The sequence below is a fragment of the Meleagris gallopavo genome, chromosome 26 (assembly GCF_905368555.1).
Source record: "Meleagris gallopavo chromosome 26, MGAL_WU_HG_1.1, whole genome shotgun sequence".
NCBI lineage: Eukaryota > Metazoa > Chordata > Aves > Galliformes > Phasianidae > Meleagris > Meleagris gallopavo.
Genome location: NC_139429.1, coordinates 1,478,601 through 1,607,167, shown reverse-complemented (window position 1 = coordinate 1,607,167; position 128,567 = coordinate 1,478,601). Strand labels below are relative to the sequence as shown.

Sequence of the window (128,567 nt, the reverse complement as noted above, 5' to 3'; positions counted from 1 at the left end):
GGTATAGGCATGAACAGCAAGCAAAGGATGTGATGGGATGCAAGATGCAACCAGCATGCAATAGGAAAGCCCACCCGCAGCTCTCCAGAACACAACAGACAATTCTGAGACACATTTTCAAAATTAAGGAGGGTCATTTCTTGTTTACCAGCCACCCTACAGTTTGGGACATAGCATGCAAATGGCTAAGAAACACACCATAGGATGAAAGCTTGCTGCCAGGATTCTACAATTTGCTAGGCCTTTCTTGAGGACTTCCATGGCTTGTGAAAGCAGAACCTCTTTTGGTGAGCTCTGAATCAGTAACAGCAGTGTTTGCCAAACTGTAAGTGTAATAGAGTGGACAAGCTTGAATGCCAGGTTTCAGGCAGTGTGTATTTTGAAATGCAGCTGTGCACTTGGGCACACCCAAGATTCAAAGTCAGTTAAGGTCCTGTCTGCCTGACAATCTGCAAATGAGTAAGAACTGAGAGAGATGCAGACAATTGGAATCACCTATCTCTCTTTGCTTTACTACAAACAAGTATACCTAACCTGTGCTCACCTGCCATGCCTCCTTGTTTCCTATGGAAAAGAAAAGATCAGACTTGGTATGGTATTACCTTAGCTGTAAGGTAATAAGAAAAAAAAAAAAAAAGGCACAACTTTGATTTTTCATCGATTCCTCTTATTTCTCTCACTTTGCTGATGAGGGATGTGCTATACAGCAGGGCTTTTTTTTTTTTTTTTTTTTTTGCAGGTCCAGCTCCTGCTTTCAAACACTGATGTTCTTTCGGTTATCCCTCTAGTGGGGTATGGTGAGACTGCATGTAGTATCAACAGACCCACCCTCAGGCAGGAAATCAAGCATGAACTCACCCAGAGTTCAGTCTGCCAAAGGTGAGAAGTAATACATGCTCTCCCAAGATGCTGCTTGTACTCTCTAGGATGAGGCACCGTGCTGGAGGAAACACCTTGCTGGTTAGATCAGCCTTGCAGACCTGCTCTAATCCATTCTCCACCTCACAAGATGACAATTTGTCTGTTTCCCCTCCTCCCAGGACAATCTGTTCTTACATTAATGAGACCTTCCTTTCTACTTAGTGAAGCAGAAGCAGAACAAGGATATTGATGTGGGCAACCTGGGAAGAATATGTTCACTTCCAAAAACAGAAGCTAATAATTTAATTTAGGGACCAGCAGCCTTTGGCATGGAAGAACAAGAAAGCTGCAGTAAGGAAGCAGCCCTCCAAGTTCAGCAGGAACTGGAAATCACTGCTGAGCATGAGATGGGGTCTTGGAAACCCACTGAGCAACAGCAGCAGCTCTCCTTTAGCACACACAAACCATTTCTACACTACAGAAGATAAAAAACATCTTGTTATGAGTTCCAGAGGTAAGGACAGTGAAGGAAGAGCCTCTATACCTTATCCTGCTGCTTTCACATCACGTAATAAACCTCCTGGGTGGCATCTGCATTGTCAGTTGTCTGAGCCCCAGCACAAGGCAGCGCTGCAGGATCCACAGGGAAGATCTGACTGCAAAAGTGTTGTGCAGATCTTGCTGTAAAGGAAAACACATAGTGTTGAGAGTGCCTAGCATTTGCTGCAGCATTCACAATAGGAGGCAGCAGTGCCAAGTGCAATGGCGAAAACAGCAGATTCATAAGCACAAGAGCTGAAAGGTGACCTTCCTACAAGCAGAGTGGGTCTCTTTGGTTTCTCTGTTGGGCACTGGTTACTTCTGGCATTTGCATCAGGCTTTTTTGACTTGTACTTTCAGAACAAAGTAGTGTCTACTTTTCCATGAAAAACTATACTGACAAATAGGGAATCAGTAGGATTATGGTGTCACGATACAGCATACCTTTAAGTGCAGTTGGACAAGCACACCCTTTGTACCTGTAACAAGAACACAGGAAAATCTCAGAGAGAAACCTACAAAGAAGCAAGCAGCATTTGTCATCAGCAGTTGATTCATCTAGTAACAAGCAAGGATAGACTCTGGTACAAAGAACGTCACCTGTAACTTTCACCTGGTCTGGCTGTGGAGTGGGCACAAAACCTCCAGATAGAGGCACCTCACCCAGAGTGTCTGTGTAACTAGAGGGCTTTCCACTTGGTTGGACTGAAGTTGTAGTCTGTCCCTTTCTATTAATGATAGGGACTTTTTGCTATGCTTTTGCAATGGGAGTAGGCACTCCCATTGCAAGTGTCCAAGTCAAAGTGGAATTTCTGACATCCAGAACCCTTCCAGTTTGTTTCTGAAAAGCTACAGTACTTCCCAATGGCTTTTGGAAGTTAACTGAGACCGTACTGAGTATCTGTAGCACGACTAGCTCTTGGCTACCGAAGAACCACTTATCTCAGCATTTCCACCTAGGTCATGCAGCCAAAAGGGTGACCACACCTGGCTTAAGGAATAATGCACCTATTGTGTAAGAGCAGAAGTAATCCTCACCCTCACTTCTGTCTTGTTCTGTGCATGACTTGGACTGACAGATTTGAGAGACCAACTCATTTGTGTTCCTGTGAGACAGACCACTGGTTGGCACTGAGCTCTGTCCTGCACCAGTCAGAAGAGTTCAGACTGCCCCTGGTGCAGGCAGGGGAACACAGTGCAAAGCTGCAGCTGTTTGCCATCAGCCTGAACCACACAGCACAAAGGAGAGAAGGAACCTTACTGTGGTGAACTGCTGACTGACAGGACTGGGGATGAGGATGCTCCTAGCGTGGAGGTATGTATCCTTAGGAGTAGCTTTATTATATAGATCTTTTCTCTCTCTGTGAGTGCATATGTATATAAATATAGGTGATGCAGGTGGTCCTCTTGTGGGACAGCTTCCTGTAGCAATGCTATTGATCAGTAGCTTGCATCATTCCTGTAATTCTCTGTTTCACTTTTCACAGCTGTCCCTCCCCTGCACCAGAGGGTGTGATTCAGCTATGCTAACATATATTTTTGACTGCACAGTAGTAATTACAAAGCTTGAGCAGCAATGAATACAGGCAATTATTCTCCTTTTGCACTGCACTGAATCAGGAGAGGTGGATGTTTTGTTGTGAATCCTCTGCTTAACAAACACCCAGGGCTTTGGTGAAGCCAAAGTGAAGCCACCATTTGCTGAGCATTGCCTCCCACCTAGAGGGAAGTTGGCCCAAATCTCCCACAGATTTCTTGGTGCAGCTCTGCTATGTGCTGGACAACCAAACTCAATTGTGATATGCAGCTTTATTGGTACAGATTCCTAAACTGAACCTTCACTCCCTGCAAAGAGAAGAGACTTTTCTTAGGACTTCATAGTGTGTTGTAATTCAAAAACATGCTGTAAGTTTTAGGGAAAAGCGGCCAAATGACCTTAAACAACCATGACAGAAGACAGCATATCAAGGATGCCCTGGCTCCTGGCATGTGTCAGAACCTATCAGTAGCTTCCTTTTTTATCATGCTAACTGTGTCACAGAAAACGTGCAGAAAAAAATGGCCTTGACATTGGAGAGATGTGGCCTAAAATGGCCTTTCTTTTCCTGCTAGTACTTCTGCGTGTCCCAGCCAGTGCAGGAAGCACTGCTGAAATCAGAGAGATGGAAATCTCAAATGTACTGGAATTCTGGCCAGCCTGTTTATAAGCTTTAGGTAGAAATATCTGCCTTCTAGTTACAAAAAGATTTGACAGGTATTTGCAGAGTTAAGACAACCAATCAAATACATAGATTTGTTTCAGAAGAGACCAACTGTAAAAGCCTGGCCTGCCACAGACAGCAGAGCTGCTCTTCCCTTCCCTAGGTGGCTCTGTGCATCTCTGGCCAAGATTTTGGGCTGTGTACTTCATTCCTGTGGGACTCTGCATCACTACAGTAAGGATAACAGCTGGGTGAAGCTGATGAACATTGCTCCTTGCTGCCTGTATTTACAGCTCTCCCCATGGAGGTTGCAGAAGGTGCAGGACTCACCCCTCTGACTGTGGTCTTTTTCTTTTTGGTACCACTAAATTTACAGACCAGGCCCTTCCTGTTGCCTTTCAAAGAGATAAGATGCTGGATTTGTGGCCATGTAGCTCTTAGGACTTTTTAGGGAATCCTAAGCTTCGCATATTAACGTGTTCCTGCCTGCCCAGCTGTCCTCGAGCACATTTGGAACAACAGCTCAGTTAAGGTTATGATTTTAGTTAACAGCATCCTGTATGCCCACATATGACACTGTGACAATAAAACTGACAGAAAAGATAACCATCTCTCTCTGCTTTTCACCAGCTTTAAGACAGCTTCATAGGCTACTACACGACAACCTACATGGGAAGTGCTTTTTCATTACAGGAGCATTGTTAAAAGCCAATCACAATACAACAGCTTACCAACCTACTGCTTGTCATTTAAACTACACACGCTCATTCCACCCCAGCTATGAAAACAGAAGTTATCTCCTTACACCAGGCAGTGCAAAGAGAGGACAGCAATTCATAAAGTTGCAGTGACTTTTCACTGTCTGCCCATACTCAGATTTTCGCTGTATAATTGAGGACACCAGAAAACAGGGAAGAAACCAGTTCTCACCACAGGCCTTCAGGCAGCTTGCTTAAGCAGTCAAAAAGTCCTCAGCACAATACTTTAAGTAATCAAGCTTATTTTTGCACGTAGTGTTTCCATCTGTCTCAGAAATGCCAACTAACCACTGCTTCCCCATGGGCAAACACTGTCCCATTGCTGAAAATTCATTCAGAATGATACATCAAAGCATTAAAGACACTCACCCAGTTTCAAACAACGCCAGCATCTTTTCAGGTGCTCGTTTCCAGGTCCCGATTGCTCTGTACACAGCATCAGCACAGCAGTGTGCCCTTCAGCAGGTCTGCCCCCTCCTGCATTTGGTGATACCTTGTGCTGTAAGTGCAGATGCAAAACCATCTGGTCCTGGGGCTGTTAAAGACCTGCACGATTCTGTGTCAAGGATCTTTGTTCTGGAAGGTGAATTACTTTGCCCCAGGTCTTGCAAACTGGAGGACAGTGAGAAAAGGTAACTTGACAGATGTAAGGCTTGTTAGTTTGGTGGATACTTCTCAGTGGAAGTGAACAAATTGGCTCTTAGAACTTTTAGCTTACCTTTTACTCCTACCTTACTAGTCCTCAGTGCAGGACACTGTGCACAAGATCAATCCACACTCAAACTGGAAATTGCTGATAGCATTTACAACTGAAAAGAAATCGGGATTCCCCTAAAACATGGATGAGAATTGCAGTGCTCCATCTCTGTTCACAGATATGAATTCCGCCAGACTTGTGGGAAAGCCAACATCAGATCATTTTAAAGGCAAAATGTTTACACTATTTTGAGAAAAAATTAAAACTCTAATACTTTAAGTGACAGCTTTTACTGACAGTAATTTAACAATAAAACTAAATGGAGTCGGAATGCTCTGAGTTTAATACTTTGTTCCACAATCTTCCCACATACTCTTGGATGGGTCACTTTACATAGGATGCATCATCTCTAAACGGAATGTTTAAAAGCTCAAATCTGAGCTAGTCATCCATAATTATCTTTATAATCCAGGGAAAAAAATGGTTATATCCAGAGAGCAATTCATCCTCCAAGAATCTGGGGGTGGTCAGATGCATCTGCCTCTGGAGGCACCAGTGGTGAGTAATTCAGATTTCTGTATCTAGAAATTCAGTGCACAAGTTAAGAAGGACAAATTCAGCCAACCGTTGGATGCCACCATTTCCCTTTTGCAGACAGATGCCACATTTCTTCCATACCTCCCAGCAGCAATCTGTACAAAGCTTGGGAGATGCACTGAACCAACACAAAATGCCAGAATGAAGCCCAGGCTCAATACTACGAAGTGCATTGTTAACCCACACCTCACTTCTGATAATGATTACTATCTGCTTCTGCTGGTACACAGTTATTCTACTCCTTGTCACACCCAGCTATCCCAACACTTACTGGATAACAGCAGGACTGGACACTGAGAGGCACGGTGGGAGGAAGCAGCTTGCCAAAATGACCCTGCATTTCAATACACCTTCACAAAACTTCCATTAAACAACCACACTAAGTTTGTATTCACAAGTTTCACCTGATACAGCAATGCCACCCTAAAGTTTTTATCAAACGAGGTCAGTAGCTCAGTGGAGCTGGAAACACAAGGTAAACAGAAGATGCCAAAGTTCCAGCACACACCAGCTGTCCAGCTCACAGGTTATTGCACCGTTGTACAAGCAACTGAACCAGACTCCAAGGAGCACCTCACTATGCAAACTAAACATGTAAGCACAGTACTTCTCTGGGTTATTAAAGACAAGAGCAGAAGACAGTGTTAATGTTTAACCACCCTGCTGGTGGCAAAATGTTAATTCCCACTGCTGCACTCGGATGTACTTTGTTACCATTGAATGACCAGTGTAGCACTATGGATGCTATTTCATTTACAACACATCCAACCCACCCACATAATAATGACTCAACTAAGTTACAGATGGAACTAAGCTGACTGCTGCCCAGCAACCACAGCATTAAAACACATCTCTGTTTGAGGCAGTCTCCATCAGCTTCCCCTGCAGCTCTGTCTGCTCTGTAACAAGTTGTCGTGTTTAAGGTTGCAGGGGAAAAGTCTGAACATCAGACTGCCACCATACAGTGCACTGTGAATAGTACTCAGCCAGAAGGGTCCTGATGTCAGGCACCAGCTGCCAAATCCAGGCCACGCTGGACCAGGTACCAAAGCTGAGTCTAATTGTACTTTGTTCTACTGTCTGTGGTTCAGTTTTGCCACATGAAAGGCAAGCGACAAGGTTTCCAAACTTACCTAACAACTGGAAAATGAAGAACAACTGTTAAAAAGAGGCAGACTGCTGTTCAGTTAGTTTGCTTTGAAAAAGGAACACTCAGAGTAACCCCAAGGAGAGATCATTAGGGTAAGAGAACATCTCACTGAGGTATAAATAGAGATTTTCCCCATGATTTGAATAAAATGAAGCAGTTGTTAAAATAAAGGTTAATGTGTTTAAATGGCCCGAGGCAGTTTGTGTAGGACTCGGTCCTTATAAGCAATGATTACATGATATTCTATCCCACAGCTTTTAAGAAACAATAAAGGCTCTTACATAACACTCGTGAGGAACTCACTGTGATGAAAACGGGCTGTAATCTCATTTTTTAATTACAAGAGATAACGGTTGGGATGCATCAGAACGAAAATCCTTTCAGTTTCAGGCCCTGCAGGACAAACAGCTGGACAACAGATACTGTCAGCACACTGCTTTCTCTCGGCCTTTTACTCCTGCTCCTGTGCACACATCTGCAGTGCTCACCTGGAAGAGTGTGTAATCCCCAGTGCAAGGGGACAAAGGAGCAAACACATGGAAAACAGCCTTGTTTAAATATACCCTCATCCAGCCCTAGCATGCATAAAGAAAAACTAACTTGAACCCCTCTGCCCTTGAGCATATTGTTAAGAGACTACAGGTTACTTATAAAACCAACTGCTCTTTACTTGCAGAAGCTGAAGGGTTATTTTTCAACCAGAGTGGAATCAACGTATCAGTCGGGTGGAAGCTGAACCATGGAACAGGGCGTACTTTGCTCTTGAAACTGGTGTACTGTTCCATTCAGAATGCAGCTCTTTAATGTAAGAAAGCCACACAGTGACTGGTGCTCTTTCCCCAAAGATCACAGGCTTCAAAAGCAGCGAGAATGGTCTTCAGTCAAGCAGCCATGCATGTAAAGGTAGCTCACGTGGACAAGCAGTTCAGCAAAGATGGTTATGGAAGAAAGGAGATGGTGATAATCTGAAGAGTCAGACTCCTGAAACCTGAGACACACTGAACTCGTGCAATTAGATGCACGTTTTTTAGTTCTGTTAAACCTAATGCTTTCAGTGCCTTACGCCCAGAGACGAATTCAAATGGTTGCTTGCAAGAGGATTCACAGAAATTAAAGGTGCTTCGCACTGTAATCATCCTTCAGCACCTGATTGTAAGTTTTGACACTGAAGAACCTTACAAATAGAACCAACAGAACGCAATCATCTTGATTGTGCTTTGAATTTAGACACTCTTTCAATATAAGCAATAGAAGAAATGTCATCTCTTCCACTTCTAATTCTTAACTTCACAACTGAAAGGATTTGTAAAAGGACTTAAGAATGTCTTCATACACCTCCCAGACCACAGCCCTGTGGCTGTCCACTTGTTTGACAGACTTAATACAAGAGGTGCACAAACTGACAAAGCAGGACAGGTGCTCAGAAAACTGTCATCACTCCCAATTCTATTCCTGTGGCATATCCAAGAGCTTGCTTGGTGTGTTGGTGTGTCCTGCTTATTCAATACTTGCAGCTAGCCAGTTTTTTTATTTAAATACCCATTTCCTCCAACTCACACAGCAGGTTGGCTGCTGCACAGAAAGACTGACATACCTGACCTGAGGCTCAGCAGAACAGTTTGCTCTGCTCAGGTGCAGCCAGTCTGAACAGCAACACACAGATTCAGCTGAGGCTTCTGCTGAAGTTCTACAATCACAGGAGAGCACTGAGAGATGAGACTTGGTTCTGTAAATACATTCTATTCAATAGTATGTAACTCAGAGCAAACCAGGTTTTAAAAAAAGACAAGAGAAACCATGTTAGAAGGAACCATCTCACAAAGGAAGATGGACAATCTATTAGCCCTTGGCAAGCTAACAATCATGTACATAAAATAACAAGCTGTACAAAACTGAAAGGAGACGGCAAAGGGGTTTGTAAGGCTTTCTGTATTCTTATTCTTCTAGCTCAACACTCCTTGTGATCTTATTCTGGAAAAGCTTCAGGGTCACATCAGGACAGCAAGGAATTCTTCTCCAGAATGTGCAAAACTCAAATTTATAAAGGGATAAAATTCCAAAGATAAAAACCAAACTGAAGGCCAAAATCACTGGCTAAAATACTTCTTTGAAGTCCAAGAGATTGAAGTTGGGGTATATTTGAAAACATATTCCAAACTTTTAAAATAAACTAGTCTTTTCTGACTGAGACAAAGATTTGTTGAGGAGAAACAAAGGAGAATGCTTCTGGTGAATGCTTTCCTTTCCATCACATTCTTACTTGTTGACAGACTGACTCACACAATGACTTCTTGTCATTTTTACCTCTCTGACTTTTTCTATCTCCTCCACTTCTCACTCTTCCCCATGTTTACTAGCTTTTTTTTTTCAACATCAAGAATCATCCTGACTAGGGGCTCTTGTACTGCCCTTGACAGAAATTTGACATGGAAGTGGTATCTACTCAACAAGAAATTTGAGCTCAGAGATAGGGAAGAGGTATTTTAAAAGTCTATATATAAATAGTACATTGAATGTTTTAGGGATCTACTTCCAGGCTATGTTACAAACAACGTCTGGTGTCCATGCCTTGATCCTAAGTCACCTATATAAAATTAGCTAGGCTCCACCAAAATGATGCTCCTTCTTTGTGACTTTGAAAAGCCAGCAAGTTACCTCTTCTGAGCAAGATACCCTGGTTAAGAAGACCCAAGATCAACTGCTTTGTCTATAAACCAAAATGGACAGAAATGACAGATGGCCTTTTGTTAAAAGATCTTCAGATGGGAAGAGAACATGGGAAAAAAAGACATCTCTTCAATGCTGAATGCCACAGATTTTAGCTTTACAGATCTGGACTGAAACCGTTTGTTTTACTGGTACAGCATCTTCTGATGTGGAATTTCTACCTCGACATCACATGCTGACTGCAGAACAAGTAACATGTGTTGCACGTGACAGAATCCAGTCCAATCCCTCGCCAGACTGTGGTTAGGTAACCTTGGATGGCTGGATGGAAGATGACAGCATATTCAGGAAAGCGATCAGTTTTCAGACCAATACTCATAGCTGATCTTGGGACTGTTTTGGAGATGGAGCTGTTGTCACGACGACAGTGGAAACTGCTTTAGTTGAGCCAGACACCGTTCCCTGCTGGAGATGGGAGGCTGGTACTGTTTGAATTCGCACCTGTTTGAAATGGAAAGAAAAAAATTCAACTCGTGTCAAGAACAACCTGGTGTCACACAGCACTTGCATCACACTGGTAAATGATCTGCTTCTGCTGCTGACAAAATTTCAGTTATGAGAACAAGATCAAACACCAAAACATATCAAAAACAGAATGTGGCACAAGAAGATCCACTATTCATGTGGGAGGGTGGCAAGAGATCTCAAGATTAGAGAAGAAGAACTAAAATCTAGTTTGAATAAAAACTGACATATCAGCTGCTATGACAAGTTTTCAGAGGAAGAACTTCAATCCATTGGATGCTTCACTTCTCAAGACTTATTATTAGCAGCTCTCAAGGAAGATTACTTTTCTGAAACTGAACACTAAGTTTCCAGACAGCAAAATGGTTACACAAAGAAGCAATGTGATTTCTTCAAAAAATGTAGGCCTGCAGAAGCCAAAGAGGAAAGCACAACAAGTCAAGGGTACAGAAACAATCCTTCAGTCAACCAGGAATAACAGGACTTTTGGTTTTCCATTCATTATACTATCAGTACTTTCAAAAACATTTAAAAACATAACTGGATGTAAGGAAGGAAAAGGAAATGATGCAGTGCATGTGCTCAATACGGACAGGCTGTGCACCTGTACTTTTCATGGAAACCCATGTATCAGATGTAATGTCCTCATGAAGGTGTTGAGCCATCACAAAGCAAATGAGAGAATCATTCTTCATGCCATTACCTGTGTGGCTTGGCCTTGCTGCTGCAGCTGCTGCAGTTGCTGTGCAGTCAGAAAACTCACTGGTTTGTTCCCAGCAATCAGTTTTGTCCCTGCTGGCATCGTAGTCAGGATGATATTTCTGCCCAACCCACTGATGCTAAGGAAAGAGAATTGCTGAAAGGTTAATAAACAGTACAGCAGGCCATGTCTTTTACGAATTGTTTTTCAGTTGCTAGGAGATTAAATTACTTAGCTAATTTACTAATGATTTTAATTATTTTTGTTTCACAACAATGGCAAATACACAAGTGAAAAGTTTATGTCAACGTTTCTCACAATTAGAGAGAATTACCTTATCACATGGATTAAACCCTCTAACTCTGGACCGTGTTTGTTACTGGGCTAGTCTGATCAGACCTGAACACTTCCCAGGGAATGCAGAAAATAGCTGAGCACACAATGTTCTGCCTTGAAATATTAACCAAGGGAGATACTACCAGAATTCACGGAAGAATAAACAGAAAGACAACAATACCTGAACACCACAGGGATTTGCACTGAGGCAGTTAACACTGCACCAGTTTCTTTAACAGAGAGATGTCCTCAGATTACAAACTATTTTAGGTATGTCACCAGGTGAATTCTTGCTCAAACAAAGAACTAATCTATTATAAACTAAACTGTTATATAGTTGGTTTAAAAGCAAATATTATTTTCTTCCCTGTATTGTTAGAATCTACATCTCAGTGCACCTAAACAAGAACTGCATTCTTTGCCAGACTCCACATTCTCTCAGTTTCTTGCTGTTAGTGGTCCTTTCAACAGGCTTCAAATCTCTACCATCCTCTGACTGCTAGATCCCCAGGAACCTAACCAAACAGGGAACCTCCTCAGTCCATTTCTAAACAAAACTATCAGATGGAAAATACTCACTTGGCCCCAAGGTTGCCCTTGATGATGGGGGCAGTCACCACGCTCTTGCCTTTCACTGGCTGGCTGATCACTGACAGAGGCACCGTTATTCGGGCTGGTAGTTTACCCTAGAGAAGTCGAAGAATACATGAGAAGCCACAGGGAATGCAGCAGAGAAACTGCCTGACAACATACAATTACCACTCAGCTTGCTTTTCAGCATCCTGGGAATAGAAACCAAAGCAGTGTTGCTGATGTAATCTGCGCCGTTTGAGTCTAATTAAAATTCACCTCCAACTGATTCACTTCACAGCTGCCCCAATCCTGCAAATCCCTTTCATCTTTGCACCACAATATTTCTCTGTGAAGGAGCATTGCATTTGCCCATCATTTTTATCCTTATGAGACTATGGTAATGTCAATTAACTTATTCAACTTTCACAAGACAGTTTACATTGCTTTGGGCATTAAAACTACAATAAACTGGGAACTTGGTAAAAATGTTTATAAAAGTAAAAAGCACTTCTACTTGTGACACTATTCCAAAAAAGGTGGTTTCAGAAGCAGAAGGCAAGATGCTGAACTGCATCTAGTAGTGAGGACTTCAGATAAACCCAATTTATTTCACTCACTGTCTCAAAAGGAGTTAATGGAAGACACACAATTAACTGTATTCCAGTCATTCAATACTTAGCTGCAATTCCAACACCACAAAATCAGTTGTGGACTCACATTCTACAGTACTTAATTTGACCTTTTGCAGATGTAAGAGATTTTTAGAGATAAACCATCAGTACCAAACCACCACTCCCCTTTCTCAGCCAACTCCAGAAAAACCTCAGCATTACTTACTGCCTGTGTTGTGGATACCACTGTGGTGCTGACAGGCACCTGGCGCACAGCAGTACCTCCTGTGCCTATAGTTATGGGAGTCCCAGCAGCTCCTGAGGCAACAGCAACTGCTTTTGACACTGTGGCACTCATGGTTGGTAATGAGACAGCTGAGGTATGGACTGTGCCAGGCACGCTCACTGCTGCAGAAGAAGGTACTTGCTTTGCATGAGTAGCTACGGTAATCGTCTGCCCAGCTTTGGGTGGCATCACCCCCAGCCCTTGGACGATTCTTATGGTAGCAGCTGGCTTGGCCTCAGTGGATGCCACTGTAGTAATGGCTTTGCTCTTCTGATCTGCCACAGTCATGCCTAGAGCAGGCATCAGTCTGAAAGCAGAACTCGTTGGCTCTGCAGTCTTTAAGTCAGGAGTCACTTTAACCATTGTGCTTCCAGCTGGACTGGAAGAAGAAGATGAGGCTGTGCTAGTCTTGGCTGGAGAATCAGCAGTCTGGACAGGATTGGATGTCACATGCAATGTTGCAGAAATGCCCTTCCCACTAGCACTGCTTCCAGCAGCTGCTGTGAAGAGGTCCTGAGTCAGTTTAACAGTAGTGACTTGAGATTTGGCCAGGGTGGCCATCATGTCCGGGGTGATTCGCAGCACAGTCTGTCCCTTTGCATCTGTGGTGATTGAGGAGGGGGGCAGGCGCAGCACATCTTTTCCTTGGATCCGAAAATTGGTAGCTGTAAGTGGGATGCTGCTTCCAGGCTGGGTCTTCATGCCAAGCTGCCCTGTAATAGCCACCTGGAAAAGATCAGAGAACCAGATTTGTTGCATCAAACTGGAACACAGTCCGGGGCACAGTAAAACAAGAGTAAAACTCCCCAACAGGTTGATGTCTGCTCAGTGTTCTTTTCCTCTCAGCAGGATGCTAAGTGCTTACTGCACTCCTGAAAATAGTTTCGGTTGCTTCCTACGCAGCATTCACAAAATCATATGACATGTCCTGGAAATTGTTTCTTCTTCAAACAAAAGGAGTAGAAAAAAGAACAACAGGTGCAAATTCCAAATTAAAGAGCCTGCACTAACATATTCTCTACCTGTACATGAAAATGGGGCTAAAATACAGCAAACCAGCAATTGCCCAAGTCTGCACGGTCAGTCAACTTGTACATGATGGCTAACTGTTCCTTTCACTTTCTTTTCACATCTGCATGCACATCTGTCACGATAAATGGTAAACAACTGGGACATGCAGTTCACTCTCATCTCTCCTCCCTCTCACCTGCTTGATGATATTCTGGCCAGCTACATTCTGGATGACAGTGGTAGAGGAGGTACTTGTAGCAGAACTGCCTGGAGAGCTGGTTACTGCCTTTACAGCAGGACTGGGTGCTGCAGACAGTCCTGTCACAGTGATGCCTGTCTGTCCTGTCACAGAGGTTCCTTGTCTTTGCACCTGTACTGGGCTGGTTTGAGCTTTTACTGGTAAAGTCATCACAGCCTACAGCAAAACAAAGAGGCAGCTTATGAGCAGACTAACACAACCCTAACAGACTAATACACAGTGGTTCTGTCTCATGCCTTAGCTTGCAAATTCTGTATTTTTTAGTGTAACATACAAACAGATGCTGCTACGTAAACTGGCAATGGAAACAAAAAACGGGGCACAGAACAGTATTTGTGCACAACTGTTAACAATGCTCTGTTTCTGCAGCTGCACCACACTAGAGAGACCCACAGACAAACACCAGAGCAACTCCACCATTTCCAAGCAGCCAGTCTCACCTGAGGCAGCACTTTGGTTTGCGTGGCTGTAGCTGGAACACGGATCTGAGGCACTGATGTAGGCTGCTGCTGCTGCTGCTGCTGCTGTGTTACCACTGGGGCTTGCTGAGACACAGCTGGGAGGCTGGACTGGGCACTGACCACTCGGACCTGCGGCAATACTGACGATGCAGTATGACTTACCACCCTGGTGGGAGGTGGCTGCTGCCCAGACTGAGTCTGTGAACTCTGGGCTGTGGAAAGCAACGTCCCAAGCTGTGGCATGGTAGGGGATGAAACCAGAAGAACACTACAGAAGAGATAAAGCCAGTAGGTCAGCAAAGGTGTAGATGACTGAGAAAAGAACCAGTAATATTCACAGGTGACGTATAAGATAGAAGGAGAGCGTACCTTTGGCTGGGTTTTGCTGGCTCTGATCCAGCATTAGGTACGCTCTTGCTAACCACAGACACTGGTGGGGGTGAAATAGGTGTTGCTGGTAGTGCTGGTGCAGTAGGTGTCACAGGAGTCACGGGAGTTGGAGGCATGCTGGAGTCGCTAAGGCTCAGCTGACTGGGCTCTGATGTGCTGCTAGGGAGTGCTTTCACAGAGCTCTCCTTGTTACTAGATTTCTGCAGAGAAACCAAGTCAAAGTGAAAGTTTTCACAGAAACTGGTTGTGATTGTTGCACTGTAAGGAGAATGGACCGAGCACCGTAAACAACTACAAAATTACAAATGATGCCATAGTGCAAAATCCTGAAATCACAGACATCTATCTTTCTGCCTTCCTCCACAAGTGGGCTGGTCAGTTTGGCTGTTCCTGTTCTAAGGGAGAAGTGCCTCTTAGCATTGAGAAACGTTCATAACAGTCAGATGTCCACTTTGCTTAATTTGCCAGCTGTGACTATGTTACAGATATTTGGTATCAGTGCCAAAAAAGAAAAAGACATCCAAATCCTCACAGCTTCAGCACAGCAAGAGGGAGAATAGCAGGCATGTTTCACACGCCCTGCTACAGATTAATCTCAAAAGATCTAAAGAGATCACTTCTAAGAGAAGGAGCACAAGTAAATGCTGTTGACCTTTCTGCCAAGATCAATATGGGTAATATGGGTAACAGCAGACACTGGGAGAAGCAAAGTTCCCTCTTTTCTTTTACATTCTGTGCACTGGTACCAGACTAACGCTCACATACGTGTACAGAAAGGAAATTAAATGAATAGGTGGCAAATTTCATCAGCCCCAGTAGATGCAAAATTTACAGATTAAGTTAAATCCATATCTCATTCTCAATCACAAAAGCATCCGTGCAAATCTGTGCAAAGGAATTTACCACTTTTGCTGGAGGTTTTGGCTTCTGCTGGAGAGCCTTCTTGGCCTTTGCTGCAGCAGCTTGAGCCTGGTGGATCCGTTCTGCAAGTATAAGTTAAAAAAAAGTTAAAGTTAACGTTCCTTCTGAACACAAACAATGTGCTTAAGAAAGTGGCCATCTCTAAGTTCATCTTCAGGCAAGAAACACAACACACATCCATGCAGGTACAAGTAATAGCACATAAAAAAAGGCAAAACAAAATTAGCCCAAAAGGCTGAAATGAAGATGTGCTGAAGCTGTCAATATACATGCACCTGCAGTTCTTGCACAAAGAATGCTATTTTTCTACCAAATACTCACTATAAACTAACATACTGCTCTGCAAGACTGTATGTTGCTGAGCAAATATTAGCAAAGATTAGAGAAAAAAAGCCAGACTGATGAATTAATGTTCATTATTCAACTAGGATAGAGAAGCTCAAGAGCACAGCAAATGCTCTTGAAAAAATAGGGTGAAGTATGTGGACATTTTCAGTTGTGTAGATAACAGGGCAGTCCCACCAAGCCAGGCTTACCGAACTCTTCCTCACTCCTGTCCCGGTGCAGGTAGATCCACAACTTGCGTCCAATGTCGTATTTAACACAGGGATCTTTCTCATAATGCAGTCGATCCAGAGCACCACTAACAACAGTGTTAACCTGAAAATTCAGAATTCACCATATTACAGAAGGTCCTTGTTGGGGCAGCTGGAGGTCATGTATAGAAAAGTCAAACCCATTCAGCATTAAACCAGAGCAATTCGCTGGCAATCTAAATGTAAGAAGTGAGTAAGAGCAGAAGTTGCACTGCAGGGTGCTGCTTGCCCTCTTGGATTAAATGGAGCTTCAACAAATCCAAGGGCTCTGAAATATCGACTGTTGAATCTATTCTGTAAGCAGCTGTATACATGATGTGCTGTAAATTCTGGGTCTTTCTTTCCAGATGACATCCAACTTACTTGAGCACTTGTGACATCAGGAGCTAGGAACTGGGAATCTTTAAGCAGCTCACAAATTTCAGCACGAGTTCCTTCTCCATTAGGAAGCCGAGCAGCAGCGTCACGAACTGAAGTAGAAAATCAGAGCTTAAACTTCCAGCCCTAAAGAAGCAGCTGTATTCAAATAATTCAGCAGATATGTTTCTGTATTCCTTTTTCCTCTCCAATGCCCTCTCAGTCAACAAAATCTAGTCCCAGTGATCCCTCAGAGCCTCTGATGTCTGTACGAGCAGAGATTACAAATGCTCATTTTAAAGTACACTGACTGTGCTGGTGTGGAGCCAGGGGCAATGAACACAGGGACCAGCACTCAACTTCACAATGCCCCAACTTCACAACAGCACACTTAAGCCACTATTCTTTGTCTTCCAGTTATCTGAGCCTTAGCTTCCACCAGCCTCGTGAGTTCTCCTCTCCATTTCCCATTTTCTCTCAGAAAAGAAGTAAAACACAGCTGTCTTCTGTTCTTGTAGTAAACTCCAACTCCCAGCATTCTGTCACCATTATCTCAGGTAATTTTTTTCTTCCTTATTTATGTCATATCAGACCATCCACCTTTTTCTTTCACGATGTAGATTCCTAAAGTCACTGTTTGGGTGGACAAATGTGCCTTTTAATTACTAAATAAATAACTGTCAGAGTATGCAATCACCTTACCGAGGGACAAGATGGTGACATATGCTGGTCTGTCTGATCGCAGGAGAGAATGCTCTCGGGCTTTGTTTAATGATGTTTCCTTGTCAAACACCCCCTTCACAGGACCAACAACCGACTCAAAGCCGTGCATACGGAAGGTGAAAGCTTTGTGGGGCTGGCTGTAACGGTAACGTTCCTGTTTTGAAACAAGAGGACTGAATTTAGCAGGACACAAATCACAGAATGGTCAGGGTTGGAAGGGACCTCGAGGATCATGAATCTCCAACCCCCTGCCACATGCAGGGCCACCAACCCCCACATTTAATACCAGACCAGGCTGCCCAGGGCCCCATCCAACCTGGCCTTGAACAGGGGCATCCACAGCCTCTCTGGGCAGCTGTTCCAGCACCTCACCACTCTCTCTAGAAAGAACTTAAATAGAGCAAAGTCTTGAGGCTTGTAACTGATATTGTAATACAGGCTAAGATACTATCATTCTCTAGATAGTTCCTTAATTAAACACTTAAATAGTGTAGAACAAACGTAGTTTAGATCAATTAGTTTTCATGATACCTGTTGGAAACATAGGGGTTTTTGAAATAAGCAGTTATTGTTATGTTTATATATGTTGTTAGCAAGTTCTATCTGAGGCTGAAATACCCACTTCAATAAGAAGGAACACACGAATCATTTGTACCAACAAAGTTTTTGGAGAGTACACAATTCTCAAACCATACAAATTCTCTTGCTTTAATGGCCAACTCTTAGGAAGATTCTCTTTTTACCTGCTCCTGGAATACACGTTTCTCCTCTCCAGTGCTAGGTCGGACTACATAGTCAGTCCTTCTGAAACAAAGACCACCATCAGCTTTGAGCAACAAACCCACAGTAATCCCAAAAACTATCCCAAAGGATTAGCCACCTCGCTGCAAATTCTTCTGGCACCAAAGAAAAAGTTGTGAAAGCACTTATGCTGGTATAAATAATCCTGCAGAGACCTTAAAATATTCTTTACAGACTACCTGAAAGTAAGCAAGGATTTTAAGCAATCTAGTAATGAGGATACACATTAGATCAGAGGTCTCTGTGGGTTTGCAGTGTCTAGTTATTTTATCTATAAACTCTGACTACAAATTCCCTCCCAACACATGATGCAACATTTTCCTTTGAAGTAACCAGCTCTTCAGATCTAGAGGTACAAGGACCAAACCTCCTAGCTTTAGCATATACTGTGAAAGTTTAAGAGCAGTATTATACACTTACACTCTAGGAATTGGCGTTGTGGCATCTGAGCTGTCTTCATTTTCCTATCAAAGAAACAGAAATGTCAGTGTTGGATACAACCCAGCCAGGTTTTGTGCTGCTAAAAGACCATTTTCTTCTGACTCACTTTGAAGAAAGTCTGGTCCTTGGTCTCCAACCAGAGCTGAAACAGTGCTGCCAATTCTTTCTCATGATCTTGGCAAGAACCTAGTCCAAAAATCAAGAAACATAGGAAATGAAAATTATTTGTTATGAAGCCAGCTGCTTGTACTTTCCAATCACCTCCCACTCCCTTCTAACCTCCATGTATCACCAGTCACAAGGCACCTTACATACTTCATAGATGCTCCAGTTTCACTACTTGAACACACTCAGGCACAGCAAAGGGCTACAGTCTAATAAATCCCCTGTGCTCATATGAAGGGTAATGCTTCACCTCCAGGAATAACAGAAAAGACACTGCTTGCAATACAGCCACTCGACACGTGCAGGTGGTCTCCACTTCCCAAAGTAAACTCAGTCAGCAAGACCCCAAGCAGAAACAAGTGTCTACATAACCTGCACCAAAGACTAGGAAAAGGACTGGAGGAATAGCACAGAATAACAGAATCATTAATGTTGGAGAAGACCTCTAGGATTACCAAGTCCAACCTGACTCCAAAACTTTGCCAGTTTAAACCTGTGAATATGACCAAGAGTCACAATAGCTAAGAATAGAAAAATCTGCCTAGTAGCTAAAGCTAAAGTAAAAAATGCAAAGCATCTGTAATTCACACAATATGAGCCTGGGCAAATTTATTATTAATTTGCTCTTTGGTTCCTGCTTGTAAAATGAGAATAAAATCAGCCTGCTTCACAGAGAAGCTTAAATTATTTATAATTGTAATTAAGAATTAGATGGAATAATCAGAAAGCATGCTCTACAGCACGGAAAACATGAAAGTGTTCAGAAAGATCTGAAGGGTGACAAACACAGCTATGCCAGCAACATAAAGGAAAAAAAGCTCAGTGCCTTTGATCACTTACTCTTTCTATTGCTGAAAATAACGTCTAGCAAAAGTACTGAATGTAAACCACATTGCTGCTCAGCTAAAAGAATACAAAAGGCCTAACCACTGAAATTATGGATCTGCTGAACTTCATCTCTGGGCTACAGCAAGGAGAATAGAAGAGTTTTACAACAGTAAAAATCATAGAAAAATGCAAGTTACCAAGCAATTTCCACTGCTGAGTTTTTTCCTTGAATTCAACAAAAGGTGAGAAGCTGGATGGAACATCTACAAAGAAAGATGTGCAGTTCAGAAACATCACACACCAACACAACCCCCACAGTTCTATGGCTGTAATGCAAACTGTTGAGTCAGACTCACTCTGACAGCATTTTAAGTGACTACATCTCCAAATGAACACTTGCCCAATGGGAAGGTTAGCATCTCCTGAGCAACAGTGCAAGCCCAAGAACAGAACAGGGTAACAACCCTTTCATCTACAAGCTGTCAGATGAGATCCCAGGAACTGTTCCTGTATGGTGACTGTCCATGGGCTCACGTTGAAACAAACTTGAGATTTACAGTAATCACCATCATGTATCCATTTTGCAAAGGCCACTACAATCCACACTGTCCCTCCACTTATAACACAGCAAATCAGAAGCACAGAATAAATTAGTTTAAAAGGAGCAAGTGGAGCTTAGTTGGCCCAAGCCCCAAGTAAAAGCTGGGCCAACTTCATGTTTCCAGTGGATTGCTCAGAGCAGCATCTCATTTATTTTTCATTATCTCCAAAGGCAACCACAACTTTTTGCACCTGCTTCAAACATGCTGCCTTAAAGACATGATTTAAACAGGAGAAACAGCCTGTTTCAGTTGCACATTCATTAGAATCAAGCTGGGTCTTATCTACTATCCTCATGCAAACGAAGTCTACCACAACCAAGAAAAAAAACCTAAGACCTATTACAGAAACACTGTAAACAACACAACGACTTATTGTACTGATGAATAAAGTTTGACTGAAGCTATAATATAAACCAGCACTGATTAGAACAAATGTACAAACACCATTAGTATTTCTGACAGCTATTCTTACCTCTGCTGTCACCTGTCAGATACTGCAAGGCAGGTAAAACCAGTTCAGACCAATTAGGGGCAAAGGAGAACCAAGTATTCAGTGCACTGGCAGGAGAAGTTTGCCAATCTATAACTTTATCCTCAAGCTGGAAAGAAAAAATAAGCATTCTGTTAAAGACTGAATGACCTAAGCTATGAATGTTCTAATAGAAAACAAAACAGGCAAACATTTGATGGGAAAAAAAGATTTGATACTGACAAAAAAGATCATCTGACTTTTTCAAGTAACTGTAAGATGGTATTTCAGAAAACAGACAGCAAAAATGGGAAAAAAATTCCCCCCTATCACCAGCGTTAATACACTGAATTTATCTAATCATGACCTAAACAGCAGATATGGAAAGACTTATGAAAGCAGCTGATTAAATGCATGAAACTCGTTACAAACAGGATGTGGTATGCACTCCCAAACACTTGTCATTTTTCAATATGGAACCCACACACGGATGTGATTTAGAGCAAGACGCTTCCGGAGAAAATCTCTACTACACAGCTACAAAAAACTCTGTGCTCTAATTTTACTTTCTGCAAAGATTCTTAAACATGTGGGTGGTTCTCACCACAGAGAGACTGGCAGGTCCTTCCAGAAACAGTATCTCCAACAGAAGGAAAAAGAAGCTGGAAGATATTTCATTTATTCCAAGGCATGGCTTCATCTCTTCAAGAGGTCTTCAAATGAAAGAAAACACAAGCAGTGTGTAAGCATCCTGAGTTTGAGATCACACACGTATACAAAGTCCATCTTCATATACGGAGTATATGGAGTTGAACATCCTCCAAGCAGTACAAAGCATTCAGGGCATTTTGAAGCACTTACTCCTCTTTGACAGATGACAGAGGGATGGGGGAATGATCCTGAGACAGTGATGGGATCCCATGTGCACCGCCAAAAGAATCAGCCAGATCTTCCACCTCCGATTTAATGACCTTCAGCTTCTTCTTCTTTTTGTCATCCTTTTCCTTCACCTTTTTCTTGAAGGTTGCAAGGTCAAATAAAGCTTTAGAAATGATAAAGGTAAGAAAAATAACAAGAAAACATCTTACTATATTTCAGTGAGGACCATAACAACATAATTAAACACATATTCAAAACCACACACAAAACAAACTTATTCATTATCTGGTCATCCCAACCTCCTACTCCCACATGTCTTTTTTTTTTTTTTTTTCCCTCAACAGGAAAATTCCAGTTTCTATGCCAACATACATGAAATCAGAAAGGTGAAGGTAACAGCCCAGAGCAGGCATACAAATTAATTTAACATCAATTAGCTGGAAGCACATTCAATGGAAACTGGAATTGCCTGTGTGCAATCCAAATTTATAATCCCACAGTAGCTAGCCAGGTATGCAAAGAGCAAAAGAATACAACACTCAGTAGAGCCTTCCTCCATCCTTGGATTTCACAGTCACAGAACACCCCACATTTATGCAGTGTGAAGCACTGCTTCCAGCCACTGACCTGCTAAGGAACCTTTCCTGCCAGCATTTACACGAGTCATAATGTCCTCAAGAGTAATATCTGCTGTCACTAAATCTGGGTGGTCCTACATGGGACAAGAGGACAGGTAGGAAAATCAGGAATGGATAAAATGCTGTGTTAGCAACAAAGATACAGAAGATAATCAAACACTGAAATGCCTCAAACCTATCTGGGATCAGCTTATAAAGTGAATCACTACAACAGAAACAGGGAAGTCCTCAATCCCCAAGTGGAAAATGTTGTGTCTCAACAACACATGTGGAAGTTACAGAATACTTCTAAACAAATAACCAGGTACAAGGGATGCATATATCCCTCAACAATTACATGTAATTATGGTATGGGACTGAAGGGTGGCCACACACACTCCCTGTCAGACCCCAAGATTTCCTGTTATCTTACAGGTTGATATTTTCGTTTCTCACGGTGTTTCCTCAGCATCATCTTCAAATCACTCTCACCAAGTTCTATTCTGTCTGCAGTGAAAAAAGTCAGAGATAATATGTTTTTCTTGTTTTGCTTGGTTACTTTACAGACTTAGAATGCAGTTTTCTATTCATTTCTATTCACTCTCAACAACCTCCAACTTACAGTAAATAAATATCCCTGATAACTGGAAACTCTTTTCATCTACCAATTTGTTATAACAGTTTCTACCTTTGTTCCTTAGATTTAATTGCTAATGCAAGTATGGAAGTGAAAAGAAGCGAACACTAAAGGTTTTGCAGCCCTGATTACAGTAACCTTCAGAGGAATTCCCTTGCCACATACAGCCAAACAGTTACAACAGTACAATGCTACTGCTTCAATCATCAAGGACAAAAAAAAACAACAAAAAAATCAGCAATATTAAGCAAACTGTAGATCCTGTGTTAAAATGCTATTTTTTTTTCAAGTGAAAACAAAGCATGAGAAGATCTGGATATTGTGGGGACTACAAAATTGAAGTATTACATGATTTCTCATGAAACAACAGATTCTCACACCAGACTTATTCCAGGTTCTCAGAGGATTCTCAAAGTAATCCTCACACCTCAATCCTTATTGAGACCTAGGTTGTTTCTCACCTGCTGTTTTCATGTCCATGGTTGACAGTGTGGGTATCACTCTCAGGGGAACTGGTGGACTCGGACAACGTGACGGAGAGCTCGGAGGCCAGGAGCTTAGATCTTAAATAAACAAATAATCAAATAAATTTCTGCAAGTCTTATCAGCCCCAAACACAGCTAATCCTGTTCCTCAGTGCTTATTAAAGGGCAGTCAGTAACAGTGGAGTTCGCCTCTCATTCCTCTATCAAATACGTTATCCTCACTTAAAAAAAAAAGCTTTTTTCTCTATTCACAACTCACATCTTTACTTCAGTCCATGGCATTACCTTCTTCATCAGAAGACAAAGTAGTATCTCCACACTCCTCTTTCACTTCCCTCAGAATCTTCAAGTAGCGCCGATGTGTCCGTTTCTCCCGCTCCTCTGCGTCATACGATGGTGAGAAATGCTTTCTCTTTAGGATCATATCAGGGCCTCCTTTCCTAGCTAACTCCAGCAAGTGCTGGAAGAGAAGACATGCATGATATTAGTTATCTCAGTTACAACTCTATAAGTTAGAATGGTCAAGCCATGTGCAACCCTTGCAAAGTATCAGAATTTGTTGGCAATTTTAAAATCAGCATTATAAACCATCTTTCAAGCAAAGGGGAACAAGAAGAGATCTAATAAGAGATTTCTGCATCTTCCTTGGTACGTAAAACACTGCACTATCACAGACCAGCAATATGTGGACTGTTCAGGACACAAATCACTGGTCTGAGATCTACTTCTGCAATTTCCACACCTAACGCAAACATGAAAAACTTCTCTTCTGAGAGCTACAGAGGAAATCAGTTCCTGCACGGTTCTGTATTCGTTTCCCACATTCATTAACTGTGGGGCATTTTATACAGACTTCCCTTTTCACCCACGCATCCCCTGTGCTTCAATGTTTAAGCTTAATGCAGCAATAAGCAAGTATTTACAAAGAATACATTTCAGCTGGCAGAGACTGGCTGACAGCAGTATCCATAGAAGACTTTAGAGTTCCTAAGCTATTCTACATCAGTTTCCAATGAAGCAGTGGGTTTTGTAAGGCTTTCTGTTAGCAAACTTCTGGTTTCACAATGACAAATGTAGAAAAATCACAGCAGATTGACTCGTTAAAATACAGTGAAAAAAGCAAATCAAGGGTGAGGTGGGCACAGAAAGGACACTACACAAATGAGAACTGTGGGAATTTTAAAACCTAAGTTTGATATGTATCTTTGCAAACAGAACATTTCTTATTTTCCACAGGCCACTGGAAAAGAAGAAAAAGAAAAAGAAGGAGATTGGAGAATTGTGAATGTACAAACACCAAGGCACGCTGCTGAAAAGACAGCCCGTCAGTTACAGAGCACAAGAAAGTGATGGCTGTGCTCCGAAGACACTCACATTGCGGGAAGCAAGGATCTGCTTGAGCAGTCTGTAGAAGTACTGCTGCTGAGAGCTCAGGTAGCGTTTGTACTGCGACTTCAAACACAGCTGCCGGTACTTCACAACTTCGGGATTGAAGTGCCCATCTGTAGTAAAGAGGTAAAAATTCCTTCAGTTTTCGGCCTGAGAACTTAACTCTGATAACACACTACAGATTATTGTGCTCACTGACCCCGGAAGAGTTTCTGGGCAATGTGCAGTGGATTTCCAAAGCGGAAGTTTTCGCCGCTGAACAACGCAGAGATGATTTTGTTCTGATGCTCGCGGTTGTTTTCAGGAAAGTGAGGCAAGAATGTTTTTAGGTGTTCTTGCTGTGCATCTGTCAGCACCTCCTGCCACGTAGACAAGCTGACAACCTCAAAGAAGATCTCAGGCTAAAGAAGGGAAATAACAACAATGGGAAAAAATGCATACACATCTTTAGCAACTTAAGCTCTTACGGCTTTCTCTGGTTAAATTACACAAGGCTGTCTCACACTGAGACAAAACAACACTGTACAGAACTTGAGGAAATAAATGAGATTGGTAGCAAGAAAATTCTGTTCCTCTGTGATCCCCACAATAGGAGTTAAACACACTGTTCGTCAAGGCTCTGCAAACACAAAGCGCTACTCACGTCCTCCAGAAGGTCCTCGGGCAGACTGACTCTGGTTGTACCCAGCAGGCAGTCCTCCATGATCCGCGCCCCATTTCCATCCCCGCATGGCCCCAGCTCCAAGGGGTCTGTCAGCATGTGATCCAGAGAGTCCATTCTTCTCTTTCCAGCTCCTGAACAACAGCAGCAAAACCCTCAGCACACCCACCAGTACCAGAGCTCCCAAACCAGCTACATCTCACACTGACAACATCTGAGGGGTCACATTTGACGAAGCAGCTGTTTAAACACAAATCACACAATCAATCCAAGGGACACAACCAGAGGGAAATACAAAATGATATTCAATGGCAACACACACTGTGCCAAGAGAGGAATGCTTTTCCAGTGAGCACGTAACACCAACAAGCACAGCTGATCACAACACACTGCTTCCTATGTGCAGAAGCATCACGATAAAGTGACTACGTTTATCTTTTTGTAGAATCTTTAATACGCAAACCAAAACGCTGAAACTAAGTTCAGGCTTTCCACAAGCTCTGTTTGCAGGCAGGGGTTGATGGAGGGCCCTGCTCCCCTCACACAGGACTTGGAAACAGCTGTGCAGCTCAGCTCTCGTCTCCCTTGGCTTTCTGCACAAGCCGAAGGGCAGGAAGCACGCAGAGCAAGTAAAAGTGAAGGGGGAAAAAAAAAAAAAAACAGGACAAAAATGGGTATTTCACACTGAACTGCCCGAGCTTCCCATCGCACGGCACGCAGAGGACGGCGGTTCGGCGCTGAGCAGAGGCGACCGCCCCGCCAGGCGCCCCGACCGCGGGCACTGCGGCACGCACCGCCGGGGGGCTTCGGAGGGCCGCCTGTCCCGCACCGAGCGCTGGAGGCCGCCTCCCTCGCGCCCAGGCCGCCCCCTCACCTCAGCGGAACCCGCACGGCTCCCCCACCGGCTGCGAGGCCGGGGAGCCACCCCCCGGTAAGCACCCGGCCTGCCGGAGCTGCTCCCGCCGAGGCCCGGCCCGGAGCTGCCGGCCGTTTCCCTCAGGCCCCTCACGGCCTCCGAACCGGAAGTCAGAAAGCAGCCGCACCGGAAGTCGGATGGCGCCTGGGGCTCCCGGTGCATGCGCCAAAGCACGGTTGCGGCGCCTGCGCAGTGCTGCGCTGTGGGGCAGCCTCCATAGAGGCGTAGACCTCCATAGAGGCGTAGAAGCAGCACGGAGGAAAGGATTTGTTTCTCCCCCCCTCAGGCCCTCCTGCCCCTCGGGGACAATGGACAGTTTTCTTAATTAACACTTAATTAAAAGCCACGGTTTCCCCCCACATCTTCCCCCCAGGGCAGGGGAACACTCCCACAGAGACCACAGCCTTTAAAAAAAAAAAAAAAGATTTATTAATTTTGTTTTTACATCTGCCAGGTAGCACAAGACTATTAACACTCTAACGGTCACCGACTGTACAATGAACATACACATTTAAATAATGGCAGGCAGAACACTGTGGGAAAGAGCTGAGCTCCGTGCCCAGTGCCCAAGCAGTCAGGTCATTTCAGGGTGTATTTTTGGGGGGTAGTGGAGAACAAAAACAAAACCACAACAGAATCCGACCCGGAACACTACACAGAAAAGCATGAGCCCAAGCAGAGCCCACAGCAATTCCCATCTTTGAGCAGGTAGCAGTGCTGCAGAGTTAAGCTCCAGGAGGACATTGTTTTAGAAGACAGATCTCTGGGGTGGCTCTGGTTAAAAAACAACTATAAATGCTATGTCTTCTGCACTGCAGAAGTTGGAAAAAATCCATGCAAACTGTTGTCTTTGTCTTCTTTCCTTTTAATGGCAAGCCCTGCAGCACAACTGCTCTGCAGAGCTGTTCAGCTTTCCCCCCACGCTCTGGGAAGTCACTGTACTTAATTACTTTGGAATGAAAATTCACACTACTTGATTTCCAGACATGCTTCTCCCTCCACAAAGCATCAGTTTGACTGAGGACACGATGAATCACTTAATGCTGGTGTCAAGCTGATGATGGCTTGAGTACACTGCTATTGCTGTGGGACAGAGCGGAAATTTCAATAAAGCAGGTATGAGTTCAAAGATGCCATTTTACAACTGTTTTCTGGAACACTTTGCACTTTTCAGCTTTAAAAAACTGGTACAAGAGCAAGCATCCTCATTCTGTGACCTTTCCCAAAGTTGAATAAAGCAAAGTTGTTTTTTTTTTTTTTAATTTCACATTTGCAAAATCATTAAAGACAAAGTTTGATACCAAAGATTTCTGGCTTTAAGACTTTAAAAATGCTCCTGTAGAGCAGTATCCATTTGCAATTATTTAATTTCCAAGTCTTCTACTTTCCTACTGCCCATATCCCATGTTTGACTTGTGTTGTTCATACAGCAGACCCTTTCCTAAAAAAGGACACTGAGGCAAAGCCAATATGAAGAGCTCCTTTCTATTCTCCCATACAAACATTGCAATGGCCTGTTATTTAAAAAGTGCTCAGCAACATGATTTCAAATGAATCAAGGGGAATCACAGCTGCATGGCTGCACTGCTAAAGTAGATGAGCTCCCAAATCCACCGAACCAAGACTCATCACTGCACTTGACTAAATGGGAGCTCAGGTCTTCAACTACTTACCAATCTCATCAATGCCCCAATTATTAGTTAATGCCCCACTACTGCGGCTGCAGGAAGAGAAGTGAAATCCCAGGCACAAATTCATCTATACTTTAGCAAATCACTTCAAAGCTACCTTGAAACAGTTCTGGACTGGCCAGTATTTTAATCAGGATTTCTCATCATGCACAGTCACTATTTCCACACCATATTAATAGATGTGTTATTTATATTTACCAAGGGAATACATGCTACAAGGCTTTGCCAGCAAGTAACAAGACATCTGCTTTCCAAGTCTGAGTGTTCAGTTCTCTCATATCTAAGAGCTTTGCCTCTGTAAGGCCTGGCACCACAACCTGTATACATGTGTAACACTACTCACATGATTCAACTCCATCTCAATCTGCAGAAACAATTATACCACAGTTCCAGATTTGCACTCAATGCAGCGTAAGAGAAAATTAAAAAACTGAGATCCTCTTTTAGTTCTTCATAATGGCCTTTCTCAAGGGCCATTATGACAAAATTTCTCTGCTTTCAATTTCATAAATAAACTTATCCTGTTATGCACTGACATTCTGGGATGAGGTTTCAAGCAGAATGAATGAACATTTAGACATATACAGTACAGCCCATCAACAGTATATGGTGTTGTAATCGTACTCTTGCAAATACCAAAAAGCATTAAATAACCAACCAACGACCTGTGAAGGAGAATTATGTAAGAAAAAAATACACTGCCTTAAAAGAAAAAAAGAAACAAACACCTTTCCCTCTCTCCTTGTCCCTAGACATAACATGAGTTCTGTACATAGACCAGGTCTAGCAAAGCAGGCAACTCTTGCAGATGGCTTTCTGTGTCCTGTAAATAGTGGTCCACTGGTATTTTTCTTGTGTTTCCTGAGTCCAAGGCTGGTCATTTTAAGAAACTGTCCAGAGGAATTAGTGTGTTGTTAACAAGGTATTTGGAAAACCAGCATAACCAACTCTTCATCCAGTCTTCAAGAGAAAGATACATCCAACTTTGAGGTGGCAACAGAGATGACTACCCTGCATTTTCAGAAGGTGTGCTTCTATAGCCATTTCTCCTGGCAGATCTATTGTTAGAGATCACAGCAGAAGCTGCTATGCAGGCTAAGGTAAACCTTTTTTGTTTATGGGCAAAAAGGTGTTTTCCCCTGCAAACTCTGGAGGGAAAAACAATAACAGTGGCTCCGTACTACTGTTACGTGCTGCTATTGTTTTATTCCGAACGTAAGGCTGCACTTCTCCTTTTTCTGGAACTGCTTGGTAAAGTAGGATAGGTGAGACAGCATGTAAACAGTTTGAAGGTTGGAAAAATAATAATTTAATGGACTGCTTCTGCACGTCGTCACAGCTTCATTACAATATCCATCCCCACACATAGGCAAAGAGTCACCGCTTCACTGCCGCTCTTTTTCTCCAAGAAGTCTGCTCTCAAGCTTATATTCCCTTTCACCTTGGCTGCTGAAACAAAGACAGAGAAAGCAGTTCTGCCATATTCCAGCAATTTACATGATGTCCTCTTGTTTAACAGCTCCTATTACAAATATACATACAACATAACCTGCCAATTAGCCTTCAGGTGGGCAAGCTACTCCCTTACAATTGAAATAGTAGATGGCTACCAGAGACACTTCTCAGAAGGAAAAAATTAGGGTCAGCAGACATGCCAAAAAAGTCCAGGGCAAGCAGAGGTTTCATTTCTCCTCTTGTCCTTTTTGTTAAAAGCTGCATAAAATGGCATCCCAGAAGGATTTTGAGGGTAATTCTTCATGGTCACTGAGGACTTAAACCCTCTTAAAGCACTAACAAGAGCTCCAGGATTTTAGCTGAAGTGAGCATATACTTTAAAACACATGAGCTCCAGGATACCCATATACTTGGGCTTTTAGAGGAGGTGAAAAATACAGGTGGCACCCCAATGCTTCTTCATTCGTGTTCTGCTGAGAAAGTTCTTGGTTTAGTGATGTGCACTTCACTGCCCCCGTTTCCATTGGTAGTTGTAGTGATTATGTACTGGGTTGTTTGCTGCTGATTACTTGTTTGAGATTCCAGCGTATCAGTGTGGGTTGGTGGCTGGGAAACACCAACCTGTACCTCACTGGAGAGTGAGGAATTCTGTTTGACATCCAGATCAGGTTGACCTTCAGATATCACATAGTGAGTCTGCAAGAACATCATAAAAAGTAAATCGTTTCATCTTCTACAGTTTCTGTTCTAATCATCTCTAACCTTCCTGCTGCTATGCTGAACGACATTTTGGCACAAATAAGGAATCCTGAAGTTGAAGATGTCCTGTTTTTAAATGTAGCTATCAGACCAGTGTAACAAAGCAGACTCTTGTTTTGAGGTACGTTGGACTACTTTGGTCCATTAACAAACAGTTAAACTATTTATACAGTTATACAGAAATTAAGATAGCAATTTATAACTATTCTGAAAGTTTCTTGCATTTCGCATATGTTGAGCTGAAGTTCTACTTATAGTGCCCAATGTCAGTGCAGTACAACTGCTGCAACTCCTTATGTGGGACTGCTTATTAGATAAGCATTCAGTTAACCTCGATAGGCTTTAAGCTTGACATTACTCTAGATTTTAAAAAGCCATTTTTTTTTCCTTACCTGAGTAACTGCTTTCACTTGCCCTGTGTTGACAGTGGTGACAGGTGTACCTACAGCAGTCTCTGTGATGACATATTGGCCTTGAGGGATGGTCATCATCTGAATCTCGGATGCTAAAAGATTGAAGCCAGAGAATTAAGGTCTGCAAACTCAAAGACTACCCTGAAAGATGATTACGTCTTGCATCAATAACAAGAGTAGCTATTGAGGATTTGGTGTTCCATGAATACAACTGACATCAGTTATCCTCCAAGAAATTATAAAATTACCATCCTAGCAGCAAGGATGTAAAAAAAAAAATCATTTCACATCATCTCCACCTTCTTGATTTTATTCCAAGAATCCATTCAAGTTTGAACAATCCTTGGATTAAAGGAGCCCAGTTTGCCTGACCAGACCATGTACCAGGTAATTACAGACCTGGTAATTACAGTAATAAAAGCTAATACAGTCACTTTCATTTAAGGTAATACTTAAGATGGACAGGTTCTGAAAACATTCCATTTGTTGGCCAGTAAAACTAGAAAACAGTAGCCTCACATGCTAGCCAAACTCTTCTAGCTACTGCTGACACTTACAATAACTCCGAAATGAGTTCCACGTGCTGGGAAGATATGTGTGCTGGACTGAAGATCCTTGCTGCTGCTGGAGGGCTTGGTTTTGTGTAGATGCAGCTGTCTGCATCTGCGAGGGGCTGAGTTCCTGCTGCGATTGTTGTGAGGAGGGACTCAGAGGCTGACCCCCAACCTAGAAAAAAACAAAGCAAGCAGGCTAAGGATTGCATACCCCTACACATTATCAACATAGCCTCCTTTGTTAAGGGAGGAAAATTTATTAAGGGAGAAAAATAGCATATTGAGCACAAGAAGTACAAAGCTTTCCTCCACCTCCCCCAGCTTACGTCTCTCCATGATTAATATGTAGAGACTAGTAAAGACAGACATGGCTTCCCAAAGTTTACACAGGGCCTGAGGAAATGGCACAGCTCAGAGAGGCTGACTGGGTATTAAGGAAAGGTTGTTCACTGAGACTGCAGTCTGGAACAGGCTCCCCATGGAAGAAATCACAGCACCAAGCCTACTCCATTTTAAAGAAACATTTGGACAACACTGTCACACATAGTTGAAGTTTTAGGTAGTCCATGGGTTGGACTCATCGATCCTTGTAGGTTCCTTTCAACTCAAGATATTCTGATTCCAAGGTAAGAAGTCTGGCAGAGGTCTTAGACAAGAGGCTAATAATTATTCCAGAGCATGAAGAACTGACCTCCAAATATTTGAAGAACCCAGATTTTCATTTATATCTTTCAAGTGGTTGCCTCTATTTAATCAGGAATAGCTGTGAACTCACCCATTTCTGCCCATCTATTTCTACCTTCTGTATATTCTGAAAACACAACTAAGCCCTAAAGATTATGATGATCTCAAAGATGTTTATGTGGCAATTCTTCCATGTGTGGTCCTTTAACTGATGTACAAAATGATTACTGTGATTCAGGATAATATGTCTTCTGTGCAGAGAAGAGTGAAATACCTGTGATGATGACTGAGCTGTGGGTGATGGCTCTGCGACCTGGATGTGCTGCACCTGGATGGCATGCTGGGTATATGTCTGGGGGTCATGAAGCTGTCCAACGTCCACTGTGGAGTGCTGAGACTGGTGAGGTGAGGTAGCCTAGAAAGAAAACCAAAAGCACAAATATATATTTCAAGTTCTCTGCAGAAGCAGCCAAGAACTTTTCTCGCTTTATTTTTAACTGTTCCCTAACAAATCTCCCAGTACTGCAGCCCCAAGGAAGCACGGGCTTTCTATGAGAGGTCAAAAAGCATTCAAAGTCTCCCAGCAGATTACACACCTGGGCCACTTGAACAACCTGCAGTTGAATGTGCTGAGGCTGCTGCAAGCCAGTTGTGGACTGAGACACAGGGATGTACTGGATTCGCTGGTAATCGCCCTGGGGAGTCCGATAGTCTGTTGTGAGGGTCTGGGACAGCTCTGTCATTGCTTGTGTCAGTAAGTCTGTTGTCTGGACAGGTAGAGAGAGAGAGAGACACAAAATATCATCCATATTGCCTACAGGACTGAATACCTTTGTAGGGCTGTAGTTCTTTCACTGCACTGAACCTAACACCTACACCACTGAGCCTAGCCATTTCTTTACAAGAGCTGAATGCATACTCAGGTAGGCTGATGGGGTCACAAGCTGTCACCAAGGATCATCCACTGTCTAAATGTGAGTCAGAATCACTCAGAGCAAACTTCACATACAGTAATTTAAAACAAGAAAGATTATGATCTTCTGACTTAATACTTTTTTTGTCTGGGAACTTTGTCTACTTTTTCCTAAGTGCAGGATTTCTGCTAGTAAATAGAGCACTGTTTTCTTAAATATACTCCATCTTTCCTCCTCATCTGCCAGAATGAGAACTTTTCTTGACAAGTGCATTTCTGAAATGCATTAGAAAGTGTAATGAGTGAACCTCCCTATTTCCAGGCAAAACAGTCGCTTATCCAGTTTCAAATAAAAGTTATAAAATGTTACTGATGGAAGGTTTTTAAAAACTTAGCAGCACCTCAGCATCACCAAAGGACAGAAGACTGATTTTCTAGCCTCAGCTTTCACTTCTGTAGCAGCTAATGCTTTAACACTGGAGAGATCAACCACCAGAGGCTGATAACCACTCAGTACTGCACTGTCTAAAGGATTTCAGAAAAATCTTGATTCCTCTGAATGGAGTCCTCTGTCTGTTGTTGTTAAACATATCCTTACAATCCTCAGCAACTCAGGTGAACAGACTGTGAAAAATCCATGAGACATGGATTCCTGAATATATCAGGCATCTTTGCAAGTATTATGTAGAGTCAATAGCACATGTCTGAAGGAAATGGAATAGAGGAAGAGGTAAATCCTTACAGCTCCAGGAAGAAATACACAATTCCTGGTCAAGCAAAAATACAGCACAGATTCAAGAACAGAAATGACCTCTAGTAATGTCCTAACACATGCTTTAAAGTGATGTCTGCCAGAAATACTAAGAACACTAAGATTGCTACCAGAGGGCTTCTATCCTGTTTGTTTCCCTCCAGTGATCTGATTTAATGTCTTGAATCCTTACCACAACAGTCTCTCCAGTAGTGCTGTCAGTGGTGAGGACTGCAGGAGTGGAACTGATGACAGCTGTCGCCAGTGGGGCATGTATAGTGTTAGGGAGCTGAGCAAACTCCGGGTGCTTCTTGCGAATGTGTTGTACCATCTTTGTCTACAGAGAGATGCAAAAGAGCATTAGAAAAATAGCCAGCAACTGAGGCTTAAGGTCAGCTGAAATCTAATACGTGTGGACTGCAGCTTATAGGTTTCTCTCAGTATGACAGCATTAGGATTAGTACCATGGGATTTTCTGGTCAGCAAGCAGGGAAATAAGATCACAAAGTTTCTTCTGATTAGAGCCACCTGATACAAAACATTATCTCAAACATCAGAATCCATAAGCTTTCTACCTCAGTGCAGCTAAACATTTGGGGGACCTTCTCCACCAAAGGCCACCTTTTCTTTGAATTTTGTTTCCCTATCCCTCTTCCCTTGCAAGTAAACAAGCTACCAGTTTCCAAACTTCTGTTTGTAACCACACTCTGGTAACACATTCATTTCTTCTTTCAAGCTCATCCCCTCATTTTGCCATACAACTAGCAGGCTGCACCTATCCTGTCAGCATGCAGCATGAAACTAGCACTCTGGCTCAGAATAAAAGAGCTCTACATGCAAAAGCCACAGTGAAAGAGCATCACTATGAAAAGAAGCTGTCCTTTGAGGCTATGAAATGCCCACATACCTTACTGCTGTACTGTTTGGAACAATGAGGACAGCAGACTGGAGGGGTGGCTATAGTGCCTGTCAGCTGTGTGTGGGTGCTCAGCATGGGATCTGGCTCTCCTGGGCCTGCAGGGCGCAGTTTCCGGATGCTTGGAGGTAGCTCAGCACCAGGATGGTTCTTCAGGATATGTGCTTTGCGTTTGCTGGCACTCTTGTACACCTGAAGGGTAATGATTAGAGTCACAGCATTTTAATTTCAAATGGAAGCACAGAAAACTGCTATCACTTCTCTTCACCTGGAAGGTCTGTATGTTGTTTTAGACAAAGTATTTAGCTATAACTGTTAACAAGTACAACATAATGAATAGAGAGAGATGCACACACTAGTGTTTAATCAGTCTGCAAGAGTAACTATTGTATAGAATACAGAAGCTATTTGAGAACACGCTCAGTGTAAAACAAAGCATCAAATCAGGATGAGAAATGAAGAGGAAAACCTTCTTTGACCTGTACTTTAAGAACATCAAGAAAGCCAACAATCACCAAACTTTTACATGGTCCAGTGTTAATTTATCGTGAAGGTTGATGTCTCCATTCTTGCATGAAGCATCAAACAGCTTTAATAGCCTTAACAAACTACGGTCATTTTTTAATCCTAACTTCTGAGGCATAAACAAATATGGTATAGTATTATTTAAACACTATCATTTTTCCCCCTTTAAACAAAGGGAAAGAGACATTGCTAAAGCATGTACCAAGGGTAAGAACAGTCAGTCAAAATCCATTTTCTGGTAAATAATGGCCCACATACGTAAGAAGCAAAAGGCCAGAGAGCAAGGACAGGAACTCAAGTGCAGAAGAAGCTTCAGGCTCTACTGAACACTGGGAATTACTGACATGTGACCAAGCAGCTTAAAATAAAAGGGAGATTGGGACCAACTTTCAGAAGCAATAGAAAAACCAGAAGAAGTTCTGAAATTAGAGCTAAGTAGGATACTTAGTCCTGTATTGCAAAGAGCGATAGAGGACTCTGGGTGGGTTGCTGCATGCTGAATCTTTTAAATCTTACCAAATCCAAACACAGCAAAAAATAACAACTGCAATTTTCAGCTAGCATTCAGACTCCCTGGCCTAAACTCATTTCATCTCCATTTCTTTTGGTCAGTGCTTGCTGGCAAGCCCCTCAGAAACACTGCGAGCCCTGCCAGATGTTTTTGTGCAGAGACAAATTGCTTGTACACAAGCCCAGGACTGAGCTATGTTCTGAGGGCTCTTTTCCTTACCTACCTTATCACAGTACTGACAGAAATAATCTCTGTTGGGTTTGATGATGGGCAACGTGAGCTCTGGCACCTCTTCTATTTTCATGTCTGGATGTCTCTTTGATAAATGATTCACCTAAGGAGAAAGAAACAGAAGAACAAGAGAGCGCATTACAACTGGAAGCTAAGCAATTGCTTTTTGTCCTAGACGTGTTAAGTGCCAAACCAAAACTGTGGTATTAGCCAGCAGCACCAGAAGCATTTACTACTGCAAGGGCTACTGTGCATTCAGTCAGTTGGCAAGGTAAACACATGGCCTTGCTGTACTCATTCATAGTTTCCCTCATCAAAATACAATGGAAAGGGTTAAAATAACTTGTCAGAAGTCTTGGGTAGCTGAGAACAAGTTGATATAAAGGATCTCTGCTAGGAGAGATCACAACCTCAAAACATGAAAGAAGCCTTATTTGCTAGCATCCTTCCACAGGGGCAGTCACAGTGCTTGGCCAGCAGAGGCCCCTCCCGAGGAGCAGGAAAGAAACATGAAAGCATCATAAAAGCTGAACAATCACTAAGGCTCAACCAACGCTGCACAGCACTGAGATGCTGGGGACAAGCAGACAGGCAATGAAATACATAAAATCACACACCTGCCGAATAGAGAAGATGTACAGGTTTAAAGATGCCTAGCTTCAAATCAACAGTAAGATTATGCTGGTTTCACAGCATCGCTGTGTTCTAGCGATGGGAATTCTACCTTTATTCCTTAACTATTAAGATGTGAGAAGTGGAGCTGGATCACGTGGATGCTCACCAACATCCCCCTGCGGCGGAAGCCCATCATGCACAGCCGGCACTTGAACATGAAGCTCTCGTAGTCAGTGGAAGCGATCCGAGGCTTGAAAGTTTTGGAGCGGCTGATTCGATCAGCTTTCTTGGCCTCCCTCTCTGGGTTGTGCATCCTCTGCATGTGCTCTCGCAATTTGTCCTTCCTCTACAGCAACAGCAATCAGGCAATGATAGTAATAATAACAATAACAACATCACTAGTGCTTACTGCCACACTATTTGCTACAGATAGGAACCACAATGTAAGTTGTTCAGACACCTCTTTGGCTTTTCCTCTTCACTACTGCTGTGAAATAGAGGTGCATGCTCAGCACTGGACAAGCACAGAAAGAACTTTGAGCTTAGGCTGATGGTTACTCAGCCACAAAAGGCAAAGTCAAACTAATGCTAAGTTAGTGGCTTCAATAGAAGTGAACCCCTCCAACCTGGTTTTTTTCTGAATTCATCTACAACTGACTCTACGTGACTAGAAGATTCTTAATGTTCTCCAGCAATGCTGACTTCAAGCCCCAGAGTGGTACTGAGCCTGTCCCAATGTCATTCAGCCCCTTTGGGCACACGTTGTTCAGAATGTGCTTCTTCTCACCCAGAACTGCTTTCCAACCCCCCCCCAGCATCTCATGGAAAACTAGACTGCATCCATCACCCTTTGCCTGGCTCCGTCTGCTCCACTTATTCTGAAGTAATCTGCAAAGACATCTGGATGCCATGATGTGCTGACAAGATGCATTCCATGGACATGCACACCTCAGCCAGAAATATTACCAATCCATTGGTGTATCAGAAAGATTTTCCTAACTAAATTGCCAGAAGCTACACAACACGAGCACTTAGCAACTGAGCCGTTTAACGAAACATTTCTTGATGAGCAGATGAAACTTTCTTAGATATTAACTTATTAGAAACAAGATGTGAAACATGAAGCACCTTATTAAGCAGAGTTTGCTAGGTTGGATCTTGGCCTCTTTTCTAGCAGAAACAAATGCTGTAACTCTCACACTACACAAAGCAGTGCTTACATCCATTCCTTCCTCCTCAGAGCACGACCTTAATCTGCTTGAAGGGAGGTAAAGAACACTGACTTCCACTTGTATCAGGAGTGATCCAGTGAGGAATCATCTCATCTCACCTTGAACTGCTTGCCACACGTGGAGCACAGGAAGTCTTTGCGGTCCGAGTGCCGCAACATGTGGAGCCGCAGCTTGTCAGGGCGGCAGAAAGCCTTGTCACACTCTGTGCACTGATAAATCTTTTCTGAATGGAAACTGCGGACGTGTTTCTTGACCTAGAATTGCAGATCACAGAACAGTGGAATTTATTATTAAAAAAAAAAATGTGTGGTAAAACAGTCTCAAATTCTTAGCAAAAAAAAAGTTCTCATCTATCTGGCTTAAAAATAAGTTCATCTTAACAGCTGATATCTTGCTGACACTTTCTATAACAGCAATTGCTTTCGCCTACTTTGAGACTAGCCTTCACTGCTTAAAGAATTCCATGTTTTGAGCTTTTTCTTTCAAAAAAATATTAACGAGGGTTCACATTTGAAATCCAAGCACCAGAAAAAAGAAAAAAGAAGAAAAACAGCACGTGCAAGAGATTTGGCAGGTGGGGCTTTAAATCAGTACAACATCTCACCTGGATGAAGTCTGGAAAGCGCTTTTTGCAGGTAGGACAGGTGAAATAGCCATCAATGATATGAATGGCCACGTGATCTTTGAGTAAATCCAAACGGTCAAAGGACTCGGGACAGAAAATGCAGGAATATGTTTTCTGGTCCATGTGGAACTTCATGTGGCTCTCGAGAGAACCACTGTTGATAAAGCCCTTGTTGCAAATGTCACAAGTCAGAGGGCAGTTCCCTTCCCGGCCGTGGAACCTCAGATGCTGATCCAGTTTGTCCTTTTCCCGGAACGCCTTCCCACACTGGAGGCATTTGAATGGGCGGAAGGATTTCCTTATGAACAGGTGCTGAAGAGCTGCATTCTGAAAGAAACAGAGTCCATTAGCTTTTGCTGGACACTGACTTCACAGACCAACGTTTCCGAGATCAAAAAACAACAGATCAGTGAACCTGAACTTCAAAAGGCGCTCTGGTCACACAGACAGTCTGCATTTTACAGAAGTGGATGCTGTGATGGATAGAAGGGAAATACCTGCAATTACACACTGAGTTAAGGAAGCAGAATGGAGAAGTTCCCCCTCCTGTCCACATTTCCATCTTTAGCATGGCATTCTTCTGTAAAATAGAGCTAAATCCCCCTCCAAAGAAGAGACCTGGGTACAAGAAGAGAGCTGTAGTTCCAATTTATGTTTCAGGACTGGGCCATGCAGTCAGCCCCACGTGTCTATCCCTCCCTCTGTCATGCAGGAGCAGGGCTGATGCAACTCCACTGCCCAGTACAAAAATCCACTTCTGTGAAGATCAGAGGTGTGCAGCAGTGGTTTAGCATTGCCTGGAAAAATGCATTCCACCATAAGTTTTAAGAGATGCTGGCCCTTTTTTACTATTATTAAGAAGAACAGAATTTCAAAATACTACAGCAGGGGCAGAATGGCAGTTTTATAAGCATAGGTAAGAACTTGAGAGCAATTTGTTCATCTTTGCCATTTAGCATATATCACACCTAAGAGCCTAAAAGTGAAGAAGCTAAAAACCCATGATGGTGCTAAATCAAAAGAAACTCACTCAAATTCTGTTGTCTGCTCCAAGGGAAGCAGACTATACACAGTCAAACCTGAAAACTGCTTTTCTTGGTATTGAAAGAAACTAGGAACACTGAACTGAGCAAGAGTTGCACAAATTTTTATTTTTAAGATTTAATATCCTAAGTTGCTCTTCTTTCCCTTCACTTTCCCATATAATTTTGCCTTAACTACAAGGATGTGCTAACAAGTCAAACAGCTAAAGACATGTGCTACAAGTTCTCAACTCCACTGCTAACATACGTTGCTATCTGTACCTCAAACAATCTGACTACTAAGACAGCAGGCCAGGCTACTTCCACATCTTCTAAGTCAGCACAGTCCTGGGAGCAGTAAAGTATGGAAATCACTACAAAAATGTCAGTTGTTACTCAGGTAACTCTTCATTCTGGATGCCAGTTGCTTAAAGGACAACTGTAACCACGTAACTGTAACTGATGAGGTGGGGATCAATCAAGAGACACTAAACAGAAGCTGGACAAAACAACATAGAATGCAATGTTGTTATGTACCATCTCATTAGATACGGAAAAAACGCAAAAAAAAAATAAACCTACCTGCAGCTCCAGCTGAGCAGGCAGCATTAAGGAAGAGAAAAATACTTATGTTATGCAATGGATTTGAAAACAGAAGTCATGACTTCTGTATTCACGCTTTCTGTGGGCCTCAGTGAGGGCCAGCACTTCAGACTGCTTTTTTCCCCCTTTACTTAAACAAAACTCCACTGAGTTTTTTGCCTTAAGAACCACTGAATAGATCTTCAATGTTTAACTTGTAAACAACAACTGCCCAGGAGGATTTAAAGGACCGAAATAAAAAGCACAGATAACCTTGAAAGTATTTTGTGACTTCTCGTTTTCTTAGATTCAGAGTTAATAATGATGTAATGTAACTGGAGCCACAGAGAGAATGAAATACCTCTGGCAAAAGGGAATAATTAGGGCAGAATGACAACCAGGCAAGGATTGATAGGGTGGAAAGTCGAGGAATAGTGACATTTTGAGCCTCATCTTATTGTCTGTACTCATCATTACAGAACTTATCACCTTCCTTCTTTCAGCACAGAGGAAATGACTGTGCTTTCCAAATCATATCCCTGTCATGCCACTTGCTTCCTCTGAGTAAACAGTTACCCCACACGAAGGGCATGTTAGGATCAGGTCTGTACATGAAAAAAGGCCATCTGGAAATGCACTGATGTGTTCCTGAGATCAGTCCATAATCACTCTGGACAATGGAACTAAATTGAAATTAATAAAAAATTCCTTTTAGCTGAAGACAACACTGTACTTCTATTTTATTAAAAGAGTATATCCCTTTAATAGTAACTAACAGACTTCCATATTAAAAGTCAAACTCCACAGGCTTCAAAGCAGAGGATGAAAAATGAACTAATTCCATCAGGACTTGAACCTGGGGCACCAGAGTTCAATACCACAGCTGGAATGAAAATACATGCAGAGCATCCCTGCCTTAAACCTTAAAAAAAGCTGAAGTGAGTCACAAGAGATTGTTGGCTTTGAAAATGCAATCTTATGTGAGTAATAAGGAAGAACTAAAGCTGTATAGGTTTCCAGATGGTAATCAATCTATTCTTTGGAAATGAATTACATACTGTACAGGGTATTAAAGCTCAATACAGTTCTTCAGTTGTTAAAAGGTAATGGCAGCTAGTTTTCTGTTGTCTCAAACTCTCATTGCTCAGCCTGATGCAAAGAGGAAAAGTGCTACACAACCATCAGCGTGCCATTCTGCCAATGCCCCTCTCCTGAAACATCACCAGGACTCTGCTAAGCACAAGCTGTTTAATTTATAGGTTTGGTGCTACAAACACATCACTGAGGATTAAACCACCACTGCACACCTCTTTTTGTGATCCGCTTGTGATAAATGCTCAGAGAACAAACACCAAGCAGCAAGACATAGGTACCTTCAGAATTTCTTTCCCTTTCCTCCTGCATTTACTGTCTAATAAAATCTTAAATTAACATCACAGCCAAACTCCTCCTTCAAGATATGCTGCTGTATTTACGAGGTAACACCATCACTGTTTGCATACATATCAGTGTAAACTGAGACACAAATCTGGCTCAACATCTTTCTATACTGAACTCTTACTCAACTCTTTCCTAATCTTTTCATCCCCTAAGAACTATGTCTTACCAAATTGCAGCTGTTCCTTTCTGTAATCAAAATTTTACACATGGAAGAGAAAGATTTTTTGGCTAAATAAACCAATCTCACAGTTACACGGCTTGAAGGATTATTTGCTTGAATCATTTCCCTCCCACACACAATAGAGGAAAAAAAACAGCTCACTCAGCTGACAAAGCTCAGGTTCAAAGCATTTGTTGTTGGTATACAAAGCTCTTAGCACAGGTTTTAATCTCACAAAGACAGACAGGTTTTCTACCCCAAGAAAGGATTTTATCACTATCATCAGCTAAGCAGATCTGAACTGAGGTTGTGATTTCTCTTTAGCAACTATTTGCAAAGCAAGAGCTCTGAGAGGCACAGATGGTGCTGTGAATAAGCCAGTCTGTGCCACAGCACCATGATCCAGCCGGCTGTTGGAAGCACTCCTGCTTGCCAGCTTGGATGGACTGTGCTTCTGTGAAAGAATTACTGTGCTGGAATTGAATCAGCTCCAATTGGTGACCAGTTCTCAATAGCATCTCATGAGACACTCGTTCTTTACATGAGATTTGTCTTCTTCTCAGAAGGAAAATTTGCTAGGAATGAGATGCTTTAATCAGGACTTGGAAATGGATACTGCAGTGGGAGAAAGGGATCAGTTGTTCCTTTCAGGCAGGTCCAGCATTCTCTGGGTTACAGCAAATGGAGAGGGTGAGAGAAAACATGAGCCACCATTGTCTTTGCTTACCCTGATACGCTTTGCTCGCCTCATGTCATCTGCTGTCATGGTGCTCTGTGTAGGCACTGCACTCTCATCGTGCTGGGGCTGGATCTGTAGCGGGTGGTTTTCTGACTGCTGTTCCAGTGTCGACTGTGTCTCTGATGGCACTGGAGTCTGTTCCTGCTGCTCCAGCCCATTCAGTGTTGCTTGTCTGGCCTCATCAAACTGCCCCTTGCTGGAAAAATGCAGCAAGTCCTGAAATCGCAAACCATACAGCCAGTGATTATTCCCCCCACCCACTGAAAAATGCTTTGATATTACTCAGCAGACAACCAGACTTCTACATATTTCACTGTAAGCTATAAACAAAAGTGTCTACACTGCTCTATTCCAATATGTTTCAGTGATAATCTCAGCAGTTCTCCACCTACAGCAGCCAATGTTCAGAGCACTGAGGAAGAAGTACTGCAAGAACATAACACTTTTTGCCATAACATAATCCACATCAGATTGGACACAGATGATCAAAATAACCCAGCTGTTAACAGCCAAACAAACTTCTGCACTATTGACCTCATCACTGCTTAAACCAAAGATGACCTGTAAGAAACTTTAAGACCAAAGTGAGTAGCACGGATTGGACCTCCAGGAAAAGCAAGGAATTTCTGTCTCATTGAAACTGTTGTCACCCCAAAACATTATCAGGCATTGATATGCAGGGTCTCCCCTTTCTAGCAAACTAGCTGGAATGATGAACTGAAGAGTGATAAATGAGATCATTACACTGTGCACAGTGTGTTTCACTATCCAGTTTCCAAGTTCTGCATACTCTCACCTACCCAGCTGCATATATTACTTATATTTATCACACAAAGATACTCTCTTCCATTTTAGCATTACTATAAAAGAAAAGGATGTTTGGAACAGGAAGTACATGCTACAATCTACGTTTGCTTTCCTCAAAAAGCCCAATAACTCCTTTTGGATAGAAACCTCCAGTATGAGGAGAATAAAAACCCATAGATCCTTACATGTGATCACTTACAATGCAACTAAGGAACTTAAAAGCTCAAATTATGAAGCAAAACATCAAGAGTGCAACAGCTCAGGGCTGGTACTGTTCAAACACAAATGGAGGCGTGGGAGAAAAAAAAAAAAAACAGCAAGATGCAAAGGAGTGCAGCTGTTATAAATCATTAGTGCTTACCAGACAGGGAGATTTAGTAGAACAGTATACTATCCAAAGGTCCCACCCTAGCCTAGGTGGCAAATTTTCACACATGCTGACACAGAACCGTGGTCATGACACCTCAAGCCTCAAGTTCTCAGGCAGACGAACTTGTGCCTAGTCATTAGGAAGGTGGGCAGACATCCAAAGACCTGGGATACTTCCCTGCTTGACTTTACAGACACATGTGAACTAGATCTGGGCCATATTCCCAAGCTGGGAGGATGTGAGCCACCACCAGTCCAGAGCCACTCAAACAAATTAGCACAGGATTGTGCCCACTGAGTCTTGACTCTCTGGAGAGAAGAGCTGGAACATGGAGCTGGCTGCTGGCTCAATTTGCAAAGAGAGTGGCATCATCTCAAACTGTATGCATATAATGCAAAATTTAGGGCAATTCTGCATGCTCAGAAAGCAAGTAGCAGGCATTCAGAGGCCATGTAGACCTTCCTCCCTTTGAGTCAGCAATGAACTGTAACCTAGTGAGATGCCAGAAGAAAATCACCACTCCAGACATCAGCTTTTAGCTAAGCAACGAAACTGAGCCACTGATTTCTTGTGACACCTTCATAAAAGGGTCTTATGTTAACCCTATGCCCAGTCAGCATTAGACAGAATTAACATTTAATTTATATCAATGTATCATGTTAGGTTCCTGTAGAATATAACTATCAGCCACAAGCAAAATAATTCTGCAGTAAGTAGGCCGACAGAAGGACCCTTTGTTAATATTAAAACATCATAAAGAATCATAGCTCTGATTTAATTCCACCAGCAACAGTTATAAGAGCAGGCTCTGACCTCATGTTCCAGAAAGGACAAATGCGAACCTAAATTCCCATTACAGTTTTACTGTCTAAATTACTTCTGTGATGCTGCTAAACAGCTGCAATAGCCTCTCACTGCTACAAGATTTGGGATTAAAGTTGCTGTAGAAATGCAAGCAATTTTACAGACTTTATAGAACAGAAGTGATGTGCTCCCCAGCAAACACTCACACCTACAAACATCACAATTTCCTTAGGTATAAAGCAGGAGCAAGCCTTCAGTTTACACTGATGCCCTAAATTCTTCTAGTTAAACATTTACAGCCCATATGGTATCTTATTTTCCTCCTCCCCATCCCAAATATACCTGTGTTCCTTCTTCACACTTCTCTCCATTCTCAATGGTTACTTCCATACGCATGAATTTGGGAGGGCGTCCCGGGCGCCTGCCTGGTCCAAACCTTCTTTTTCCTCGCCCACGACCTCTTCCTCTGGCTCTGCAGAGCACAATGCTTCAAGTTAGAGACAAGAGATGGATTTGGCATCTTCACTCGTTTTATGCATTCTTACTTAGTACCAACAGCCTGCAATGAAGAACAAAATCTGAAGAAACTATCACCAAAAACTATAAGCAGGTACCAACCAGTGCTCTTGTGCTGCACTCTGAGAAATCACAGTACAGAACACATTATAATTTACTTTGATAATTTTGGGACTGAGAGGACTACTGGCTTCCAGCAAGCACTCAGCCATAGCAACTCTCCTTCTGGCATCCCAGGGTACAGAGTGCTGGGAAGTAACTGTACCAGCAATCCAATTTAAAGCCCGAAGCCATAACATCCCTCCCCAGAAAGGCACTCAGACACTGTAAACTGAAGGGAACAACTCTGTGTCAAAAAAAAAAAAATGCAGCCACTTAAATTTCAGGAACAAGGCACCAGTGTCTACTGTTCCCTGAAGGATGGTTCTAGATTGAGTTTATAATAGGTCAGGATAACTATCTTTCCACCTCAGTGGAGAGGCAAAGCACTAGATGCCTCATTCTTTGAGCTCTGTATCTGGATACATCAGAAAAGGATCAGTATTTCACTTTTATCATGCAAAAATATTGCAGTTTAAGTCACTGTTAAAAAAAACAACAAAAAATTCACTAACTTCCCTGAAGTATTTATTTTCCTTCAGCTCTTTCTGTGACAAAGCCTCTTAAGCCGGTCAGCTTTCTGGTGCTGTATTTTCACCTTCTTAGTGCTGAGCCATTCTCTCCTGAATACCCAAGTTGGTTACTAATACCTGCAGATATTAATTCTGCAAACCTTGAAGAGCAACAACATTATACAGGGACAAAACTAAAGCTTTCAGTACCTGCTGAAGAAGTCCAGCTTCTCATCATGGGAGTTGAGATGCTGCTGAAGTTGCTCTGAGCTCATGAAACGACGGTTGCACTCGTAACATGGCCAGTTCTTCTCTTGCTCTCTGAGAACTGTGTTCCATTGGAAAGGTCAGCAACAGCATTTCAGACACTATCAATTAAATGCCTCATTTTTTTTCCCCAAGCGCTTCTATCCTGGGCTGTATTTCTCCACTCAAGTGGAGACAGGCTGCAGAACACCCAGCACAGCCCCACTTAACATTGCTTTTAGCAATCCCCTCTGCCCTGTGACGCAACTACAGCTCCTTGCAGAAAGACAAGAAGGTCACTGAGGAAAATTCACGTGAATTAGATACACAAAAGAGCACCTACAGCATTGTGTGGCTAGGTGCAGTCAACAGAAGTTTCCTCAATCTGAAGCAGGAGCATATAGGTTCATTACTCAAGTACAGAAACACCTCTTTCCAGTAGCTTATAGGCCCCGTACTCAAAGCCAAGTTTACCACCCAACCACATCACACTGCAAACAGAAGGCAGAAGAGCCCAAATTACCCTTGCGTTCCTCCTCAGATATGTCGTGGATCTTCTGGTTCACAAACTCTGCATAAGAGGCAGCATACCACACCTTGAGTGGGAAACACAAGGTAACACAATGCTTCCTTACATGGAAAGGAACAAATGAATTCATTTGAAAAATGTTTTCTATGCAACATGCTTACTTTATTTGCCTCGACCCTAATTCCTTTTTCTCCTTTCGTCCTTGCTAATAAAGCCTGTTGAGCTCAATATACCTCCACTGATGAATAGAAGAGCTTAGCTTTGAAAGCACGTCCATGTAATGTTAAGGCACAGCCTCCTCATACAAATGTTAATCTCACACTTGGCTACCAGCATTCTAAAGGAAAGAAAATTCATCTCTGCAGATCTGACTGCACAGCACTGTTATTTGGGAGGGCAGTTGTACCAAAAGGAAGAATTCTTAACTCGAGGGATTTCCCATGTCTTTACACAGACAACAGGCAGCACAGCATGCAGAGACACACATAGAAGTGTTTTTAGAAGCAGAAGTCTCAAGAAATACAGTCTTGCTTCCCAGAACAAAGGACTGCCAGGCTGCAGCATGCTGGGCCCACTTTTTATGATTGAAGTGATTTAGGAAACCTTCAGCAGAGAGCCACACAAATGACAGAAGTTTACCAGAACCTAGAATCAGATGCTTAAATTTAGCCCAAAATTTTTGTGTTGCTTTTCATCTTGCTGTTTACTTAAAAAGGCTCAATTTTAAAAGATGTTCTTAAATAAGGCATGAACGGATTTCCAGCATGAAAAACCTGGACAAGTTGTGACTCACTCACAGGTGTTTTTGTAGCAGTGCTGAGAGCAGCATCTGTAAGACCTTGGAAGACTTCCTCAGCATGTACATGGTACTTTGTAGGCATCTAACTAGCTGGACAAAGGAGGAAACTGGAGCCCCCAGACAACTCACCTGTCATGCAGTGCTCAAGTTCTCACAAATTCATAGATGCCTACTTGGCAAAGAAAACACTACACAGGCTAGGTAATTTGCTGTCATCTATCCCAACAGTTTTACACCTAAAGACACTACTGACACACGAAGCAAGAAAAATGGTGCTTTCACAAGGAGGTCTGTACAGATTTAATTGAAGTCTGATTTCAAATTGATTTTAAAACAGTTGAAAAATGCAGTTTGGATACATCTAGAATAGATTAATAAGGTTTCCAGTGATTTGGTTTAAAGAAATTAAAAACTGATTCCAGGGAAGGAAATAGTTTCTGCTCTTAAAAATCAGCAACAAGCGTATAAGCAGGCTTTTGGTTTAGCTAAGTGTGTTTAAAACTTCCTTCTGTTAAACTGTAAGAACTTATGTGCAACAAGAATGCTCTGAAGAACAAACCATTTCCTGATACTAGTTTTTCCTTTGTTACCTCCCCAGTTCCCCAGACGATGCTAAAAAGGAAGGCTGTCTCAGCCAGCCATGCTGCTTTGAGCTCAAAGTAATCAATATATTTTTAGAGGGAACAAAAAGTCACTCACAGAGCAGTCACAATATCCTTTATCACTTTCCACATGCAAAGTTTCAAAAGTTCCAGGAAAGCCAGGTAAAGTGAAAGACCACATTCACTTAAGGCACCAGAAAACATGTCAAAGGCACATAGGACTAACTGGAAAGGGCATCCAGAACTAAAAAGAATAAGACTACTGTAATAAAAATTAGATTGCATCAGCAAAATATATGCAGTGTAAAGCATGACAGTGACAAGCAAATCATTTACATGCTCTAATTTTAAGCTTCCTCATTTTATGTCTCAGCCAAACTCATTTAAAACCTGTAAGTGGCTGACTGCTGAGTTCAGTGACATTTGATTCAGGCCAGCATGTGCTTTATCATAGGAAAAAGCCCTAAAAAATGCTCCAATTATTTACAGCAATCATTTCTGGCTTTTGGAGTTGCGCTTATTAGGTAGCAACTGAAATTGGTTCCATCAGTAGCAACAGCAAGCCCACAAATACGAGCAATGCCATACCTTGAGTTCCTGTTTGGGCTCCACGTTCTTAATGGTTGTGTAATAAATGTGGTGGCCATACTGATAAGCAACCAGGTTCTGCTCCAAATGGTTTTGAGCTGGACGCACAAACATCATCCAGTTACAAAGAGCCTCACTAGAAAGTTCAAACCACAGGTCCTCTTGCAAATCTCTGTCTTTTCTGTCACCTTTATCAAGAGACACCTGTAATAAAAATCAGTTACACGTGACTTTCTTGCAGCAGATTTGAAAGAATTCCAATTTCTAAAGAAAGTCTACTGTGACTACACAACATTTACATCAGAAAAGCAACGAGCACATAGCTGATCTCTTTGCTAATGGGGATCCAAGAACAAGCAGTACACAGGAAAATACTTAGACACAGGTAGTGATTAGAGTCAGGCACAGTATGTGATGTACAGCTGTGACTGAGGCACAAGAAGCTGAACTTTCAGTAGTGGATACAGCAGATGTTGTCAGATGTTTCTAACTAGCACACCCACTTCTATTTCAGGCCTCTCAGTGCCTCAAGCTGTTAAGGAAAAAAAAACCCACTTCTTCAAATGAACTTCTTTTTGGTTACTGAATCTGTCTGTAGTCCTAGTCAGACCCTGACCACTGCTCTTAAGACTGTGGACCATATCTCAGGCAAATACTAGAGTAACTCCTACGATCAAGCCAGTAAATATGAAATAGAAATTAGTGAAATCCAGTTTATCTCATGCCAATAGACTTGGCAAGGAGAACGAGAGAGAAAAGTATCTCCTCTCCCCTACATCCTGGGGGAGGAAGAAGGGAAAGGCAGAAAAAATAAGTTACAGCACAACGCAAAATAACGGCTGCAAAACATCCTCAGACTATTTTTATGTCTACACGTTGCTTCTGCCTACATGACAGTGATTCACAGCATTGCATTCTTGAAGTCCTATACACCATAACACCATAATGCTAGAATATTCATCATGATTACTGCCTCCTTGGATAAAGGGATAGATTTGAAGCCAAAGGAAGCTGGATATTTCTGAGTTATATTCAGAAATGAAGCAAAACAGGAACATGTCCAGTAAAGTAATTGATCAAGTCACAGCCACTGATTCAAATTCACAAAAATCAAAGTTTAAACAAATTCCTCTCCTCTCACCCACACCCCCTTACCTTCAAATGGATATAGCAGTCTTTGAGCTCAGTTTGTCTAACCAGGGGTCCTTCTACAGGTCCAAATTGTGTGCGTTTGGGGATACGCCTTTTGGAGAAGACACCTCCCAAAAACCTGTCTATGTAGAGCACCAAGGGGAGGCTGGCTCTTGCCTTGGTCAGCACAGGCCGGTTTGGGATTGGATGCAAAGGTCCATGTTTTGGACACACGGAGGGATGTGCATTATTACACTCTTCACACCCTATAACACAAAGTCAGAGAGGACATGACTGTCAGACAGACACTCACGCACCAGCTCAGAAGAGACAGCCTTACCACTCTGAGCATCTTCATCTCAGATACAGGAACATTCATTCCAATAGTCTGTCTTTCTTTTAAAAGATTAGGGAGGATGGCCTCCCACAAAATAAAAAACTATCTCACTTTGCCTTCTAAGTGACAAAGCCCAACATGAGCATGCATTTCTGGATATAAAGGGCTTTAGCTAGTTCTGCTAAAAATACAAGAGATCTTTGACCCCATCTAGTAGAGGCCTGGTGAAAGCAAAAGAAAGGGCAGCTGAAAAACTACACACTACTTCACATGCTTACACAGATCATTGGGATCAAATGGTCGAGGTGGATCTGGATCCCATTCATCCATGTCAGTGTCTTCCCCATCTTCATCATCTTCTTCATCCTCGTCATCTTCCTCTTTTGTTTCCATCCTTTCCATCTGATTCTGCAGCGGTGCCAGAGGGTCAGAACCATCCACTGCCTCCATAGGAGGTAACACCTGGTTATGCACCGGTAACGATGCCTGAAGACAGAATTCACAAAAAGCAATCAGAACTGGTTCACAAGGAAAAACACTCTTACAAAAACAAGCAATGAAGGCTCCTGCTGGCCTACCCTTTCTGCTTTCTCTGGTAAAGGAAAGGAGGAGGAAGGAAAGTGATGCTACACGACACACGAATGCTGAGTGATGCTTGAAATCCCTGCTGCTGACAGTCACTCAGGACAGCTCTGGCAAGGCCTGACTTCAAGGGAGAAAAAACTGAAGTCAGAAGTTCTGGATGTTCATGAAAAGTTTCAGCAATGGAGTCCAAGCTCTCTGGAAGTTATACAGAGCCTAAAGCTGTATTTCAACTTGTTTTGTACAAACTGTCAAATCCTGCACTTTGGTACATTTTTTTCCTCCTATCATACAATCAGATGAAAACAATCCCCAGAACACACGTGTAAAAAAAGTCAATGAGGGAGGAGATAACACCAAGACTACTTTATTCTCTCGCTATTTTAATGAAGTTTTTCCTTGACTTTCCCTACATTTTAACCAACATGCAGCGCACTGAATATCCACCTGCTACACAGGTTTCTCAGGTAGCAAACAAGAAACACTGAACACAGTAAAGCTGTCAACAGATTGGCAAGGACACCCAGAGGATGTTGTCCTATGTGACAGTCAGAGTTGCATCTTGTGTTAACTTTGTTTCTCAAAGCAAAGATTATTTTAAGGTGCTTGCTCAAGACAAAACCACCCACAGATGAGGTTTCTCTGTGTATTAGATAATATGATCTCTCTCTCAAGAAAACAACACAACACACATTCCACAGTGAGATGAAGACAGTACAAATCTGTGCTAGGGTTTCTCTGCATCTCCTCCCATATCACTCAGACACAGTTCATCACCTGAGACAATGGAGCAATGAAATCAGTACTTTCACATTCAAAAGAAAAGGGTGCCTGGCAACTTACTCTATCTGCTTGTTGACCCTGCTCCAGAGCCATTTGCTGGGGGGATTCAGCAACGCTGCCGAGCACAGACAGGTTGGTGGGATTCATGCTCTGAGCAGCAGCAGGCAAGAGCACAGTTACCTAAAATTATAGGCACTCATTTTAGCACTGCATCATTTCCATTTTTCACTTCTACACGGGCAGAGCCCTGCATGCAAAGCTCCCTGGAGTCCTACACTAGGTCAAAATCTGCAGCATTTCAATGACGTTTTTATATGGATGACAGACTTGCATAAAGCCTAAAAAAATCCAGAGACAACAGGAGAAGACACAGAACCCAAACTGAAAAGCTTTTCAGCCCACGTCCCACTCCTTTAAGCAGAAGTGCTACCCAGCCTGGGCTTCAAAGAGGCGAAAGCCAAGTGTGATCAGCTCTTTATTCAGCTCTCGGCAAACCACTCAACTATGGTCTTTGTCTCTTCCATTTCCAAATTTACTTTCTTCCTTCTCCTTCGAAAAATAAAATGAAGAATCATCTCCTGATTTCATCTGTATTCCTTCTTCTTAAGTAAAGAAGACACATTATAACACAAAGAGGTGTACTGACCTTGTTGGAGGTTCAAGCACTCAAAGATGAGAGAACTCCAACAGCAATTTTATTACATTATTTGGCCACACCATCCATTTTTTGTTCAATTTTATACCATATCTTTGTGTAGCAACAGAAAAATTAACACATTATCACATACTGTTCCCATTCATTCTGTGATAAAGCAGAACTGAACTCTCAAGAATCACCTCTCCTGTCTTTGGTGCTCTGCTTATCTATGCAGCCACTCGTGCCAGCACACTGCATGACTTTCCATCCTTCTCTACAGTTGACATTATGTGGCTACAAGTTCATGTCTCTGACTGTTAAACAGCTTTGATGCTAAAATTAAAGCCTCTCCCCCACTACAGAGTGCACAATAAATATCAGATAGAACTGAGAACAGTGAAGTACGCCAGCACTAAAGGAACACAAGAAAATTCATAACATAAGCAGATAGTTTTAAAACTTCAAATCTAGCTTAAAGATGTATTAAAAGTAATTTATGAAACTGCTTATAAACCTACAGGAAAAAAAAGAATAAAGAGACTGCAGGGAAGTGCATGAAAGCAAACAGGAAACCTCCAGGATCACAGCTGAACTGCCCACTGCTGCCATGCTGGACGCCAAGGGGCAACAGAAAAGCATCCTTGTTCAGCAGCACACCCCCAGCTCCGCCAGCATCGAGAGGCTCATACAACCCCACGTCTATTTGTACCACATATTAGCACTTCTCACTGCTAATCACACCTCAAACATCTCTAATTTTCATTTCCATGTAAATTCCAGACAATGCAAAGAATATAGGCGTTATTTTAAAAGGAAATTTATACTATTTTTTTTTAAAGTAAAACTTTTCAAAGACAAAGATGCCTTTGTTCAGGGATGTCCTACATGAAATGCTGATGTAAAAACACCTGCAAAGGTAATAAGTGCCATAATGAGATTGTTCTGCTGGGACTGCTGCCAGTCTCAGAAAGGAGGGCAGTCTGAAGACACACAGACAAGAACTTCTGACGCCCTTGGTGCTCAACATATCAGAGCAGCAGCTCACAGCCTATTGTCAGAGTCACCTGCACTGCAGGTAAGCATCCCATCCCTCCGATTTCATCATATATTTACTGGGGAAGCTTGCTGAATAAGCTTTGAGATGATCAAATAGAACTTTCTGGCTTTCTGCCGGAGCAAAACTGATATGGCAAAAATCCAAAGTGACACCTTCAAAAGAAAAGTAAAAAAAGCAGCTAACACCTCTGTGCCATTCAGAGTTTCCAGTTTTGTGTCTCAGTTTAGGTCTCCTTTAAACAAAAAGCTTTATTTTCAATGCACATTCAACCCCCCACTCTGCTCCAGGACTGCCAATACACATTCTAATGATAGCATCAGCAGTGTGGTGATAATTCACATCTAACACCAGTTCACACATGCCATTCCAGGGGCATTTCTATTCCCAGACCACTTCCTACAGACAAGCACGCCAGCCCAGGGAAACCCCCAAAAAATTAAATAAACCAACAGCTAAGTTCCTTCAGGTTCCATACTTATTTTCCAGGGAAGTTTCTGGTAGTTTGAGAGCTTGGCTCAAAACCAATCTCTACCCCTTGGAAGCTTTTAGGGGCTTCTAGGTATTTTGATCAGTCTGTATGGGAACAACTTCTAACTCAGTCATTCCAGAATGACATTAAAATAAAGTCAGATGTATCAGCCTGCTGACTGACTTAAAGCAATACTATTGAAAGATTTTCCATGATATCTGGGACAGTAAACTCGTATTGCTGTTGAACATGTATTAAAAAAATAAATTCATGCTTTTTATTGACACTGATGCACAAAAGGGCCAAGATAACAGTCTCTCACCAACACCTGCTTTTTGTTCACCATCACTGGATGGTAAATGACTGAAGGTTGCCATCTTGCAAATTCAGAGTAAGCTCTTTATGCTCTGTCACTAACGTTCCTTATAATTTCAAGCCCAAAGAAAACGAGGTCTCTTTCTTACCTGCTGCGTGGTGGCATCCTGCTGGACATAAGCCACTTGGGACGGATCTGTAAACAGAGTCTAGACAAAGTGAGAAAGGCTTATCAAACTGGCCTTAGGTTGATCATTCCCGAGGCACACGAGTATTGCTCTGCCACCAAAATGCAATCCCCATAACAATAACTGCTTTGCTGGCTTTTAACATGCCTACTAACCCAGCAGATTCTTTTTTTTTTTCCTCCAAGTTCAAAAGAGCTCTTCAAAAGAAAGCATGTGGATATCAGCACATCCCACATATGAATTTGGTAGGATGAGGATGCCTGCTTTCATTTAATAGGAGACATGACAACTCCAATATTCATATGCTACTCCTCAAGAACAGCTCTGCTGGGAGAGCTGCTATATCAGAAGAGAAAACTCAGAGGAACACTAAGCATTGACAGCAGCTTGCCTGCTTGCTTGGCCAACATTTGAAACACTTGAGCACACAGCAGCCTGGCTCCAGCAAACTGAAGCACGAGATGGTAAGAACTCCCTTGGTGCTTTTTGCATGATCATGTCTTATTACTACAGTGCATTTTTTAATTTAGATAAAGTGATAATATTCAGAGAGTTGCAGAATCACTTGGTCATTAACTTCCTGGGAGATATCCTCTTGGTATCTTATCTCAGAACACCCCACCACATGGGAACTGCTTTTTATTTGGCTGAAAACTGCACAAGAGACAAGATGATGCCACAGAAATCTACGCCAGTGCTGCTGGCAGTGTCACATACAGGCACTCAGCAGCAATATTGGTCTGTTCTGTCCAAGAACATAAAGCACTCTGATGAAGCACGTCTATTTGTGTTTTGTTTGCTGGATTTTTAAAGTCTATCCATGCAGAGGTACAGATGTATGCTATATTAACTCCATATAAACACACTCTATCAGAGGGAAAAAAAAAAGCTTTGATATTTCTTATAATTACGAAGAAAAATAACTGAGGCCTATGCAATCAACAACTTCTGTGAACAGAGATTACAAAATTAGATTGAATTCACCGAGATCTTCTGCAAAAAGCCAAGGCTGTTATTGTTACAATTAATAATTAAAACTGCACTGTGCAAACAAGGACTCTTCCTGAAGACACAGATCTCTCAGCTTTTTACCAAATACAGGCAGAGGCAGAATTTCTGGAGAAACTATTAAGCGTTTTCAAAAACACTTTTGATTTAATTACCACCCTGTCCACCTTTAGTGAAATAACAAGCGTTTCATAATTCATAGCCTCAACATCCTTTGATTACCACATTTGCACATCAGACCGAAACGAACAGCATGAAGTCCCTGTTCAGCAACGGGCAGATAAAAGCGTTAGGAGTAACTGCCTGCTATTTTCCAGTCACACCACTCGCTGGCAGCTGGCTTTAATCTCAAACAAGCCTGTTTTATTTCCTAGATGCCATAAGGGAGGGGTGGGCTCAGAACCACACGTGCCTGCGTAGCTTCCACGGGATGGATGTAAACCAGCGTGTGCTCCGAGGTGTCCACGGAGGTGTACGAGGTGCCATCTGCTGTGTACACCACCTGCTGGGAGGGACGCTCCTGCTCCTCGCTGTACACGATCTGTGCCACTGTCCCTGCTTCTGGGACAAAGTGCACCTGGAAGAAAAACAGATCCGGGACTGGAACGGCTGCAGGTATCGGCTGTGGAGGCATCCACCACCTCATGCCCCTAATATCTAACCAGCTGTTAGGACAACAATAGAAACCCCAGTGTGTAATATATGTATTCATGAACTCATCTAAATTATGCTAGCAGCACAGAAATCTGGATGTAATAACCACCACTGGTTCCAGGTTTTACCCTGCATTTTAATTCAAGACCTTACTGGTATAGAGCATGCATTCAAACAACTCTTGGAACATCCCTTGAAAATTTGTAAGAGAAAACATCTGGATTTGAACTTTTGTCTGGGATTTATTGGTACACAGTAATGAGGTGGAAGCAGCAGCAGTGACAGCAGAACAGCAAAGTCCTAGGCTGCAGCAAGGGAGGACCTGCTCAAATGCAACAGCCTCACATATGCAGGGATCTCCAGCAAGATCCCCTCACCTCCACTGCCAGCCCTTAAATGAGGGCTGGGAAGGGGTGGATCCTGGCTGCAGCCCTTCCATCACTCAGTGCATTGCATGCACCTGAGCTGCCCTGGGCTGGCCCTGCCTTCCCACCAGGTGCTCCATCACTGCTTCAGGCTGTGCCTCAGCATTTCCACTACATGCTCTGTTTCTCTTTATTTTCTATCTTGCTTTCTGGATTTATGATAATTACTTCGGCTACTTCCATAGTTGCAAGAAATTTTTCTGTTTGATAAACTGGCTAGCAGAATCTATTAACTTTGATTACTGCTTCAAGAAATAGGATTGCAGCTATCACAAGACAGCAATAGTATGTCTGTGATTGCTTCTTCGGAGCAGCAGACAATGTTTAAACAGGGAAACATAACTGAAAACATGAAGCAATGACTCCAATGGCTACTAGAACAGTTGCCTCCAGGGCAGTTCAAATGCAAATGCATTTGTTTTGACTTAATATTACCTAAAACAAGCCAGAATTAATGAGTCCAGTGGTAATAAGAACATACTTATCTGTTGACACCTTTTATACGTTGAAAACCATTTTCAGCGCACAGAAAAAAAAATAGGACAGTTAGCAGGAAACCTAGCTTTGGTATCCACATCCATCACTCTGCATTTTCACATAAAATAAGGCCACATCTGCAAATTTTATTTACTTCATTTCACCCTTTAGTTTGTTTCAGAAGACACCTGGCACTCCCCAGGGGATGCTAAGCACTGATTCCATACAATAAATCCTTATGCAAACACTACAGTAAAAATGCATGCAGTGTTTCACATTTGGAGAGTGCTCTGCAAATACTGATCAAACCTTTTAACTGCTGTGTGCAAACAGCAGCACTGTTATCCCACTGCAGAGAAACACAGGTTACTGAAAGCTGCTTTTCTTTGCAAATTTCAAAGCTGGAAGCTACCAGAAAAGCCAAGATTCCTTGGCTTGTGGTTCAAATGACACGCAGCACTCTCTTCATAACATATTCAAAGAAATAAATCAGTCTTCTAAAAATTCTCAGCTGCATTGTCTCAGAGATGGAGGGACTAGCTGCACACAGCAGAATCTGACTACATTAGTCAGTGACAATTAACATTTCTCTCTTCCCCACTCCCCAGATGTCTGACTGGAAAAAATTGTATTACTTTCCTAAAAGGTCCACCCACAGTTCCAGCTGATTCAATTGATGCTAACAGAATGGGCTGCCACAGACCACATATTTTCTTAATGTTTATTAATCTGAATATCCTTTCACTTTCCCACAACTGTATATATTTATTTTTGGACACTGAATGCATATTGCTACTGGTTGGTTTCATTTCATACATTTCAAATGCCTGTGTGCTCACTGCTGTGGTTTGCACAGCTCACTTTCTGGAATCACTACAAGTATGTTTCTATTTCCTCTCCGATACAAGCTGATTTTCCAGACAGTTTCAAAAAAAATTGAAAAAGAAAACAGCTGAATGGGAACATTTGCTTGCAAAGCCACTACGCTGAGCCTAATCCAGCAGAAGCAGAAACCAAGGCACAAGTCACCTGAGCAGCATTCTGGTCCTGCTCAGCAGAGTCAGGCCACACCTGAGGACTTTCTTCTTTCGAGTCCATCTCCTCCCTGCCGTGGTGCTCCACGATGGGAAATAACTATTGGAGGAATGTCTGGCTGAATAGATTCATCTCTTCACTGTGCTTCTACTTCCAGAAGACAAGGGGATCTTCAGTAACATGGCTGGAAGGAAAGGAGATGGAGATATGAAAACACACGTGTAACAGCCTGTTTTTGTTGTGATGGAAGGGAGCTATCAGCTACTGCACTACAGGAACATACTGCAGAATAAAAGCAGGCTTCACTTAATGAACACAGGCATTTTCACTGTCCATTCTCAAGCATGTTGCCTAATTATTTTCTCCTTACTAGGAGCTGGAAAGAACTCAGCCATCGCACTGAAGGGTACTGAACTCCTCCTGCACATCCCTCCTCAGCCACAAGCATGCAGCAGAACATTCTGCACGTGGTCCTGCTGGCATACACAAGGCCAGAAATCAATAAACTATGCCAAAAATCAACATTAAACTTCTAACAGGCAAGGATACATTCAGAGATGCATTGCTGGCCTCACACTCACAGACAGCTTTCTCCTCACACAGAAGGGCAGGCCCAGCTGGCGTTCAGGTAATGTGACAAAGGCAACTTTTAGAAAAAGAATAATGAAACGTAAACTCTAATTGATGCAAGTCCAAAGATCCTGACAAATTGCTCTCAAGCTGTGTTTTATTCACCTCTTGCAATTTTACTGAGGCCTCCCAATCTGCCACTGGGAATCTCAGAAGGGTAATTCATGGCTCTGGCGATTGGTTCAGTCAGTGGTTCAGCACCTTCCCAATTCTTTGTCTCTAATGTCACACTGAATCCACAGGCCCTGGAATTAGCATGAGGCTGAGCCCATTTCATTTCTCAGTTACTCCAATTAACTTTGCTTTATACTCAGCCTCCCTGGACTGATCCAATGCCAGCACCCTGTCTGTGCTCCACGAAGAAAGCAGAAGGCTCCTTGCTGATGCTTTCATTCATTTGCATTTTAAATGCAAATTATTTTAGTCATATTTTATTCCCATAAATGCCAGCAGTTGGCTCATCAACGTCAAGCTAAAAAAAGATAAGGAAAAAAGCAGTCATTTTCTGCCTTCTGCTGATTTCACCACGAATGAATAAGCTCCGCAGACCCGAGCACTGACTGAGCCAGAACATGGAAACCAACAGCACAGAAACATCACTGAACCAAATGCGGGGGGAGGAAATAAACTCAAAAAGAAATCACATCACTTCCACGTACACAGAGTTTGGGAAAGTTATTTCTGGGCATTGCCAGAGCCCAGCATCTGCTGCCTCGTGCTGAGCAACACGCTACAACATGGGACAGGCAGCTCTCACTCACTGGGCTCATGCTGCATCAGGGATAAACGAACAGAAATGCTATCTCTGTTCTCACGGCTCATTACAAGGCATCCAGAAAAGGCACTGAAGAGAAAAGGAAAGAAGTAGGTGTACCTGCATGCTATGCTTTAGCTAGGGGATCTCGTTAATATGGGAAAAAAGAACTGCAGCAGTGGACAGAGCTCCCAGCCGTGCTTCCACAGTGCTCAAACATGGGTTGTTTACAAATAAATACAGCTTCTCTATTACAGCTCACATAAGCTCTGAGATGGTAGGAAATATCCACCCTTACACTTTCATCCTGCTGTCTCAAGGCTTCTCGCTGCTTTATTAAGGAGAAAATCCCAGGATTAATCCCATCTCATCCCCCCACTTTCGCTGAACTCCATGCCTCGTTTCGTTGGGTTCAGACCTTTTGGTGATTGCAGAACCACCGAGGAACGGGGCTGTGTTTGTGGCAGTAACAGCCTGAACAGTTTCACATCAAACTGAATGCCTTCCTGCCAACTTGGTTCAGCTCTGTCCATCCCAAACAGCTCTGTTAACTAATGGCAGTCAGAAACAAGAGCCAGTTCAGCTAACTGGACTAACAATAGCCAGTAGTTTAATCAATTAACCAATACTTAATTGCCCAGAACAATAAGTGGCAAAGGTTTCACGGTTTGTTGTTTTGATTTTTAAAATAAGAATAATAGAATTACATGATTAGGAAGAATGCAATTAAATTAATCAGAGATTAAATGAAGAGAAAGGCAGGGCTATGGCTCTCTCCACGTGGTGCAACAAGTGGGAGCTCTGGCTGAGTTTCCCCACCAACAGACACCGGAGGTCTGAGGGCAGCTGCTGACTCACTCCAGCAGCTCATTTAGCACAGATAACTTACAGCTTGAGTGGGAAGGAGACTCGTGGTTCCACGTGGGTTTTAAATAGACAAAACTAGACATGAAGATGCATATCTACAAAAAAAAAGTAAAAAGACGGAAGAGAAAGCAGAATACACTAATTTCAAGTTTTATCCTAGTTCTGAAAGTTAACACATCTCAAATGTTAGGGAAAAAGAGCAAGGATGAGCCAATTCAGAGGCTCAGTGGTGTGGTTTCTGTGAATGGTGCCATTACCTGTGGCTGCTTCCTGGAGAAATAAAATACATGCAGACAGTTGTGTAGCAATAACAGCCAGAGAACGCGAGCTGCAGGATTTGTTGAGCTTCTGTACCACAAAATAAGGCCTGGAATCCACTCCTCTGGGATGCACTCCTACACCACTGCTCCATCTCCGACTTCTTATCACTTCTGTTATCACCAAAGTCACCCACGACACCAACAGGCACCCGAGGAACCTCCCCTACACTGAGCACAGAAAGACACGACAACTTTGTTCCCACGTCCTTCTACATAGGACGCTCCCTAATTAATCCTGCATGACCTTATTTTCTTCCTCATATCCCCCATCAAAGATCATTACAGCTGTGACACTGACAGCCTCAAGATTTTATTGATTTCCCAGTGGGTTTCAATCAGCAGAGCTGTCACACAGCACAAGGAAGCAACAGACGTCCAGCTCAGCACACAGAGCCTCAGCGTTTTATTCCTATCAAATCAGCTGCAGAGGAAGCAGGATGAGTACGTCAGGCCACGTGGTGCCTCCATCAATCCTGCTAACAAGAGCACTTTGGGAGATGCAGGTAAAGAAGAGCACTTTTCTCTCTCACAGGGTCTAGCTGCAAGCTTCGTTAGTTTCTTAGCAGAAGCGTGAGACTTCAGGCTTAAATCAAAGTGCCAGTATTACCCAGCTACTGGCACACAAGGGGACAGCCTCTGCTTGCTCTCTGCACTGTGTGCCCCCAGGCTGTGCTTTGCAGCTGCTGAGGTTTCTGCCCATACAACATGAGGCATTTCCAATAGAGCAAAACGCCACGACAAGCACCTTAACGGGGCACACACACTTTGGGAGCTGTCATCCAACACACGACCACCCCAACACCTACACACAGCCAGATAAGCAGCATGCACACGAGCAGGAAGCAGTGACAACATACTAAACCATTTACAATAGCTAAAGACAGCATTTTCCTCCCCAGAATAGCAGGTGTGTTTCACCCAATCCATACGGGTAAGGACATGAGCTGGGGCAGCAGTGGGTATAAATTTAACCCAGTAGCACTGCAGAGCATCAGAACAGCAAAGCAGCAACAGGATGCAGTGCAAACATGGCATGATAGCACAGCTCCATGACTTCAGATCATTAAAGGACCTCAGCACAGCTGCTAAGCATCTGGTCTGGAATCAGAGTGCAGTCAGCAGACACAGGACAGGAACAGAACTCTCCTCTATACCTATGCACCAAAACACCCAGCTGCCTGCCTCACTGGGTAAGTGCAGGTAAGCCAACAAACTGTCCAGGAGGAAACTGGTTCATTTCAGGATGCTGTTTGTATTTACCCTCCTTTTCTTAACACCCACTGCAGACCTGCAGCTGCCACAGACCTATGGCCTTCATCTTCAGTTCTTCCTCATCCAATCCAGAATGCTCATTAATGGTGATGTCTCTCCTCTGCATGGAAAGCCTCTTTGTGTTTGACCAGCTCTTCATCTTCGAGGAAAACTTACTTGAGAACTCCTTCTGACCTCCACAATACACTGTAACCCCTCTCTCCCATTCCAGCAGCATCTGAAGCTGTATCATTAAATCAGCAGCTTTCCCTATTTGCTGCATTCAGCTCTGGATGAACTCTGCTCAGGGCAAAGCACCTCATTCACCACCCAACACCAACGTCCTCATTAGCCTTGCTGTCCTCAGCAGCAGACATCCGCCTGCCAAGGGCGAGAGCTGATGAAAGCACTGCCTACCTGCAGGCAGACCACACCACCCTGCAGTGCCCCTGCGACCCCATCAGCTGGGAATGGGATCGAGCAGCGCTTTGAGAAAAGGGCTCACAAGACAGCAAAGCAGCTGTTCTTTTTATTTGGCATGCAAGGATTTTTGACAGAAATTGAAAAGTGAAGCCACACAGCGCTGCAAAGAGAAGTTCAGCTCTGAAAGTCATAAAAAGGATCAACAGCACCTATGCACAGCACCTATGCACAGCACCTATGCACAGCACCTATGCACAGCACCTATGCACAGCACCTATACACAGCACCTATACACAGCACCTATACACCTTCACACAGCTGCTATTAGGGAATGAGACTTTCCTTCAACCATTGGGCTACACAGGAGATACAGACAAAAACTCCTGAGACTTCATCTGCAGAGAGCTCTCCAAGTTCAATTAAGAACATTCTGCTGAGAAAGCAGCGGAGCCAGCAGCTGCCAAACATCCATCCTTGTCCCTTCTTTGAGATGACAGCGATGGGGGAACATTAAAGCTGGGCAAAGGGAGAAATCTGCTTTCCTTCTCAGGGACTCATAAAGCCACTGCAGTATCTCAGATGAGAAGCCACTTTACAATAATGGCACATAAAAAAAGCTAATGTGATTTACTCCCTAGTGTAGAAGAGGCTTGCATATAGACCGGAGTTCCCTGCAGCAATAACAGCAGTGGCTATTAGCTTAATTCTTTAAGTACTGAGCTCACTGACCACTCTTTTTCACTGTTAACCATATGCAAGGACAGCAAGATTGCTACAAAAGGGGGTTTTATGACCACGGGTCTTCCTCCAGCTTTTAATATGAAAGTGATTTACGATCCTCAAAAGGAACATCACATGTGTCTGCAAAAGCTATATCCCACACTTAAGTTAATTACCCCAGCTTGCTTCGGAGGCAGAGTTGGTGCATTTCCTGAGGTTCCTTGGCAAGGAGGTGCTCCCACTGCAGCAGATGGCTGGGAAGCACGCTGGGGTTCCAACCTCATTGACTACTGAGTCACAACTGCTGTCTCTTCCTCTGCATCCTCATTCATCAAAACCACATATTGTTTCAAGGAACTCAGCTCTTGTGCATTGTCTGCATGTTAATAATCAGGTAATATATAGCCACAATATTTATGCTTTATTGGTGAGTTAGGAATAGAAATCATACACAGGGCTGGGACAGCAGAGATTATTTATTTCCACAAAAGGAAAAATGGCTTCAATTTATTTAGCCATATAATAAATAGAACAACTCAGCCAAACACCAACTCCCTCTTTCCTCAAATTGCACATAATGAATTGATCTAGCTGCATCCTTACACCACATCCATCACAGCACAACGAGCTGGAAGAGGCCTCTTAGATCTCCAAGGCAAGTCCTCTCCTGCTGCATCAATGAAAGGGCTTGTGTGATGTATTAAAGGGCACTGCCCAAGCTACAAAAACATCACAACAGCATGGTGCAGCTATTCTCTGGAAGTACCACATAAGTAGCTACAAGTCTGTTTATCCCACAAAACACGGGAGATAATCTAGAACTGCAAGTGAACTCCAAGGCAGATTTGCATCGTACAGAACTGCACAGAGCTGCCTGCAGACCTGCTTGGAGATGCAGCTCTTGATGACACTTCTGTGCAGCCTTAGTTCTTGTATAACCAAGTGTTTCTCACAGTCTCTGTCCTTCCTGTTCTCAGTGGGCAAAGAGACAAGTTTAAAATCTATGTTTATACACACGTTCTTCTTAGTCACCCCTATAATTGATTTCTTCCTCCTCCTCAGCTTTCTGAACACATTATTACATTTTTCATGTCATTTTCTTCTTTCAAATGTTTTGCGCTCTCAGGTCCCTGTGATATCCTCAGCATCTGCCACTGCCATAAACCACAAATCTCAGGATTCAGCTGCTCGAGGTAGTGACCTCATTTACTTAATTGATTTGGTTTATAAACGACAGAGAAAAATGATAAAGGAACAAAGCAGGGAAGGCACTTCCTGGAGAGTAACAAGGAAAAGAAGGAAAGCATCTGTATCAAACTGTGTCTACACTGTTGCAAATGCATCTTTTTAACCAAAAACCACACCACCACCTCACTCAGTTCCATTCCTCCTCCCTCGTATCCTATTCCTCCTCCCAAAGCCACCCCCACTTACAGCTGCAATTTGCTCCCATTCCTGCAAACTGCGCTGCTTCTTTCCTCCCTCTCCCACCCCTCTGCATTAAATCGCTGCTTTCAGATGACAAAACCTCTTTTCCGCACATTAAGAAACAGCCCCAAGACTTGCCTGCTGCAGAACGACTGCTGGTGTGAAGTGCAAGAGAACAAACTGAGAACAAACCAGGCCTCCTGAACAGCAGGTGCCTACCTAACACATCAGGCTGCTTGTATTTCTATGGTATACTGACACAAAAAATAGAAGTGGCAAACAGCTCAGCTCTTGTTTAAGCCAAAACAAAATCCACAACATTAAGTCAGCCTCCACAATGAACTACACTTACAAATTAATTAAAATGTTGTTTACACAGCTGACAGCAACTGCAGGTGGTCAGAAGCACACTGAAAGTAGCTGCTTACTACAAAGCAAATTAACATCACAGAGCTCATCTAAGGATTTCCTATGCAGGTTAGCAGCAAAGAAAGGTGTCAGATGAGAGCAAGCTCCTCACACCAACTTCTTGTCAAGAGCAAGCGGTCAGTTATTCCATCAGATAACAACAGTCACGTCGATATCTCACCCTACACCAAGGTAATAAAGCTGTCTTCATTTCAAACAGCTCATACACAAGAGAAGAATGCACGTAGCAAAGTGCTAAAAAGCATCACATTTCAGGAGACAAGTTATTCGTTTTAGGACTAGCTTGAGAAATACACCTCCCTACTGCTCCTACAAATGAAGGTGTTAGGAAGCTTGAGACCACCAATTACTTTATCACAACAAAAGAGTCCAATAACCCTCTTGTAGAATCAGTTGATTCACAAGTGTTTCATCTTCTGACTTAGCTAAGAGGAAGAAAATTCGATCGTTGAAAAACATAATAGAAGAAAGAGTTCAATATAGTCTCTATTGCTGCTTAAACTCGTAAGTAGAAATATTGATATGCATTTCACGGGGATAGCCAGCCTTGAGCTCACTCGTCCTTTGAAAGCCCGTAAGAACCACAAACACAGCACTAATGTGATGGAAGCATTGTGTGCAGATAACCAAACAGCAAACACTGCCCACTCATCTCAGTCCTTCAGCTGTGAAGATCAGGTTCAAAAATGAAAGACCTGGGAAGGAGGATTTTAAGCTTTGGAAAGGCTCCTTCCAGGGATCCGCAACGAGCAGCCTGTAAGAGCAGCCTCCAAACAACATGAAGGATAATGAACCCTTTATGGGGTCAGCTGTCTCTTTAGGGTCTATAAGACAAAGACCCAAGGCCTCATTTTTTCCATTTTAACTCCATAGTTTAACACTTTTTCAATACCAGAGCAACACAGGAGCAGATCCAGCAACTCAACACTGCAAACCTTGAGAGCAGGAGGTCCCATAAAGAAATAAGTCAGTCACACCTAACAGCCATCCCACGGCCCTCAGCTCACTTGGCTGAGGCAACCACCAACACCGCTACAAAAACCAACCTGAGCACAACAAGGGCAGCTATCAGAGCCCACACACAGAAGCTACACATGGCCCTCGTTCTATCCTGCAGGCCTGCAGAGCACCCAACACGGCAGGAGCCCTCGGCCGGGCCCACCCTGGTACCTCCAACATGGCAGCGAGGGTTGCCAAGCCCTCCCTATCAACCCCACAGCCGCCCTAGAGGAGCCGCTCCGCGCAGGGGCAGCTGAAGCCCACAGGTGCCCCCGCCTGTCCCTTATAAACTCTCCTCGCCCCACCGCAGCCAATCCGAGGAGTGGGGCGCAATGCCCCCTCCTCTCTCTAAACCAATGGTAAACGGGGGCGCGAGGCACACGGCCAATCAGGTGGGGGCCGGTGCGCCCCTACCCGCTCTCCTTAGTGCGAGTGACCCCCGCCGCCCCCCGCCAGCCCGACGCTCACACAGCACCAACCACCGAGGGAGGCACCGGGGGGGGACAGAGGGGCAGGGGCTGCCGGCTAAAGGCCGCGCCGAGCGGGCAGAGGAGAGGAGATGGGAAGGCCCGGCTGCCTGAGGGAGGGGAGCCGGGCTAAAGAGCGGGCCGAGGAAAGCGAGCGGCCCGCCGTAACGGGGGGCTGAGCGCCCACAGCGCTGGGGGGGAACAAGATGGCTGCAGCACACACAGACACACACACACAGACACACACATACACACCCCCCGCCCGTAGCGAGGTGCCGGGGTCCGGACTGTACCATCCGGGGAGGGGGGCAGGGGTGGGGGCAGCCCCTTTCCCTCCGGCCGGGGCGGGTGGGGGATCCCGGCTGGGGCGGGGAGCGGACCGTACCTCTCCCGCGGGGTTGGGGGGGGGGAGGGGAACGATCGCGCCCTTCTTCCCCCCCCCCCCCACTCCCGGGAGCGAACGGTTTATCCCGGCCGCAGCGCTCAGCAGCCGCCAGCTCCGGGCGCCATCTTGGGTGCGACTAAAACAACGCGGCCGAAACCCCCGGCGCGGCCCCGCGGCGGCCCCGCACCGCGCTGCCCTCCCGGACCGTCCCATCGCGTTACCTGAGGGGGTCCCGTGCGGTTGCCGCGTCCCGGCCTCCGCCGCCGGCCCCGCTGCGGCCCCAAACCCCCCCACCTGTCCTCACCTCACAATGGTAGCTGCAGAGCGGGAGGGGGGGGGCGGCCGCCCGGACCTCATTACCATAATCTGCCTGGCAACAGTCAGCGGCGGCGCGCGCTGATTGGCTGAAACGCCTCCGCCCGCGAAGATGAGGCACGAAAGTCGTCGAGAAAAGACTCGGGAAGAGGCCAAGTGTAGGGGCCGGGGAGCAAATAGGGGGGGGAAGAGGGGGCCGACTCACGGGGAGGGGGGGAACCGCTGCCCAGGCCTTCACCACTCCCCCTCCCCCCGGATGCCCGCCACCAATCAACGCGCCGCTCTCATCCCCGCACCGCTCCGCAGAGGTCCTTCCCGCCAATCCGAGCTCTCTTCTTATCGCGGCGCTCCGCCCCCTACTGGGGGAGGCGAGCAGCGCCCCCTGCTGGGAGGGCGGGGGAGGGCTGAGCGCCCTCTGGCGGTGGGGAGGAGCTGTGCTGATTGACCGCTCCGGGGATCCCTGCTGGAGAATTCAGCTAACGGGTCGCACCGGTGGGGCTCTTTGCCTTCCTCTCATGGTAGCTCTTCTTCAAGAGGTGTTTGTGTTATGGCAGCACAGAAAAACACAGCTTTGCTTAGTCCATGTTTGCCATTAGCATGCACTCAGCAAGCTGTGTAAGCTAGTAGCTTAGCAGAGATTTCCTAAATATGTGTGCAGTATCCCTTAGTTTATTCCAGATTGCTCCACACACAGCTTTTGCACAAGCACACACAAACCTGGGCTGATGTGGCCCAATGAGCCCATAGCAGAGGAGGGCAGGTTCTGCTGCTTCTCCTCATCCTCTGCCTTTGGAGAACTGCAGCAAGCTCAGCTCTCAGTGCAAGCTACTTTTCTACAGTCCCCAACGCAGCCCTTCATATTGAGGTGCAGATATATACTGAAACCACCCCCATTGCACTGACACGTCCCTTCCATGAGGAACCAAGTTAAAAAAAAAAAAAAAATACAAATTCTCTAACTCACACTCAATGACTTGAATCATTAGACAAGAAACATGTTTGGAACTGAAGTGAACTGAATTTCTTACCCAATTTGCTTATATTTTTTCCTCAGCTCAACTCCTCTGGGCAGTTCCCTGTACTTATGGAGTCAGTTTCTCCCTTTATCTTATAAAAACCAGTTTCAATTTCATTATACCGTGCTGAAATGCTGGGATAACAAATAGCACAAGGAAATAGATGAGACCAAATAAAGTTGCTTTATTTCCCATATTTCTCAACAGCTATCTGTACTCATTTGAGAAAAAAGAAAGAAAAAAAAAAAAAAAGGATTTTCAAGTTGCCCTATTTTATTTGGGATTTCTATGAGTCTCCCTAACATTTCAGCACTGACTTGCATACAAGCATGCTATTGTGTTATGTTTCCATGCAACCCTGCAGTTGTGCAGTTGAGCACAGAAAAGTGTGGGAGGACTTGAGGGCTGTCCTTTCCTGGTACGTGGGTCACGTTCTGAAAGTTCTTCACGGGTATTTTCTTCCCTTAGCTTAGAAAGGCCGATTCAGGGCAGGCTCAGTGGATGTAACCAGCTGCCAGATGCAGAGAAGGCGCGCTGCTCTGATTCATCATCTGCCATATCTGGAATCTGATGTAATGCCCATTGTATTTCCCACATTTAGTGCATTCTTTCTGACGCTCCAGCACAGGCTTTGTTTTTCAAATGGCCTCACGCTGTCAGAGTGAGGAAAAACCTTCATATTAGGTTGATTTCTTCCTAGTCTTCATAGGTAGTCCAAATAATTTCCCTATTTGCCTGCGTTGTCTGGAACAGCACTGTGACTCTCCACTGAATCCTTTCTCTCATCTCACAGGCCATCGGGTCTGCATCTCCACCTCTGTGCCACCTTATTTGTAACTGCTCAGCCATGCACATTGCCCTCCTGCCTTCCCTGCTTTGTCATCCCCATGGCCACTGCAAGGGGACACAGCACTGCGTGCACTCAGCTCCTCCCAGTGAGGGCTGTGCTCTCCTCCCTCCAGCTGGAAGAGGATAACAGCCCCATCTCATCTCCTCACCAATATCTGCCTGACCCAGGTTACTCTCCCAAGCATCCCCATCCGTTCCCTTCGCCAAGTAAAGGCACCATCACAAGTTTTTCCCATAGAAGGCAAGCCTCCTGCTTCCTGGGCCACTTCTCCCTAAAGATGCTCAGCAGCCCCCATCTCCTTCCAGACCTCTTTCAAAGCTTTTCTGAAGCTTTCCTTCAGCCCACACCTCTTGGTGGCTGGTTTTGTTGAGGTTATTTGATTTTTTTTTTTTTTTTGTGACATTGTCCCATTCTGAGAGGCAAATTAAAATGAGACAAAGAAAAATGCTCGAGTGCTGTAAAGTCATTTGAGTTATGCAAGCAGGCCGTGCCTGATGGCCCCATTGACCTCTCCTGTCTACATCTGTGCATGATAAGTAGGCACTCGGGTCCAGATTTGCAAATTAAACTGTGTGTGGAATTGGGCTGTGCATTGTAGTGTCCACTGAACTTCCCTCGTGCAAGGCTGATTTAAAATACCAATCTAGAAGATGGAGAAGATGTTTGTTAGAACCTTCTAAATTATAATGCAGCTGAAATGTGATTACTTTGCATTCTGCATGGAGAATATGAAACATGGTGAAGGTAACGATATGAGTTTACTGATTTAGAGCAAGCCATAGTAAATGTAATTAAGATTGCCTCATGCAAGACATACAAATGGAACATACAAGTGTAACAAAGTGCTCCTGTTGTCATTCCCTCCTGAAAAAAAGTTTCTTTTAAATAAGCCAAATTATCCTTTGCATTCTGCACAGAAAAGTTTCACCAGACAAGCTGGGCTGTTCTAACAGCATCTACCAAATAATCTCCAAATTGCTTTGACTTAAGAGGTAAATTCAATTTGTACCATTAAAGAAAGCATTTCATCACAAGCATTCGCTTCGGCTACCTTCATCTGATCTGCACCCACAGTAATGTCATTCATTCCCCAACATTTAATAAACATAGGCAGAAAAGCGAATTACAAAACAATTAACATGCTCCAGAATAGGCTTTCCTGTGCATTTAGCAGAAATGTGCACTACTAACTCCTAGGAAAGGAAGCTTTTCAGTTCTCCATGAAAACCTACGTAGCAAAGCCATGCTGTGGTACAGGAATTGGGATGGAGGGCTCTGGCTGCCAACACAGCAGTAAGGAAGAACACAGCTGCTCCTATGGCAGTGCCTGCCTGGCTCCACTGTAAGGCTGCTGCCTCTGATAGGGACTTCAGATCTGAGTTCAGCACATCCCTGGCCCACAGGCACAGCAGCAGTGCTGTAACAGCAGTGCATGCAGACCACGGCACGTACAGAACACCAACGCAGCAGAGTTGTTCTTTGCTTTTTTAATGAGTGGAGCATTTCCAAGAAATCTGCACTGGGCAGTTTGAGTTCAGCCCCTTCTCCTGGGATTGCTGTTAGTGGAGTCCCTACGTCCTCTTTCCTAAGCAGCCACCAGGTGATCAGCCCTATGATGGGGACAGAACACACCCAGCCCTGCTGATGCTTTGCTCAGGTTCCTGTGTCACCCCTGCCCGTATCTGGTTCTGCTGGTGCACTCTCATTGGCAGCAGACAGTTCTGTGCCAACTGCTAAGTAACCAAAGGCTATTTTCCTTTCCTCCCCATTAAGCAGCCTGGGATGACTCAAAACTATTAATGATGCTTTTTGATATTTCTGAGTCTGCTAGAAGCTGAGCAGAAATAAAAGTCAAATATTTATCTCTTAGAATTAATACCATATCCAGGCATCATAACAGAACCGTGAAAGATTTGAAGGACTTCGCTTTTCCAGAACATTTCCCCTTGTCCAGCCCTGGATTTATTAAAACACATCCTTCTGACAGCTGTTTTTCAGAGGGGATGATGAGGTGATGAAGGCAGTCTGAGCCACCTCTGCTGGGAGGGGGAGATCCCTGAGAGACAGCCCTGCTACTTCCAGCTATGAAAAAAGACCACATGGACAAAGTGGGTAAGTCGTGTTTAATGCTTCCACAGAAGCCACATCTGATAACCTACGTACTTGTACTCTTCATGCAGCTTTTTTGTCAACCAGCAAAAATAAGCACTGTGCCTGGGGAAATCCACTAATCACTTCAAGATGGATCAAGACAGAAATATCAGTCGAGTGGTTATTCTTCCTTAAATGGTCAGAAATGGGGACATCAGACCCTTCCCATGAGTGTGGGGGTCAGAGGGGTCCTCAACTGCTGAGCATCACAGGCTGAGCAGCGCAGCACCTGAGCAGATTTCCTCTCAGCTGAAGCTGTCACTTTTGCTCTTGCAATCTTTGCTGGGAGACCTCAAAGTGGCACTGAGGACAAATAAGGATAATTCTTTCAAGGCTTATTTCTGCTTATTTGTTCTTACGCCAAGATTTTTATGTAGCTTGGATAGGGGACTTCTTTTTTTCCCCTCTACTGTTTACTCTCCCCATGTATTTATAGACAGCAGTCATATCCTCTCCTATAATTTGTTTTTGTTAAGCTGTGCACATTCCTTTTATCTCTCCTTGTACAGTATGTTCTCTACTTTGTCTTACTGGCCCCTCTAGTAGAATCCTATAACAGAGAATTTGGAAATAAGTTTCCAAGCTATATGATTTCTTCCTTGAAGCAGTTTCAGAAAGTCCCTGAGTTTTAAGGGAAAGAGTTCTCCTTGTGAAGTCTTATAGAAAGGGAAACACCTCTGAGCTTGCAGAAGCATTCAATAACCACCACCCCATCCTAAGGAACACAGACAAAACAAGCCTAACTGAAGGTGGCACCCTGAATCTACATACCTACAGCAGTAAACAAGGCCAAAAAACACAAAGCAGGGCAGAGCTACAGCAACAGAATAACCCCCAGGCTACAACAGAGCCTGATAAGGATAAATAAAATTAAACAAAGCACAGCATCCACCACCCCGACCAACAACCACAAACCAGAGCCATGTTCCTACAGGATGATCCGTGCAGGTGGGGAGGGGCAGCCCAGGGCTCCACTTATACAGAGCACCTGGGCCTGGGGGGAGGGAGGGGTGAGGATGCTGGGATTTATAAGTGGCCCCAGATGAGTGGCACCTGTAGGTAAGGTCTTGTTTCTGTTGTAGCTTTGGGGGGTTTAATGCTGCATGGGCTATATTTTGGTGCAGTATTTCTTTTTAACGTAGCATTTCATTTTCTATTAAAAGTTGATGGGTGTGCTTTGAAATAACCATTTAAGTTTTCAGAAGCAGTTGTGTGCTTTACTCATGTTTATTTATTCTGTGCCCTTAGGCTACGGTTTTTATTTACCATGTTTTTCAAGTTTTTCCTCCACCTTTTCTCCCCAAGATCAAACAGTCAGAGCTCTGAGAAGGAAACCACTGCTGGTGCTTTCCCAAAGGGTTCTGGGTTTTTGTTGCTCAGTGCAAGAAAAACAACCTTTTCAGTACTGGCAGCGTTGCACTGCTATCAGCATCTCTGGTATTTGAGACTGCAGTGTCCTGTTTGAATAACTGACCCTGCAGAGAGATCTGCACAAGCAGACACCTGCAGCAGCATGGGGCTGTATTGATTTAGATGTCACTTTGGATTATGTTCAAAGCATTTTTGCAGAGCAGTTCTTTGCAGTTGGATGTGTCCTTCAGGAGGAGAGTGGTGTCAGGGGAAGAGAAACGTTTGCTTTGGTGACTGATTAGTGTAAAGGAGGGGATGTTTTGAAACTGAACTGAGTTTGAAAGGTAAGTATATTCCACCCACACTACAGACACATACCTGAGTGTCTTGGAAAACAAGTGTATTAAAGGAGCGGCAGGAATCAAATGAGGTAAAAGTATAACAAGTGCCAAGATTTGCCAGAGTTCAACGCTGCCTTATTTCTGAAGCTGACAAAAGAAAAATGGTATCATCTGAGACAGCAGTTAAGCCCTGAGCTGCAGCCTCTGCCCTGGTGCAGATGGCTCCAAATGAAAAGCTCCTGCTAGCAGCCAGGCAGGAGAAACCTGGCAAGGAGCTGCACGGGGGGAAGTGCAGAGCTGGGAGTGCTGGCAGTCCCACAGTGTGCCCAGACAAATGGCATTGCAGGAGGAACTGGGATACTGTGCTCTGCACAGCAATAACATATTAATCTGCTCTCCAGAAATCTTTCAGTGTAGTGAACGGAACATAACCCAATTATTTCAACTCCTTTTTTTTTTTTTCTTTTTTTCCTGTTGTTTTCCATTGTAGGAAAAGCTTGTGTGATGTTGGCCATGTGCACACAACTGTTATGTGTCCCAGGTGTGCCCAGACACCTGGCCAAACACCAGGCAGAGGTATTTTCTTCAAAGCAGTGCATTTACATGGTAAGGCAAGCATTCATTCTTTCAAACAATTCTGTCGGTACTTAGCATTTCTCTGTTATTACAGAATTGTTCAACTGTTGCTTTGAACTCCTGTAACCTCAGCCTGCATACAGTGGAAAAATTCAGGATTTGCTCGCTAGAGCATGATGCTGCAGTTCACAATAAAATATTTGCTGTGCATCCAGCTGAGAGTGCTGATGTGTCCTGCATCATGTTGGGTTTGCTCTGCTTTAATTTTGCAGGAGCCCTCCTGGAAATTTGTATTAGGAGTTTTGCTGTCAGAGTAGAATTGATATTTCACAGTGCTCTAAAATCCATTTGCTCAGGAAGGCTGTTTTTAAAGCTAACAAGCTGTGGTGAGAGCTCAGGATGGATCCGTGCTGAAAGTTTTATCAAAGGAACCCAGAATTTGACCCCTTGTTTTCAAAATGATTTGAAATTCCCTGCCTAGTGAATCTGACTGCATAATAAGAGCACTGCAGAAATATCAGGGCTATTTCTCAAAGCAAATTTGGAATCATTTTGATGGAGGGCTTTGCCAGCTGCAAGCCTGTGCAAAGAGCAGCTGATTTCTAAACTGAAATGTCTTCCTTGCTGCCATGGTTAGATTGTCCTGAAAGTTACTGGTTTAAATGCTGAGCTATTTAGGAAGGTGCAGGCCAGGAATGCACCTGAGATCATTTGATCACTTAACACTTCTGAGATCAGTCTGATTAGGCTGAATTCATCTCCTGGGTAAGTTCTGTTTCATCTAGGAATGTCCTATGAAGCTGAATGAGCCATTTCACAGTCCTGCTGTCCTCCTCAAATGCAACAGGCTGTAATGAAATGTGTCTGTGTTGATTTCAGTAATGAATTGCAGAGCCTGTCTTCCCTTCTCTGTCCTCCGCTTCCTATTTCTCTGCACAACTTTGAGGAAACCTGCTGGTGCTGCCTGTTTTCATTTCTTCCTACTGAAGTTCATCAAATCATCCCACCCTACTTTAAAGTGCTAGAAACTCCCAGCCCCAAAGCTGTTTGCATGCAGAGTTAAGGCTGTGGCTCTTGCTTTCCCAGACTGTTGTGTGTGTTCAGATAATCACAAGTGTCCATTGCAGGAACCAAGGAGGTGAAACCTCTCAGGCACTGCAGCTGAAGCAGGCTGTCCTACACTTGGAAGCCCTTTTTTCCCAGCTGCAGCACATGAAATGGCAGCTAGCTCTGAGCTCAGAGAAATCTTTTTGTTCTTGTTTTATTTTTCACGCGTACCTTTGCTCCGTGATCTCTGACTGGGGGGCAAGAAGTGATGTGCCAAGCTTTCAGAAGCCCTTCCCAGGAGCTGGAGGTGGTGGCAGTGCTGTAGCAGGCAGCTGCCAGGTATTGGGGTATCTGAGTGAGAGGACTTCTTGCTCTGCACCTGGGCAGAGCACAAAGGAAAGGGTGGAGGAGGAACCAGGTGCCTCCCTGAGCACAGCAGGGAGCTGCAGTAAGGAACAAAGTGTGCTGGAGGTGGTTTGATAGCTGGTTTTGCTGATCTGGATCAGAAGGTATTTTTTTCTCCAGGGCATCTTATGCTATCTGGGCACTGCAGGCATTGTAATAATGGGCAAATAATTCTTTGTAGCACTGGCTGGGTTTGAGCTCCTGGTTGTGGCTTGAAGATGTTGGATGTGTTTAAATCTTATTCCACTGTAAAGTCTGCCTTTCAGTGAAAGAGAAGTCAGTGCACACCCCACGCCAACTCCAGACCTGGGGAAGCAGTGATGTTACTGAAGGAGCATTTTTTGACCACGTAGGCAGCACCTGAGGATAAAACTTATCTCTAATCTCTAAGTTCAGGCATCCCTCCTGCTAACCAGTATCTCCACGTTGCCCCATAGGCTTCCTGCTCTCAAATCAGCTCTGTTGCCTCTATCGCTCTAGTTTGCAGGCACAGATGCAATTACTGCACTCAGCTCAGGGTAGGTAAAGCAGTAATTGTCTGTGGTGGTCAAGGAGAGCACCCTCAGAGAGACTGGAGCTTATCAGAGGTACTGTGAACAAGGATGTGTGAGCCATCACAAACCCGCTGTTCTTTTGTGGGATGGAAGCAAATGGAACTTGCAATAAATGTGTAAAGAAAATGCGTTCTAATTTGGGGCTTGAAACTCATTTCCTTTCCTATTTTCAGGGTTGGGTTTGACTTCCATCCTCAAAGCTAAATGAAACAGCACCAAATGTGGAACCAAAGCAATTACCTCGCCAACTGCATTTCTGCCTTTGCTTTATCTTTGCCTTTGATCCATTCACTTTCTGTTATAGTGGTGGTAGAAAGCATGCAAAAATATTTTACAAAATACTATTTCATATAAATAGAGCAACTGCAACCCTGCAAAAACACATTGAAGGTGTAATTAAGACTGAAAGACAGCTCAGTATTTTTAGCTCTATTGAGGATTTATCCCCTTTCCCATTCTTTCATCAGGTTTTCTTTAACAGCTGACATATTGGTTGATTAAAATAAACAGAAAATAAAAATGAATGAAAGAGCCCTCTGCTGTACAGAGGCTCTTCCTCAATGAGATTCTCAATAGTGAATCGTGCAATTGTTGAGATGCTGTTGGCAAGTGTTTGTGTCAAAGGCAGCAAACCAGGCGCAACGTGTGCAGTGTTTTTTCTTCCCAGAATTTAAAGAAACGTTTTCCCAATGCGAGAATCTCTAAGGAACACAACAATGTCTGTAGCCATAAACTCATTTCGTTCTTGTTTCTCATCGCTGTATTTCTTGGGTTCTCTTCTGGTAAATGATTTCCTGTCCTGTGCCAGATGCTGTCCTCCTTCACAATGCAGTAATGGTTCTTTGTTAGTGATATCACAGTATTATACCACAGTCCTTACTGTGGCTTCTCAAATTTAGCATACTGAAATACATTCTTTGTTGGTTGTTTGGGGGCTTTTAGATCTGGGCTTTGATTGAAGTTGGTCTGTAACAAAAAAGAAGGGACAGAGGCTGGGGAAACTTGGACAGCGTGCAGAGAAACAGGGCAACAAAAGAAGGGCAAGAAAGAAGAGGAATATTTGATATACCCTGTCTCTGCTTGTGTAGGTAGAGGAAAAGATTGAAGTAATACTTGTGTTATTTGCTGCTGTTTGGGCTTTGAGAGGCTGGAGGCATTGAACTGTTGATCCTGCCCAGGGATCTCCCTCATGCAATGGCTGTGGGATCAGGCTGGGGGCCCATGGGCTGCTCCTTCTCCTCCCCCATAGACGTGTTTCCTAGCCAGAGATAAAACAGGAATACCCCCATACAAATAATTCCTAGTCCTTTAACTGAATCACAGGATCTGGCCCTTCTGAACAGAGGCCGGAAAGTCTGCTGTTCCCTTTTAGATGTGATCTGTGGGTCTCCTATCATGATGACACAGTTCCACTCTGTGCTGGTGTAAGGCTCATTAAAACTGGTGTGTGTTTGTGTGCATAGCAGGGAATTCTTTTGAAGGGTTATGTAAAAGTATATTTTCCACAAGACAGAACAAATACAGGGAAGCCGGTTTAGTTACTTAAGGCCTGGTTGTGCAAGGAGTGGGATGTAAAGTTAACCTGGATTTTAAATGCAGGCTATGGCACTTTACATCCCGTGGGTCTGCGTCAGGTTGTAGGGGTGTGTACACATGTATATGTATGTCCTGAAGCATAAATTGGTGTAAGGACATAATCATATGTTTATTTTTTCTCCTGGGAAGAAGGAAATTGGTAAATAAATATTGATTTAAGATCTTTCCTGGGAGACGCCTTCTTGGGTAGATTTGGAGCCTTTCTGGCCAATGAAGGAGTTGGCAAACACATCTGTCACACAGTTATGTTCCAGGTCTGGTTAGAGCTCTTAAAGGGGAGGTGCTTGTAGGGGCTGCTAGAATGCTGATACATTTAAATATGCTGATATATGGAATAGAAAACATGGACAAATTTTCCCCGTTGTATTCCTCTGGGACTGGACCAGGCTGTATGATGAGGACAAACTTTGTCAGAAACAGTTTAGAGGAAATTATTAACATGCAAATAAATGAACCTGTCTGGCTGACCAGAGGAGCCTGTATTCATACAGCAAATGTTTCATTACTCATCCTGCAATGCTTTCTGAAGTAGATTTTCGTATCATCATTCTCCGTTTCAAATTCAGCTCTTAAATCCCAAAGGGGAATTCACTACCAGCCATTAGCATTTTAAAGCAAAAATTCAAACCTCAATAGAGTGCTCTACTTAAGACTCCTTTTATATAACTTAACCAACGAGCTCCATCCTGGTAGAGGCCTTGAGGAGCCAACCAAAGGACTGAGACAAGGCAGAAACACTTGGAAGAAGCCAGGTGAATTGCTTTGTGTAATGCAGACTGTGGAGTTATCTGTGCAAAGCTGCTGTTCTCGTGGTTGTGCCCTCATCACTGGGTGAAAGGAAGGCCTTCAGCCTTTGGCAAGCCGTCTGCCTGGATGTGACAGGCTGTTGTTTCTTCTGGTGCACGAGGGGAAATTGTAGGAGAACTCTGAGTTCACATTTCGCAAGATGGGGAACTACAGTGGGAAAGTTACAGGACGTGTTGACTTGCAACCAAGATTTCTTGGGCTGACTCATCTTCAGAGAAGACGTGATTCAGGGGAGAAACAAAGTAGGCCGCTCTGCCCCTCAGGCCGTGGGCTTGCAGGTGGAAGTTGTAGGCCGTCCACTCCTTCCCTTGGAGACACCGGGATTCATCTGCGCAGATGTCCCAGTTCCTCCAGCTGAGTCGTGCTGTTTTTATTCAACTGAAGCAGACTTCAAATATGTATTTCTTTATTTCTTATTGCCAAGAGATCCGCTATCCTGGCTGCTGCTTGCTGAAGGCATTGGAAAGCTTTGAAAGTACTGCTAATTATTTTCTTGGGGTCCTCTGAAGAATTGTACGTTTCAAATGTTATATAAAAGTACAGACTATGAAGCCACTATTTTAAATAAGTTGATAAATTAGTAGTAGAGAGCACTGTCGCTATTTTGGAGCATTTAAAAAGAATGTATGAGGCTCCAATTGTAGAGCAAAGTCTGCAAAGAGGAATCCCTGTGCCCGGGAATTCCCAAACCCCACTGATTTTTCACTGCAGCTCAATTGAAGAGGCTTTAAAATAGCACCAGACCCTTCAGCTCCTTTCCAAAACGTGTTCTGGTGACAGGCAATGGAAGGCAGAACTTCTGGGTCTTTGCTGTGCTTTCTTGTGCGCAGCTCCTCGTCTCCAGGTTGCACATTTCAAGAAACTGAAGTAAATGTTCCTGTGTTGACATAAGAATGACTGGGTAATTGGGAGTCCTGAAGCTTGTAATGATGATTGCAACAGGAAATGTAGCTTAGTATTTGTTTAAACAGAATGATGCAAACGGCAGCCGTCTGTGCTGACGGCAAATTAAAGTCGGGGGGTTCTGGTGGAGTCACTTTGCTGTTATGTGCATAGGAGAAAAAAAGGACTGAAAGTATGGTGCTGCTGGTGGGAAGAAGTTGCTAGTAATGAAGCTTCGCTGTACCAGGCACAGAATGTTTGATAGAGGTGAAATGTCTCCCAGTCTTCTCAAAATTCCTTATTTTGTGTCTCTGTGTCATGTGTTGCTCCTTAACACACCCTGCTGCTTGCAAACTGAGTAACTGTACAAACAAGTGATGGGGGAGGAATAAGGTGACTTCAGTGTGCCACAGAAGAGCTTGTTAGCACAGGGGACTCCGTGATGCTTGGTGAAACACGCTGAATCAGACCTGATTGCAGAAGGAGGGGTAGATTTTTTTGTTGTTGAATTGCACTTATCTTCAAAGCTGCTGCAGATGATTCCACATTTATTCAGCAGGACAGAGTCCCCAGGCTTTTATATTCTGTGTTGTTCAGTGCCAGTTGTTAAGATGAGTTGGCTTTTAATCCACCAATGAATACTGAATGAAGAATTCAATCATGAATCAGAACTCTTTTTTTTTTTTTTTTTTTTTTGCTTGCTGGTAATACAAGGCATTTTTATTTTCCATTTCAGATTTCTTTTGCTGTACAGGACAAAAATAAATTATGAGAAAAGTTAAAATTGTTCTTCTTGAGCAACCCTCCTGCATCAATGCTTAATCTTTCCATTATGTGTGATATCGTTAATCATTCTGCTCTGATATCTGACACACATTTGTAGGGGGAAAAATCAGATCTAATATAAAAGATGCAATAATACTGACTTATGCAGATCTGCAGCTAATTATAACATATTTGAATTTTCATCTTTCATGAAAGAGCTCTATAAAATGAAGAGCCTTTCACAGTGCTGAAATGAGTGTCTGAGTGAAACTGGCAAGCAGACAAGAGGAGAGAAAAGAAATGTCCAAGGACAGTGGGAGAAATCTCAGCATCGTAATGAGCCACAAACTGCAGAAAATATCCTCAGTTGTTGGACTTTTGTTTTGTTGGGGTTTTTTTTTTTTGCACTTCTCAGGTTATTTAAGTTGGGATGGTTTGGTTGCCCTTTGTGATGTAGAATCATATAGGTTGGAAGAGACCTCTATAATCAAATCCAACCACAACCTGGCATATGCATCCCATCACCAAACCTTGTTCTTAGTGCCACGTCCATGCATCTTACCTACCTCTGGGGATGGGGATTCCAGCGCTTCCCTGGGCAGTGTTACAACACCTGACCAACATACGGGCAACTCATTCCACTGTTTTCAGAGATGAAATGACATTTCTGTCTTCATAAGTGGACTAAAAGAAAAAAGATGACAGGAAGCCATCAGCCCATAACGTGAAGATAGATGTCAAAGGGAAACATTGCTAAATACTTTTTGCAATTCAGCCTCTTCTCCCTTCCTCCCTCCATCTCTTGTGTTTTGTGTTCCATTTGTCAGGTGAAGTTGTTTGCTTTAACTCTTTGAAAATGCAGTGGGCTGGAGATCTGCCCTGAGATCCTTCCAGTGTGCAGAGCCTCAGATCCACCCAGAGACAGAAGCTGAGCAGCACAAAACCCAGTTTGCATCTGATGAAAACTGATAATTGAAAAAGTGGTTAGACTGCCTTCTATTCTGATGTTTGGGATCCTAAATCTAACTGTAGGCTCATTGTTATATTATATGTTAGAGATCATTTCCTTTCCTGGATAGTGAATCCTACAGATGCACAAATAAAAAAAAGGATAGCTCATTTCTTTCAGCTGCTGCTTTTGTCTTAAGTAGTCCTCCTCCTCAAAAACACAGTCCAGTTAAATTCACCATGATTGCTGATCTTGTCCTCAATGAAAAATGAGATCATAGACATAGCACACTTTCCAGGTGCTGAGACTGACACACAGAGTACCAAAGGAGCAGTAATGTCCTTTAGCAGCTGTGCTCTTGCAGTGTTGGGCTTAAGCATCCTCAGTTGATGTATTTTACATTTTCTAAGGCATCATCTTTTCCGTGCTGACGTGCTTCAGCAAAGCAGTCGTATTTCTAAACCTAAAAGAGGGCTTATTTTGAAGTTTGTTGTTATGAGAAAGTGAGTATTAACGTTAAGATTGTTTCTTTACCAGCCTGTTACATGCTGTGAGCCAGGATCCTGCTGCTCGAGTAGAGCACAGCACAAGCTGCTGTTTAAATCTCTCCACCTTAGAGTACCAGCACGGAGTTGCTGTGTGAAAGTCAGATTAATGGCACTGTTTTAGGCGCAGAGCAGTTGGAAACAGGCCATCAAAGGTAAGGATTCACTGATATAATAAAAGGTGCTTCTTCTCCCTTCCCTGTCAAGCCATTTTAAAAATGTCTTTGAGGATAAACAGGTTTGTTGTCCACCATTACTTACTGTATCATGCTCTCTTCACATATTCCTGTGCTGGTTTTCCTCACAGCTGCAATTACTCTTCTGTTTTTAAGGTATGGCTCTTCTTGCAACGCATCGGTTTTTATTTATTCTTCATCCTTTCATTCTTCTAAATTCCACTGTATTTCTGTGGAAATCAACATCTCTTAAGCTTCTATCTTTCAGGGCCCAGAAAGTCTCTGTCTCTTCTGTTATCCCCTTTCTCTGGAATACCTTCATTATCTGTGTGTACCTTTCTTGCATTACTTCTGGAAGTTCTGTGTTTTGTCTGCCACTTGTTGTCTTTCTGAGCTACAGATGGAAGATGGAGTTGCAAAACTACAGGAACCCTACGTTTGCACAGATAAATGCTGCATCCCAATATAGATGCCCAGTGCTAAAGCAGGTTGGCAACTTTTCAATGTTATTTCTGGTTTCCAGAGAAATGTTGCTTCCCAGAGGCATTTGTGTAGCTGGATGCTGGATCAAGTGTTAGTTTACTATTAAAAGTTTGGTATTTCTTTATGGCTCTCAAACAGCCTTGTTGGCAGTTAGGAGACTTGTCTTAAATGCAGTACAGATCAGGATGAGTTGTTGCTCATTTTACAATACAATTAACTGTATCTCATACTTGCAGATTGATTAATATATTTTTTTCTTGAAGCACTCATTAGTGTGAGTTGTGCCTGAATAAGGAGTCCTCTTTCCATTCGAGCACACCCATATGCTGTGCATGTTTTCTAAATTCAGTTTGCATTTTGCCTCCTAAAACCAAGGCTGGCTCAGCTCTACCGTCACAACCTCAGAGTTGCACATATGTCATGTACAGCTAGTGCAAGCAATATGATCTGCCACTTAAATCTTCCATCAGGTTTTTTTAATTAAGAGCTGCATAACATTACTGTTCACAGGCTGGATCAATTTTATGCTTTAATTTGTTGAGTCTAAGAGAATGGTGAAAATATTCAAAGGCTTTCTCACTTCTGTGAACTCATTCTCCAGTACTGGCATGATCTCAGCACATCTGTTTGCTGAAGCTGCTGCTCCCAGTGCCTTTCCTGCATCAGACATTCCTCACTGACTCCTGTTCACCGTTTATCACAAGAGTTTAACATGCACCATTTAGGGCACGTTTTTATGACCCTAACTCAGCTGTGATCTCTGGTGATAATGGAGAGATGTTCACTTGAAATATTATTGAAGGAATAAGCAGAAGTACTGGAGGATTTTTCCCTCCAGGCCAACCAAGACTGAGCATAAGATTTCCAGTGCATCTTTAGCATAGATGTACTGGGAAAAGGGCACTAAAAGCCCTGGAACCGGGCACATAAAATAGGGTTCTTGGAAGGAAATGGAAGCTGCCACCTGCCTAACAGGCTTGACAAGGGAAAGGTGTTGCAGGGAATGCTGCAGATTTGCAGCAGTTCTATGGTACTGTTGTCACAGGCAACAGAAAACTACCTATCAGTTCTAATCTGGAATATATCTATGGAGAAAATGGGGCTGTGACCACTGCGTGTGCCAACATATTGTGCTGATACAACGTTGAGTAGAACTTATTTGAAAAACAAGCACAACTAAAACTTGTTGTGATCCCTGAAAGTGGTTTTGCCGTGGTTTTGTGTTTTTTGTTTTTTTTTTTCTTATTGTTTTAGCTGCTGGAATCACATTTGCATTTTGCTGTGTAAACGTGCTGTTGGGCAGCTCTGGACAACCACCTGCATTATGAGGGAGATTGCTCTGGTCCCAGAGCAGCCTTTCTCACAGCACAGCCAAATGATGCTCCACCAGCCCACTGGCTACGAAACCTGCACTGTGCACTTTTGCTATGCAGTACAGAAACTCAGCACAGATGTGTGGAAAGCTCCAGAAGCTATAACTAGTGTGTTAAAAGCGAGTAGAGAGGCTCTAGACAACATAAAGTATGTGAGTTATTTGCACTTTCACAGAACCTTTCACCTGGGAATCTTAAAGGGTTTTATGGACATTAATGTAATCTTCCTGTGCCTCACTGAGCATATATTAAACACTGCCTCCACATTAATGCTGAGCAGAATGAGGCAGTCCCAGGATCACTCATCCAGGATTGTACAAAGGGGATCTGTGGGGGGTGGTGGATCACTGGTGGGCTTTGGAAGGTAATTTTCAGCCCTTACTGCAGCCTGATCCTCCATCACCTTGTGCTCCTGCTCTATGAGGGCTCCATGATGGCTGATGGAGCACAGCAGAGGTAAATCCACTCACCCTATGATTGCTCCTGTTGCTGTCATACACACTGGTCGTGCAGTAGTTTTACAGGTGGTCAAACAGGTTGCAGCAGAGGACTCGGTGTATTCTGGTTGTATCACTTTGACTTCTCACATGGGCACAGCGTGGCTGTAGGAATTCATGCTCTCACGACAGCCCTGATGCTTTGCATGCCTCTGCACTCAGACATTCATGACTTTATTTCTAGAGGTACTCAGAAACCTGCAGTCAACTACTTCAGTTTCTGCTGTACCCCAAACATCAGACCTTCTCATACCTCAAATTAACAAGCCCAATTTTCTGGCAGCCTTTCTGACATCTGCAAAACGCACCAGCTGAGAGGGGTTATGAATATTAAATATTCACTGAGCAGTGTGTAAATATTAAGTATTAAAATTATATTGATTTATATAGCGCTTTAAATGCTGTATGAGTTCAGCCAGGAATGAAAGCCTCTACCCAAAGATTTGTAATCAGCTTCTACTCCTTGGCCTTGGGAGAAAGAGAAATGCTTGTTTTTATTTAAAGAGGGGCTGAGCCTGACTGAATATCCTCGGTTATTTAATCCTGTATTCACACTGAACAATAAAATATTTACATTAAGATGTATCAGTTTAGAAAGAACTCATTAACAGCGTTTTCCAACTGAAGCTGGCCAAGCTGAGAAGAAAATTACACATCCCTGAGGACTGCAGCAAAGGAGATTTAAAGGTGTTCAAATACTACAAAAAAGAGACTGTAATAAGTGAGTAGTGGGCCAGGCAGCTGCTTTAATTAAAGCTGGGGCTGATTATTGATCTACTGCTCAGATTTACCCCCTTCTGCAGCACCTCAGCAATATTCCCTTCAACCTCTCCAGCAAACAGTGCTTATAGAAGACGCTGAGGGTTATGAAGTTGGGAATGGATGTGTTTTTCAACGTCCTGTGCTGAGGGCTTTTCTCCACAGTGTGCTTCCATACTGAAGTGAACCCATGTGTTCTATGTAACGTGACAGGGAATGTGTCTGCCATGGTTTGCTCTGTGGTGATGCTGGAGCACGGTGTGATCCCGGCGGGCGGTGCTGCTGTGTGACGGTTTTGTTGAAGAGGACGATAAAAAGAAACGGCCTTTTATTGGGAAGGACGGAGGGCTGCAGGCTGAGCGTCCTGTGTGCAAAGGAGGTGAGCAGCGCTGCCGCTCGTTCCGAGTTAGTGAGGAAGCCTTATGTCTGCAGCCTGACCACGTTGGTGGGATCAAAACAACAGCTCCGAGCGCCCACTGTCCGTGCAGCCCCGCGCGGCCCTTCTCCATACATGAGGAGCCGCTCGGACGCCCCAACCCGCGGCCGCCATTTCCCTCAGGGTCTGGGGAAACGCGCCCCCGTGGGCGGGACCTCCGCCGCGACGACTCCTCCTCCCATTGGCCGGGAACGGCGAGGCGGGCGTGGCACTCGCCCAATCCCACTCGTTCCCCGGAGCCCCGCCTCCGCCGCGCTCCTATTGGCCGCGGGGCGGGGCTTGGCGAGGCGGCTCCCATCGCGCCGCGCAGGGGGCGCGGGGGCCGCAGTAGCGCTTGGGCGGCGGCGGTGTCGGCAGCGATGGGCACGGCGCGGCGCTTCCCCCTGCTGCTCCTGCTGGGGCTGGCCGGCCCCGCCGTCACGCTGGCCGGATACATCGAGGTAGGTGCGAGCGGAGCCCCGAGAGCCGCGCGGGCGGCCGTTGGGGGCCGGGCATCGCCTCGCGGAGCCCGGAGGCTGCGTTTGGCCGAGGCTCGCCCGGCCCGGCTCGGATCCGCGGGGCGGTGCCGCGGGGGATCCTTCGCCATCTCACAGCGGCTCTGCAGGGCGCTGCGGGGCTGCTTGGCAGCGGGGCTCGGCGGGCCCTGGGCGCGGCCGCTGCCCGGAGCGCCTGGCTGCGGCTGCGAGCGGTGCTTCGAGCGGCGGAGCGGTGCCCGATTAGCGCAGAAATGAGTAAATCGCTGCGGTTCGCCTGCGTGTGGGTACGGCTTTCACGTATGCGTACGTACGGAGGTAACGAGAGGAGGGAAATTCCGGCTTCGTACATGAAAATCGCCGCAACGTGCGGTTGAGGCGCTGACACGGCGGGGGAGGGAAGCCCCGCAGTTCGCTGCGCACGGAGCCGGGCGGACCGCAGCTGGCTGCGCAGTTCGGCCGGGCCGGGCCGGGGCCGGATTGCTCCCAGCTCTGCCGCAGGAAGCCGAGCTTCTAAGGTTGCGTTGCGTGCCACCTGCCCGTGGCTTTGCCCGCTTACGAAGGCGCGGCGCTCCATCTCCTCCGTATCGTTGCGTTAAATCCGCGTAACGCGGCGCTCGTTTGATCGGGACGGGCCGGTGCCGAGGATGCTTGCGGCAGGGCTGCCCGGCTGGGGTCACTCGGGGTCCCCCCGGGGGCGGTTTGGGCGGTGGCTGCGTCCGTCCGATCTCGTGCACCTGTTGAGAAGCTCCTCCGGCTGTAGGTCGCTTTCTCTGTCACATTCAGCACGCGTTCTGGAAGCTGCCGTGCCCGTGGATTTGTGTTACAAAAAGCCAGCGTCCTCCTGTGGGAGCAGACGTGGCCCACAGACTGTAGTGCTGAGGCTGAAGAAGCAGAGCTCAGCGTTCACCCACCCGTCGTGGGGTCAGCAGAGGCTTTGGCAGCCCTGAGCGCCCTGGGACAACGCCATCAATGCAGCGGTGCTGACCTGATGGAGGAGGGTTAACCTGGACCCCGTCCTGCCTCACTGCTCGCCCCAGGCTCGCCCTGCTCCAGGCTGAGGCTCTGCTGCTGAGCTATGGAGCAGGGGTTACACGGTGCACCCTGCTGCTCGGTGTGCAGTCTGCTGGCCATTCCCACAGCACCATCTGCATCCTGAAGGCGTGACAGCCTCCTTCATCTGCTGGCGCAAAATGTCAGTTGTTCACGTTTTACTTCTTGTTTTTTTTTGCTGTATTCTCCACCGTTGCCTTGTCAGTGGGGGACTGCAGGTCTTCCTTGCTGCCAGATTTGCTCTGGAATCGTAGCTGGATGCAGAGCTGAGGAAGTGAAATGGTGGCTGTTTTTTTTATCGCCTTTACTAGCAGATAGCAGGTAATGTAATGAAAAATAGGGGATAGATTTATAAAGAGGACATTTGAAAGCATTCCAGAGTGAAGGAAAACACATAGCAGTGGCTGCATTTATCAGTTCAGTGGAATTGGCGATGTCCCATTAGGTGGATTTTCTTTTGCTTGATTATCTTAGCTAGCAGTCCCTGTCCCCGGAACACCCGTTAATCCGCTTATCGACTACAATTTGTTTTTCTTTCTCCCCTGCATGGAGGAAGAGGAGTGGCAGGCTTATTTATTTATTTATTACTGGCATCTGAGCCTTTGAATAGGGCGTTCCCCAGGGCTCCAGGCTGGTGTCAGCCCTCCTTTCAGATGGTGCTGCAGGCAGATAACCTCTGACAGCCTCCGTGCAAACGGTCTGGAATGCAGGAGCACAGAGGCAACGCAGACACCCCAGTGGGGCTGTTGTCTTTGTGGGGCGATGTGTCCCGGGGCTGTGTCTGAACTGGGGGCTCCTGCGTTCTGCTTGTGAAATCTGAGAGAACTTCAAATGGGGCCCAGATGCCAACTGAAAAAAAGAAAATGAATCCATTCTAATTTGATCCCTGTTCCTATGATAAACTGCTTGTGCTGTGTCCCCAGGGCCTTTAGGGATGGAAAGTTTCTTTTTTATCACTTGACCTTTGTGTGTAATCGAATCTGAGGCAATGCAGACTTGATGCTGCTTTTGGTTTTCTTTTTAATAGCCTTTGGTTTTACTGGTCCTCTTCCCAAGCTATCCTGAATGCTTCTGTTACTGTTTCAGGTAACTGAGGTTTGGGATAAAGAAAACAAGGTGCCGACTTGCATCAGGATTGTGCCTTTTGTGTTGCTGTTGTTTCTGTGTGGTGTGCTTAAATTCTCACTAACGAAAATATCAGCCTTGTGCCATTTCTGCAGACCTTAGGGACTTGTAATTGCCTGCTGCATTGAACAAAGAACTCCACCTAGGGGAAATTTCCACTTCTGTGTTCGAGTCCTGAGGAGAAACAGCTCAGGAAAATTCCAGTCCCGACGGCCTTTGCTTTGCACTCAGTTCCCAAAGCTTCACTTCCCAGGAAGCATTAGGAAAAATGCTTTGGTATCAAAGCAGTTATTTGCAGTGCCTCATCTCAGCCTCCTCAAAACCTCCTCTGAAGCAGAGATGTGTGTAAGGAAGCAATGATGGACACCTGCTGCTGTGGGAGGCTCTGCGCTGCCTTGGGCTGCTCCATGGAGGTGAGCTCTGTGCTTTGCTGCAGCTCTCCTGAGCCTCAGCTGTGAGGGTCTCGTGTCTGTGACCTTAAATGTTAATGAGGCATTAATATCTCTCAACCTCGGGTTAGACTTCTTTTTGTTAAGAACACCCATTGCAACACGAGGGCTATTCAGAATCCATTGTACGGGTGCTTTGGCTGTGTTTGGGCTTTGTTGCTGCGCGTTTCACCTTCTCCAGTGCCATGCAGTGCAGGAAGAAGCAATTTGGGGTCTGTTCTGTACCTGTGGTGCTTCTCTCTTGATAAAAATTTTGCCTTTACTTTTTCCCATTGCATGTGTATTTGGGAGGCGTAAAGACTCAATCTTGTAACCATAAGTTATTTTGACTGCAGCATCTGCTTCTACAACTGTGCTTAAACCGTAACCTTGTTCTCCAGTTGGAAACATGAGGCGTGTGCTCTCCCCAGCCTTTCACGTTGGGACAAGACAGCCTTCACGTTTGAGCTCTTTGGCACCTCACACTTCTTGTGAGCTTGGGGAAGTTGACATCGTCCTTCAGCTGTTTGCTCTCGTGCTGCTTATGTGCAGTAAAACAGTGCTGTCATTTATTTTTATTTAATTCATGCAGTCAGCACCTCTGAACCATTGTTAATTGAAGATGTTGGCTCTTAATTGGAGTACTTCAATACTCAGGATGGCCAAAAACCATTTGGGTGAGGCTTCTGCCTCAGAACTGTACCTGAACTTGTGACGTCGTCCTTTTTCTCTCAAAAAGTGTGATCTGGACTCATAGTGGCATTTCCTATCACTGCTTTTTACTCTGAGTGGAGCCTTCCAGGCACGTTGCCTATATGCATTTTGTATTTCCACTTCTGAATTTCCATTTCCAACGCTTTCCTGTAGGTGCCATTAAATCTCAGGTCTGTGAGAGAGACAGCGGGTTGACAGCGTTGTGCAAAGCCTCCAAGTGACTCTTCCATGTATGTATTTACTTAACAAATGGGATAAGCTGGGGGCTCCTCTTTGCTGTGCTTCATCCAGGATGGCACCCTCACTCACTTTGCCTCATTAGGAGATCTGATGGCTCTGTACTGGGAGCACTGGGCTGAGTGGTCACTGGGCTGAGGCCAGCTGCAGGCTGTGGGTGCTGGAGGGTTTGGGATCTCAGGAAAAATAGCTTATGGTTCTTATTTTGTTGCTCTTGTTGCTTCTGAACTCCTGCAGAGGTAAATGACCAAATCCTCGTCGAGATCTTGCATGTGGATAGCAATTCTTTTACTTGGCAATAGACTTGCAGTCCTCTCAGCTGGGACAAGTGTATATTCCTGTCCAAATTCCTGAACGATCCCTTAGAAAAGAGAAGGCAGAAGTGCAGCTGACTGTTTTGTGGCTCTGCTGCTTGCTCTGCAGTCTCATATTAACTTCATCTGCATTTGCAAAACCTCCGACTTGAGACAGACGATGCAAATCCTCATCTTCTGCAGAGGATGGCAAACCGATTTCACCAGCAGCAGAACACAGCCTGGCTTTGCACAGCCAGGTGACCACAAGCACGTGCTGCTGGGCTGCTGACTGCCCAGTGTTACAGGACTGCTTTGTGCTGCCAGCAGGGAGAATGCTCTCCTTATTTTGGTGGCACTGCACAGAGCCGTGCTGGGGGGCTGGGCTGTCCTTCCACCCCTATGGAGATTCACCTTGCAGCACGCTGCCCGCTGCCCACCCTCTGCTTCGTGGGGGCTGCTCTGTGAAGCTTTGGAGGGCTTTACTGAGGAGACAGAATCAATAACAGTTTGGCTTGGATGGCCTTGCTGCGTTTCCAGACTAACTGAAAATCATTATGAAATGATGACTTTGAGTTTTTTCAAGTCTCCGAACGCAAAGAGTTTAAAAATTGCCTGCGTCGTTTAAATGCAATGCAAAAATAAATAACAGCACAGCTGATGGAGCTGGTCCTTTGCTGGCTGGTTTGGTGGAGCTCCGTGTGCCATGCAGGCTGGGCACAGTGCATCTTTGCAGCGTGACTCATCATATAGGAGGAGCTGTGCTGGGGGAGAGAACCATGCTGGGATTCCAGGCTTTGGCTCTGTGACAGGGATGCATTTAGGTAATTTCATACGATAAGCTCTCTAACAAAATTACAGCAGTCAGAAGTATGGCCCGATTCAGGTCAAGGACGTGGAGGGAGATGCACGCAGAGCCGGGCCGTGGTTCCTCCTGGCTGTCGCAGAAGATTGCTGCTTAGGGAAGTTTCCATTTAAGAGTTGCTAATTATCATCTTACTGTCCTCTTCTTGCTGATCACATCAAGCAAGCTGACAACCAGCCTTAGCAGACATGTTGAAGTAAAAGTAGTGCTTAACCTTGTAGTGCCCTTTCTCATTTAGGTCTGTTTTTCAACCAGCAAAACGTTTGCTGCTCAAATGGCATTTTTTTTTTTGAGCGTTTGCTGGCCAGTGGGCTTTTCATTCTTGCACTGGGGAAAGTTGTTCTGTTACCTCTCTGCTCTCACAGACTTGTCTTTCCTCAGGCAGCAGTGCTGCCTTGAAGCACTGTGATAGACAGGGATACCAGCTCAGAAATCATCTGCTGCTGCTGTCCTTGCAGGGGTGCGGGAGGCTGGCTGAACAACTTGGGATTTTCTGGGAGTTGCCTCTGTTAACTTGGATGCTTAAATGGAAAGCCAAGCATTTGCATTTTTAATCTTTGGGCTTTTCTTTAAAGGCTTTTACATTATTTTTAGCCCCAGCTCCCTGCCAAAAGACTCATCCCTATTGTTTTGGATTTGGGGTTGATGAATCCCACTAATTATGATGTCACTGCGTAGTGTGAAGTGACAGCAACAAAAAGAAAAATGTTGCCCGTGCCATCTGTTACAATAAGCATCATGCACTCATGTTAGATTTCAAGTGGATTTGGAGTGCATATTCACAACAGACGCTGGGCTCTGCTTAGGCGTATGGTGGCCTGCAGCATAAAGCTTTTAATCACCAAATTCCCTCTGTGGTTTTGGATTTGGTGTGGCACATTGCTGGGTCTTAGCAGGTTTTTTATTTTATCGGTGTTTAATCTTTTCCCATTCGTATTGGGACTCATAACTTGCCAGAAGTGGCCCTAGAGCAATGGGTGTGAATTACACTCAGTCACTAATGCTGCGTGTTGGGTGCTGACTTATTACCCTGGTGGTCTTACAGTAATTGTGGCCTGAAATAGAGAGAAGCAGATTTGCTTTAATCTGCTAAGTATTCCTCTCAAAAGATTAAATGCAAAATGTTGATTCGAACCTGTGCTTTGAGTTCCCAGTGAGTGCATTGGCATTTGAACGTGACTCTTTCTCTGCATAATTTATCAAAGCTCTCGCTGAAGAAATTGAATTTGATGTCTGGATCGTTTGACGCAGCAAGATCAGGTGTGCATTTAGGAACCCGAAAAAATGGAACAGTGTTGAGATCCACGCGGTGCGCTTTAGCCAGCATAGCAGCCTTGGCCAGAGGTGAGCTCTGCAGTGCAGGATGTATGGCAAGGCTCGTGTTTTCATTCGGTGTGACGTGTGCTGGGAAAAAGGGAGACAAGTGGTTGAGGGCGCAAGGCGACATGGAAAGCAGCTGCTGCTCCGCAGTGGGGCAGGATTCTTGCGGCTCCCACTTGGGCTCTTGGAATAAGATGAGCACCTCTAAGTAGTGGAGCTGCAGGGTTTCAAATGACGTCCAGAGTCCTTCAGGATAGCTTCATAGCCCCAGAACTGGAAGCATCAAGCAGTGGAGAAGGTGTTTTCTTGCAGGCCAACCAAAAGAGTTTGGTTTGGGGTTTTGAAACATGAAGCTTGGCTTGAAGAACACCAACAGAAGCTTTGTACCCGCTGCCCCCTCCACTGCTCCTCATAAACGCTGGCTTGTTCCCATTGCATCAGTGCTTGCTGTGCAACAAAGCTGGGCACTGTGTGGGTATTCTGTTCAGGGCAGCAGCCGCTTTCTCGGAAGCAATTTCCCAATAACAAAGGCAGGAGATGAATGGCCTGCCAGAGCGCAGGCTTGTTGCAGTGTAGTGTTTTGCTGCCCTGTCCCTGCGCTGTCTGCAGCTGGCTTTGTGCTCTGCATCGCAGCCTGTGGTTGCTTTAGGTCTCCCACCTTCCAGCTATGGGCTCGTGCTCTTATCCTGTGCGTGTTCAACATGTATTTGTCACGCTTAATCGCAGCAGCTGATGTGGTTTACTTACACTGCTTTGATGCATCGTGTTTTGGATAATGTATTCCTTCATTTTCAGTTCTTGTGACTTGCTTCAGAATGTCTTCAGTTCTCAAGTCAAAAGACAAAGAGATAACCCTCAGCCAGCTGATCCCCTTGCAATCCCTCTGCCTTCTCTCCCCTCCCTTTGCTCAGGATCCTTTGCTCAGCGCTGTGCCTGAGCAAAGACTGAAGGGAAGAGCTGGATTCCTAATGGAGCAGGGCTGCTAAGACGCCCAGAAATCTCCGTTCAGATTTGCCTAACTGTAAAACCTGCAATACCAGCAAGAAGCATTTTGAAGTCTAGGCTGTGGAATTCCTGGGTTTGGATGGATTTGTTGTGCTCAGTTGTATTAAGCAAGCTTTTGGACCTTGCTCCACATGAGAATTAGTGTAGGGGGAAGAATACTGTTCAAAGTATAACCACATGGGAGGTTTTCCCCAGGGCATCTGTAGCACGTTAATTCCCTCTTTCATTGTGGGGCACAGACCAGAATGGATCACTGTAGCCCTTTTGTGATTCCTGCTGATGTATTTCAAGGGTATTACAGCTCTGAAAAGGCCAGTGCCCTACTTGTTAGTCAGGTGTATGCAAACAGCTGAACTGGTTGCTCCAGAGGAGCACGTTATGAAGATGACCCCAAAACGTGGGGCTGGAAACTTCATCCATAGGGTGGAGGAGGAGAAGTGGGCAGCGCTGCCTGCAGAGGCCGGTGGGCCTTTTGCCTCAGGCAGAAGCAGCCACAGCATGATTTCCTTTGCCTGGTTGGCCTTGGGTTTGATTTGACTTCTTGTGTTCCCTGTCACCGTCCTTAAAGATTTTTTGCAAGAAGTTAAATTGCTGTTCCTTATTGTGTAAGTGGTTGATGGCTTTATTCATGCTGTTCTGTTATTATATCCAATAGCCTGTGATTATTAAATCTGTCTTGGTCGTATAACTGAGGACATAACCAAGATTTAGCTACAGCTGGCAGCCAAGTAAACCACCTAAGGGGGGTTTAATGTTCACAGCTGTCTGTAGCTGCACTTCCAGCACTGATTGCTGTGATGTTCACTTTGAGATGCATTGCCAGTTATACAGACTCTTTATTTCCTCGTGCCATAATAAGAGGCTGGTCAATTTTGACTCTTTGCAACAGATAACTCTGAATACTCTAGATCTATAAAACAGAGAATTGTGTGTTTTGTAATATTTGCTTTGGAATTACTTCTCTGGTTTAGAATATCTCTTCAGATGCATCTCTGAGCAGCATCTGTGTAACATCTGTGTATGTGTGTACATCACATGTAAGATGATGCTCTTTAGCAATGGAGCTGCAAAATACACCGTGGAGTATATGAAGCACAAAATAAAGATACATTCTGAGCATCCCTGAGTGGTACAGTCTGGTGGAATGCATCAGGATGGGGACATCTTCAGCTGAATTTCAGGTTCCAAATTGCTGAAATATGAACCTGGTGCTGAAACACAGCCTGTTGGTGTCTGTACAAACACCTTCTTGTTCTCTCTTTCTCTGCCATGGATGGATGGGTACTTGGGATCCCTATGAGACACCTGCGCTCCTGATTGAGACTTGAAGTTGTGCACTTGGTGGTGGGTTGCTTAGTATTGGAGTAGGTCCTGCAGGGATGAGAACTGCCCTCAGGAATGAAGAGTGATCCCAATGAAAAGGACTGTTCTTTGTATTCCTGCTGCTCTGGACTAATAGTCCTGTCCCTTTTGTTTGTAGGTAGAACTGTCAAAGTTCAGATGACCTCTAATGGAATCACGCAGCTGGTTAGTTAGTCCATCCATCATTGCTGTCCAGGTTTTACAGTTGCTTTGCAGCCTTTATACGTGAGCTTTTTTTTCTTGCCCGCTTTCCTCCTCTTAATCTATTGAGTGTTTTCAGTCAAAGCCAAAAGCGCTCAGTGCAGGATTCTCACAACCTTCTGAGTATCCCTGGCATCCCCAGCTCCTGCCAAACTCATCCTGCACTGCTGGGTTAGCTGGAGGTGCGTGGAGAGGCAGCCTCGAAGACAGCTGAGCCTTAGGCTGCTTAGGAACACGTTGAGGCCCTCAAAGGTTTTTATATATCCATCCAAAATAAGGATATTAGAGTGAGACATTCCTGGCTCTCTGGTGCTATTACATCACCAAGCTATAATTTCAGCATGGCTCCTTCTCAAGTGCTGATTTCTTATGACGTGAGGCACCTGAACACGTTCCATAGGACTAATCCATTGCAGAGATGTGCCAGGTTTTGGTGAGGTTGCTGTCTGCAGCTCTGTGTCTGCATTACAAATCTTGCTGGGCCGCGTCTGGAGTCAGCTAATGAAAAATAAAACGCCACTCCCTGGCGTGAGAACTTTGTGCAGTGTTCTCATCCTTTGACTTTGAGAAAGCTATTGGAGGTACTCAGCCCATGGCTAGGAAAATGGTGAATGGCCTGTTACATCAATACTGCCATCGATCTTCTCTCCCGTCCCTCTGTAGTGATGGGGTTTATGTGTGAAGTCAGCATTTCCATTGCAGTCCGTATCTGCTTTGTACAGTGAAAGAAAGTAAAACTTGTGACAGCCAAGCATTTATGCTGTGCTGCTGGGTAGGTGTACATTGCCTCTTGTTCCTGAAGGTGTAGCTTGATTGTCTAAAACTGTTCTGCTGGTTCTTTTCCAAAGGGTGAATTCCCCTGCTGCTGCAGAACGGGCAGGTTTTGCTCCCAGGTTGGTAATAAAGCTTGTGGTTTGTAATGCTTTTGTGCTTCGAAGTCCTCGCTGCAGTGTCATGCTCCTTAAGAGCTGTCTGGGGGCTGAGCAGCAGGGACGTGCAGCCACAGAACATTGCCATGCCTGCCACCAGCTCACATTTTTCACACCAAGTTAGCTGGAAATAGGAAAGAACTGTTCTATAACACCTTCAAAATTGGCAGAAAGTGTTTAAGGAAGCTTGTAGGAAATGGGGTGTCTGTGTACCACGTGTTCCTCCTCCCTGAAACCAGGAGGAAGTTGCTAACAGCAGTGTTTTGCTTTCTTCTGTTTTGTCTCTGTGCAATGCTGTGCAAACTGATAGACCTCGATAGCCCCCATAGCTATAAAACTTAGCACAGACAATTTGGGCACGTTCGTGCAAGGTGCAGCATCGCTGAACTCCTACGGAACAGCAGCCTTGACGTACCTGACGTTCTGTGCTGGCTTCTGTTGAACTAGTTTTACTTTCTGGATCAGTAAAATCAATAAAGGGGATCCGGCCCAGCTTTAGTCTGTGCTATAAATTACTCCTTAATTTTCTAATAGCATTAAGCAGTTAGTCTAAGTAGAGGCCTATCACTTCTCTTAAAGGAGCTGTTTAATACATCCATTAGAGTTTCCATATGCTGGTTTAGCTACGATATGACATGGTGACTGTTAAACCCCAGCTGATAAATTAATGCCTCAGAAATAAAATGCTCCTGAATTAGTCAGGATTGCTTTTAAAGAGCAAAAGATGGGAATCCATTAAGGTGTTACAAAGTCCTTTCATGGCTTTGTGTGACCCTGCTGCTGGCAAAACTCGAGGGGTGCTCAGGCTCTGCTGTTGGACCTCTCTCTTCTGATAGATGCTGAATCTCAATGGGTGAGCCTTGGGGTGGTGGGGTTCGCCTTCTGTACCGGCCTTTGAAAGAAGAAAGGAGGTGGTGAGATCAGGCCGAGTCCTGCTCTTTGTGCTGGGGTGCCTCGTAGAAATGTTTGGCTGTTGGGTGATGAACTTCGAAAGAAGCAAATAAACTTTGCCCAGTTTGGGTGTTGCTGCAGGCTGCCTTCCTGCAGTCCTTCAGCGCTTGCCTTTATTTATTTATAGGTTTCTTAAAACCACTTGTTTGTGCACGTCCAGTTGCCAGCATTGGTGGAGGGAAGCTGGCAGCTTCTCCTCGGTTTGGTTGCTGTTTGCTGGGATCCAAAATAGTCACAAAAACCGAAGGGCTGTTTTTCTGTGGGAACTGGAGATGGGTTTTTCTGAGCTCATTCTTTCACTTTTTTTTTTCTTTTTTTTTTCCCCAACCCATAAGTGGTAGGATCTCTTCCTAACAAGCAGCTTAACTGCAAACTCAACTCTGTGGAGCCTGGATCAGCAGCTGCTTGGCAGAATGGGAGCAGCGCTGTGTTGGAGCAGTGGCTTTCCTGTTTTCAGACGATGGTCATTAGCACAGCCTGGAATGCCAAAATCATGTAAAAACCTCCTGGTTTCCCCTTCCCGTGGAGAAGTTTGATCTGTGCTGTTTGTGTGTCAGAAGATCTGAGTTATAGCATGGAGTGCTGCAGCATGGTGTGAGCGGTTCCTGTGGAGTTCTTCCCATGTGTTACAGGAGGTTTGTGTGTTCCCAGGTGCAGGACTTCAAGGTATAACTTCATGCTTCCAAACCCTTGCAGTCCATGCACATAAGCAGCCAACTGGTGATACAGAGCAACGTCCTTCAAGGGAGCTGAACTCGAGCTCAGGAGTGGCTGAAGGCAAAGCATGCCTGCACTGCAGACTTTCCACTTGTTATTTTCCCTTTATCTCACATGTTTTTTTTTCCAGGTATTTTTCCTTGCCACTTTGCATTCTTGATGCTCTGCTGAAATACGCTCTTCTGTTTCCTGCCTGCTTTCTGGATCGTGGTGGTGCAGATCAGACCACAATCTGTGCAGCCTTTTTATCTTATCGCGTGACATCGGGGCGGTGAGACGTGTGGTCAGGCTGAGAAACCACATTTCTGCAGCATCCACCCCCCCACAGCTTGTCGTGGTGAGCTTCACAGCTCTCTAAAACAACATCTGCACAGATTCTTTTAAATATATCCCTGGAATGCTAAATCACTTTGGATCAGCAGTTTTAAGTGCTCAGGTTCTTTTGCCTGATGATAATAAATTCTTCTCTGTCTCCTTTCTTCCATTTCTGCTCACTAGAATGATGAGGGAGCAAGCGTATGCACGTGATTTGGGATGAGTTTTGGTCTAGGAGCTAGTTGCTTTTGCTTCAAACAGATTGTTTGGAAGTGATGGGAGGTTTTTGTAACTGTTCTTTCCTGTGTATTACGGAATCTCCGTATCCTGGTTACTGCAGTGGTTGTATTCCCCAGCTATTGTGTAGATAAAGTGCCTTGAGATGGAAAGGATTCATTATTGAACTGTGTGGAAAAGTTACTTAGGAAATAGCATGTCTGAGTGCTGCTCCTCGCATTGCATTGTGCTGCTAACAGCCATAAATACATGGTTCTGCTTTCAGCCACGTGCTGCATTTCCCAGTGGCTTTTCTCTCACTTGATTTTTAGTGCACGTGAAAACATCATCTTGTACTGAAGTTTTCCCTTACGGGCAAGATAGCAAGGCATCTTGACTCTGTGTGGTTCAGATGCCCAAATAACTCAAGTGGGAAAGCAGTAATTAGTCTTGCTGTGCAGGGCAGCATGATGGCACAGATTGGAGCGTCGGGGGCTGAGGATTAGTCCAGGCTGAGCCTCTGATGCGTGACCTTAGGCAGGTCACTTGACTTTGTGCCTTCGTTTAGCCCCGCAATAAATAGGTCTGGTCTGTTGTGATGTGACTTAGGAGGGCTCTGTATGAAAGTGCATTAAATAGCCCCAACGCTGGGTTTCCCCAGAGCAGGGCAGCGTGGCCAGCAGTCTTGGCACCCGTCTGTGCACGGTGGTGATGTGCTGCTGGTCTTTTTTCTCCACCTCGGACTTTTGGGGCTGCTCTCATGGCAAGCTGCTCTGGTCCCAGCTGTTACACACAAGTCAGGGAAGCTTGGGGCTGTCAGAGGGGCTGCTCAAAGGGTGCAGTTCTGGTACAGTAACACTTGTTCAGGAAACGTTTCGAATGAGTAGATCTGAACTTTGCCTCTCTAGGGGTAGAGAAGAGAATGCTGAAGGCAAGCATGTTACGCACGCAGCTCGGGAAGCCTTGGATTGTGGCTTTGCTGAGTCTGCTCCCCACGACTAGCTGTGCAGCAGCGCTGCTCTCCCTGTCTGCATCGCACCGTCTCCCAGTGCAGATGTCTGATGGGCAGATTATCTGCACAGTGACTCATGTAGGATTGGTTTGTGGAGCATGATAGGCTAGAGGAGGAGCGGGGAGATAATCTGCTGTGTAATTAGTGCACATTCCAAGGGCAGAGAGGCTGCCTGTGAGCCACAGGTACTGGGAAGCCCCTTTTCTCTAGAGAAGGGCAGATCTGAGTGCAGGAGCAATAATGCTCTGGGCCTTGGCTTTGTGTTGGTGTTTGTAGCGCTCTGGCTGCTGTCAGCACATCTGAAAGGACAAGGGATGTTGTCACTGAATTTCTGAGCGTTCAAGGCTGCACATTGGCCATGCATGGGGTGGATCTAAATATAAACTGCACTGAGCCAGCAGTGCAGCTCCTGCATCGCTTCCCAGTTTTTGGCTGCTGCACCACCAAAGTTGATAAAGGAGGAGCAGATGAGAATGCCTCCCCTTCAGCAACTTACAGGAAGCTGAAGGCTGCTTGACTGAGATTTCTGCCTCCTAAATTCAACGGCAAACACAGGCTGGTATTATCAGCTCACACCAGATCTGCCTGCAGACAATAATTCTTCCTGTCCTGGAGTCCTGCCCATGTGCATTATTGTAATTATCAGCAATTTAAAAAAAAAAAAATAATAATAATAAAGCAGTAGAGCTAGGATGAGCTGCTGGTCTGTAGATTTACTGCCTGCTGTGTCAGACATTCATCAGCCTTGCCGGGTTCAAGCCACCTATCTGCTGAATAAAACAGGAGGAGGAGGTTAAGGAAAACAAAGCTTGGAGCAACACTGGAAGCACAAATGGAAAGCTCTGCTCGTGTTTAGGAGTTATTAATCCAAATACAGGGAATCTTAAGTATTCTGTTTAGAATACCTTGGTTGTGAGGTTGAATGCTGAGCAGTGCACAGAGACCTGGGCCAGCTTGGCTCTGCTCCGTGTGCTCTCCTGCAGAACTCACCAGGCCGCAGTGCTGCAGTTTGTAGCTGTACATCAATTCCTGAGCTTTTCTTTTAATTTTGCCAAAGACCAGCATGTGCTATGGAAGGAGAAATCCCCACGTGTGCCTGGAGGCAGCAGAGATGTGGGCTGTGCTCAGAGGCAGCAGGGCCCTGCGTGAGTGTGTGTGCCAGTTTGCAGCCCAGGAAGGGGAGGAGGATCAGAATGCTCACGTGTGTAAAAACAGCATCAAGGGCTGCTTCACAGGAAGGCTGATAAAGCAGAAGAACTCATGTCTGCGTCAGAGGAGATATTTCAATTCCTCAGTGGTCTCAGAAAAGGCAAACGCCTGTGCTTTATGTCTGCAGTGACTGTGCTGTGTGGAAGGAGCTGCTAGGGAAAGTATTCTTTTCAATGAAATCCAGAAAAGGCTTGTTTTCTTTTCTAAAATTAAGTAGAGATGGGAATTGTAATTTATCCAGATAGGATCAGTGCCAAACAGCCCGTTCTGAAGTCTCTTGGTTTGTGCTGCATGTGCGTTATGGTGCAGGGAGCAGTATTTCTTCTGAGGGCCTTCACGTTTTGCAAACATAAACATCACAGGTGATCTTTCACAGTGCGGTGTGGCACTTCTTGGCAGTGGAGCAGCAAATAGTTGTGGAATATTTAACCCTTCTGAGCAGGAAATCAGCTCTGATCCATGGACAGTCGTACAAAAGGCATTTTCTTGTGAGGTCAGGACGTCCCCAGTGTGTGCCTATGAGCTCTGCCTGCACTCAGTGCTGCTCACACTCCAGGGTCTCTGAGGAATCCCAGGGGCTGAAGGTTCCGTTTTTGAGTGCTGCTGCAGAGGAAACCTAAATGCAAAGTGAATTTGAAACAAAGGGTCCTGTCTGCTGCATTGTCAATTGTGTAGCCGTGATTTTCCGTAATGGATATTCTTAGATTTTCTTTGTAAGCTGTATAATATGTGAACAACTCTTTGGAAGTGAGAAGCAAACCTAAGATTTCCTGTTGAGCTCCTGGGTGTGCTGGGATAAAGGCTCCAGTTTGGGCTCATCTGATCGGATGTGTGAGGTTACTGCAACAGCTCACCCCCCTGGCAATCAGAATTTGGTTCCTTCTGACATTTTGCAGATATCTGTGCTATTAAGGAAAGCTCAAAGAAGACGTTCCAGTCACCTGTACCCCAGCAGCGTGCTAGAAAGCTTTCCTGAGGAGCAATTGATAGTGGAATAGCCAGCCTGCTCAGTAAGGTACGTTGCAATGAGGTGTAACAGATACTAGAAGCTTAAGGAAAGTGGTTGTTTTTTCATGTTTGTTGCATTGTGGGTTGGAACAGGCCCTGCTGGGTGTCCCCATAGCCTCTGTTATTTGTATCTGCAGTGTGGGATGAAGTTTGAGGTTAAAGGACTGCATCTGCTGTGAGAATGCTGCTGTGCTCTAGTGAAGGTGCCCACTGCCCACATCCCTCGGTGCCACATCCCCACAGCTCTGAACACCCCAGGGATGGTGACCCCCTGCTCCCTGGGCAGCTGTGCAGTGCAGCACTGCTTTTCCAGAGAGGAAATTGTTCCTAATCCCCAACGTGAACCTCCCCAGCACAACATGAGAGCATCACCCATAGCCCTAAGAAAGCCAAGACCAATTTGAGTTGAAAATTTCTCTTTCCTTCCTGACTTGCATCTCTCGATTCATATGGCAGACTCTTGCAGGGCAAAAGGGAGGTCCCCTTTTCAGGTTACAGAGCCCGTGCTTCTGGGTGGGCAAAACCCACTGGTGAAACCTGCTGGCTGAAGTTGAAGAAATTAGGAGTAAACGAAGATCTGGATCCTTAGAGAGAGGTACTTCCATCAGAGAAATTTAGAGGTCTGAATTCCAGTGTTTCAGATCCATAAATCAGGCACTGTGTGACAGGGTGAGGAATTTAACTGACGTTAACTGCCCAGAGATGTGTGTGTTTATGGAATCCAGTGCTTTTTTTTGTCTTGGAAAGCAAACTTTCCAAAAGAATTACACCAAGAGGCAAAGTGGAAATTATCATGAAACATTTTGAAACTTCAAGTGCCAGCAAGGCTAATAGTGGTTTAAGTAACAATTTTTCCCAAGCAAGGTGTTCTTGTGTTAGGGATGTGCATTCATGGGGTGACAGCTGCTGCAATAGTGTTGCAGAGGCTGTGCAGGGCTGGGTGGATGCTCAGGTATGTGCCCCTCACAGCCTGCTCCTGCAAAGGGATGCCCTCTTCCATTTATGGCTGGGAAAGTCCCGAGGAGAAACGTGCTTGTTTTCTTCATCCTTCTGCAATGTAGAAAGGGGGGAATTCTCTGGAATACCGAACGGCTTAACTAAGGACGTGCTTTTATCCTGAGCTTACCAGCCCTCCTTTTGTAGAGTAATGCTTTGAGCATAGAGCAACCAGCTCTTGTGTGAGTGCAGTCAGGGCCTGCTCAGCCTGAGCAGCTCTTTTTGGTAGGCTGATATCACTGTGGGGCAATGGAACTTTGGTCTTTACCCCATGTAGGTGAGGTTCTTCAATCGAGTGGTAAAGTTAAAGGTGTGGCCTCCACTGGGATTCCTTGTGCTGCATTCTGTCCTTACAGGTATGATGAAGTAAAAATGTTGAGTGATGTGGTTGGTGAAAAATGGGAGCTCATTACTCACAGATCTTATCTCGGGGTTAAAGATTCAGCTCCTGCACATCACAGTTCATTAACTCACCCAACTGTGCGATTCCAGAACAGACTTTTTCCATTTGATTGAAAGTGATGAAATCAAGCAAGTAATTAGTCTCGTTTGTTCAGCTGCGAATTGGGGTTTAGCATGTTCCTGTAGCCACGGCAACGGCACCCACTGATATGCAAACTGTCGGAGCAGCCCTGGAGGAGGAATGGTACCTTTGCCACAGTGTGAGGTGTCAGGCAGGAGAGACAGCAGGACTAAACAGCAGCTAACAGCAGAATGTAAATAGCGGCCGTGGGTGACTTCAGGAGGTTGGTATGTGTTTGAACAGGAGTTTTGCTTCTGGAGGCAGCTGTGAATGGATTACCTGTGGATGTTTCTGCCCTTGGATGGGAGCTGCACCTCTCCTGCTTACTCACTGACCTTATTTTGCTGCATACTTTTCTTCAAAGCAAGTTTCACAAGCACGGGCTGTGTTAACAATGTCCAAACCACTCAAAACATGCCTTGTTCTTCTTACCAGGGCCAGTGCTGTGCATGTTGGTGATGCATTTCTTTTTGTTCTTTTCAGAGTTCAGCTCAAATCTTGGATGTAGTCATAATGCTACAAAACAAAGTTTTGTTGTGGATTGCTTCCTCTAATGTACCTGATTGTTGGTACCGACAAGCTGTTTGTTTTTAGAGAGATTAACAGGCCCTCTTAGAAAGTTTGCATGTGTTTTTGGGCTTGTAAAGGACCGTTTTACACTTCCCTTTTCCTCTTGGCACAGAGGGGCAGTGAGGAAGACAGTGCAGGAGCCAAGGCTTTGCTGTGCGGTGTTGGTCGGCTCTTGCACAGCACTTGTGTTGTTCTCTTGGTCTGCACCCCTCTGTGGTGGTGGTTGTGTGCTCCAGGAGGCTGACAGACCACAGAACAACAAGTGAAGGTTTTGCACTCTAACTTTTCCCCCCTGAGACAGCGAGTGATGGAGATGTGCAGCATGCCTTCCCAAGCCTCTCAAAAAACAAGCCAGCAAACTGCTCCTCTCTTTTGCAAGAGATTCCAACGTGTTCCTGCTGCGTGTTGTAACTTCTGGGCTTTTGACTTCTGAGATGGCAAGTTTGCTGTTTATAGCAAAACTGTTGCTTTAACACTGATCTTCTGGGCAGAACTGGTGCTCTGCGTTGTCGACGTGTCAGCAAAAGACTGCAGGCTCGCAGTTGGGCTGTGAGGTTTGGCACAGAGAATTGAGCAGTGGTTGGAAGTTGGAGGTGTTTTGTTATGGGATGTGGGTGCTGGTATCTGATATATATAGTTCTGTACTTCTTTCCTTTGTGATCTCTGCTCAGATTTGCTCTCATGGATGTCTGCTGGGTGAAAGGGTTTCAGAGCAAATAAAACTTCTTGTATGTGAATGCTTCTCTCAAAGGTGCCATTGAATAGTTCTTAAAATTTGAGGGGTATTTTTCTGAAGGACAACCTGGCTCTGTGCCTGGGTATCTCAGGTCAGTCTTAGCCCTGAGCCCCAGCCATGATTTGGAGCCAGGGGAACACCGGGGTTAGAAGGGAGTCATTTTTTGTCCCTAATATCTAGAAAGCAGGAGCTGCACTTGGGGTTGACCAGCTGAATTCCTCTCTTGATCGTTTTTGACTTGCTGTGAGCGTATGTGTGTCGATTGAAGTTGGTGGGGATCTGCAGGCAGTAGGGGATGAGCAGTGCTTGCAGGGACATATGCATTTTTGAGTGCTTGAAAGGTTAAATAGGAAGGCAGGATTGGTGGCCTGGGGCAGTGCAGCCTGCCAGAAAAACAGAGCCTTGGGGCAGCGCTGCTCTGGAGCTGTCTTGCTGTTTCTCATCTGCCTTATCTGAAGCAATTGAAATGGATTTCACTCCCCCAAAACCACTTCGAAGAGCTTTTGATTTGGGAGTTCTTAGGGTGGGTTGCTTTGTTGTTGTTCTTAGGGTTGGTTTTTAGCTACACAGGGAGAGGACAGCCGACCCCTAAGCCTTCCGAAAAACCCCAGCTCTACAGTTTTAGCTTAATCCCGTTTTTCTTTTGTTCAGCCGGCAGGATTTCAGGAAGGGAAGCTGGCCTTGTTGCCAGCGCTCGCTCTGCAGTTTGACCCGGATGTGCCTTTGTGTTGTCAGGCTTTTGTCTGCTGGTGCACGGCGGCAGAACCTGGCAGGGCAGCAGCCTGGGAGTGCGTGGGGCGAGGGATAGCAGGGCTGGGGAGCTGCATCAGCAGAAGCCATCCTTACTTGGAGGGCTGGGCAAGCTAGGTGTCCATATCCCTATCCCTATCCATATCCATATCCCAGGTGTCTGAAGATCTCTGGGCAAGCATCTGACTTGAATCTCTGAGCCATCCTCCTGAAGTGGGAAGCCATTAATTTATTAGCAGAAGCAGTGCTGAGAGCTGCAGAAAGGAGTTTCTGCCAGGTGTTAATGAGATTACTTATTTATCCCCAAATACTGGGATGGAGAGCGGCTCTTTGAGTTCTTCAGACATCTGTTTTAGCTTTTGTGGGCACAGCCTTCAAGTGTGAATTACCCTTTGGTTTCAGGAAGCTGTTGTTGCAAAAATAAAAATAGAGTTTGGAAAAACAAATGCATTGCTGGTGAAAACCTGGAGCAGAGACCATCAGCTTCAAGGAATACGGCTACAGAATGTATTTGCAAGACTTTGCTGAAGGAAGTGAGAGCTCTTTGCTGGAGATGCCGGAGCCTTTCTGGTGCTTTGAGTTGTTCTGCTTTCTGTCAGGTAAAGCAATCAGCTTATGTCGTTTTTCTTTGTCTTCACAGGCACTGGCAGCCAATGCTGGGACAGGGTTTGCGGTGGCAGAGCCTCAAATTGCCATGTTCTGTGGGAAGCTAAATATGCACGTGAATATCCAGACCGGGAAATGGGAACCTGACACTTCTGGGACCAAGAGCTGCTTTGGAACGAAGGAAGAGATTCTGCAGTACTGCCAGGAGGTGAGGATTGCTGTGGGGATCTGGCTCTTCACTGCTGCAAAGGAACTGGATTTGAATTTAACCAGTCAGCAGCGAGCTAACCCTGCAGGAGGGTCGTGTTTGACTGTCTTGCTTCTCTGAGCAGCCCTACTGCACTGCTGCCATGGAAGGGCAGCACAGAACTGCAGTGGAGTTTAGGAGTTACCTCTAGTTTATATCAGCACACGCTGCCCTAAGAAGGTCCTCGGTCCGTAGGTCAGGGAGGTATCACTGTTTTCAGGGTTTGGCAGTTAGACCAGCAGCTGAGCAGCTGGGAGCCTGACACCTATTTCAGCTGGAATGTAGTGGTATTGCTATCAGTGACATATGCATATCAGCCAGAATATTAGCCAAATATTTTCGCCAAAACGTTGGCTGTACTTTTAGGTTCTTCGTACTTTATTGTAAAGCCTTAATCTCCTTTCAGTGTGCTCCAGATACTGCAGCATATTGGCCTTGAAGAGTGTCTTTAATTACTCCATGGAGGTGACGAGCATGTAAAATACCACCAGGAATGTGTTTTTTTTTTTACTGGGAAGGTGATAGAGCACACTATGTCTGGACTGGAAAACTTTTAATACTGTTTTACAAGGCTGATGTAACGGGGGCTACATGTGCTTCACGTAGCGGAAACCTAAATATAAATCAGTGTCTGCACTTGAGAACTTGAGCAGAAATGTTAACAGGTTATAAATGGAGCAGGCATAAGGAAACCTGAGTAGTTAGGTGCATATTAGCTTGGCAAATGATGAGACAGTCTGAAGATGTTATTAGTCCTTATTATTGCTGCTTGCCCTCTTCCGGAGGGTATCACACTGTCAGTGCACCAGCCAAAATGGAAGGGGTAAAAATACTCCTCCTCCACCTCCGTGCAAAGCCAGAGGCCTCAGTTCTGTGCCCAGCTTTTGCCCCTAACCTGGCTTTCTCCTCCCACGTGTAAAGAAGTGGTGACATGTTCTGTTGCTGATGCCCTGTGTGATAAACAGCTGGGGGCTTTTTTATGTCTTCAGCTGTTGGGAGCTTGATCCAGAAGAGAATGTGTATCTGTGTACAAATTTGAAGTTACTCTTGTTCAGAGAATTGGCCTTGCTTCTTTTGGCTGAGAGCCATTTTGTGCATTCCTTGTCCTTTCTGGAAATAAATTTATCTGTGGTTCTTTTTAAACAGATGTATCCAGACCTTCAGATTACAAATGTCGTGGAAGCCAATCAGCCTGTCAGTATTGACAGCTGGTGCAAGAGGGGGAAGAAGCAGTGCAAGGACCACACTCATATCGTTGTGCCCTACAAGTGCCTGGGTGAGTGCACGACGTGCTTCCCTGCATTCTTGTGGGAGAGGGGTAAAGAATTGCCTCCTGGCTTCTTAGAGAACATCTGAGTTTATCAAGCTTCTCCCATATCGGGTTGCCATTTCCACATCCAACTTCCACTCAGATGGTTTTATTTCCACAAGATGGGACTCTGCCTTTTTCCAGCAGATCAACAGCTTGATAACAGCTGCACTGGAATAATGGTGCCTGGCGTGAAAAAGAAATCCCCGTTCTCTCTGCAACTGCCATAAAAACCTGAGGGCTATTGTATTTGAATATCACAAAGATACTGGGATTTAATACTCTGATCTTATTTTTGTGGAGCTTTAATATTTTGTTGCCTTGGAAACTTAAACACTCTCCCTGTTCAGGCTTCCTGCTTCAGTCTTGGCAAGAGATCTCTATTCTGTTTCAATGCCTATATTTAAACTTAGCCCTGCTTCTTGCAGCTATATCCTTCATCCCCAGTTTTGAACTGTGAAAGATATCAGATAAACTGTCACGGATTTCACTGTACTTTCCAGAGTCCATCCACCCACTGCAATCAGGCAGCACTTGTTTACCATGCAGCTTTTGACCTGTAGGCTGTGACTGGCACTGCTGCGCTGGTTTTCTTAATTACTGCATGTATGTCAGGTTAGCATGTGGGTTGGTATAAGAAAGCACAAGGAAATTCCAGAGGTCTGTGTAGGTACTGTTCTCCTGTATGTAATACCTTCCGCAGAGCATCAGTAAAAACTGAATTTGGTGTGGTTACATCCCAGGAGAAAGATGCATCTCTTTATAGGTGTAGAAACTCAATTGGAGAAGCAACCAAACCTGACTGATCAGACCGAGTACTGTGTTGTACTGGTGGGAATAAGGATGAAATCAAGGTCTATGGGTTTATAAGGAATCATCTGTTTTAAAAATAATCCTCTCCCAGGCGTGTTCTTCAGCTGGAAATTAACCTGATTTTGTGGCACAACCCTAAAATTGGAGAAGTACGAAGCTGTCTGTTAAAGGCTGTCACGCGTGTCATCTGCTGCAGTGCTGTGGGCTTGTGAGGCTCAGCCTGTCAGCTCTTTGGTTTTTACATCTGAGTTACAAGTTGTAAAATACATTTTTGTGGTCTCTATCAGTTTGCAAGCTGCTTGTTGTAAATGGGTGATGAGCACCTCTGGGGTATGCAGGGCATTTTTATTGTAGTCCAGCTGCATGTTTTCCTCCAGTTGCTGCTGGTGTTTCCCTTGCTGCATTAAGGAGCTGACAGTCTTGAGACAGGATCTTGCTGTCCTACTGTGTTTAACCTCTCCTGCCTCTCCCCTGCCAATGAAAGCTCTTTTGTATTTCAAAGGTGAAGAGGGGAGAGCAGGGCCCCTAGCACCAGCACCCAGCTGTAAAATAGAGGTAACAATAGGATGGTGGAAGTGGGGCTGAACTGGTGAGGTGTGAAGAGGCAAACTGCTGGCTGAGCTGCCAGGTGCCATGGGAACACCTCTTCTGGCTGCTCTCATTCTAAAAGGAGGAGGGTTTTTTTGATTAATAGTGGTCATCAGTGAAGTAGGTGTCCCATTAATGTGCCATGCATAGTGGTTTTCCATTTACAGCCTGAGATGAGAGAACTTCCCATGTCTTTCATTCCTATATTAGAAACGGGCTCTGTGGCAGCTGTTTATTAATGCTTGTTATTTCTGATCAGTTTGAGTCTTCTGCCCCCAAAACCACGGCCTCTTGACTTTAAAGTTGAGTCAGTCTGAAAGGAGGAAGCTGCCCATCAGGTGTGTGAGTGTGCTGCTTTGCAGCGTTTGGACTGATGATCTTTTCTTACCCTTTTTAGGGTATCTAGGCATTTTCTTATTTAGAAATTACTGGAATTGGATTTTAAATCTGCAAAGAAAAATCTCAACTCTGAGAAAACGTAATGTTTTGCATTGCAGTGCTGATGTTTATTAGGAGTTTGGATTAAGTCTGATACTGATGCGACGTGTTGATGCTAAACTGAGTTGTGGTGGATATTGAAGTTGAACAGTTAAATTCAACTGATGCAAAATCTGCAGGACAAACTGATATCTTTGTCCCCTTTCTTCTCAAAAGCAAGAGTCTGGTCTTGCAGCTGTGCCAAAATTTCATTGCGCTGGTGAGGCTGTGGTTATCTAAATGCTGGAATGCAGTGTGTTTGCTGAGTCTGGTTTTACTTTGTTTTTTTGGATTTATTTTGCTATCCTCTGTTTTGGGTAGGGCTGTCCGAGCTGGGGAACGTGCCACAGCTGATCTTGAGCTGAGCCATCTGGAAACCTGAAGAACAAAATAAACAAGACTTAATCAGATACGCAGATACTAAAAACATAGATAACACTTGTGGCACATAGAAATGTTCAGGATATTACAGCAACAGGCAGCTTGAACTAGCCTTGGTATGATACAGTTCATTTAGAGACTGATGATTAAGCGCTTTGAAAGCTTCCGTATGCAGATGCAATGTTCTCGAGGATTTGCATGAAATTGCTCCAGCAATTTATTGCCAATGTATTGCCTTCAGTTCAGGGTATGTGCAGGCTCAGCCATCAGCCCGTTCTCCTGTTCTTCTCCCGGAAATTCCAAGGCTGTGGTTTTTCCCTGCCTTAGCACAGATAGCTGCTGTGCCACGAATGTGCCTGCCCTGACCTTAAGGGCACTTAGAACAGAGCTTTGGGGACACCTGATTCTGCCTTTGTCTCCTGTAGGATGTTTGTGATGGGATGGATGGACCCTTGTTCACCTCCTTGTGGCCATCTCTTGTGTTTTAGTGGGTGAGTTCGTGAGCGACGTGCTGCTGGTCCCGGAGAAGTGCAGGTTCTTCCACAAGGAGCGGATGGATGTGTGTGAAAGCCATCAGCACTGGCACACGGCAGCAAAAGAGGTAATTGAGATGCTTTGGCAAGAATGTTTACCCTGGATACGTGCGCTTGGATGGCTGTGGAGCTGGAGTGTAATGGTGTTCATCTCTGGGGTCCCTCGTTCCCATTTTGCAGGCTGCAGCCTGAGGCAGAGCAATGAAAAAATGCTTAAAAGTGCTCAAGTGACATCAAAAAAGCTCTGTAGCCAGTTGAGTTAGGCAAGACTGTCCTAAGCAGCTTCCCAAGATCATGGGCTGGGATGGAGCTGGGAATTGAAGTCATATCCCTGGGGTGCATCACGCTAACTGGTGGCTCACCCTTCCTCCCGTGGTGAGGACAGTGGTCAGAGGATGTTTGGGATTTTTCATGCACATTTTCCATTAACGTTGGTGCTGCTGCTGGGGATTTGGTTTGGAGTGCAATGTGAGTTATGTTGTGACTGATTAGTGAGGTTTTACATAAGAGATGGATTATCTTCTCAGAACAAATCTAGACCGTGGGGGCTTTGGGTGGTTTGTTATGTATGTTGGTTGGAGTTTTTTTTAAATCTGCCTAGCAAAAATATTACAAATTCTCTGTGCACCCATTTTGGCTGAGAGTAATTAAAAAAAAAAAATCACAGTTAAATATACATGTTTTAAATTTTGTGGAAAGAGTAACACAGTATTTAATTGTGACAGTGTTAGTAAATAAGAGGTTAAGGATGTACCAATTAAGCTTCTATTTCTTTAATTCCCTGGGAGAAAAACCTGTCTTAATGAAGCTGTGCTAGAGGAATTGCTTTTTAATTGAGGACAAACTTTATGTACAGAAAATATAAAGATCACTTGCTTTCAACAGATTTGTTCTCCAGAAATATTTGGCTCATTTTATATCCATGCTGTTTCAAAGCAAATCAGAAGAAAGTTCTGATCTACATAATAAAGCCTTTCTTACTGCATTTTTGTCTGCAGTGCCACAAAACAATACATTTCCGTAGTTCAAGAGAAATGTATAGACATAATGTCTAAGCATAGTTTGAATTGGGCTTTTTCTTGAATTATCCAATTGATTTTCATCTACAGCACGCTAAAATAATCTTGACACAAAGTGCAGTTGAGCAATTACTCATTTACTCATGTGAAGTTTAATAGATAAAGTTTAATGAAATGGCCAACCCAGGAAAGCAAACAGCAATTCCCTTTCTTGCAAGTGTTCTCTCCCTTGAGTTGGCACAGAGCACCTGATTATTTCTGCAGAGCTTAGCAGGGCTGTGACAAATGGGTGGTTGATAGGGGTGGGGCTGGGGGTTGTTCATTAACATCAGGAAGTGCTGCATGGCTCTGGATCAGAGACTTTTCTGGGGATTTTTGCTTATGCTACAGGTTTCAAATCCATTTTCTTGTAGTGTTCAACCTGGGGTCATACATTGCTGTTGTTTAGATTATTGGTCCTCCCATCATTGGGACCTCTGCTAGGCAAACGTTATTCAAAGTAAGGGCATGATCCTCATCTGCCACATGTGGGCTCCTCTTTCAGGCCTGTCTGACAGAAGGGATGATCCTGCACAGTTATGGCATGCTGCTGCCCTGTGGAGTAGACCAGTTCCATGGAACAGAATATGTATGTTGTCCCCAGACAAAAATTGTGGATGAGGCTCTGTCCAAAGAGGAAGAGGATGAAGATGAGGATGAAGACTATGACACTTACAAAAGGTGAGGTTCTTGATGCTCACACAGGTTAACAGCCCCGTATGTGAAGCTGCTGTTACCTGTTTTGCATAGGTGATGGGGTTTGAGAGGAGAATTTCTGTGCTTCTGAAATTCCCAAAGGAGAGTCCTGAGCATTAACACGCCTTGCAGGAGGATGAGTGACTTTTCAGTACTCCTTTTACAGCAATTGAACAGTCCCTTCTTTCCATCCTTAGTCAGAAAGACTGAAGGCTGCAATAGGTATTTCCCCACAGATATTGCAGGTTTGACCTTACTGAAAAGAAATTGTTGAATAAACATTAGGAGCTCTTTACTGAGCTAGAGACATGGAGTAGCTCTGCCGGTAATAGCTGGGCTGTTGAGTCCCATTGCTGGGGCTGATCAGCCATCAGTACACTTATTTTATCATCTTTGGTTTTCCTAAAGTAGATGAAAAGAGAGTCATTATTCTGTTATGCCAAAGGCTGGCTGCTAAGGAGCTGGCTCTGCCTTAACTCCCTAACTTAACTTTATCCCTTCAGTGAATTCCCTACAGAGGCAGGCGTAGAAGACTTCACAGGAACAGCTGTGGAGGAAGATGAGGATGAAGAAGACGAAGGGGAGGAAGAAGAGGATGTGGTGGAAGATCGTGATTACTATTATGACAGCTACAAAGTAGATGATTACAATGAGGAGACCACTACAGAGCCCACCAGTGACAAGGCTGTTTCTGAAAAAGAAGTGAGCAGTGATATGAAATGTAAGTCATGTTCTGGCCTCCAAGCTCTTCCTTCCTTGTACTCGTGTTGGCTGTCAGTTGGTGATAGATTTTTGATCAAGTCAGTAAATGCCACTTGAAAGTTTTATTTGCCAGATAAGTTAGCAAACAGAGGAAAGCTGATGATGCTTGTGTTTCAAGTGTTGAAATTAACTCTCTGGAGCACGGGCCATATGTTTCCAGATAAACAGCAGAACTGCTGGCAGAAAGCCCAGTGTTTGGCACACTCAACAGGCACCTCCATGAAGGTGCAGTGTTGAGTCAGAAAATCATATTGGCATAGGCTAATTTTGGAAAATCTGAGAGACATGTAGGGTACACCTTGAATTACTGATTTTGGGTGGGTACCTTGGATTTTGTGCGTTATACCCAGATTACAAAAAGGAAGCTTAAAGTGGCGGGGTGTGTTCTGCAGAGATGGTGTTGAAGCTGCCCTTTGAGACTGAGGATGATAGTTGGTGCCCCACTTCCAGTCTCCATGTCAGACAGTAATAGCCTTTGCATGAACCCTTCTCTTTTCACAAAAGAAAGAAAATGAGCACAATTGGTCCACTTTCATTACATAAGTATTTGCAGTAGCTCCTGCTAAGTGGTCAGTGCCATTCTGAGGGCATCTGTGTTGCAGTGTCCTATACTTTGCATGTCCAAGTGTCTGCAGAGAGAAGGAAGAGCTAAGAGGGATTGAAATTCAATTAGCTACAGATCACTGAATCGTTGCCAGCAGTTCTTGCATCTTGCTGGTAAAATGCCAGCATGCTGCAGATAATTTTCCTTGCTAAAGCAAGGCTTAGGTCATACATGTACAGAACTGTTACAGATCTGCAGATGTTGAGGCAGATTTGGAACAATTTGACTGGAGTGTTTTGGGGGTACAGTCTGTTTTCTTGAAGCACCATGTACAGCTGCTGACTTACACAGCGTATCTGTTCTCTTGCCTCAAAATAACCCACCAGCTTACATTGCCTGGTTATTGTGGAGCAGCCCTCGTCCCACAGCTATCTGGACTTTCAATATCTAGTGCACAGCCTTCAAAATCTAACAGCTCTAATTGCCACAGCGATCATGTTCCGTGTGCTTAGCCTGCCTTTTCACTTGCTTTTACACCTCACCTGTGAGACACTGAGCATCTGTCCAGGCAGAGTGCAGTGGAACAGGACGTCGCTGAATGCGTTAAGCAGCCCTAATGGGTTTTCTCTCCATCATGCTGGTTTTATGCAGCACAGGCCCTACCACTGGGACACCCAAGACATAACTCTGGCATCAGCAAAATAGATCCTTGCTGTTCTAGTGCTAGCCAATGTGAAATTACTCTTGTAGATGAAAGCTGCGTGTTGAGACTCTGGCTTGGGTAGCCTGCTGCTATGTGCTTGCTGCACAGCAGCGTGTGTAGGCCTTTCGCTTGCAGACCTTGTGGTGAACACTTGTCAAATGGTAGGAACCCCCCTCAAACTGACGAAAGCCCTTTGATGAAGGGCTGACGAGCCCAGATGTCCAGAAGGAGGTGTGAACCAGAGCCACCACTGTGTTGTACGTTGCTCGGCACGGCCTGTGTTCCTCACCAGCTCACATTCTACCCCGTCTCCACACAGCTGTCTGCTCCCAGGAGGCGATGACAGGGCCCTGCCGGGCTGTGATGCCTCGTTGGTACTTCGACTCTAACAAGAGAAAATGCATTCGCTTTATATATGGAGGCTGCGGAGGCAACAGGAACAATTTTGAGTCAGAGGAGTATTGTATGGCTGTGTGTAAAAAGATGAGTAAGTCCTGCCTCCCACTGGCCCCTTTGCAGCTAGCTATTGTCTGTCTGGCGTTTGGTGTCTCTTCCTCCTTGCCTTGGTCAAGAGAGGATCCGTGTGTAGCCCATCCTTTTGGTTCTGGTGTCTGTCCTTTTGCAGCAGTCTCCTCTTGTCTCTGCTTCTCGAGGTCTTTAGGTTTGACTTTCATGGGGAAAAGTGGTTCTGGTCGCGTGCTGTCTGTCCTCACCATCGGTCTGCAGCTTACCAAGGGCTTGGTTATCTTCTGCATCTATAGCAGGAGCCAGGGGCTGTCTCTCACCTTTTGTTATGAAAGCACTTACCTTTCTGCGTAATGGCTTTTTTTTTCCAAATATATGGAAGAAAGCACTCTCTTTCCCCAGTCACATTGCTGTGCATGTGTTTGACTAGTCAGTCCTGAAAAGCTCGCCGTTCTCCTGGAGGTGGGCGTTTTCTTGCTATTACATTTTCAGAAAACATCAGTGAAGTAGTGTAGAATTCAGATTCCCACTTTCAGCTCGGTTTGAAATATGAATCACGATTCAATCCCTGCATTTTTTTTGAGAGCTTGAGGTTTTTGGCACCAATTTCAACTGGCTTTTATGTCAGATGATAAAACTACCAAAAACATTTTAACCTCCTTATTAATCTTATTGTTGAACTCCAGCACTTCCACTTCAGCTACCATTAAAGCCTTTTGAAAGGCTTTTTGTGTTATCTGGGGCTTGGCACTCTGACTATACAGCCATAATCCTGTTTACAAAATGGGCTTCATGCAAGTGCTTTAGATTGGGCTGATCTAACTGAAGTGGTGAAATAAAAGATGTGGATGTCAGGAGCTTTTTTATACAAAAGTTTGTCCTGTTACAGAGGGATTTGGGGCTGGAAAGAGTCAGAGCCTGGTTCAGAAATGCCATGAGCAGGCCCAGAGCACAGTGCAGGTCTGGCATTGTCCTTGCACACAGCAGTGATGCTATGTTGTATGTTGCCATTCTTTCATGCAGTAATTCTTCCCCCCCTCCATCCCTGGTAAGGGGAAAGTCTGTGGAGTCCATTGCCTGCTAAACTCTTCCCCTTCATTCATGCTAAAGCAAAGGTGACTTTTGCTCAGAAGCAGGCTGTCTTCCAGAGAAGCGTTGGAGGTTTTATCTGCTCATGTTAACAAAATGGTTGAAGGGTTACCTTAGCTTTCCCATTCTGCTCTCTGTCTGTTAAAGGGCAGTGACAGAGCACATCCTGTTTGCTGTAGATCCTTTCAGAAATGGCTCTGGGATGTGGTATGTCTAAAACTGTAGCACAGAAACCTGGTTCAGTGTTTCCTCACTGCGGTGTATGGAGCACAGAGCTCCCGTTGTGGATTTTGCAGGATCTTGAGACTGTCAGTTCTGAAATCCTATTTCCCCCCTTGTTGGATTTGAATGTCATAAAGATGCAAATCGTCCCGATTATTGGACAAGTCAGTTTGTCTCACTGAGCCTCCTTCTGTTGCTGTCTTGTCTAATATCATTGCCTGTTAGTCCTGTATGGTGCATCTGCTATGGAAGGTAGGTTTGAAGTGTTAAAATACTGGGTGGTGTTTTGTGCAGATCTATTGTCGGGCTCCTTAATCATGTTAATGATACCTGGAGCCAGCTTGTCAGTGAGCAGCTAATGCACAAAATGTCATTTAAACTATTCAGAGCCAATGGGAAAGGGAAAAGAGCACAAGTTCTTTATTCTGCAGTGCAAGTCACTCTGTTCCTGGAGCTGAGTAGTGCTGGTCTTAAAGCTAATGAGAAGACCAAACAGGTGCTGGTTGTCACAGTGCATTACTGTGCGTTTGGGTGACGTAACTGACTGATGTTGTGCAGTAAATTGGCAGCTTAGAGATGGACTCCTGGTAGGTGGTGGCTCAGCAGGCTCCACCTGATGGATTGTTAATCCTTCAGGCATGGAGATTTCTCTCCCTGCTTGTCTTTTACAATCCAGGATCACAGTTTTCTGAACCTCCACTTATCCTTACCCTCTCTTTGCAGTGCCAACTGATGATGTGGATGTGTATTTTGAAACCCCTGCTGATGACAATGAACATGCCCGCTTCCAGAAGGCAAAGGAGCAGCTGGAGGTCAGGCACCACAACCGCATGGATCGGGTGAGCATTTGGCTTTGGCCTTTTGTACTGCACTGTGTGGCTGCTGCCCCTGTGCTTCTGGACAAACTGATGGCAGGCTGACTTTCCAGTCGCTGGCTTCTGTGAGTTTCTTAAACTTGGTCACAGCGTGGCTGTTGGATTATCTCTTCTCTGAAGATCAGATATAAATGTCTGTCTTGTTGACCTGCTCTGTCCTTTTCTTTCTTAGGTGAAAAAGGAATGGGAAGAAGCAGAGCACCAAGCTGTAAATCTCCCCAAGGCAGAAAGACAGACTCTCATTCAGGTAAGAGTTGAAGGGCCTAAAGAAGAAACCTACAGGTGCTTGGCCTTCATCTTGTCAATAAACTAAGCGAGAGATACCAATATTCAAAGCCAAAAAGTGACTGAAATGGAAGAGCAACTTTCCGGTTCTGTCAGCAGTTGCCTTTTAGAGGAGATTTGATTCAATTGCATGTTTTGTTCTAGAAGTTGGAGATGATCCGATGTTGTGCCAGGTCTGTTCCTAAGCCACGTAGGAGGAAGCTATCCCACCCCCAGAGCGGAGCACCAGCAGAGCCAAATTGTAACTTCAGACCTTCAGCCTGCTTTGCACTGAGCAGCGACCTCACAGCCCTGTTCAGATAGGCCCTGGTGCTCTGGTCACACATTTCCTGTTTGGGCAGACTTACTGAAAACCACTTAGACAGCAGATAAAGCTTGGTTTGCTGCCAAAATGCCAATCTTCTGCCTTATGAGTAGAGTTCAGTTAGACGATGAAGTTAATCAGGAATATGCTTTGTATGGCATTGTTAGAGGCAGACTCTCCTGGCAGTGGGAAACAGATGAAGTTCCCTCAAACCAGTGTACAAGTAAGTGACTGACTGGATTATAAGCCCAGTTTGGATTTATCTTGGAACACAGGTCTCTCTCCACATTGTTCAGCATAAGCTGCTGTTTGTAATCTGTACAAGTCCAGAAGAGTTTTCCATTGTCTCTGATGAAACATAACAGTGCTTAATGAACATTTCTGGCTCTTTTGGAGATTCGGGTTCTGACCTTTCTACCAGAATGTGCAGAGATTTGATCTGAAGGCGTGCTGATGAAAACTTCCTTATGCAATACTTTTGACTTTTGCAAATTCAGATTAATAGTTTTAGAGCGAAGGGATCAGTCTTGTTCCTGTATTACAAGGTTGAGGGAAAGAGTTAATATTACATCATTTGTTCAGTGTAGTCTTGGTCTCTCAGCTCTGAAATAATCTTCGTGTGCAAGGCCATGAACCCTCTTTGGACCTTCAAAACGGGTTCTTTAGGAAGCTTGGAAGGTAAATTGTTAGTAGTTAACTCACAAATACGAAATCTGCATCAAATCTGTCAGTTCCCCTTTCTCCTGCTGTAAATGTCTAGGACACGCAGTGTGACAGGCTCTGTTTATTCTGAGGAGTTATGTGAGTGAGAGAGATCCTGAAGCATGCAACATTTTATCTGTTCTTTGTTCCAGCACTTCCAGGCAATGGTTAAATCTCTGGAGAAAGAGGCAGCAAGTGAGAAGCAGCAGCTTGTGGAGACTCACCTGGCTCGTGTGGAAGCCATACTGAATGATCGCCGTCGGATTGCCCTGGAGAACTACCTGGCTGCCCTGCAAGCTGTCCCACCACGAGTGAGTTCCTTTGCAATGATGCTTTACAGTGAGGTAGTGCTGGGTGGAGTGAAAGGTGGGAATGGCTTGGTGAGGAGGCTGTGACCTGCTGGGTTAGAAGCTAGGAAGAGGTTTTCAGTAAAGCTTTCTCCACTGTGGCTGTTCCTGCTGGAGAACTAGCTGTGAGTCTCCTGATTGACTCACTCTATTTTTTGTCTATTTAAAATCACTCTGCTTTCTTTAGTGCTCGTAAGGCACAGCGTTCTGAATCAAACAGACGTAGGGAAAAAAGGTCTTACATAAGGGGTTTGTACAGATCTGTCCAGTAGCGAAGCAGGTTCACGTCTCAACTGCTGTATTTCAGTAGCGATTTTTATTTGAATCGAGTGGATTTGAATTCTTCCCTCTCACCATCCCCCAAAATCCTGCAGCCCCACCGCATCGTGCAGGCTCTGAAGCGCTACGTCCGTGCTGAGAACAAGGACCGTCTGCACACCATCCGCCATTACCAGCATGTCCTGGCAGTCGACCCAGAAAAGGCTGCACAGATGAAATCTCAGGTATAAGAACATTTCTATCAAGGGAGGCATTGTTACCCAGCAGAGGCTCTAGCAGGCATGCGTCAAGTCCTCACGCGAGTTTGCTGGGTACTATAGCAACTTGATAGGCTTGTGTGGAGATCTCCCATTCTGTATGCATGCTGCCTGCCATCAGATACTCTGCACAGCTTTCTTCAGTGCATGACTCAGTGTTTTAAAAAATAAAAATAAAAATTGAGGACTGAGGTTCTACTACCTTGGAGGTCCAGGAATTAGGATTAGTTTGGTGCCATCTTGATGTGTTTCCTTTTTTTGAGTACCCATGAAATTATTTATTGGAGACTTGGTCGTCTTTGCGTGCGCCTTCATTTCTTTAAAGAGCTTTTCATTGCTTTCAAGGCAAGTGGTATACCTTCAACTCTCATCTCTCTGCTGCTCTACCACTGATTCTTGCTTTCTTCTTGAGCTGCATGTCCTTAGAAAGATTGATAATAATTGTGATGTTTACAAACTGTTGTTTGGCTTACGATAAAGAATATACACAGCATTCTCAGAGAGAACTTAGCATATCAAATGCAGTCTGTCCTGACCCTTTGTTCTGAAGCTGCCAAAGCCCAAGAGGGAGTGTGTGAACTGTATTCTTAAGCTGAAACCTCAACAGTCCTTAATTTGTTCTGAAGGCTGCAGTGTCAACAAATCGACATGTGAGGGATGTGGGTGGTACAGTTCAATTTCCATTCACTTTACTTTTCAGATGCACTTTAAGCTCCTCAATCGATTCCTTTGACTGACAAGCTGCCACATGTAAAATTAAATTGCTTTCATCCTTGCTTTAAAAGGTCAGGTACACATTAGACTGTAAAAGAGGTCCATTCAGCTCCTTAGCTTTCTCCAACATTTGGCTGTCTGTATTAATGTGTTTCTTGGTCTGCGTGATCCCTGATTATGCAGCACCCTCTGCAGGTCAGGCTTGACTTCACTAGTGAATTTAATACACGAGGGGAATGTGATTTGTGGTTGAATTTATTTTTCAAATGAAGGGAGAAAGCTGTTGCCAGTGAATGGGTGTAGTGGGTACAAGAAACGTGTAACGTGTCCTTTGTTCTGAAAGGCACCTTTGTTCTGAAAACAGGGGATAAATAATATTGTATGCTCCCTTTTCACAAATCTTTTCCAGTAGTCAGGAATGATAATCCATTTAACAAAGCACTTACTTGAAGTTGCAGCATGAAATGAATTATGGCTGTATCTGGGATATGGAAAACAACTATCTTCAGAGCTTCCAATAGAGAGCTGGTTACAGTGCAAGGCAGCTGAGTCCTCTCCCTTTCTTTCTTTCTTTCTCTCTCTCTCTCTGGGCTAGATGGACCAACAGAATGGTCCCGTTCTGCTGTCTGTCATAGCAATTCCTCTAGTAGTAGGTATTTTATTAAATAAGTGGAGTATTGGTACCAGTAAAGTGACTGGCAGTCTTTGCCTACTCCAACACATTCGTGTGTGTTTGCAGGTGATGACACATCTCCGTGTGATTGAGGAACGGATGAATCAAAGCTTATCTCTGCTCTACAAGGTGCCGTATGTGGCTGAAGAAATCCAGGATGAGATTGGTGAGTGTCTTTGTGCCAGCTCCCTTAGCACTGTGTTAGACTAGGATCGCTGCCTTGGAAGTGAAGCGGACTGCTGAAAGATTGCTAGCTCCCTTGAGGATGCCCTAAACAACAAGCGTGGGTGTAGACACAGGTACTGCAGGGCAGATATTCCGTGGGTTTTGCAACACAGCAGGTCAGAGCAGCTTGTCCTAAGAACTTTCACTGTCTGTGTCAAAGTCAACAACAGTCAGAATAGCAAAGCTGTCATTCAAAGGTAGATGGAAAAAGAAGCATAAAAATAAGTAGCAGCTTTCTTGTTTTAAAGGGTTTTAATCCCCTCTTGCCAAAACCTTGGGCCACATCAAGCCTCTGGACTCTTATTTGCATGTTTTTCTGGCGGGTACCTTTAATGAGCATTCCAGATGAGACCTCGGTGTATGCAAGATAAGATAACCTGGCAGCTCAGAGGAGTGTTTGCCTTGCAGCCCTGCATCAGCTAGTTCAAACCATCTGCCCCTTTCTGTTCCTGCCAGGCTTCATGCAGTTTGTCTAAGATTGCCTCTTATTCCTTTTAGATGAATTGCTTCAGGAGCAACGTGCAGACATGGATCAGTTCACGTCGTCCATTTCTGAATCCCAGGTGGATGTCAGGGTGAGCTCTGAGGAAAGTGAAGAAATTCCCATGGAGGGCAAACCCTTCCGTCCGTTCCAGGTGAAAACATTCCCAGCCGTGCCTGAAAACGAAGGTATGTAGCACTGAAGAGTTGGGTTCACTTGCTTGACAGAACATAGGCACTGCTTTCTTAACTGCTAGGGCAGCTCAGTGGCACAGGATGTTCCATCCCTTGGAGTCATTGAAGAAGAAAGCAGTTTCCCCAGCCTGTGTACGCTCAGACTGTGTCCATTTGGAAGAAGTAGTGCTGCTACAGATTTGCACTGAGCTGCATTCTTGGTTTCCTGATTTTGCTCGTTGCAAAACTGTTTTCTCTCTTTCCATTTTGCAGGAAGTGTTAAGTTTTACTCTGTAGCTTGATTCTGGAATTCACAGTCACTGTTTAACCAAAAAATTCTTGTGTAAATCTTTGTGCCATGACCTGCTGAAGGGACACTAGAATTTTTTTTTCTTTTAATACTTATCTATTTTATTTTTTATCAGCGAGTGTTGGCATCTGGTGCGTGTGTGTGTATTTATTTTAAAAACGCTTGGAGAGAGTCCTGAGCTTAAAGAAAGCTGTAGACTAAAAGCTTTTCCCAGGGTCTGAGTCAGAAATCACGCGCAAGCCTTTTTTCCTTTCTCTCTTAATCTCCTTTCTCTGCTATTTTTGTTTTTGTTTTCCCTCCTGCTAGATCCTCAGCCGGATTTGTACCATCCAATGAAAAAAGGTTGGTTCTAAGCTGCTCCCTCACAGTGCTTCTATCACTCCTACCTTCTCTGTGTGCTCGATAGCTTCATTTTAGTTTCATACTCACCTTTATTTTCATTTCCCTGCCCTCATTTAGTTTAGTAACCTTCTGTTTGCTTGTTTAGGCCTAGTGTTAAAAAAAAAAAAGCTAGTCTGAATATCCAGTCGGTTCTGTGTGTTCCTTTCTGATGGGCTAGCAGGTGTCTCAGAATACACAGATTAACTTCTTTGCCCTCAAGAAATGTGGGCTTAGCAGCCTGTCTGAAGCCGTGCAGTACTTTATATCTCATTGTCTGTACTCAGATACTCAACACTTATCAAAATAAACCAGGTAGTGCAGGTGTCTGAATAGTCTGAAGGCTGTTCTGCACCTGACAACAGCACTGCCCTAGGGATCTGAGTGCAACGCCAGTCCCAGGCTGTATTTCCCAGCTAAGCACCCTCTAGGCACTGTGGAAGATGTGTTCAGGAGCAGGTAAATAGCAGATTCCTTCTTTGTGTTTTCTCTGCATCTCTTTTTCACAAGTAGCATCTCTCCATACGAGCAAAGTCCTGTGTGATTATCTATTTCTCCTTGAGCTCATTATTGATTGTGTAGTAACAGTGTCTGGCTATAAAGGGGCTGACTGGGCTCTAAGAGGGGCATGGAAATATTGATGTTCAGTTAAGTTCTGTGTCACAGATACAGTCTCAGGTAATGATCCTGCCCAGCTGAGCTGCTAACTGAGCCAGTTCCCAAAGTAGCAGTGGAAGGCTGGTTGTCAGAATGCTGTTGCAGAGCAGTGGCACACGTGGGGGCTAAAACAGTTGCTTTATTCTGCCTTTGATTCCGTATGCGTTGTGCAGAATTTCAAAGCCAAGGATTTTGCTAATAGTCATCCAGTGTGAGCACAGATAACTTTGTAATGTGGTAAAGACCAGACAGCTAGAAATTGTTTGCATTACCAGTATTTCTTTACAAAAGTCACCTTCATCATTATGGAGCGATGCACAACTGACCGCACTGGAAAGAATTATGACAGTCTTTAGTTGGATTCTTGGTTGATGTGCTGTCTTAAAGATGATAAGTATAGGCTGTCCTTCTCCCCATTTGGGTAAATGGAAGTTTCTGATGATGTGGGGACAAAGGTTACATCCTACATTTCCCCCTTCTTCCTCTTTTCATTGAATTTCTCAACAGCTGCCAGGAAGATGTGCTTATTTTGTGTGTGTGGTTACTGTGGGTTGGTTTTTTCTTTCTTTTCCTAAGAGGTATATAACCTAAACTGCACCTTAGAGCTCCACAGAACTGGGTCTGTTTCTGGGTACAGCACCGTGTGACAAATAGCAAAGCTCAGTGCAGCAGCTGAAGTCTCCAGAGCTGGGAGTGTTTTGTGCTGGTCCTGAGAACTGAGTGAAGCAGCTGTAGGCCAAAAGCTGGCACAGTAGTTCTCTTAAAAACTATTTGTGTCTAGTCTGTCCAGAAAATCCAAATCATTGACTTCCACAATAACACGAGCTGCTCCAGCGGCCGTGGGAAGTCAGACTGGCAGTTGTGGCCATGCTTGGAATCTGATTACAGTCTCCAAAGAGCTGTGAAGGGAAAGGGAGTCAGCAGAAGTCTAGATGCTCCTTTTGGGAGGAGCTGGAGTGAAACATTGGTTTCCTTGGCATTTTTGTGCAGTAAAAAGCTTGTCAGGGTAAAAACTTGCCGTAGAGCCAACTGCCCTTTCCTTTGCATCCTGTCAAAGAACATGTGCCAATTTCAGCACTGGCTGACGTCGTGTCTCAGGCAACCTGCAAGCTCAGCAGCCTGTGAAGAGGTGCACACAATCACCTGCAAAGCATTGAGTGCTGTAGTAATATTTTCCCCCACTTCATGCTGCTCCTTGGAGGGACCTGCCTGTAGCTTCCCTGCCTCCTGGGTGTGGATGTTTGAAGGACATCACGTGCATACTTGCAGTCTCCTAACTCGTTATGTGACAGCGGGTCGGAGTATCCTGCATCAAATTGTTGCTGATCTATTTATAAATGCTTGAGATCAAAACAGTTTATCAATTAACAGAAGGCTGCTCTGTATATTCTTTCAGCATATAGTAGTTCTAGCCTAGAAATGGGTGAGTGATGTTCTGGTACAAAGTCTAGTGTAGTGCTTTGCTCCTCCTTTGCCCTGGGATTTATCATTTCTGGGCTCATGCCGGATTTGGGGCAGCAGCTCATCACAGAGCTGTACTGGATGACCTTGAGATTCCCATTGCTGAGATGCTCACTGATGTGCTCGATTCCAGAAGAATGGATGATGCTGAGCGTGCGATTGAAAGCGCTCCCTGTGTGCTGGCTGCCAGCAGAGAGGAGAAGTGTGCTGCCATCACGGGTCACGTTGGGGTGGTGGTGACCCTGGGTGACACTTGCAGAAAGGAACTGCACACTCACAGTTTGTGTTATATGTTGTCTTGGAACTTCTAACAGCAGTACTTAACAGTACGGTGTGTCTGAATTCACACTTCGGCCTGTTTTGGTGAGTCCTGTCTGCTTCTCTCATTGCCACCTCATTTCCCTTCATTAACAGAACCTCCCTGATCACTTGTCACTGTAGCATAGCTTATGAGCTCCCCTTCTGACACAACAGCATGAAGACAGCTTAATAATCAGCGGTCCGTGCGGTTAGATGCAGTAGCTGTGGCAGCTCTACAGAAGTAGGTAATCCTTCCTGCGTGGTGATGAGGGCTGACTGATGGTCCCTGCCTTGCTCTTCTGGTGCAGGTTCTGGCATGACTGAGTTGGATGGGCTGATTGGCGCTGAAGAAAAAGTGATTAACAGCAAGAAGAAGGTGGATGAAAATGTGGTGAGCCCTCCACCTTTATTTTATAAAGCAAAGCCTGCCGCGGGCACTAATTAATAGCAGTGGCTTGTTTTCATTCCTCCTTCCTGCTAACAGAATGCCAGTGTATTCACTGTCCATATGGTGTGGGGGAGTCAGTTTTCTGACTATTGTAGGCTCTTAATACTGATTAGCATCAGAAGGGTGGGAGGGTGAGGGAAGGAGAGAGATCTGGATCTTTGGCAGTCTGAGCTGCTGAAGTGTCTGACTTAGTAATTGCTTTCCCAGAAAGAGACCCTTTGATATACCTTTGTTTTAGCTAGGTAGCTTTCTGTATGAGTACACTGAGATGCTGTTGTCTTCCACCTGCTTTCCCACACACTTTTCATGGCAAGATAGGCCTCACCTCATCAAGGTAGGTGATCCAGTAGGCGTAGCTCTATCTGCAGCATAGCAAATTCACTCGGTCATAATGACAGCTGCCTTACAGCAGTTGCCTGGCTTGAAAAAGAAAAAGTTGATTTTTGGAAGCTTTCTTTCAAAATCATCCTATAGCCACCTGTTAAATGACAGAAGTGCTGTGTGCAAGGCGTTTTAATTCAGGCCTTCAGTAGTCTAGACTCCCAAATGGTTGCAGGTATTTTCTTGGTCGGCTCTAAAAGTTGGAGATGATCCCACGCTTTGGAGAACAGGGTAGAATGGTAGGTGGTTCTGAGCCCTTGCAAGTATTCATCAGAAATCTCTTGTCTGGCTTCATGTTCCTTCTCCCACCTGTTTATTACAGCTCCTTTCATAAAATGCTTTTGTGGCTGTTTTCAGGTAATTGATGAAACCCTCGATGTGAAGGAGATGATTTTCAATGCGGAGCGCGTTGGTGGGCTGGTGGATGAGCCGGTATGTACAGATCTGAGGGCAGTGATGGCTGACCTCCTAACGCTGCATTTCGGTTCCTGCATGTTACCAAATTCCAGGGCGTGTTGACAGTGCTCTGGGAAGTCGTGCAGAGCGTAATGCAGTATGGCATTCCTGCATAAAGATAACAGTGAAAGCATTAGATGCTAACTCAACTCTTTTGTTGCAAGAGTGTTTTGTGGGATATGAAAGCACTGTGGGTCAGTGCTTGTCTGGAATGCCTAAACGGGGAAACAATTTTGTGTTCATTGTCCTTTTGACAGAAGGGGATTAAATATTTACACTGCCACATATCATGTCTTGATACCACAGCTGGTTGAAGGCCTTCTGGTGGCCTCCTTTTAGGTTTGCAGTCAGCATTGCAGATCTCACATCACTCCTTTTGTGCCTGATCCGTTGCTGTCTTCCTTACAGGATAATGACAACTCGCTTCGTGATGACTTCAGTTTCAGCAGCAGTGCCCTCATTGGTCTGTTGGTGATTGCTGTTGCCATAGCTACTGTGATAGTCATCAGCTTGGTGATGCTGAGGAAGAGGCAGTATGGAACCATCAGCCATGGAATTGTGGAGGTGAGAAACCACTCCTGCTCCATAACTGAGGGTGAAAATAGTCAGCATTGAATCACATGCTGCGTGTAGGGGGCGAAGATGGCAGTAGGTGCCAAACCATCAGCTGCTCTGCCCTCGGCTGGATGGGGTTTCACAATGCCCTTGCTGCCATCTTTGTCACTTATCTATCAGCATGCAGGTAGCACTTGTCAGCGTGCCACGCTGGGGCCTGTCACATCACGGTTGTATTCACTTATCACAAGGAATTCAATTAGGCATCCCTGTCTGGGTCAGGATAGGATTTAACAGTAAAAGAGCTTTTGAGGCGATATCTTTAGCAGGGGAGTCAGTCAGTCAATCTGTAGTAATTTGTCCTCCCAACTAATATAGCAACTATTAAGAGTGTGATCAGCAGAACACTGAGAAGCAGTTTTTTCATCATCCTTCAGCTCCCAAAATGCACATTGCTAATGGCAGATTAATGGAGTCTGGGAAAGCTCCTCTTCCCCTTTGCTCAGCGGATGAGGGAAGTGGTGATGACCACCGTAATGAGAGAAATGAGTCCCAAACTTGTCATGTTAGATAACTTATTAGAAATCTGAGGAGAACATCCCCAAAGAAGCAAGGGAGTGCAGAAAGCACTAACACCTGACTGAGGAATTCTGTTCAGCAAATAATTTTTGTAGTTTTCATTTTTTTTCTATTTCCTGCTTGCTGTGGTATTTATCCAACCTTCTGTATTAACTGTCTTGCTGCGAAGTAAGGCCTTTTGAGTGCCTCCTTTGACCAGAAATCATCCTGTCTGTCCAAAGGTTGACCCAATGCTTACCCCAGAAGAGCGGCATCTGAGCAAGATGCAAAACCATGGCTATGAGAACCCCACTTACAAATACCTGGAGCAGATGCAGATATAAAAGAGATGAAGATACAGCAGCCCTGATCAGGGAAGGAGCAGGGCAGAAGGGCCAAAGTGGTCCAGCGTTTTGGATCAACTACTGACCAACCGTTGCTTCAAGAGGACTTCATCTTACATTCAGAACTCCTGGATCATTAAGACTATAATTACTACTGTAGAGTTGCAATTTCCATTCTTTTAAATGGGTGAAGAAATGATAATATAACAATATGATATATAAATCTCCTTAAATGGGAAAAATGGATCTATTGCAGATATTTGACTGAGATGTAGTTTTCTTTTTTTTTTTTAATAATCTGAAAAATACCAGTTCCGTTGTACTGTTGTCTGATACAAGCTCTATATATATAAAATGGGAAATGTTGATTTTTATTTCTGATAGACCACCTGTATATTGAGGGTCATTTGTACCAGCCTGCCTTGTAAAAAGGAGACAGCTGTGGCTCTTCATTCTGGCTTTTATATATAAAGCAGTATTTTTGGTTTTTTTTCTTTTTTTTTTTCTTTAAGTGAATTTTGCTGAGAGTTGCAAAGAGATTAATTTGGAGATAGGAACTATGACAGCATAAACAAGGAAGGAATTTGGAATGGCAACGAACAAAAATCCTTAGAATGAGGGGAAAAAAAAAAGGAAAAAAGAAAAAACCCATCCTCATACACCAGTAATGAGCACCCTGCTGCTTAGCAGTGTGGGCTCTAGGAATCAAGACTCCCTGGAGGCAAGGAGTTAAAAGGCTTCTAGCATCTCTGTTTATAGTTACTCTAGTGGAATGTTAGAACATGGTTTGTGCATACTGGGGTCTGCACATTCCCCTTTCAGATTCAGTTCTGCTTTAGAGTTGGAAGTTCCTGGTATTGAATTTAAATCCTCTGTTCTCAACCAGTTTCCTTCAGTACTCACCTGGCATTAACAGCCCCTTTTGCTACTACTTTCTAATTTTCCCCAGCTCTCCTGCCTCACCAACATGGTAAGTAGTTAAAGAGGTGCAGTGTTTCGAGCCTTTGCATCTCTTCCAGTGCTGTTGGGCTGTAGGCATGGCTTTGGGTCTTTCCCAGAATGACAGATCCCTGTGATAGCACCTTGGGAGCTGAAGAACGTGGGGAGAGGAGAGAGGGATAAGTTGGGAAAGGGATTCTGCCTGCTTTAAGGGAAATTGGATGCAAGACCCCGAGAAGAACAAAAGGGGTGTTGTTCTGCTCACCATCTTGTCTTTGTAATGCTTGTATAGTTGGTGTTAATGCTCACGGCTTTTTTAAATCTGGAGGTTCTGGTAACCTGTGGTGTATTTTTTCTATTTCTCCTGTGACTTTACTTTCTTTTCCCTTCCATGTCTCTTCCCACTATGCACAGATTTACCTGCAAACTCCTTAGTGTGGTCTGTGGGGAATGTACAAAGTTTAAACACATCAATAAACACTTTAACTTCCAGATTGTTTGCTCTCTTTATTCATGGTCTTGCCTCCCTCTTTGTCCTTGCCAAACCTGGGGAGACCTTTTCCCACCTCCTTGTCCACCTCCCCTTTACTTCCCACCTTTGAAGAAATGTGCTGATACTGAGATTGGGCGAGGCAGAAGAGTCAGAGTCTTCTGCGGTACTTCCAGATCCTGCTGGCCTTTGCAGAGAGAAGAAGAAAGTCAGGGGAAAGGAAAAAATTCCCCTTGGTTGAGGAGATCTACTTGGTTAGAGATCGTCTAGGCAACCTCATTGCACACAAACCTGTGGGCCCTGATGCGATGCTGAGGGAGCTGGCAGAAGTGATGGCCAAGCTGCTTTTGAAAGGTCGTGGAGAAAAGGAGAGGTGCCTGAGGGCTGGAGGAAAGCTGGTGTGGCTCCAGTCTTCAGAAAGGGCAAGGAGGAGGAGCTGGGAAACTGCAGGCTGGTCAGCCTCATCTCTGTCCCTGGGAAAGTGATGGAGCTCCTCATTCTGGATGTCATCTCCAAGAGACTGGAAGAGAAGAAGGTTATCAGGACTAGTCAACATGGATTCAGCAAGGGAGAATTATGCTTGGCCAATCTGGTAGCCTTCTGTGATGTCATGGCAGCTGGTAAATAGGAGAGCAGTGGGTGTTGTGTACCCTGACTTCAGCAAGGCTTTGATGCTGCCTCTCAGAACATCCTTGCTGGTAAGCTGGGGAGGTGTGGGGTAGGTAAGTGAGCAGTGAGGTGGGCTGAGAGCTGGTGGCTCAGTGTCGTGGGATGCATTCCTGGGTAGGAAACCTGCTTTAGCAGGGGGAGGATGGACAAAGTGATGTCCAGAGATCCCTTCCAACCCTGTGGTTCTGTGGGCATGATGCTAAGGCAGTGCCTGGGACTCCTGACTGGCATTACATGGGTGGGTTAGAGATAAGAGGGCAGTCAGGGAGACAAACATCAATGCGTGATACAGTTTTGTTGTGCACTTCTGATTGATGGCCAGATTGGAAATACTTCAAAGATGTGAAGAGCCCATGGCAGCAGTTTGCTAATTGTAATTAGCATTTACTGTATCACTTTTAATGGTTTTGTTATAGGAAAGGAACTTGAGTGTTTGGTTTAACTCTCTGTTCCAGAACACCTAAAACCAACAGGCTGTGAAGCTCACAGCTGTCCCTGCTTCTGTCATTTCTATTTTCCCTCTTTGAAATGTGACCTTGAGCACAAATTCTTCCTCTCTCACATCCGACAGAAATGACTGAGGAGTCACTGCTGTTTGAGCTCTGGTTTTGGGGACCAGGAGACAGACCTGGCCTTTCTTTGTGTTGACCTGGGTGGTTCCCAATGGGTCTGAACAGAGGGGGGAGAAGGCAGGAGGACACACGAAGCTCTAACAGCTTTCAGTAGGAAATGATTGCGTGTTCTGCTTCTCCTTAAAATGGGCTCCTGAGTTCCATTGGAACTCCCATATTCTGGCTGAATTATTCAGACTGCAGGAATGAACAGATGCTGTCCTAGAAAATGCCGTCTGTTGGCTTGTCACAACTACTTGGGAAAGAGTTTTGATTTTTAGCTGTGAATTTCATTTAAATGATGCTGCAGCGACTCTCAAATCCAAAGCTGTTCCTTGGATTGCACCTTCAGGTAGGATGGCTGAAAAAGAAATGAATTACGGAGTCTGTAGATTGAATTCTAGAATTGAATTTGGGCGTTAGATTTTTCCTTCAATAAATTCTATTGGTCCCCCTGTAGTGGCAATGCTGAGGCACAGTGAAGCAGGGATGGAGCACCTGGTGGGAAGGCAGGGCCAGCACAGGTGCATGCAATGCACTGAGTGATGGAAGGGCTGCAGCCAGGATTCACCCCTTCCCAGCCCTCATTTAAAGGTCGGCAGTAGAGATATGGGCATCTCACTGGAGATCCCTGCCTACCTGAGACCTTCCAAAGGTAAGCAGCTTTCTTCCTTTGTTTCTGTGTCCATGGCTGTTGCACTTGGGCTTATCCTCACTTGCTGCAGCCTAAAACTTTGCTACCCAACTATTATTGCTGTGCTTTCCATCACATAATAGCATTTCACCCCCAAAATAAATACATCAGACCTGAATCCCAATCTATTAGTTCCATGCTCTGGTGATCAGTGCTCCAGATCAATTCCTTACGATGGATTTTGACTGCAGCCTTAGAGAAGGAAAAAGTTTAGAAAGGTACGCTAGAAGATCTCTGCTAAAAAGGTGTTTGCTGTGCGTGGTGTGTCTTTAGGAGCTGGGAACACAGAGCAGGGGAGGAAGTGTGGGAGGACTTTGTCTCTATGCTCATTAATTGCTCTTCTGAGGTTGTGCAGTGGGATAATGTATATGGAAACCATTCTGTGCCCAACAGTAGGTGGATGTAGCGTGGGCTGATTTATTTTGCCAACCTCCTTTGCTGTTACAGCAGTGGTGGTTTAGGACTGAGCATCGATGCTTCTGGGAGCAAACTGCAGATCTCAAGGTTAGTGCAGAGGCTGAGGTTGGCGTCAGCAGCAGGAACCTCTTTCTGTCTGGGTGTCTCCAGAGCAGTCGTAACTCGTTGCTTGGCATCTATTGAGATGGCAGAGGCTTCAGTGTGTGCGCTGCAAGGGTCAAACAGTGAAAGCAGATGAGCTGGGAGACAACTTGTTTTTATAGGACATAATAACTTCTTGCTGGCAAGCAGAATGATGAAGAGTAAGGCAGGGAAATGGAGGGCAAGCAGTGCTCAATGCTGAAGTTAGGCGTTTTGGAACATAGTTGAGTCTGAAAGAAATGTCTGGCTGGAGATGAGCGCTGATCCCAGTGGTAGGTGGGCTGGCGAGGCGCACTGTGATTGCTCTGTTGAGGCAGACCCACATCCCCCTGCACACACAGCAGCTCTGCTGTGATTTCGCACTGTAAGAAGTTGCTCGTGCTCTCTGGTCTCAAGCCCCAGTGGGACCCCGTGCCAATCAGCTGGCTGTGAGCCTTAGCACAGCACGGGATGGAGCCCAGGGGAGCTGTAAGTGCTGCAGTGCGTGAAGTCAGGACA

The 128,567-nt window shown here is 44.6% G+C and overlaps 3 protein-coding genes across 20 annotated transcripts; 1 reads left to right on the top strand and 2 right to left on the bottom strand.

The window, feature by feature from the left end:
- Nucleotides 1-8,604: 8,604 nt before the first annotated feature.
- On the bottom strand, nt 8,605-26,267 carry NFRKB (nuclear factor related to kappaB binding protein). Of its 3 annotated transcripts, none has more exons than XM_085209157.1 (26): nt 26,069-26,267; nt 25,177-25,328; nt 24,733-24,934; nt 24,519-24,646; nt 23,430-23,604; nt 23,121-23,222; nt 22,456-22,529; nt 22,033-22,117; nt 21,388-21,568; nt 21,131-21,239; nt 20,530-20,656; nt 19,653-19,718; nt 18,569-18,648; nt 18,442-18,485; nt 17,964-18,024; nt 17,200-17,374; nt 16,504-16,610; nt 16,081-16,204; nt 15,527-15,606; nt 14,603-14,823; nt 14,213-14,501; nt 13,710-13,928; nt 12,443-13,228; nt 11,612-11,718; nt 10,700-10,835; nt 8,605-9,972 (listed from the first exon to the last, which is right to left on the bottom strand). In XM_085209157.1, the coding sequence occupies exons 2-26, from the start codon at nt 25,309-25,311 to the stop codon at nt 9,847-9,849; spliced, it is 3,939 nt and encodes a 1,312-aa protein (XP_085065283.1). In that variant the 5' UTR covers nt 25,312-25,328; nt 26,069-26,267; the 3' UTR covers nt 8,605-9,846. The 3 variants fall into 3 exon arrangements, with proteins under 3 accessions (XP_085065283.1, XP_085065284.1, XP_085065285.1); XM_085209158.1 differs by having other exon boundaries at nt 17,964-18,021; XM_085209159.1 differs by lacking the exon at nt 13,710-13,928.
- Nucleotides 26,268-26,515: 248 nt separating this feature from the next.
- Nucleotides 26,516-65,930, bottom strand: PRDM10 (PR/SET domain 10). Of its 12 annotated transcripts, none has more exons than XM_085209123.1 (25): nt 62,040-65,434; nt 60,758-60,880; nt 59,407-59,637; nt 56,893-57,082; nt 54,720-54,884; nt 53,261-53,320; nt 50,694-50,813; nt 49,547-49,754; nt 48,956-49,197; nt 47,801-48,004; nt 45,806-45,878; nt 45,247-45,364; nt 44,252-44,381; nt 41,917-42,144; nt 37,965-38,312; nt 37,459-37,614; nt 36,295-36,474; nt 35,506-35,616; nt 34,238-34,438; nt 33,524-33,667; nt 32,263-32,433; nt 31,941-32,081; nt 30,986-31,154; nt 30,408-30,520; nt 26,516-29,952 (listed from the first exon to the last, which is right to left on the bottom strand). In XM_085209123.1, the coding sequence occupies exons 4-25, from the start codon at nt 56,959-56,961 to the stop codon at nt 29,716-29,718; spliced, it is 3,588 nt and encodes a 1,195-aa protein (XP_085065249.1). In that variant the 5' UTR covers nt 56,962-57,082; nt 59,407-59,637; nt 60,758-60,880; nt 62,040-65,434; the 3' UTR covers nt 26,516-29,715. The 12 variants fall into 12 exon arrangements, with proteins under 12 accessions (XP_085065249.1, XP_085065248.1, XP_085065246.1 ...); XM_085209122.1 differs by having other exon boundaries at nt 60,775-60,880; XM_085209120.1 differs by having other exon boundaries at nt 60,730-65,434.
- A 17,775-nt stretch (nt 65,931-83,705) lies between these two features.
- Nucleotides 83,706-125,539, top strand: APLP2 (amyloid beta precursor like protein 2). Of its 5 annotated transcripts, none has more exons than XM_085209133.1 (18): nt 83,706-83,884; nt 103,093-103,266; nt 104,452-104,581; nt 107,362-107,474; nt 108,970-109,145; nt 109,664-109,881; nt 111,489-111,656; nt 113,669-113,784; nt 113,993-114,067; nt 115,264-115,422; nt 115,833-115,961; nt 117,448-117,547; nt 118,105-118,275; nt 118,877-118,912; nt 121,675-121,754; nt 122,553-122,627; nt 123,060-123,215; nt 124,007-125,539. In XM_085209133.1, the coding sequence occupies exons 1-18, from the start codon at nt 83,804-83,806 to the stop codon at nt 124,106-124,108; spliced, it is 2,259 nt and encodes a 752-aa protein (XP_085065259.1). In that variant the 5' UTR covers nt 83,706-83,803; the 3' UTR covers nt 124,109-125,539. The 5 variants fall into 5 exon arrangements, with proteins under 5 accessions (XP_085065259.1, XP_085065258.1, XP_085065261.1 ...); XM_085209132.1 differs by having other exon boundaries at nt 83,707-83,884; nt 121,675-121,757; XM_085209135.1 differs by lacking the exon at nt 118,877-118,912 and having other exon boundaries at nt 83,707-83,884.
- The last annotated feature ends 3,028 nt before the right edge of the window (nt 125,540-128,567 follow it).

What these genes read in the sequence shown, in the direction of transcription:
- NFRKB (XM_085209157.1), bottom strand. Translation starts at nt 25,311, where the DNA reads ATGGACTCTCTGGATCACATGCTGACAGACCCCTTGGAGCTGGGGCCA. An exon ending in TCTGACAGGTGACAGCAGAG is followed by an intron (nt 19,719 to 20,529) that starts GTAAGAATAGCT and finishes CTTTCTTTGTAG; the next exon opens with ATGTTCCATCCAGCTTCTCA. An exon ending in TGTCACCATCTTGTCCCTCG is followed by an intron (nt 16,611 to 17,199) that starts GTAAGGTGATTG and finishes TTTCTACTTCAG; the next exon opens with TTCGTGACGCTGCTGCTCGG.
- PRDM10 (XM_085209124.1), bottom strand. Translation starts at nt 56,961, where the DNA reads ATGGACTCGAAAGAAGAAAGTCCTCAGGTGTGGCCTGACTCTGCTGAG. An exon ending in AGGACCAGAATGCTGCTCAG is followed by an intron (nt 54,885 to 56,892) that starts GTGACTTGTGCC and finishes TTTTTCTTCCAG; the next exon opens with GTGCACTTTGTCCCAGAAGC. An exon ending in CCAAACAGTACAGCAGTAAG is followed by an intron (nt 33,668 to 34,237) that starts GTATGTGGGCAT and finishes ATCTCTCTGTAG; the next exon opens with ACAAAGATGGTACAACACAT.
- APLP2 (XM_085209132.1), top strand. Translation starts at nt 83,804, where the DNA reads ATGGGCACGGCGCGGCGCTTCCCCCTGCTGCTCCTGCTGGGGCTGGCC. An exon ending in TTCTGCAGTACTGCCAGGAG is followed by an intron (nt 103,267 to 104,451) that starts GTGAGGATTGCT and finishes CTTTTTAAACAG; the next exon opens with ATGTATCCAGACCTTCAGAT. An exon ending in AGAAATCCAGGATGAGATTG is followed by an intron (nt 117,548 to 118,104) that starts GTGAGTGTCTTT and finishes TATTCCTTTTAG; the next exon opens with ATGAATTGCTTCAGGAGCAA.